This window comes from Anolis sagrei, chromosome 4 (genome assembly GCF_037176765.1).
Source record: "Anolis sagrei isolate rAnoSag1 chromosome 4, rAnoSag1.mat, whole genome shotgun sequence".
NCBI lineage: Eukaryota > Metazoa > Chordata > Lepidosauria > Squamata > Dactyloidae > Anolis > Anolis sagrei.
Window position 1 is genome coordinate 190,785,217 of NC_090024.1, and position 116,075 is coordinate 190,901,291.

The following is a 116,075-nucleotide window of genomic DNA, read 5'->3' on the forward strand; positions in this document are numbered from 1 at the left end:
GATATATGGCCATGTTCTAGAGGCATTTTCTCCTGACCTTTCGCCTGCATCTATGACAAGCATCCTCAGAGGTAGTGAGGTCTGTTGGAAGTAAGAAAATGGGTTTATATATCTGTGGAATGACCAGGGTATATAAAGCCATTTTCCTAGTTCCAACAGACCTCACTACCTCTGAGGATGCTTGTCATAGATGCAGGCGAAATGTCAGGAGAAAATGCCTCTAGAACATGGCCATATAGCCCAGAAAAACCTACAACAACCCAGTGATTCCGGCCATGAAAGCCTTCGACAATACAATACAATAATTAAAATGAAGAACAATTTTAACAAATATAAAGTTATTAATATTTCAACGGGAAGGGTGGACCTGCTTTTGGCTAATGAGATAGGATTGTTGTTGTTGTGTGCTTTCAAGTCGTTTCAGACATATGTTGACCCTGAGTGAGGGCTGGGTAAATGACCATGGAGGGCTGTATCCGGCCCCCAGGCCTTAGTTTGAGGACCCCTGGTTTAGGGTAAGACTTAGGGTTTGGGGTATCCATATCTGTAAGGATACCAAGGTGCCTGTTTATAAAGCTATTGTTCTCCCAACCCTGCTATACGCCTGTGAGACGTGGACTGTTTACAGACGTCACATGCAACTCTTGGAACGATTCCATCAGTGCTACCTCTGAAAAATCCTGCATATTTCTTGGGACGACAAGCAGACAAATGTCAGCATCCTGGAAGACTCAAAGACTACCACCATTGAAGCAATAGTCCTTCGCCATCAACTCAACTGGACCAGCCACGTTGTCTGGATGCCTGACCACTGTCTCCCAAAGCAGTTGCTCTTCTCTGAACTCAAGAATAGAAAATGGAATGTTGGTGGGCAGGAAAAGAGATTTTAAGATGGGCTCAAAGCCAACCTTAAAAACTCTGGCATTGACACTGAGAACTGGGAAGCCCTGGCCCTTGAGCATTCCAGCTGGAAGTCAGCTGTGACCAGCAGTGCTGTACAATTTGAAGAGGCACGAATGGAGGGCGAAAGAGAGAAACGTGCCAAGAGGAAGGCACCTCAAGCCAACCCCGACCGGGACCACCTTCCACCTGGAAACCAATGCCCTCACTGCAGGAGAACATGTAGATCAAGAATAGGGCTCCACAGTCACCTTCAGACCCACCACCAGTACACTAATCTTGGAACACAATCCTACTCGGACAACAAGGGATCGCCTAAGTGAGTAGGGTTTGGGGTTAGGGTTAGGGTTAAGGGTTAAGCTTAGGGTAATTTGTTAGGGTTTGGATAAGGGTTAGGGTTTTACCATTAAAGAACTCATACATTCCTTCTATAATATCTGTGTTCGGTTCTGCATTGCGCAAACAGCACTCCCAAAGGAGTGAAGCGGAAACAGCATAACGCTCAGAGCTTCCGGACCCAGCTTTCATACTATTACCGGCAAACTTCTGCCCTCAAGGTGATTTGGACTTCAACTTCCACAATTCCTAACAGGCTTTTGGCTTGTCAAAAGCTTTCATGGCCGCAATCACTGGGTTGCTGTGAGTTTTCCGGGCTGTATGGCCATGTTCCAAAAGCATTATTTCCTGATGTTTCGCCTTCATCTATGGCAGGCATCCTCAGAGGTTATGAAGTCTGTTGGAAACTAGGCAAGTGGGGTTTATATATCTCTGAAATGTCCAGGGTGGAAGAAATTTGGTGAAGTTTACTTCTGTGTAAACATACGCAGCATTGTATTGTTGAAGGCTTTCATAGCCAGAATCACTGGGTTGTTGTGAGTTTTCTGGGCTGTATGGCCATGTTCCAGAAGCATTCTTAGTAATAGTATGATACCTGAGTCCGGAAGCTCCGAGCGTTACGGAGATGCCAGATCACTTCTTCAGGAGTACTGTTTTCGCAAGAGAGACTTGGTTAATGTAAGCCAGGCCAGAGACAGATAATATAGAAGGAATGTAAGTTCTTTAATGGTGAAACTCTAACCCACACCCTAACCCTGAACCATACCGTAAGCCTAAGCCCAACCCCTTACCCAAACCCTTACCCTAACCCTAAACCGTACCCTAACCATAACCCCTAATCCTTACCCTAACCCAAACCCTAAACCTTGCCTTTACCCCATGAGTCTCCTCCTTTCCAGCCTTCCTTCGCTCTCCTCACTCTTATTCTGCTCCCTCTCTTCCCTTATTCACAGCCGTCTTTGTGGCATCTCAGCATCTCCGTAACCCTCAGAGCTTCCGGACCCAGCTATCATACTATCACCGCATTCTCTCCTGACATTTTGCATGCATCTATGGCAGGCATCCTCAGAGGTGAGGAGCCCCCAGTGGTGCAGTGTGTTAAACCCTTGTGCCAGCAGGACGGTTGGAGGTTTGAATTCGGGGAGAGAGAGCGAATGAACTCCCACTGTCAGCTCCAGGTGCCCATCTGGGGATATGAAAGAAGCCTCACACAAGGATGGTAAAACATCAACACATCCAGGCATCTCCTGTGCAATGTCCTTGCAGATGGCCAATTCTCTCACACCAGAAGCGACTTGCAGTTTCTCAAGTCATTCCTGACAGGAAAAAAAATGACAGATGTCGCAGCCAGATCGCCCTCACATCCTTTTTTATTGTTTTTTTTTTTTTTAATGTGGGCCTCTTTGTGTCCCAGGTTTGGGGTCTATTTATTTATTTATTGTGTCAGAAGCTAATTGAGAATACAGTTATAGTGTATAAAAAACCACAAACAAAGTTTAAAACTTGGCATTATGCTATATATATTTTTTACCAGAAACTGGCTACTTGGAGTGCCTCTGGTGTCACTGTAAGGAGATCCTCCATTGTGCATGTGGCTCAGAGTGCATTGTAGTAGGTGATCTATGATTTTCTCTCCTCCACACTCAGATGTCACTTTGTGGCCCCATTTCTTAAGGTTAGCTCTGCATCTTGTGGTGCCAGAGTGCAGCCTGTTCAGTGCCTTCCAAGATGCCCAGTCTTCTGTGTACCCAGGAGGGAACTTATCATCCGGTATCATCCACTGATTGAGGTGAGTTTTCACCTGCCACTTTTGGACTCTCGTTTGCTGAGGTGTTCCTGCGAGTATCTCTGTAGATCTTAGGAAGCTATTTCTTGATTTAAGATGATGGCATGCTGGCTGATATCTGAACAGAGGATGAGCTGGAGATGTCACTGCCTTGGTCCTTTCATTGCTGGCTGGAACTTCCCAACGGATGTCAGGTGGTGCAATACCGGCTAAACTATATACTATTTCTCCAGTGGTGTAGGGCGTAGACATCCTGTGATAATGCGGCATGTCTCATTAAGAGCCACATCTACTGTTTTAATGTGGTGAGATGTATTCCACTCTGGGCACGCATACTCAGCAACAGAATTACAAAGCACAAGGGCAGATGTCTTCACTGTGTCTGGTTGTGATCCCCAGGTTGTGCCAGTCAGCTTTTGTATGATATTATTTCTAGCACCCACTTTTTGCTTGATATTCAAGGAGTGCTTCTTACAAGTCCGAACATGATGCAGAGTAACTCCCAGGTATTTGGGTGTGCTGCAGTGCTCCAGTGGGATTCATTCCCAGGTAATCATCAGAGCTCGGGATGCTTGTCTGTTCTTAAGATGAAACGCACATGTCTGCATTTTAAATGGATTAGCAATCAGCTGGTTTTCCTTGTAATAGGCAGTAAAAACACCTAAAGCTTTGGAGAACTTCTGTTCAGCCATTTCAAAGCTCCCTGCTTGATCGGTGATGGCACAATCATCAGCATAGATGAAACTCTCTATCCCTTCTGGCAGTAACTGATCATTTGTATACCCTCAGGGGCCTTCTGGACAAGCCCTATATCCCAGGATCTGATCCCAGGTTTTCTGCTTTAAACTGAATTACATGAGTCCACACTGCCAGATAATCTGGAATAAACAGAAAACCTGGGATCGGATCCTGGGATATAGGGTCTGTCTGGAAGGACCCTCAGTTAACTGGGACCCAAGAAACTGGATCTCTCAAGTAGCCAGCAAAAATAATAATATAATAATAATAATTTAAATAAAAGTTTAAAATACATGTGTAATAAAGGGCAGCTGTGTTACATTGACTTTGTCCTTTTTTTGTTTTGGTTTGCTTTTAATTACTGCATTTCAATATCAAAACCAGGTCAATACAAAGTTTTTTCTATGGCTTAGTATAGTATTAGGCCAATTTTTAATAGTAACTCTCAAGTATCCAGAAATGACATTTATCCAACGTCTATAAGTCATCACGGGTGCTGGTTAACCAAGGGTTCTTCCAAACAGCCTTATAACCCAGAATATCAAGGCAGATAATCCTCAATATCTGCTTTGAACTGGGTTATCTTAGTGCATGGAAGTGGAAGAAGACAACAGAATAGGAAGGGCACGAGACCTCTTCCAGAAAATTAGAAACATTGGAGGTAAATTTCAGGCAAAAAATTGGTATGATAAGAAACAAAGATGGCAGGGACCTAACAGAAGCTGAAGAGATCAAGAGAAGGTGGCGAGACTATACAGAAGATCTGTATAGGAAGGATAATAATATTGAGGATAGTTTTGATGGTGTGGTGAATGAATTAGAACCAGACATCCTGAGGAGTGAGGTTGAATGGGCCTTAAAAAGCATTGCTAACAACAAGGCAGCAGGAGACGACGGGATCCCAGCTGAACTGTTTAAAATCTTAAAAGATGATGCTGTCAAGGTGATGCATGCCATTTGCCAGCAAATATGGAAAACACAAGAATGGCCATCAGACTGGAAAAAATCAACTTATATCCTCATACCGAAAAAGGGAAATGCGAAAGACTGCTCCAACTTCCGTACAGTGGCCCTTATTTCTCATGCCAGTAAGGTAATGCTCAAGATCCTGCAAGGAAGACTCCAGCAATACATGGAGCGAGAGTTGCCAGATGTTCAAGCTGGGTTTAGAAAAGGTAGAGGAACGAGAGACCAGATTGCCAATATCCGCTGGATAATGGAGAAAGGCAGGGAGTTTCAGAAAAACATCTACTTCTGCTTCATTGACTACTCTAAAGCCTTTGACTGTGTGGATCATAATAAATTGTGGCAAGTTCTTGGTGGGATGGGCATCCCAAGCCACCTTGTCTCTCTCCTGAGGAATCTGTACAAGGACCAAGTAGCAACAGTCAGAACTGACCACGGAACAACAGACTGGTTCAAGATTGGGAAAGGCGTACGGCAAGGCTGCATACTCTCACCCAACCTTTTTAACTTGTATGCAGAACACATCATGTGATGTGCGGAGCTGGATGAATGCAAAGCTGGGGTGAAAATTGCTGGAAGAAACATTAACAACCTCAGATATGCAGATGACACCACTCTGATGGCCGAAAGCGAGGAGGAGCTGAGGAGCCTTCTAATCAAGGCGAAAGAAGAAAGCGCAAAAGCCGGGTTGCAGCTAAACGTCAAAAAAACCAAGATTATGGCAACAAGAATGATTGACAACTGGAAAATAGAGGGAGAAAATGTGGAGGCCGTGACAGATTTTGTATTTCTAGGTGCAAAGATTACTGCAGATGCAGACTGTAGCCAGGAAATCAGAAGACGCTTACTTCTTGGGAGGAGAGCAATGTCCAATCTCGATAAAATAGTAAAGAGTAGAGACATCAGACTGGCAACAAAGATCCGCCTAGTCAAAGCCATGGTATTCCCTGTAGTCACTTACGGATGTGAGAGCTGGACCTTAGGGAAGGCTGAGCGAAGGAAGATCGATGCTTTTGAGCTGTGGTGTTGGAGGAAAGTGCTGAGAGTGCCTTGGACTGCGAGAAGATCCAACCAGTCCATCCTCCAGGAAATAAAACCCGACAGCTCACTGGAGGGAAAGATACTAGAGACAAAGTTGAAGTACTTTGGCCACATCATGAGGAGACAGGAAAGCCTAGAGAAGACAATTATGCTGGGGAAAGTGGAAGGCAAAAGGAAGAGGGGCCGACCAAGGGCCAGATGGATGGATGGCATCCTTGAAGTGACTGGACTGACCTTGAGGGAACTGGGGGTGGTAACGGCCGACAGGGAGCTCTGGCGTGGGCTGGTCCATGAAGTCACGAAGAGTCGGAGACGACTGAACGAATGAACAACAACAATCTTAGTGTACACTGGCATATAATCCAGTTCAATGTGGATTTTATACAGTTGTGTGGAAGGGGCCTAGGAGCCTACTGTATAACCTCCAACTTGTCAGTCTTCAGTCCTGTCAGCAAAAGGGTTTAACTCATTGCGCCACCAGGGGCTCCATGTGACATTATGGGAGTTGTTGTTTTCAAAGGTCCTTTGTTTTCTCTGCAAAAGACTTCTGGTGCCTCACCAAAGTACAACTCTCAGGTTTCCATAGCATTAAGTCATGACATTTACAGTGGCCCCAAACTGTATTACTTCTATGAAATGGATGCACCTCATGACCCCTTGAAAAAATGCAACCACTAGCCTAGTGCACCAACAAGATCCCAGGACATGAATGTTATCAATAATGAATCCCAGTGGTGACATGCCAGAGTAGTGAGTCTTTGGCTCTAAAACGTGGCGCCTCTAAATCAAAATAGAATGAATTCTCACTTAGTCATACTGTACTTCGAAACTACATCACAAAATTGACAAGCTTAAGTCCCTTTTATTTTAATGGTTCTGTTGTAAGTGTGACTAAGGTAGAATCCGGCTGAATGTTATGCAAGGTATGAAAATGAGGTGGAAGACACAATTATTAGGACAACACAATATAGTCACACAGGTTAATTGGATGAAATCCTTTAACTGGTTTAGAATAGAGCCGCTTATTGGCAAGGCAGCAATGTTTAAGAGTTGTTGTAAAGAGAAGGGTTTCTTTGAAAAAATATAGGTACAAGACATCACAGAAGATGAAATCTGATACAAGCAAAGACAAACCTCCTCTTCTAAAATAATGCCTACGGTAACATGGATATAAACATGGTATGAGGGTTTTTAAAATCTATTTCCAAAGTGTTGGTTTGACTCATACAAACCTATGAAGATACAATCAACTGAGCATGCACTAATTGACCAATTAACATGTCTTTAATCAGATGACAGCACTAATAATGACGTACTTGGATACAGTCCACCTACAATGTGTCAGTGAAAGAAAAGAATTATCAAACTAATGATGTCCCTATGAGCAAGGATGCTGTTTCAGCCATACTTCACTCTTTCAATGTTTACATCATACTAAAAAATACGTAGCTCAATACTGCGGAAAATTCCAAGCAGTATAGAACAGGCATAGGCAAACTTTGGCCCTCCAGGTGTTTTGGACTTCAATTCCCACAATTTCTAACAGCCTCAGGCTAATGTATTGTCGAAGGCTTTCATGGCCAGAATCACTGGGTTGTAGGTTTTTTCGGGTTATATATCCATGTTCTAGAGGCATTCTCTCCTGATGTTTCACCAGCATCTATGGCAAGCATCCTCAGAAGTAGTCACTACCTCTGAGGATGCTAGCCATAGATGCAGGTGAAACTTCAGGAGAGAATGCCTCTAGAACATGGCCATATAGCCCCAAAAATCCTACAACAACCCAGTCTCAGGCTCCTTCCTTTCCCCCCTCAGCTGCTTAAGTGGCTGAGGGGAGAAAGGAAAGGGCCTGAGGTTGTTAGGAATTGTGGGAGTTGAAGTCCAAAACACCTAAAGGGCTAAAGTTTGCCCATGTCTGTTATAGAGTGTTTTCCCTTTTCGTGATGGGTGGCCAGTTTAACATACTATCTCATTCATTTCAGTAGCTAAATAAATATTCTTACTGCTTTTATTCCAATAGATACCATCCATAAATATGTGCACCAATCAAACAAAATACTATTGAACATTTGTGGTGATTTGGGGGTAATACAACTTCTAGGGTGAAAAGAAGAATTTTTGCTACAGCTAATGCAGTTTCCATTGGCATTTTTTAAATAACGAAACATTGAAATACTGAGTGGGAATATACCAGAAATTCATGATTGCCACCATAGGCAGGTTGCCAATACTGAAAATGGACAGAACTAATTGGGAGGATCATCTTTCCTTAGTGATATGCTGGAAGAATGTGGGAGGATGGGCACATTTGGATTAGCTACCCATGTGGCTATTCCCCACCAATACTGAAAGCATGTCAACCACTACCACTGATATTTGTAGAAAGCAAAAACAATTATTTGTTGTCTGCATATTCAGATGATGAGTTCCATGTTAAACTTGGTGCTTTCAAAGTGCACTAATGTATATATGTAGAGATTTCCACATAAGAGATAACTATTGCCAAGTCACATCCCCTGTTTTATGGAGTAACTTGAGACACTCAATAGGAGTTCCATGTTGGATGACTCCTTGGATAGCTGAAGATAATATTTCCACCATAGGCATGAGAGAGGGGTGGGTAATCCATGTGACCCTGCTTGATCCTGCTTATGTAATCCCTCCTAAGAGTGGGAAAAGGAGCCTGTGTGTGCTAGAAGTAGTAACCAATAAATTAAATTGGGGCTATGGAATTTGGAACCTTTCAAGTGTTGGATTCCAACTAACATCAGCCTTGGACAGCATTCTGAATGGATGGGGATGATGAGGGTTGCAGTCCATCAGTCCATCATCATCTAAATAGAGACTGAATAGCCATCTGTTAGAAGGTGCTTTGATTATGCTGGCAAGGGACTCTGGACTGGATGACCTGTGTGGGCTCTTCCAAATCTATGATTGTATCTATATTTGAAAAAAGGTCAAATTAAAGATGGGGCAAACTTGTTTTCTGCTGCTCTGAAGACCCTTCCACACAGCTGTAGAAAATCCCACATTATCTGCTTTGAACTGGATTGTATGTCAGTGTGGACTCAGATAACCCAGTTCAAAGCAGATATTGTGGCTTATCCGCCTTGATATTTTGGGTTATATGGCTGTGTGGAAGGGCCCTAGGATACAGAGCAATGGATTCAAACTGCAGGAAAGGAGGTTCCATCTAAACATTACGAATAAATTCCTGATAATAAGAACAGTTTGCCAGAGAAATATGCTGCCTCTTGGGGTGGTGACTTCTTCTCTTGAGGCTTTTAAGCAGAGGCTGAATGGTTATCTGTTGGGGGTATTTTGATTGTGTCTTCCACCTGCATGGCAGAGGATTGGACTAGATAGCCCTTGAGGTCTTTTCCAATCATATGAGCTCAAGGAATGGGGGTTTCCCCAAAGCTTATTTAAACATTAGCCATTCCATTTTCTGCTTAATTTGAATCAAGGTTATATTCTGAAGCCTTTTTCAAAGTCTAGGTTTTAATCCTGGAATGTGTGATATAATAGAGGACAAAATGATGTGCTTCTCAGTTTATTATCAATACCTTTTCTTTACCATGTACCGATACTCACAGCTATTATGATTATAGAACCTGGTTTGTATATGTATATGAGACTGGGGCATGATTTCCAACTCTCAGGCATAGCTTGTGGGCAGATGAGGCCTACCCTTCTTAAGCATTGGCTATTACTGGGGAATTAGCCTTATGTCCAGCATACTAGAATCATAGTTCTAGTCGGGCAAGGAGAACACTGCCCAGCAGGTGGCAATACTGTGATACATAATCTGTATCCTCCCGTAACTTCCTCTGTCTCATAAGGCTGCAGATTGCTGCCCCATCTGCCAAAGGAAATGCAGAGACATCAGGCTTCTTTACGCAAATGGTTTGATGAATAACAGCATCTAAAAATACTTGCAGCTTTGTTAATATAAAATACTGCCTAGTGTCTCTGTTTTTACTGATCAAAGGACATATGTGTTTAATCCAAGAACAGAGACAAATACCTTAAAAGCAAAAGACTCCCGTCTGATCTTGGAAGCTAGACAGGATTAACTCTGCCTGGTTAGTAGTTGCATGGGAATCTACAATGAATACCAGTTCTGTTGGTCATATATCATAGGAAAGAACTAGCAAACCCTGCTCTAAGCATTCCTTGCTTACAGAAACCATGGGGCCACAGAGGCCCCTTCTACACTGCCATATAAAATCCTGATTATCTGCTTTGAACTGGATTATATGGCAGTGTAGAGTCATATAATCCAGTTCAAAGCAGTTAATGTGTATTATCTGCTTTGATAGTCTTGATGATATGGTAGTGTAGAAGGGGCCTGGGTCTGCCAGCAAGTTGAAGGCACGTAAACACAGAGAGGCAGTTCTGAGTAAAAAACAGATTTTGTATTTAAAAAGCCCTAGGACATAAAAAATAAATCAGTTCTTTCTGCTTCCAGCTAGGGACAGTTCCAAATAAAAGAGCATGACAAGGTGTTCTGAAAACTACCCAATTTTTTGTCGCCCCATTTTTTTCCTGGTATAATCACTGCTGTCAGCAGTCCAATAGGCAGTTCTGGTATATCATTCTTCTTCCCCCCCCCCCCCCCCCCCCCCGTCCTTCAGAAGGATGGTAAAAACTTGGCTGTGGGACCAAGCTTTTGGGACAATGCAATAAGGCAGCAATAGGAAACCTTGCCATTCCAACTAGAGTTGATGCAGATGATCGAGGTAGTTTTATACAATGTCGAGATAAATGATTTTAATGTTTATGTATGCGTATAATTTATTTATATTCCCATTGAATGTTTACTGTTTGTATGTTGTGCTCCACCCTGAGTCCCCTTCGGGGTGAGAAGGGCGGAATAGAAATGTTCTAAATAAATATATGTTGGACTGATCATATTACCTTCTAGAGCAGTGGTTTTCAATCTGTAGGTCCCCAGATGTTTTGGCCTTCAACTCTCCAAAATCCTAACAGCTGGTAAACTAGCTGGGATTTCTGGGAGTTGTAGGCCAAAATGCCTGGGGACCCACAGGTTGGGAACCCCTCTTCTAGAGCCTGACTTGAATATTTGAAGATCTCCCCCTTTCCCATATATTTAAAGAATCCTAGGAATCATACTATTGGTAGGAACCTCAAGGGCCAGCTAGTCCAATCTCTTGTTAAGCAGGAATCCAACAGCTAAAGCATTCCCAAGAGATGAGTGTCCAACAGCGGTTCAAAAATAGCCAAAGAAGAGCCAACCTCTTTGAGAACTCCCACCCGTGAAGCAATCCATTCCACCGTTGGACAGCTCTTGTTGTCATGAAATTCTTCCTAATGCTATTAGTGGAAACTGAGGTGTGTCTGCACAACTGCTATTGTTTAGCCAAAAGATTAAATCTAGATGTGGTCAACCCTCCTGTTCAAACAGCTCCACTGGCTTCCCATAATTTTCCAGTCCCAATTCAAGATACAGGTCATCACCTGTAAAACTCTAAACGGTTTGGGACCTGCCTATCTTCGAGACCGCATCTTCCCTTACAAACCCACATGATCCCTGAGATCCTCTTGGGAGGCCCTTCTCTTGTTTCCATCTCTGACATAGGCCTGGTTAGTGGGGACGAGAGAAAGGGCCTTTTTGGTTGTCACCCTGGGCTCTGAAATCCCCTTCCCAGGGAGATCAGGCTAGCCCACTCCCTATCCACTTTTCGAAAAGATCTAAAGACATGGATGTTCCACTGTGCATTTGAGTAAACATTTCTTTTGACAATTGTCCCTTGTTAGGATCCAAAAATTTGACTATGGACTTTACTACCGTTTTATCCAGAATTGGAGCTGACCTCTTTTATATTGCTCTTATCCTTAACGCTGCTACATGCCCTATGCACTTTACTCATTGGCCCTATCCTCCAGGCTGTTGTGCACCAGGCTGTCCACCCATGTCGAGGCTTGAATTATGTTATTGCTGTTGGTTTTGATGCTTGTTTTATATTTTGTATAATGTTGTTTTATGTTGTTTGAAATTGTTGTGATGCACTCTAGAGTGCTATGTTTTAACTCTGTTATTGGGCATGGCCCCATGTAAGCCACCCAAGTCCTTTCGGGGAGATGGAGGCAGGGTATAAAAATAAAGTTGTCGTTGTCGTTATCATTATTATTGGTGTACAGAGTCCAGTTAACATTGTTTCTCTTTAATGACCTCTATGAATAGCAAAACAACCAATGAGTAGACTTGAACACATGTATCTTACGTTTAACCATTTATTTTCTGGTCTGCCACAAATATTAGAGTATTGGCCATTGATTCAAGGAAAGAAGGAATTCAGGGCTCCAGGAATACAGAATTCAAAAGGAATTGTCCAATACAAGCTTTAAAAGAAGAAAGAAGAAAGGAAAGAAGGAAGGAGAACAGAGGGGTGTGTGGGATTTTAAAACACTCCTTCCATCTCTGTAAGGACATAAAGGAAAGTCAGTCTAACTTAAGACGCCAAGCATGTTTTAAAGAATCCATTCCTGCTCAGGCTTAGGCAGAAGATGCGAAACCAACCCTATTATTGCCCATGTCATAGACGGAATAGTACTCCCTGAGGAAGACATCTCCAAGGATCCAGAGAGGCTGTCCGTTTTGGGAAGGAAGGTATGTGGCCTCAATCCCAACTGTGCAATAGCCATTTTCCTGTGAAATAATAAATAGCAAGAGATTTGGTGAGTGGGAGGCAGAAAGAAGGAAGCCCAGTGACAACAAAGGCAGATTTCATATCAGGAAACTTGTAGGCTGCTCAATGGCATACAATTACGTAACTTCCTTTGCTTACAGATCCAGTTTCATAAATGTGTGCCTTTTGGGCAATTTGCGACAAATATACATGTTTCTGCCAGCTTTTGAAGAATAAGCAAGTGTTGATTCTGTCTTTCATTGCTGCTTTCTTGCACTTTTTAATTGTGTTTTAGTAAGTAGACATGTATAGTTTGTTATTTTAGACAGTATTTTTTTTAGATATTTGTAATTTGTGGTTTTTACTGTGCATTTTATGAGGTTTGTTGGCTACTTTGAGCTGTTATGGAGAAGAGGGTGTACATCATTATAGTCATGTTACATTTATAGTATGACCTCCATATCCACAGGGGATACTTCTGGAACTTACAAGTGGGAAAAGGAAACTGTGGATAACACAGAACCCCTTTGAAGTGGATGGCTTCTGCTGGAAGTTACCATAGAATTATCCTGGAGGGGCTTTTAAATTCTTGGAGAGGTATCATTTCAAGGAATTTGCTAGATTCACCAACAGAACTCTATGGTAGCTTCTGGCAGAAACATACCATAAAATTACATGGAAAGATCTAGAAAATTTCGAAAAATCACAAATTTTGTCAAATGCTTATAGGCAAAACAGCAGGTATGGGTATTGTGTTGCACAATGAGACTTATAGTAGCAACAACAATAATAATTATAGCACCAGAAGCAATAGGGGGAAACAATTTTCTTCCTCCAAAACCCTGTCTCTAGTTCTCTTTACTGTTTGAATGCTTTAAAAAACCATCAAAAATGTTAACATGCAAGCCCATGATACGTACATTGAGGATGTAGGCAGAGGGAGGCAGAGGGAAGGAAACTCCATTGATGGTGAAGGAGATGGTGGGAAGGTTCTGAACAGTGTTGCAATTAACATACTGTGAAAGAGGAATGCAGTAAATTGTTAATTTCCCAAAGGAACAGACTTCTGGAACAATATACAACTCACAAAGATGAATTAATACAGCAGGCCTCCATGCAAAAGTCCTTGGAGACTTTGAGGTCATCTACACACACAGTATGGCCAATCTCTATTTAGAACCAGCCCCATTCATTGTGTGACTCTTTTAGCTTTTAAAAAATATAAGATCCCACCTACCTGTCCATTCTGCTGAGCACCCACCGCATTCAAGAAATTGCTCATGTACTGCTGGGGAACGGTGAGGAGAGAGGTCCCAGTATCCACAATAGCCTGGCAACCTTGACTGCACCAACCAGTCGCTTGTCCTCCAATAGAAAACCTAAAAAGGAGGGACACACTGAAAACTCCAAATGCCCGTCTTGATTGTATCATGGGTGAAAATAATACTGTACATACTCGAGTATGAGCCTAGTTTTTCAGCCCTTTTTTAAGGCTTATGCTCAAGTCAAGGTTGTTATTATTATTATTATTATTATTATTACATTTATCATTTTATTATTATTACATTTATTATTTTACTCTATTATTACTGTTATTACATTTCCAATATTTTTCTCTATTATTATTATTATTATTACTACTACTACTACTACTACTACTACTACATTTATTATTTTGCTCTCTCTATTATTATTGGCAGAATACGTAAGCACATTTTACATTGAAGAAGGTTAGACTAATGGTTTAATCAGAGTTGGACAGTCGTATCTTAAATTACAGTTTGATGTAAATATTCAAAAACATTTAACCTACTGATGCCTCAATTAATGTAATTGTATTGGTATCTATTTTTATTTTGAAATTTACCAGAAGCTTCTGCATTTCCCATCCTCAGCTTATACATGAGTCAATCCGTTTTCCCAGGGGGTTTTTTTGGTGGTAAAATTAGGTGCCTTGGCTTATATTTGGGTCGGCTTATACTCAAATATATACGGTATTCCAATCCTGATGCATTGGAAACTAGGAGATGTCACAGGGATATGTATTCCCCATGAAATATGGATCAAGTAACTGGGGATAACTGATTCAAACACCAGGAAGACCAATTTCACTGGCATTCTTACTTATTGGTCAGCTGCATGTCATGCTTTATCTACTTATTGCTTAATAGTAATTCCTTGATCTTTGTATACAGTGTACTCTTCCTTAGGGGAGTTGTTGTCTTTCTAGAGTGGAGCCACAAACACCTTTCATTATGTAATAATAAAAAGTTGAGATAAAGCTGGTAAACTGGCTGGGATTTCTGGGAGTTGTAGGCCAAAATACCTGGAGACCCACAGGTTGAGAACCACTGCACTAGAGTGTGCACATTTTCTGAAGGCAAAGACACAGGGCCCTTCCACGCAGCCATATGGCCCAGAATATCAAGGCAGAAAATCCCACAATATACATTTTGAACTGGGTTATCTGAGTCCACACTGTCACATATTCCAGTTCAAAGCAGATAATGTGGGATTTTATTCATCTGTGTGGGAGGGGTCATAGTAACATCAGAAGAGGTCAACTTAATCCTGACCTTCTGATTCTAGGGCTATAATATTAATATCACTTTCTTTGAAGAAATCCCAGAGAAGCTTATATTACAAGTATTTTGACAATAATTTTATCAGTTTGTCTTCCTTTCTAAGCATGCCTTGAAAGTTCAGGTTGAAATTGAAGTAGGCTTTCATATGAACTCAGAATTTGAGCCTTCTGCAAACAATCAGGGAAATTCTTCACATTATCCTTGTATATATTTTTGCTGAATAAGGTCTACTCACTCTTGAATTCCAATCTGCCAATAAAGTTCTTGGGTGACGGGAGCCCAGTAGATCTGTCCAGAGTAAAGACGAGTATCTACACCTCCAAACGTGACCTCACCACCATATTGTGAGGTTGGTTGGCTGCAAACGCAAAAAGTAGGTTAAGCATTCATAGTTTACCAACTGTTCAGGAATCTTAGAAATAAAGCACATAGTACAGGCAGTCTCAAAGTTACAAACATCTGATTTACAGATGACTCATAGTTAAGAACAAGGGTAAGACAAAGGTAGTGAAAGAAATCTACCCCTAGGAAGGGAAATTCACTCTGAAAGAGTTATCATTCGGGGAAAAATGTCCCCACTGAAACTTTATCTCCAATCCTTGTTCCATAAAAAGTGAAATTTTTGAAAATCCTATTATCACAGGGACAGAAAGTGAGGTAAAGTCTTCTGGACAGGAGCACAGACAACAAAACAGACACAATTCAGGTGTTAACTCTTCCCTGTGCTATCCAAATTACACACATACATATATCTGGCTGGAGTTACACTTACAATGTATTTGTTCCTACTTACGTACAAATTCAATTTAAGAACAAAACCTACAGAACCTATCTTGTTTGTAACTTGGGGACTGCCTATATAAAGGAATTGTGTATGAGGTGTGTGTGTGTAAACAGAGGCCCCTTCTACAGATTATCTGCTTTGAACTGGATTATATAACAGTTTAGAAAGATATAACCCAATTCAAAGCAGATAATCTGGATTATATGGCAGTGTAGAAGGGGCCTAAGACCCCATGTACACTGCCATATAATTCAGTTTCTGATCCCAGATTACCTACTTTGAACTGGATTATACACATATAATCTAGTTCAAAGCAGATAATTTGGGATCAGATGCTAGATTATATGGCAGTGTGGATACGGCCTAGGTTACTTTTAAGAAATGTAAGAATATCTGTGTTGAATAGGCAGTCATTTCTAAATTCAACTAATACTTGGAATAATTAGAAGCATATCAGCTTTTTAGTGAATCTCATATTTTCAAAAAAGAGATGAGAAAATTTTATTATTATCTTTGTTAAACTATTAATGAAGGAGTAGTGATATTAGTCTCTTACAGCATAAAAAGCCTGAAAGAAGTGGGAGAAGAGAAAGGAAATGAGGCACCAACATTAGACTTTTTTTATGATGAGGAGACGTAGAGCTGTGTGTCATCAGCTTGGTGATGATACTCATTTACTAATGAGTTCACACATTAGCTTCATGCGGAAATTATACAGCACAAGGCATAATATGTTGGGAAAGAAAGCTTGTGTTCCTTACCGACTCAGGTAGAAGCTAAAGATTGGCTCTGATAGCAAGTTTTCCTGCAGCATCCCCTCTAATGCAGTAGTAGCACCACCAACTGCCAGAGAGGGGTAGGCCATGCCCAGAATACCATCAAACTCTGCATAAATGAAGTTAGCACCAGGTTCGTTTTTACTCAGACCAAACTCTTGCTTAGTGACGACAATGTTCTGCAGCTAAAAAGATGGAGAGAAAATGTCAGAAAGAGTTAAAAGATTAAAATATCTCCAGATTCTGCAGGCAAATTTTACCATTCTAATGGGGGGGGGGGGGGTGTTGCTGCAAATTATATTCCAAATGAGTTTTTCTAGGGTGTATTTTCAACTGAAGGTGTTCATCATCATTATGATCTGCTTGTGAGACTCCAGAAATACCTTGCTGGTTATTGTTGGAGACAGGTTGAGCATGAAGAGTTGAGACATGGAATTTTGCCCAAATTCTTCTCCTAATATTGTATATTTGATAGTTGATACGTAGTACAATTTAGTATCTGGTAGTATTTGAGGGCTAGCATGCAAACGTAGCCTCTGAGAGCACTTGATACATAGCATATACTGATAGCAATTTTGTAATTATTGTTGTTTTCTGCTGCTCCAAAGACTAGGACACAGACCAATGGATCAATTTAAACATCAGGATGGTAAGCACAGTAGAATATGCTGCTGGGGAGTGTGGTGGGGTCCCTTTCTCTGGAGGATTTTAAGCAGAGGCTAGATGGCCGTCTGTTAGGAATGCTTTGATTGTGTGTTACTTCTGCATGGCAGGGGCTTGGCCCTTGTGGTTTCTTCCTGTTCTATGATTCTGCAATATCCAACAGCTAATAAGTAATAAAAATTCGTATTTGATTCCTGAGAAAACTTAATAAAAGCCAGCTAGTCAATTCTACAATTCAAATGCAAAAAGTGAGTGTGGAACTTCATATTCAAAAGTTGAGCTTAAATTTGAGAGAAATAGGCAGCTTTCATAAGTTTGTTCTCTGAACAGCCTTGACCTCAAGTTTGTAAGGCTGCATCTTACATGTTAACTGGGACAAATAACACTGGCATTCAGAGTCAAATTTCATACTATGCTAAAGCAGGCAACATGCAGCTAAAGATCACATGTTTATTATTCTAAAATAAGCATGTGCAGTCCTGATTTGGAGAAATTTCAATTCTCCATCAGCCATATGCACTGATCTAATCCAATTAGTGGCCAGGTGTACTTATTTTAGCATTTAAAAATGTGATATGTAATTTCCTACTGCATGTACAGTTCAGTCTTAAATTGTAAAGCCCATGGCACTCTGCAAACAAAGGATGTCCATTAACAAAAATATAATGTGAGGACTATTTTCTAGCATTAAGAAAAGAACCATAGAAGCACTTACTGTCAAAGTGTCATAGCCAAAAAATCCTGCAAGGTTTCCACTGCCATACTCCAGATAGAAGGTCTGCCCATTGGTGGAGTAGGTAGAAGACTGGCTGGGGTTGAATCTGGCATGACGGGCTAGTGGAAAAATATAGTAAAATCTATTTACTATAATTGTGCCCTACCTTTCCAAAAGGTTCAAAACAAATAACCACAAGCTACAAGCATTTCATTATCCCTCCGCGTTGTCCAGTCTTCGCCAGTGTAATATGAACCATTTTAAAGCCACACCAGATGCACTCAATGCTTCCATAAAATAAATAGTAATTTGTGACTAGGATGCATTTGTGACTCAATGGGCAAGAAACCGATATACCCTAAGACAGAGATCATATTTAATACGAACTGAGAGATATGTGTCAAAATCTTGTATTGTTTTTATTAGACTTTTATATTAATTGTATCTATTGTCTACAAAAGAGAGACTGCCAAATACAGAGTAGGTAAGTTTTGCCAGCAATATTCTCTCAATGAAAGCTACTGTGTTAATTAGTGTTCCATCTCAATCTCAAAGGGCTCCAAGATCAAAGCCCATGCTTGCAAGCAACTGCGATAATGACTGGTTCTAGATGGAGTCAGATGTGAACTTGCCTGACCATCCTTACCAACACCAATATATATTATTTGCAGCATTAACAATAGTATGCCTATTGCCTAATACACACATGCTTAGTTAAATACTGCTGACTTTTTAATGATTTTTTTGACTTGTGACAATTTATTTTGATGAATTTGCTTATATGTCTCAGTTGATGGCTAGGCTAAAATTTGTTCTCATAGAAATCACTGCTGGGGAGACAGGGTTTAAAAGGAACCTCAAAATCTGGCTTTTCCGCTTCGCCTTTGGTGAGTAGGTGCACAGTATGATATTTTGCACCCCTCAACGTTTTCTGCCAATGAAGTTTGTGCCTCCAAATAGGATGTTCAGCCTCACAACCCTGTGTGTTTTATGAGTTTCATATAAATGCTCTGCTCCTATTTTATCTCATCATAATTTGTTAACTGTTTTTATCCTGAATATGTGGCCCACCCATTGTTATCACTACTGTGATTGTGTTTATTGAAATGTTTATTTTATGATTTTTTTCCTTTTTAAGGTCACTTTGATGATGTTGTTGTTGTCTGTTGTATATGTTTTGATTTTATTGCTGTGTTATGTTGTCTGGGCTTGGCCCCATGTAAGCCGCTCCGAGTCCCCATCGGGGAGATGGTGGCAGGGTAGAAATAAAGTTTATTATTATTACTTATTGGGACTACCAACCTTATCATACCTACAGCGGCCAGCAGCAGTGGTACTCTGCTTCACTGTAGGGTGTAGGGAATCCAGTGCCCCATGCTCCGCATCACCCAGATCCAAGGGAGGACAATCATAGGGGGGGGGGGATGCGTGGTGTGCATGGCTTCCCCCACAGACTGTATGGTAACATGGGAGCTCTCTCATGTTGCCCTGCCTGCGGCATGTGCCAGATCTGCCTTCCTTCACCCATGGAGCCAGCATGGTGTCATGCAATGGGAGCTGGCCAGCTCCGTGGGTGATCTGGACTAAAATCAGGTCATGCCATCGATTTTAGCCCAAGATGATGAGGTCAAAAGTAAGCCAAACGGGGGTAACTGTTCTCTTTCCTACTGTTCCAAGAAAACCATGGTGGCTCAATGGGTTAAACTCACTTGCCAGCTGAACTGCTGACCAGAATGTGTCACCATCCTGTGGGAGGCTTCTCTCATGTCCCCCCATGGGAATCTGCAAGACAGGCTGAGCTTCCATCTGTCAGCTTCAGCTTCCCATGGGGGGACATGAGAGAAGCCTCCCACAGGATGGTGACACATCTGGGCATCCCCTTGGCAATGTCTCTGCAGACAGCCAATTCTCTCACACCAGAAACAACTTGCAGTTTCTCAAGTTGCTTCTGTCATGATAACAAAACAAACTTTCCTGATGCACTTCGTAATGTTGCTAATTGCCACCGTTTACTCGTATTGTCATTAATTCTAGGCCAATGGTTCTCAACCTGGGATCCCCAGATGTTTCTGGCCTACAACTTCCAGAAATCCCAGAGAGTTTACCAGTTGTTAGGATTTCTGGGAGTTGAAGGCCAAAAACATCTGGGAACCCCAGGTTGAGAACCACTGTTCTAGGCCTTTTGTCAGCAGATTATTAAACATGTAGTAGAAGTGATGCAATTTACAAGTATATGCTCAGATTAAGCTTGGGGAGAAGTGCAGGTTTATAAATAAAATTCTATTATAAATGAGGCACACAGTTAGTTCTGAACTTTTCTGCAGCTAATCAGAAGATGACCTCCAGTTTACAGCCTTAGCAGCTAGCACACTTATATTGATAGCTGAGAGAACTAGTGTCCCTGAGCAACAGAAATCCAATAAAGTGCAGCAATTATTCCTAACAAAGAAACATCAGTGCTGAAATTTCACATGTATTCCTAGCCTGTTCCTGGCTAGCCATAATACATCAACTGTAATACTTTCACAGCTTTTCCCATACAGACAGAGAAGATTATTAGCTGATGTGGTAGATGGAGATGTCTTATTGTTCAAAACACCTGCTCTATATTGCACAGCATTTCTATCATTTTCTGTTTGTTTATATACTTCCTGTTCAATAAAATCACAGAGACCAAAGATTGTATCTAGAAGTTCCTGTATATGGTAAATATTCCAAAAAGACCCATGTTCAGTGTTACTGAAGCAATAATTTTATGGAGCTGCATTCCAATATCAGGCTTCATTGTAGCTGCAGTTAGATAAAACTGTATAAAAAGTTGGGGTCTGGTTACTTACTGCATGCCTCGGTATTGCAATAGATGGAAGGAACCCAGAGATTGGACGAGCCAGTGTCGAACAGCACCAGGAAGTTCTGAGCTGGAGTTCCAATGCCGATTTGCCCATAGTACGATGCCTAGAAGAAAAGGAAAACCACAGTGTGGATTCCAAAAAGGTGCTTGCATGAATTTAGCACTTCAGCATTACATGCAAGAGCTGCAGGCTTGGGTCATTAAAATCATTAAAAAAAAGTGCTTGTTGTTGCTCTTGCCTTTCATCCTTTCAGAAGCCCAGGATATATTTTTTTTACTTGGGACAGAGAGAGCAGGGATAATATGATGACAAAAGTTACACCCAAGATCCAATAGGGGATCAGGAGTGGGAGGGTATGGAACTACATCTAGAGTAGAGGGCCAATTACCAGTATCTTGGAAAAACTGTAATTTCCTCAGAGGATTGATGAAATTGGCAGCTCCCCACTCTCATTCCAATGAAGAATCACATGTGATGATTCATCAGGAGACCATTCACATTACAGAATTATAGAACTATTATTCCACAGTAATTGCCATGATTCCATCCTATGGAATCCTGTGGTTTATAGTTTGGTGAAGTACTGGAGTATTTTGGATAAGAATGATAAATACTCTTCCCTAAACTGAAAGTCCCAAAATGTCAGCTAAACGTAGAATATTAGCATTATAATTCTGTAGTGCAAATGGGTCAGATCACACACACAGTTCTCTCCTTCCTATTCAAATAACATGCTTTGACTTTTTTTTAATGTCAAGAACAACTTGAGAAACTGCAAGTCACTTCTGGTGTGAGAGAATTGGCCAACTGCAAGGATGTTGCCCAAGGGGTGCCCAGATGTTTTACCATCCTATGGGAGGATTCTCTCATGTCCCCTCATGAGAAGCTGGAGCTGACACACAGGAGCTCACCCTGCTCCCTGGATTCGAACCGCCAATCTTTCAGTCAGCAGTCCTGGTGGCACAAGGCTTTAACCCACTGTGCCACCGGAGGCTCCATGCTTTGACTGATCTCATAGTAGATCCTTCCTCCCAATCCCTCTGATATTCCCCTATGTCACTGTTTCTGGATTGGGACTCCAAACAGGGTAGCTGGAACTGTCCCCATACCTCCTCTCCTGGGGACACACCTGTCTTTCTGACTTTGCTTGTGTCCCTCAGGCCTTGTCTCTCTAATATATGCCTCTATTTCTTCCGTCCCCTCACCTCTCCCGGCCACATGCCTGCCTCCCTGTCTTCCCTTAAAAATCTCATATGTTAAAAGTGGTCATGAGTGAAGTAACCTTCATAATCTCTGTCTTATCAAGGTAATAGAATATTTCTGTTCCTGTGGAGCTGTGCAATTCTGACATTTAAATAAACAAAAAAGAAGGAAACAATAATGTGAAAGTGGAAAACATGAAAGAATCAACCTGGAACCAGAATATTATTTGAGAACACAGAAATTCTAGACCACTCTGACAACTATCGTGTCAGACTACACAGTGGAGCCATTGAAATCCACAAGCATGTGGACAATTTCAACAGAAAGGAGGAAACCACGAAAAAGAACAAAATCTGGTTTCCAATGTTTCCAAATATCAGACTCAAGACAGTAAATAAAGAACACCACTCAGAATCAGAGAATTCCAGACAGTAAACAAAAAGTTCCTGTTAACACCTCCCAAACAAAGGATGTCTCTAGGCAACAAAGCCCAGACTACCTCTATACAGATACCCTCACCGATTGACTTGGCAGCTTCAAGGTTACTCAGTGCTACAGAATTGTGCAACATTCACAATTGCTGCAACAGACAAGGGTTCTTTCTCCCACCTTGGACATTCCACAGAACCTCTGAAAATACCAGCCATAGATGCAGATGAAATATCATGAGAGAATACTACTGGAACATGGCCATACATCCTGAAAACTTCACAGCAATCCATTAAAGACTTTGCTGAGGAATCTTATCATAAAGGGAATGTCGTTTTCTGACTGGCAGTAGGAGAGTCAATCAATAAGAAAACTCAGCCCAAGGAGCACATTACTGGCACAGCTGATTCAATGCATATGAGAGTATGATCACATATCAAAAGCTGTGCCTCTGACACATACCAAAAAATAAAGGATGTGTGAAGACAATTTGGAATCCGTCTTACAAAAGCTACTGGATGCACAGCCTTTGCATTCAAGTTCTTATATGTTGTAGCCAAAATGAGCAGTGCATCATGTGAGCATACCCATAGGGATTTGTATGCAAAAGGTGTCAGAGACAGGTTGTTTTCCTTTGTAACTACGTTTTTGTGTGACTCTGCTTTGGTGAGAAAAATAAATCTTTGTTAGACAGAACGTAACAGACATGAAAACCAGGAAAGAAAGAGGGCCTCACATCCATGTATGCCATTGGTTCATAAGCAACATTGTACTCATTGAAGAGGTACTTCATGGCAGGATCATGATTATGATGTTTCAGATAATCTTCCAGCACACCTTTCTCTTTCATCATCTCCCGAATAGACGTGCCCTTTTTCAGAGGGACTCTGCAAGGAATTAAAAAGTAGATTGTAGGTTAAAGTGTGTGTGTGGCAGGGGAGGTCACATGTTCTATTTAAACATCCCTTGGATAATATTCATCATGACCAGATGAATATGAACAGAGTAGGAGCTCCTGGTGGAGCAATGAGTTAAACCCTTGCACAAGCAGGACTGCTGAACAAAAAGTCAGCAGTTTGAATCCAAGGAGCAGGGTGAGCTCCCATCTGTCAGCTCCAGCTTCTCATGCTGAGACATGAGAGAAGCCTCTCACATGATGGTAAAATATCTGGTGTCCCCTGGGCAGATGGCCAATTCTCTCACACCAGAAGCAACTTGCAGTTTCTCAAGTTGCTCCTGACATGAAAAAAAATCATGACTAGACAAATGGCCACAAATCAAATGTGATCATGTTTGCTTACACTGCAGCATTGTAACTGGAATTGTTCTTCACATTTGATCAAGGAAAAATTATTGCTTCCCATTTACTTTTTCTTCTCCCTTAGAAATGACACCACATGCTCTCTCACTTATGCCAAACCAAGCAATGACTTTCCCAGTTTCTCACATTATTTTTTTCCATGTTGTCACCTTGTTTTATCATTAAAAATGTAACTCGTTGTTTTAGGTTTGCGGCATAGTCCTGAATGATCCCTGCATATGCAGGCAAATGTATTGCCTTATGTGAAAAGGGCTTGACAACACTGTTGTCTCTTCCTGTATAGCAGACCTTTCAATGTAGATTTTCGTACCATATGTCAGCAAAGGACAATTATGTCATTGCGAATGGTTGTATGAATCTATTCCTGTGTACTAATCTATCATTTACTTTCCAATGAATGTTCAAAAATTGCATTTTTATATTATTTTATAAACAAATATTGCATCTTGTTTTGATTTGTGTCATATTGATCCAAAATGAATCCAACCTTGGCCAAATTGTTAATAGTGACTTTGCTTATCTGAAAATGAAACAAATTTTGATGGCAGTACCTATAATCTGTAAAATATTATTTGATATAAAATTCCATAAAAATTAATCAAGGGGCCTACTGTCCCTCCAAAAGCTGAAGTTTTCTGATAAGTCTCCAGCTTGCACAAAATAATTATCCTAAGTGGAAACTTCAAGTGTGGTCAAAACAGCGCATAAATGTAAATATTAGAGCAAAAACACAGAGCTCTAATATGTTTATTTGGAAAGAATTCAATGCAGTTGAGTCTCAAACCCCATGCCATCCCCTTAAATAACATACCCAGTTGATTACTTTGTGATTAAGACCATTGATTTGCAGACAGACAGATACACACTTTACACATTATTTTACTAATAATTATGAATACTCTGCAAGAGCACTTACGTCACCAATCCCTCTGAAAGCTGGAAGCAAGCCAGCATCAACATCAACCACCTCATGATGCCTGGTTTCTTCCACAGACAACACCTAAAGAGTTTCTTGGACCCCAGCAGAACCTGCCCTGATGATTTGATTCTTCAGCCTTTGCTTTTATACCCTGGATATTTGCACTCTTAAAATTAATTGGTTCACATTGCCTATAGTGCCTTCATTCACTATATAAACACCCTTAAGTGTGTTTAAATGTTCTCATTTTATTGACCTTCAATTAAAAGCAATAGTCATGTTTATAAAGAGATTAAGATCCGATAAGGTACAATACATGCACTGATAGGAAAAGGAGAAAATTGGGGTTATCAGGTAATAGAATGATATGGTCAGTGTTTTCCACCTGTGGCAAATATTGTGCGTACTTTTCAATGGGAGGAACTTGGTTGAAACAAAGTTTTCATGATATCACTATCTACCAGTACAATCTATGTAATGAAATGGATAATATGTTCAAACCAAAATCATAGATTTGACAAAGGCAAATATTCATGTCCTCTTAAAGAAGAAAATATGATTTTGTCCACTGTGAACTGAACCAACCCAGTTGGCACTTTCTAGACCAGTGGTGCTCAACCTGTGGGCTCCCAAGTATTTTGGCCTACAACTCCCAGAAATCCCAGCCAGTTTACCAGCTGTTAGGGTTTCTGGGACTTAAAGGCCAAAACATCTGGAAACACACAGATTGAGAACCACTGTTCTAGACAAATGTACAGAATCTTAAGTGACCAGTTGCACACCTATTAAACTGCACTTCCATTTACTATTGCTGGAAAGGAGGAAGTCTCAAAAACACTGAAAAATACTATATACATCAAAACTATACATGTACTCATTTCAAAATTAATTCTTCTGTGTGAAGGAGCCTTAATAAGAATAAGAATAAGAATAAGTAAAGCAAGCTGTCGAAGAAGAAAAATATGCCCTGGCAGAATATGTCAAGGAAAGCCAAGAACCTGCTTTAATTGAAGTGAATAATCAGAAACTTCTCAAAGCACAGCAGACAAAGAGTTAGTACAAGAAAACTGCACTCCAAACCAGAGCTGCCAGCTGGCACAACAAAGCATTGCATGGGCAGTTCCTCGACAAAATTGAAGGAAAGGTTGACAAGAAGAAGACCTGGTTATGGCTCACAAATGGAACCCTGAAGAAGGAGACAGAAGGCCTGATTCTTGCAGCCCAGGAGTAAGCCATCAGAACCAATGCAGTTAAGGCCAGGATCGAAAAATCAGCTGATGACCCAAAATGCAGAGTGTGCAAGGAAGCTGATGAAACCATGGACCATATCCTCAGCTGTTGCAAGAAAATCGCACAGATGGACGACAAACAAAGACACAACTCTGTGGCCCAAATGATTCACTGGAACTTATGTCACAAGTACCACCTCCCAGCAGCAAAGAATTGGTGGGATCATAAACCCGCAAAAATCATGGAAAATGAACATGCAAAAATACTCTGGGACTTTCAAATCCAGACTGACAAAGTTTTGGAATACAACACGGCAGACATCACAATTGTGAAAAGAAAAAAGTCTGGATTATTGATGTCACCATACCAGGTGACAGTCACATTGAGGAAAAACTATCAAGACCTCAAGATCGAACTGCAAAGGCTCAAGCATAAACCAGTACAGGTGGTCCCAGTGGTCATCGGCACACTAGGTGCTGTGCCAAAAGATCTCAGCCGGCATTCGGAAACAATAAACATCCACAAAACCATGATCTGTCAACTGCAAAAGGCCACTTTACTTGGATCTGCGCACATCATTCGAAAATACATCACACAGTCCTAGATGCTTGGGAAGTGTTCAACTTGTGATTTAGTGATACGAAATCCAGCATATAGATCTTATTTGCTGTGATATACTGTGCTTTTGTTTCAATAAGAATAAGAATAAGAATAAGAATAACTTTATTTGCATATCGCCCTGTCTCCCCAAAGGGACTCAGGGCCATTTCCAACATGTAAGGCAAACATTCAATTGCTGGAAAGAAACCATATTAACAATTATATCAAAATAAACACCTTTGACAAAATAAGAGGGAGAAAACATGGAGGCAGTGACAGACTTTGCATTTCTAGGCACAAAGATTACTGCAGATGCAGACTGCAGCCAGGAAGACGTTTACTTCTTGAGAGGAGTAACCTATGGATGTGAGAGCTAGACCATAAGGAAGGCTGAACGAAGAAAGATCAATGCTTTTGAACTGTGATGTTGGAGGAAATTTTTGAGAGTGCCTTGGACAGCAAGAAGATCAAACCAGTCCATAAACCAGGAAATAATGCCCAACTGCTCACTGGAAGGAAAGATATTAGAGGCAAAGATGAAGTACTTTGGCCACATCATGAGAAGAAAGCTTGGAGAAGACAATGATCCTGGGAGAAAGGGAAGGAAAAAGGAAGAGGGGTCAACCGAGTCTAAGATGGATGGTATCCTTGAAGTGACTGGCTTGACCTTGAATGAGCTGGGAGTGGCATCAGCCAACAGGGAGCTCTGGTGTAGGCTGGTCCATGAGGCCACTAAGAGTTGGAAGTGACTGAACGAATGAGCAACAGCAGATAAAATAACAACTGAAAACATCATAATTTTTTAAAATTACATTAAAATAAAATATTAAAAACCGCTCTCATTGTAGCTTGCCACCAGGACAGCAGGGCCTTCCCCATGGCCATTCTGGCTTAACTGGGAAGAAGCAAGCTCCAGCTGAGTGAGAAGGCCCTCTCTTTCTTTCCCACCAACAAAGTTTGCGATGGAGGTGGGACTGAGAGAAAGGCCTCTCTTGAAGAACTCAGGGACTGGGCAGGTTTATACAAGGAGATGTGGTCAGCCAAATAGACTGGACCTGACTGTATGGGGCTCTAAAGGTCATAATCTGCACTTTGAATTGCACTTGAAAACAAACTGGCGGCTAGCCCTTATCAGTACCAATGCCACACACAGCAAAGGGACAGATCAAAAATTGTCCATCAAAGTGAGCAATGAAAGCTATCGGTCACTAGGAGGATAAACAACTGGAAAAAAAATCTGCAGTAGTTTTTCAAAGGGCAAATAGGCAGTAAAGTCCTTTAGGGCACTGGAGTTTTACCAGGTAACATATCAAACAAAGCCACATGTCCGGCCATTAGTTATGTAAAAGAAGGGAAAGACCTAGTGGATACAAAATCACGCACAGACATTTTGTAATTCAGTTTATGAAATCCCTAAAATAGGAGCCAAAAGTAAGAGAAAATCTCCCTTCCCTCCCTGACCTATTCCAGCACAATTGAAACAAAACAGAAAGAACGATTGGAATACCAAGACAAATCAAAATTGAATCCTCAACAGGTCCTAGAGATCTAGATTAAGATTTTTAAAAGAACACTTGAATATTGAATTCAGACATAACAGAGTTAATGTTAGTGGTATATAACATTATTTTATAGTGGGACAATAACTATCAGGTAGGACAGAAATGCATTTTTGTTTTAACAGTAAATATAATTTGTATATTTTGATAAATTAATTGACAACACATAGTTAGCATCCAATAATTGCTTTTTAAAGTTTGATTTGGAATCCAAACCAAATAAGGCCCTGGCGAGATCTGCACCCTGCTGGGACTCTGTAACCACTTTTCTTGTTTATCTCACCAATTGAAAACTGTGAACAGTTATGAAAGTTAATTTTGTTACAGGCTAGGAAAAAATAGTTCTAAGAAGGAAATTGGTATTGTTTTGTTGCCTCTAGTCAGAATACATGCCCATAGTGCAAACCATTTGTTCTCAAATTCTTCATTATTATTTATCAGAACTTATCATTTTAAGACCCAGAAAGTCACTGAAGACTGGAATCATAAAGATTTTGGAAGAATTGTCTGTTCTCTTGCACTGTTTAAACTGTAAGATAAAAGTAAAGGTTTCCCCTGACATTAAATCTAGCCATGTCCAACTCTGGGGGGTGGTGCTCATCGCCATTTCTAAGCCGAAGAGCCAGTGATCTCCATAGATGCCTCCAAGTCCATGTGGCCAGCATGACTGCATGGAGCACTGTTACCTTCTTGCAGAAGTGATACCTATTGATATACTCACACTTGCATATTTTCGAACTGCTAGGTTGGCAGAAGCTGGGGCTAACAGTGGGAGCTCACCCCATTACCCAGACTTGCCAACCTTTTGATCAGCAAGTTCAATAGCTTGGCGCTTTAACCCACTGTGCAATCGGGGAGCACATTTAAACTGCACTATTTAAAATTATCTGTAAGCGTTCATGCAACCCATACTATAAGCAGCAGTTTGGAGCATTATAACAGTAGAATGTATTTCCATGTAGAAATGGATTCCAAGAGAATGAATTAAACACAATTTGATGCAGGCTATCTATCCAAGTTAATAAACCTAAAGCTTCTATACAAATTTAATTCAGAAATGGTGACTGAGACTTTGTCATGCCTTCTCTTGCTCTTTGCATTCTCCTATTATTCTCTGTCATACTTCCATCTCTTCCTTTCCTATTTGCTTCACCAATCTCTTCCTTTCCTGTTTGTTGCTGCCCCTCTACTTGTCCTCTGAAGATACTGCAGCTATACAAAGCCTTAGTTGTTACTAAGCAATAGCAAGTAAGGCTTTGTGCCTTAGTTGCTACAATGTTGCCTGTGTTGGCAGTGGTGTGGTTGCTGCAGCACTACAAGGAAGAAATCAGGTGAGCATGTAGGTAGCAGGATCAGCAATGGTGGTGTAGCCCCAAAATGAGTCCGCTTCCTGGCATGTGAACTCCAGATGTGAGATGGAGGCAGAATCAGAGATTAATGTATTGCTTCTTGATCAAGGAAGGATGTCAGGGAAACCAGAGTCCCAGATCTGACATGTTCTTCTGTTTTTGGCAATCAATATCACTATGTAACAAAACTAGGGGGAAAATCTGTTCCTGGTTTGAAAATGTTATTTCCTGTTTTATTGTGTGGTACATACTTTGAAAGTAGTTGTTATATACCAGAAACTTTATTGTGTGGCTAACAAAAACTATGTTGAATTGACTGAGGCTATATGAGATATTCATTAAAAAAAACGATAACAAAAGGTGCAGCAGGATGTCCTGCAAAAACAAAGTTTTTGCAGTTTAATAAAAAATTTTCATGTTTTTATGATAGAACCATTTAGGAAATGACATTTATAACCCAGGAACATAAGTAGTATTATATATAGTCAGATGGGCAAAATTGCCAGTCGTACAACACTTCACTTGTGGCACAGAACCTACCAGCTCCCATCCCATAACATTGATCTACCTCCAGCAGGCTCCATGTCGCAACATGGAGGCTTCTCATGTTGCATAGGAAACAAGGGGGGGGGGGGGGGACTGGGCAATGGACGCTTCCTCCTGTGGGATGGGGTGAGAGGAAAAGAGGGTAATGCAGGGCAGCAGGTTCTCCATGCCCCATGCCAGGTCCCTCCGGATTCACCACGATGAGGTCCTTAATATGATGAGGTCCATCATGTATTTTATGGTTTTTAAAAACAATGCGTTTTCTTCTGATTGGTTCAAAGTTACAACCTGTTTCTTCATTTAGTTTGATGCACGTTCACTGTTGTCATATTTTACAACTGTGATTGTGTATGGCAGGAATTTTAATAAGGTTTTCTGGAGAATCCTGAATTCATAGGTGGTTGGTGTCCATCTCTCTTCTGCAGTTGGGATCTTCCTGGATGAGTAAATGGGTTTCTAGTGGACTATCTGGATTAGATGGCCCTCAGATAATGGACTTTCCTGCTCCCTCCTAAATGGGACAGTAGGGAATTGGATTGTGATGAAGGGCTTTCAGATTACTTTAGATGAAATTTATTGTGTCCCCCAATGATATAGTTCAAAAAGTAACTTATCTCAGTTTCATTCATGTTCATTGACTGTGGGTTTTTTATTCCATTATGCTTTAGTCAATGGGGCTGTAGAAACAACTTAACCTGGATCTGAGTGAATTAATATTAAGTCTTATTTCCATTCTGTTCTTTTGGTTTGCGATCTTATATTTACCCCTTCCTGTTTTAGGAAATAATCACCCAGTTTGAAATGGAATTGCCTGTACTGAAATGAACACAGCCAGCTATAATTTCCTTAAGAGGTTTATTCTTCATTAACAGACTGACAAGGAGATATCTTAGTAGATCAGAGCAAAGATTCGTCTCATTTCGCCTATTAATTGTCAGATACTTCTAAAAAGCTGAAACGTTGGGCATCTTGTTGCCCTGGCGTGGCAATCTGGCTTTTGAAAATGGAACCCTACTTTAACTATCATAATCCATAATCATTACTAGATAATTCTTTGTTAATATATCTATTCTTCTATAAAATACATCTGTGCTAGCAGCTATCATCGGATACAAGTAGTCCCCAAGTTACAAATAAGATGGATTATGTAGGGTTTTTTTTTCTTAAATTGAATTTGTATGTAAGTTGGAACAGGTATATTTTTAAAGTATAACTTCTGTCAAAAATACAGATTTTTTAGCTTCAGATAGTATAGGGAAGGGTGCACACCCCTACAGTGTTTGTTTTGTTGACTGTGCCACTTTTCAGAATATTTCACCTCACTTTCTGTCCCTGTGAGGATTGGATTTTGAAAAAAATGGCTTGTGATGGAAACAAGAATAAAGTCTCAGTTGAGAGAAGAAGAAAGGAGGAGGAGGAGGAGGAGGAGGAGGAGGAGGAGGAGGAGGAGGAGGAGGAGGAGGAGGAGGAGGAGGAGAGAAGGAGAAGGAGAAGGAGAAGGAGAAGGAGAAGGAGAAGGAGAAGAGGAGAAGGAGAAGAGGTGGTGGGATCACAAGCCTGAAAAAGTTACAGAAAATGAACACATCTAACTACTCTGGGACTTCTGAATTCAGTTTTGGAGCACAATACTCCTGACCTCACAGTCATGTTAAAAAACAACAACAAAGTATGGATTGTTGATGTTGCAATCCCAGGTGACAGCAGGATTGAAGAGAAACAACTGGAAAAGCTGACATGATATGAGGATTTAAAGATAGAACTGCAAAGACTCTGGCACAAGCAAGTGCCAGTGGTGATCGGCATACTGGGTGCAGTGCCTAAAGACCTTGGCCTGCACTTAAACACAATTGGCACTGACAAAATTACCATCTGTCAGATGCAAAAGGTCCCCTTACTGGGATCTGCACGCATTATTCACCGATACATCACACAGTCCTAGACACTTGTTGTAGTGTGATCCAATACAACAGCCAGCAGAGCGACCTTGTTTGCTGTGGACTCATCTTGTTGAGTTTCAAATAATAATAATAATGCTTTATTTATGGACCACCCTATCTCCCTGAGGGGACTTGGGGTGACTTACAACAAGATAAAACACAGTGGCAAACATTCAATGTCGAGACACCTTTTCCCCATGATAACTCTTTCAGTTAATTTCCCTTCCAATTGTTATATTTCTCTCACTTGCTGTTGTCTCATCCATTCTTAACTACAAGTCGTTTGTAAGTTGGAACTTGGGGACTGCCTGTATTGTGGTACCGAATTCCAAATTATTGTGTGTTGTGGAATTAGTACTTTTTTGTATGTCCTCAACCTGTTGCCAATCGATTTCATTGATTAATGTCAGTTTCTGATATTTTGAGATAACAATCACCTCTTTGCCTATTGATTTATATTGTGGCTGGCCTTTTGCTTCTTTTTTCTAGACTACATTTATATGAGAGCTGTTATCTGAACTCACAGTCCTAAACAGAGAAAGTAGCATGACTACCAAAGAAATAAATATTTGTGCTATCCATATGTTTTCACACAAGGTTAGTATGCCCTGGCTTTTAAGATTCTCTCAGAAATGCTAATCATTCAAAATATGAACATTTTTTAAAAGAGAGATAGCATTTTATTCCAGGAAATAAATTTGGGTTAAGGGTAGTTAGGATCTATACTCCTGACTTCAAAAGAGGACTCGGATTCAATTTTTCATGCTTAAGACCTCAGCAGTCACTAAACAAACAAACTGAAAGAAATCATATTGTCAAGTCACTTCTTAAAATCAGCCTCTGGTTTTCCCACAAACAATGTCAAGCGGAATAAGAAATAGTTTGGCGTGGTAGAATTTATTTCTCTGTTACGGCTGTCAGGAGAACTGATTTTATACAAGCTGTGGCAGATTGATTACGGTAAGCAAAGATTGCTGCAATTTCTGTTCCAAATAATTTAGAATCGATCTTATCAGTGTCCAAGAGAGTCGCAGAATTATGAGTCTAGGTATGTATTCAGCTCTTTCCTTTTTTCTTTTTAAGCTGATGGTGCAAAGCCCACCCTGTTGTTGTCCATATCGTAGACAGAATAATACTCCTTGAGGAAGACATCACCAAAGATCCATAAGGGCTCCCCGGTTGGGGAAGGCAAGTATGTAGCCTCAATCTGAACTGTACAGTAGCCATTGTTCTGTAAAACAAAAGCCAAAAGAAATGTTATATTTCTGCCAGGGCAGTAAAACAAGACATTTTAAGGAAATCTAGAATAAGGACTTGTTTGCACTATTTTGGGTGATTCTCCATCTTCTTACAGCTTTTCAGGAGAGCTGCCAAAAGAGGCAGGGATTTCTATTTCTATTAACCCAACTGAAAGCAATCCTCAATAAAGAAATTTGCTATTCATTGATGACGCACCCTTCTAGTGTGACATATGTCACACTCGTGTGACATAGTGTGATCGTCTTGTCTGGTAGAAGCAGTAGTAGGACTCTTCTTCTCTCTGTTAATCCTACTTTCATAGGGGTTACTACAATTTATATTTTGATTCTAACAATAACAATGAAGATCTATTTTTAGATCTGTTCTAAAGTATAAAGGTATTAAAATGCCATTGACAATTCCATGCATGTCTAAAAGAGGACCATTAGAAAAGAGAAAATAGGACAGGGCCAGGGGTTGTGAAAATAGCAAAGCCCAGTTGTCAAGATGTGTATTGAAATTGGCATCTTCTAAGAGCTCAATTGCTGGGCTGTTGTAGGTTTTTTCTGTCTATATGGCCATGTTCTAGAGGCATTCTCTCCTGACATTTTGCTTGCATTTTTTGGCAAGCATCCTCAGAGATAGTGAGGTGACCTCACCTCACTACCTCTGAGGATGCTTGCCATAGATGCAGGCGAAACGTCAGGAGAGAATGCCTCTAGAACATGGCCATATAGCCAGAAAAAACCTACAACAACCCAGTGAGTCCGGCCATGAAAGCCATCGACAATAGCTCAATTGCTCTTTCCAACTAAAATGGATCCACTGAATTAATCAATCATATTTTCACTTACTAAATGAACAGCTGCTTCAATGTCACTACTCTAGCTGGAACCAAAAAATGGATTGAACCTCAAATATTATAAGCTAGGTTTGGAAATGTGAATAGCCAGGTTCAAGCTATGTGCTGTTCTAGGGCATTAAGTTACGAACTCTTATATACTTACATTGGCAATGTAGGCAGAAGGTGGTAGTGGGAACTGGGATCCATTAATGATAAAAGTGAAGGTAGGCATGTTCTGGACGTTGTTACAGTTCACCTCATACTGTGAAAGCATAAATATTGAGATGATTATAACAAAGACAACTTCTCCACCCACTCAATCCCTCTTCCTGTATTAAAAATGCCTAGACAAATTAGCCCCTGAAACATGTCAGACTATCATAGACACCAAATCTATGCCCGCATGACCTTTTTGGGTTGGTTCAGCCTCACAGAAGACATTTGATGGATGTGGAATTTCCATATTAGGGAATCCACTCCTGGAATAAAGAAAATCCCCTTTGTTTTCATGTTGATGATTAAGATATAATACCGTCCATGGAGGCCCTGGATATCACTTTGGCAACTTGGTTTCATTTGTTGTTGCTTGTGCCTTTTCAGAGTCATAGTCCAACATTCAACCATGAGACCATGCTGTCTCTCTAATCAGCTGATGAGACCTGCCTTAATTTTGATTTTGACATCACAGTGTTCTGATAGCATACATCAATATGCCTATTTACCTCGAGGTTATGCACAAATGCTTTCCAAGTTTAACTAATCCACTTACCTCACCATTATACTCTTGGCCTCCCACAGCTTGTAGGAAAGTACTCATGTACTGTTGTGGCACTGCCAGCATATACGTCCCAGTATCCACAACTGCCTGACAGCCTTGGCTACACAAACCAGTAGCCTGGTTGCCAATTAAAAATCTATATTGAAAGAATGAATGTACATTATTAGATGATGAATGGCTTTATAGAAGTTTACCTCTATATGTATACATTGCGATAAAATGCATGCTGAAAAGAGAAAACTAGTACAGCAATGCTTTGATTAAAATGGAAATTTTCAATCTGGCCTTGGTGTAAAAGAGTCATGTATATCACTTACTCCTCAATTCCAATCTGCCAGTAAGCCTCACGGGTGACAGGTGCCCAGGTAATTTCCCCAGAGAACAGCTGGGTGTCAATACCTCCGAAGATCAATTCTCCTCCATACTGAGCTGTTGGTTGTCTGGGAAAGTAAAATATTTTGAGCATAGTCAACATTTTACTATATTTATTAACCTGGCAAAGGTCAATATATTAAAAATAAATGGGCATAGAGGGGAACAAGACAAATATGAAAGGGAAGAGCAGGATCCATTTCACATTACAGCACTATGGTTAAACTTTAACTGTCATAACAATATCCTGCAGACTCCTGGGATGTATAGTTCAGCGAGGCATTAAAGCTCTTTGGCTGGGACTTCCAAATACCCTCCCTAAAATGCAAATTCCAGAATTCCATAGGAAATTAGAAAATAGAGAAAATGATAGATCAAATACAGAACAGAGTACCTCAGGCTTGCTATATTTTGATCTGATACTCATAAGTAGCATCCAAACAGGTAGTCCAAGACTATGATAAAACCAACCACCCATCATTTCTATTTTGACATAAACCAGAAAAGGGTGCTTATGGCTTTTTCCACACACCTGAATAAAATCTCACATTTTCTGCTTTGAACTGGAATATATGGCAGCGTGGACTCAGATAACCCAGTTCAAAGTAGATATTGTAGGATTTTCTGCCTTGATATTCTGGGTTATATGGCTGTGTGGAAGGGCCCTAAAGGGAGTTCACAGCACTTATAACTGTAAGGATGAAATATTGTGGTACTACCAGCAATTTATTTGTTCTACTTTTATGCCTCTTTTTGCAAATATGTATCTATGGAACCAAACAAAAGTTGTCAGATTTTGGATCTTACCGAGAGAAATAGAAGCTGAAGATGGGTTCAGAGAGCTGGCCTTGCCTCAGCATCTGCTGCATAATAGTGTAACCCCCTACATGGCCTACAGCTGCAGCAGGATACGACATCCCCAAAATCCCATCAAAACTGGCATAGTAGAAAGGACTGGAAGGTTCACTCTGACTGAGGCCAAATTCCTGGTTGCGTACAACAATGTTCTGGACCTGTGGGAAAGGAACGGGTATATTTCACCCCTGCAAACTCAGTCATGACCAAATATCTCAACTATCACTGGTAAGGACATGTGTTTTCCATAAATTTAAGAATAATGTTGATTTTTAAAAACAAAAAAACAAAAAACCTTTAACACCTAGCTGACCATTTTCATAGAATCATAGAATCCTTGAGTTGGAAGAGACCTTGTGGGCCATCCAGTCCAACCCCCTGCAAAGAAGCAGGAAAATCGAATTCAAAGCACCCCCAATAGATGGCCATCCAGCCTCCAAAGAAGGAGTCTCCACCACAAATTTTGAACCAACAAAATGTACTTATTCAATTGGGAGAACTGTGGAGGTTATTACAAAGTACCAAAAATATATAGGTCTACTAGCCATTCCCTGCCATGCGTTGCTGTGTATATGTGTTTTGTGTGTGTGTGTATGTGTATATATGTGGTTTTGCGCATGCGTTGTAATGTATTTATTTATTTATTTGGCTTTTTAGGTCTCTTCCACTGTGTTTTTCAGTGTTTTTATGAGTGATGGTCACTCATTGGCCTGATAGCTGTATCGTGTACAAATCTGGTGTCAATTCATCCAGTGGTTTTTGAGTTATGTTAATCCCACAAATGAACATTACATTTTTATTTATATAGATTCGACATGTAACATGAGCCTCATGAGAACTCAGTGTAAGTATACCATCAGTCACACAGCTTATTCTTTTGTATTTTAAGTAGGTTCATAGAATCATAGAGTTGAAGGAAACCACAAGGGCCAGCCAGTCCAACCCCTTGCCATGCAGGAAAACACAGCCTTGAGATCCTTCCACATTACACAGTTACAGTGCTATGATTCCACTTTAACTGTCACAGCAACATCATACGAAACCTTAGGGATTGTAGTTTGATAAGGCACTACAGCTCTTTGGCTGAAAATTCTAAATATATCTCTCCAAACTATGAATCCCAAGATTACATGAAATGTCGCTATGTCATTTAAAGTGGAATCATAACATTATAATTGTTTAGTGTAAAAGAACCCATGGATTCTGAATAGGAAAATTATTTTTCTGTAGTACAAAGGATTCTTGATATTCTTCTCAAGCCAGACATCTGAAATGCCCCATAAGATAGCAAACATTAAAAAATGAATGTTTGCATCATACAGAGTTTTCTTACCTGCACGGTATCATACCCTAGCATAACAGTTAAGCTGCCACTCCCGTAGTACAGGCTAAAAGTCTGTCCATTGTTAGTGTATGTAGAGGATGCACTCGGGTTAAATCTGTTGTGGTTACCTAGAATAAAAAGAATGTGAATGGGATGACAAATCTGCCCCTATATGGCAATGAAAAACTAAATTAATGTTTATATGGATTTCCCTCCAAAGCACCATATACAACAGGAGCCCTCGGTGACATGATGGGTTAAACCCTTGTGCCGGCTGGACTGAAGACTGACAGGTCAGAGGTTCGAATCTGGAGAGCTCCCCATGCGGGGGCATGAGAGAAGCCTCCAACAGGGATGGTAAAACATCAAAACATCCGGGTATCCCCTGGGCAACATCCTTGTAGATGGCCAATTCCCTCACACCAAAAGCGACTTGCAATTTTTCAAGTCGCTCCTGACACAAACAAACAAACCATATTCAATAGACCTGATTTTGTTGCAGCCTCAGTACATAACACATTAATGAGAGTCACATGTGTTCACACTAGTACCTGGAATACTTCTGAAAAGCAATTAATTGGGGTTCCATTGGACCAAAAGTGGTTACTTGGAATTTTTCTTTTTGAAAAAAAAATCTCCTGTATCTCAAAAGTAACTGACTATGTGGGTGCTACAAACTGCTGACATCTGTTAAAATACATTTTCTTTCTAGTCGCTCTTATAACACAAACAACAGGATATGCAGCTGTGACAGGAGACACAACATGAGCTTCTATAGTTCCAAGGTGTCCTTCTTTCACACCCTGGAACTACAGAAGTTATTAAAATATCACAGTTGTACTGCAAAACAAGTGGTGCTATCCTTTCCTATGTTACATTCAGAATGGAATCTTGTTCTGACTTGAGGGTTAGAGGAAGGGATTAATTACATGTAACTTGTTTACATGATTTACCAGTAAAATAGACCCTTAGTATCTGCTGAGGCTTGATTCTACCCACTGTGCATACCAAAATCCATGGATGCTCATGTCCTGCTATTTACAGTGATGCAGCAAAACAGTGTCCCTTATATAAAAGGAGCAGGAGAGTGCCTGTATATCTGTGAAATCGTGAGAGGATACTGTATGAACACATCAGCCTAGTGCTAGCATGCAGCAAAATCCAGATTTGTTTTCTGGAATATTTTCAAGTCATCATTGGTTAAATCCATGGCTATAGAGCCGACCTTTCCAAATGACGTGTTGTGACACATTAGTGTGTCAGCTGCATTGTGTAGGTGTGTCACGTGAATGAAATGAGAGACCCCTGAGTCTATGTGACATAAGCAATAAAACATATATTTTCAAAAATATAAATGAAAGTTGGATTGGTTTAACCTCTGGCTTGCTAGTAAAACCGAAATACTGTGATGCAAAATGATTCATTTCTAAAGAGGTGTGTCACCAACAGGAAATGTTTGGAAAGCCTGCAGTAGAGAGCCGACTCTAGGTCAAAAGTGGACCACTGGTTGTTGTTGTTCATTCGTTCAGTCGTCTCCGACTCTTCGTGACCTCATGGACCAGCCCACGCCAGAGCTCCCTGTCGGCCGTTACCACCCCCAGCTCCCTCAAGGTCAGTCCAGTCACTTCAAGGATGCCATCCATCCATCTTGCCCTTGGTCGGCCCCTTTTCCTTTTGCCTTCCACTTTCCCCAGCATAATTGTCTTCTCTAGGCTTTCCTGTCTCCTCATGATGTGGCCAAAGTACTTCAACTTTGTCTCTAGTATCTTTCCCTCCAGTGAGCAGTCGGGCTTTATTTCCTGGAGGATGGACTGGTTGGATCTTCTCGCAGTCCAAGGCACTCTCAGAAGTTTCCTCCAACACCACAGCTCAAAAGCATCGATCTTCCTTCGCTCAGCCTTCCCTAAGGTCCAGCTCTCACATCCGTAGGTTACTACAGGGAATACCATGGTTTTGACTAGGCGGATCTTTGTTGCCAGTCTGATGTCTCTACTCTTTATTATTTTATCGAGATTGGACATTGCTCTCCTCCCAAGGAGTAAGCGTCTTCTGATTTCCTGGCCACAGTCTGCATCTGCAGTAATCTTTGCACCTAGAAATACAAAGTCTGTCACGGCCTCCACGGTTTCTCCCTCTATTTTCCAGTTGTCAATCATTCTTGTTGCCATAATCTTGGTTTTTTTGACGTTTAGCTGCAACCCGGCTTTTGCGCTTTCTTCTTTCACCTTGATTAGAAGGCTCCTCAGCTCCTCCTCGCTCTCGGCCATCAGAGTGGTGTCATCTGCATATCTGAGGTTGTTAATGTTTCTTCCAGCAATTTTCACCCCAGCTTTGCATTCATCAAGCCCCGCACATCGCATGATGTGTTCTGCATACAAGTTAAAAAGGTTGGGTGAGAGGATGCAGCCTTGCCGTACGCCTTTCCCAATCTTGAACCAGTCTGTTGTTCCGTGGTCAGTTCTTACTGACCACTGGACATCCCTGCAAATGTGGAATTGGAATATTATTCTGGAAACCAGGGCTCAGCCATGCAAATCCACTGGTGACACAGTCTATCAGTCTCAGAAGAAGGCAAAGGCAAACTGTTTTAGAACAAATACTGCCAAGAAAACTCATAGACAGAGTCAGGATAAGTCAGAAATGACCTGAGGGCATACCACAACAACAAGTTCTTCCACTATGTCCTTTAGTATAACACTGTAGCATCTGTCATGGAAGGGTTTTTTTAAAGGAACAATCACAATGTTGTCTGGAATTCCCCTGTTGGTCTTTACTGTCTTGATTTTAGATTTTTTTTAAATACTAGTAGCCAGATTTTGTTCAGACAAAATAATCAGGGCCAGCTAACACCTCCCAACAAAGGATTCCCCCAGGTAGGAAGCAGCCAGGCTTTTAAGCTGCAAGGCTATTAAATGCTAATCAAGCTGGCTAATTGCAACATTCACACTTGCCTCAAACAGTCAATCGTTCTTTCTCCCACCCTGAATATTCCAGAGATATATAAAACCCACTTGCCTACTTTCCAACAGACCTCACAACTTCTGAGGATGCCTGCCATAGATGTGGGCAAAACATCAGGAGAGAATGCTTCAGGAACATGGCCATAGAGCCTGAAAAACTTTCAGCAACCCAACTTTTAATAAAAATAAATTGGTTACTTAAATACTAAACTGAAATGCAAATTGATTTATTACTCACCACATGCAGCAGTATTGCAATACACAGATGGCACCCAGAGATTGGCAGAGCCAGTATCCATAAGAACCAGGAAATTCTGTGGTGGTGTCCCAATACTGATCTCTCCAAAGTAGAAAGACTGTTAGAAGAAACATTTTAGTCAGATGAAATATCCCACAAATATTTTTATTTTAAAATATTTTCAGTCCAGAATGGAGGACACATGTTTGGTTGAATGAAAATAATACCATATTGACAGACATGTTTTCTCCTATTGTTCTAATCATGTGTGATATAGACTTTTGAGTCCTGCCATATTGGGCTGACAAGTTCATTCAATTATTATCACTCAATCCATCTATCAGAATCCCAAGGTCCCTCCCTTGTTTCGTCCGTATTGTCTCAGTGTGAAGATCGGATTAATTTTTGCCCCATTCCTTCCTAACAAAGATCTCTCAGGATGAGCACAGTGATGCCTCATTTAGTAAAGTAGATCTATTTCTGTGCAAATAAGGAGGGTAGGGTTCAGCATCTGTAGGAATCCCTCTGAAGTTGATGAAAACTTACAGCAGGTTATCATTCCCACTGACAATTACATCAATGGCGTTTTGTTTGTTTTTTCATGTCAGGAGTGTCTTGAGAAACTGCAAGTTATTTCTTGTGTGAAAGAATTGGCCCATTTGCAAGGATGTTGCCCAGGGGACGCCCGGATGTTTTACCATTCTGTGGGAGGCTTCTCTCATGTCTCCACATGAGAAGCTAGAGCTGACAGAAGGGAGCTCACCCTGCTCACCAGATTCAAACTGCCGAAGTTTCAGCCAGCAGTCCTGCTGCCACAAGGGTTTAACCCATTACTCCTGTCATCAAGGAAGGTCATATAAGAATCAAAATGTTGTAATGTTGTCCTCTTTTGTAACTACACTAAACCTGGTGCCCAAAGAGATTATTTGTAACACTGCGGTTTTGCTTGCTGTGTTCAGGCTAACAATTCCTACTGTTGAAGAAAAAGAAGCAGTTTCCTGCTAAACTGTACCTGGCATTGCAGTTAGAAATGCTAGGATGAGAAACTTGTTAAAACTGGTTAAAGTTCCTTTGGTATTTTAACTTCAAATTCTAGTGCCGTGTTTCTCAACCTGGGGGTCAGGACCTCTGTGGGAGTCATGAGGATGTGTTAGGGGGGTCGCTAAAGACCATCAGGAAACAGTATTTTCTGTTGGTCATGGGGATTCTGTGTGGGAAGTTTGGCCCAATTCTATCATTAGTTCAGAATGGTTCAGAATGCTCTTTGATTGTAGATGAACTATAAATCCCAGCATGTATTTATGTGTGTTCAGCATCTAATTGTTGCCAGTCTGTACGCCGCCCTGAGTTGTCTTTGAGCTGAAAAGGGCGGGATAAAAGTGTGGTAAATAAATAAACTACAACTTCCAAATGTCATGGCTATTTTCCCCACACCCCACCAATGTTCATATATGGGCATATTGAGTATTTGTGTCTAGTTTGATCTAGATCCATCATTGTTTGAGTCCACAGTTCTCTCTGGATGTAGGTGAACTACAGTTCCAAAACGCAAGATCAGTGCCCACCAAATCCTTATTTTCTGTTAGTCATGGGAGTTTTGTGTGCCAAGTTTGGTCCAATTCCATTGCTGGTGGAGTTCAAAATCCCTTTTGATTCTAGGTTAACTATACATCTCAGCAACTACAACTCCCAAATGACAAAATAAATCCCTCCTCCCAACCCCACCAGAATTCAAATTTGGGCATATCGAGTATTTGTGCCAAATTTGGTCCAGTGAATAAAAATGTATCCTGCATATCAGATATTTACATTATGACTCATAACAGTAGCAAAATTACAGTTATGAAGTAGCAATGAAAACAATGTTATGGTTGGGGGTCACCACAACAGGAGGAACTGTATTAATGGGGTCACAGCATTAGGAAGGTTCAGAAACACTGTTCTAGTGTATCACTAAATATTTCTCTATAATCAAAAACCAGAGAGCTCCAAAAGACATGAACATTGAACACATTCAATAAAGTGATTTCGTATTCATCTTGAAACTGGCAGGGATAATGGATGGGTTGTTTTATTGTGTCATCATGAATTGAACTCAGCAGTCATCTCTCAATGAGCAATCTTTCTAATATTTTTTTCAATTATAAGAGAAAAGAGCAAAAGTGCCAAATGTACATGGTTTTGATACTCACATTTAAGTTGTTGCTAATTGGTTCATAAGCAACATTGTATTCGTTAGAATGGTATTTCAATGCAGGATCAACATGGTTGTGCTTCAAAAATTCCTCCAGCACACCTTTCTCTTTCATATTCTCTCGAATGGATTTCCCTTTCTTCAGAACGACTCTGCACAGGACACAACCATCTCAGGGAATTAGTTTAGGGATTTCAGCCACTCCACATATCTATTATGCTTTTTAGTTCATTGATTTTTCTATTCATCTCAGCCATGATTCCTGAGCCTAGTGAGGATACTCACCTCTCCAGTCCCTCTGACAGGTGGAGACAAACCAAGAAAAGGATCAGCCACTTCATGGTGCTTGGTGTCTTCACCTTCGTGATCCACTACAGAATCAGTCCTTCCCAATCCTAACCATATTTCTGCTGTTGATACCCCACTTTTATACTAAGAGCAACTGTCCTCTGTACACCTGTTATTTACTCTTGATTTCCTATATCATTATGCATACTCGATGCCTACGTTTTCTGTTTTCTTACAGATAAAAGGTGTTTGACTCCTTTGATAATAAAGATTTTAAAAGCAATTTGTGCCTTTGATTTATAAGAACGATTACAATATAAAAATTGGCCCTCGTATAAACCCTTGTTACTAGAAAACAGTGATAAGCTGTCACTATCAGCTGAAGAATAATCAGTTTCCTTGGAAAATTGGCAGTATTCTGGTTTTAAATAGTAAAGGGCAAGTTAATAAAAGTAATTGTGGCAAATATTGACATAATCGGGAAAGGCAATTTTTGGTTCAGATAGTTTGAAGCAATATCCAAAGTAATTCCAAGGCCTTTGTAACAGGCAGTTATTATTCCACAGTGGTGCCTGCCTTCCCACACATCTCCTGCTTTATTAATTTTTAAATATTTTAAAGCAAATGGCAAAAATAAATAGCTCAGGAATGATGGGAGGGAAGTGGGACCCTAACCCCACAAATGTGGAGGATCTGCTGTAATTGAACTCCATTTTAAACAAAGTAATTCTGAGGTGTGTGCCCTTATGGTTCCATTAGTATTTATTTTTATTTTATTTATTTACCTCACTTGTACCCCAAAGGGAACTCAGGGCAGCCTCACAAAGGCAAAAAATAAATGCCATATACATATTAGTAAATCACTGCATTAAAATCAACCCAATTAAAAACATAAACATTAAAACAAACATCAGTTAAAATCACAAAATCCAAATCATTTTCCAGGGCCAATCCGAGTCATCATTCTGTTTTTTGTAGTCTCTTACTGTGCTGCTTACTCACCAAAATCTTGGTCCCACAGCCATGGCTGTAGTGTTTTCCTGAAAATCAGAAGAGAGGGGCCTGATCTAATATCCCTAGGGAGGGAGTTCCATAGACAAGGGGCCACCACTGAGAATGCCCTGTCTCTTGTCCCCACCAGTCGTGCTTGTGAGGGGGTGGGACTGAGAGCAGGACTTCCCTCAATGATCTTAACCTCTGAGGTAGATCACAGAGATACGTTTTGACAGGTAAGCTGAGCCAGAACCATTTAGGGCTTTACAGGCTAAAACCAGCACTTTGAATTGCGCTCCATAGCAGATTGGCAGCCGGTGGAGCTGACACAACAGGAGGGATGTCCTCTCTCTGTATGTTGCTCCGATGAACAATCTGGCTGCTGCCCATTGGACCATTTGAAGCTTCCAAACAGTCTTCAAAGGCAACTCCACATAGAGCACATTGCAGTAGTCTATCTGGAATATAACCAGAGTGTGGACTACCATAGCCAAGTCTCTTGTCAAATTCAAGTATCTACATTTCATCATTTTGGAACTGTAGTGGAAGCAGATGTATATACATTCTTTCATTATTACAGATAGTAGATCATATCAAACAACAGAGAAAATTGGAAAAACATTGAGAAAATACACAATTTGTGTATTTCCTTTTCACCTTAAAAACAAGATCATTAAACCATTTGTTATTGACCAAATCTTCAGCTGAATTACTCAGTTTTACCTACTAAGAATTTAGCTGCATATGCAGAACACTCAGATACAATTAAAACAGCTCATTGGCACTCACATTTACATGGAGAAGTGAGTGCTGCTTAAATGGTATGATTATCCATCCACAAGCTCACTGCTTCTTCATTACCTAAAGTAGTCCATGCTGTATTACCCCAACAACATGTGGATGTGGAAATGCAGAATCATTTTGTTTTATGCCAGTAAACACTAGACCTTCATCTAAAACTTCTAAACCAGGAGTGTGCAAATATTGAAGACTGGGGAGGGAGGCATTACACCTCTAGGAGACAAGGGAGTACCATCACTGCAAAATAAATATAGAACCTCAACAACCCCAAAACCCTCTGAAACATGAGGGTAAGTTTGGGGATCTTTCCGGGCCTCTGGAAGACACTTTGGGTCATTTTGAGGCACAAAAAAAAGAGAAACCTTTTTGAAAATTTTCACAAAATTTAGTTTTGATTTCTAGGTTTCCAGATGTGTGACAGATGCCTTATCCCCTCCACCAGTTATCAGTTTGGGGTATTTTGGAGTCATTTTTTTTGAAATCTGGGGTCCCTGGCAGCCTCAAAAGCAGCTCAAGTTGTTCCTGACACGACAAAAAAAAAAAAAAGCTCTGAGAACATTTGATCTATGGTCTAAACTTTGTCCATTCCTTCTCTAAACAAATGTTGCCGTAACGGTATAACAAAAGAAATATTGTTCTGGGTTACTGTGGGTTTTCTGGGCTGTATGGTCATTTTCCAGAAGCATTCTCTCTTGATGTTTCATCTACATCTATGATAGGCATCCTCAGAAATTGTGAGGTTGTGAGGATGCCTGCCATAGATGTGGATGAAACACCTGGAGAGAATGCTTCTGGAACATGGCCATACAGCCTGGAAAACCCACAGCAGCCTAGTGATTCCGGCCATGAAAGCCTTCAACAACACATGGACTTGAAACTCCTTCTCTCGACATCTTCAAAAAGAAATTTAAACAGACAGTAGGGATCAATGGCTGGTTCTTGCAACAGAAGCATGCGTACAGTGGAGTTCCTTAGAAATCTTTATTGGTACTAGTCAGGCATGTAGCCAGGGGGGGGGGGGGGGCTCGGGGGGCTTCAGCCCCCCCCCCCCCGAAATTCTCATGGTGGTTCGCGAAAAGGCCTTACTGCTGCACTATTTAAACTGTTATGTTTATTCCTATCATGATCTGATCACCATACTCAATATATCCCATATGCATGGGGGTATTGGGGTAATGATACAAAAGGTTTGCAAGGCTAGACCCTCTTTCACTCAGACTCAGCCCCCCCCCCGAAACTCAGCCCCCCCCGAAACCCCCCCTGAAAATTTTTAGCCCCCCCCCCCCCCCGAAACGAAATCCTGGCTACGGGCCTGGTACTAGTAAATCTTAGCTTATTCGCCTGAAGTCAGAAATGAGAAGTGAAATAGCTGAATCTGCTTATGATATCATTTAATAGAGGTGGTTAAAACAGCAATGGATTGTGATAAATTCAAAATAGGAACAAGCACTAAAATGGCAAACCACCAGCATTATTTACTTAAGCTGAATATTAGATGATTCAGCATAAATGCAGTAATACATGCAGCATGAATACAGTGATACACATAGTGCATAATGTGCTATCATGATTATTATTATGGCTACTAACTGGGTGGTTTATAAGAGAAGTCATGGAGAATAGTGCCATCAATGCCTGTAGTATTGCACCAGAATGCTGCTGTTTGAGGGCTTCCAGGAGGCCTATAGTTGGCCAATGTCAGCACAGAATGTTGGAAGACTTAGGACTTTGGCCTGAACCATTTTCAGGGACATAGTGGAGGAGGGATGAAAGCATTACCATACCAAGTTCCCCAATTATTATTTTTCTTCAGAACTGCAGACAGTGAGTTGAAGGCCAAAAAATTTGAGGACCCATAGGTTGAGAACCACTGGTCCAGATCAAGGAACTTGGAACTTTGGGGGCAGAACGTACAACAAAGACAGACTCACTTTTCCTAGAGGCTGATGTCATGGGAGGGACTGAGGCCTTCCAAGTGGTTTTCTGCTGATACAATTCATTGTGAGAGCAACATTGTATTCAGGTGAACAGCTCTCAGTTTCTGGTCCTATGTTTTTGGATTCATGTGTTCAAGTTTCTAAGTTTGCTTGTCATGAATTCATGGTATCATGTTTATGAATATATCAGTGGATTTACTTTTGTGACTGTATTTGAAAGTATTTTGAAATCTTGGTTATCTTGGAAATAACCTTCTGAACTTTGATTGTTCTTTTTGGGTTTGTGTGTGTGTGTGTATTCTTTTCTTAGTAAACTTTTGCTTACTGGATTACCTGGACAGAGTGTGGTTTGTAGTGAAAAGGTGTTTCAGGGCTCTAGTGCAACATAACCCTTGAAACATGGATTTCAACACTCAACAACTGAATTGCCTTTAGAAGAAATCATATCAGACAACATTACAGATCTACAGTACTGTTATATAGAACTGTAGCCTTTGATAACGTCAAATGTACGTTTTTGCATATTGTTGAATAAAAATTGGATATTAGCAACTTCCTTAAGTCTCATGCTCTAGGATGGGACATTTTCATACCCTACAATATTTTTTTTGGTAGAATCCATACAATCAAAGTATAGAAAAAAACATCAAAACAAAAAAAATGTCCACCCAAAGCACTTTTTTCTCTGTATGCCACTGACTACACTTTCTTCCCAGGAAATAGAATATGTTGATACAACCCCTCCTAAGCCATTTTTGGGGGAAATCTGTATTTAGAGAAGCAGAATTGTGGCAATCTGCCCGAATGCTAGCTCAATGCAAGAAAGGTATACAGATTTTCGTAGTGTTAGAAAATACAAATAGGAGTCAGTAGACACATAGCACATTCACCTGAATGCAGTTCACAACCCTAAACCTCCTTCTTGCCTTGGGTAAATTAGACTTTTCATTGGGGTTACAAAATGCCTGAAAGCTTTCTCAGTATCAATCTCTTTTTTAACCTTCCTGGCAGGTGAGAATCAAAGTTAGTGAGCATAATATCTGCTTATGCTCTGCAACTTCTTTCGTAGATTTCTTATTTTATTAAAGAGAAGTTAAGCAGTGTCTTCTTGGATAAAGCCCAAGACTTGTGTAGTCCCCATTTTTGTTACTTGCTTAAGATTCAAAAGTAGGTATGTCCCTAATGCCCCTAAAATCATCTATGGAGCAGAGGCATGGATGCCACACATCTTTGGACACAGAGAGTCATCAGCATCATTAATACCATTGCATACCACTACTACCTTTATGCTGCCAACTTTGTTATCTCAGTTACTCTCAAACGTATTTTAAGATATTGTGTTATTGTTGTTAACAGCCTTTAATTCTTTTGATGGCCCTATGAATGAGAGACCTTCACATTCCCCTTTCCTAAATAACTCTGATAAAGTCTTTCAGATTCTGGTCTGTTGCTTCTATGATTGAGTCTATCCACCTAGAATGTGGTTATTCTCTTTCCATACGGTCTTCTACCTTACCAAATACTATTGTCTTTGGGTTGCTTTGAGTTTTCTGGGATGTATGGCCATGTTCCAGAAGCATTTCACCCACAACTATGTCAGGAGAGAATGCTTCTGGAACATGGCCATACAGCTCAGAAAATTCACAGCAACCCAGTGATTCTTTGACAACATTATTGTCTTTCTCTCTTCATAATACATCCATACTCCAACTTCAGTTTAGACCAGTTGTTCTCAACCTGTGGGTCCCTATATGTTTGACCTTCAACTCCCAGAGACCCTAAAACTAGTAAACTGGCTGGGATTTCTAGGAGTTGTAGGCCAAAATACCTGAGGACCCACAGGTTGAGAACCACTGATTTAGACATTGTGGCTTCTAGGGAGAGTTCAGGTTGATTTGGAGACATTTAATCATTTCAATGATAGCAATCAATATTTTATTGACAAGCCCAAACAAAAATGTGACACATTAGAGTTTATTTATTATTTTGATTGAAAGTTATCCATCCAGAGTCCAAGGGAACAGAAGCAAAAGGTTGGAGAGAAGCTGGGTTCTGTCACATTCAAGCTGATAGTGCAAACCCCACCCTGTTGTTTGCCATGTCAAAGACAGAATAATACTCCTTAAGGAAGACGTCTCCCAGGATCCACAATGGCTCTCCACTCTGGGAAGCCAGATAGGTAGGCTCCACTACAACTGTGCAATATCCATCATTCTGTAAAAGAAAACAAAAGGATCTTTAAGTTTCCACTACTGTTCAAAAAATGTTGTGAAGCATTTGTAAAGATGCCATTCTAAAATCAGGTCTTTGTTAGACTGCATGACAAGAAGTGAACTGCCTGTTTCTGGTTCTGTTCACTAAGGCGCCTTCCACACAGTTGTATAAAATCCACATTGAACTGGATTATATGGCAGTGTGGACTCGATAACCCAATTCAAAATAGCTATTGTGGATTATCTACCTTGATATTCTGGGTTATATGGCTATGTGGAAGGGCCTATAACCACATAACAATGAGGACATGCTTGCCAAAGGTTTGTTTGTCAGTGCATGTGATGTGAGCCAGACCCACATTAGATGTCTTCCAGGGTGCACTTCATGATCTAAATGTGCAGGTTCAGATCTGACTACAGTGCACATGATGCAGTGTGCATTGTGTCTAACGTTTTGTAGGTTTCACAATTCATGCCCTCATTTAAAATATGAAAAGCCAAAGCAGAGCTGAGAAGATATTTGTGTATGCAACTCCATGAAAATAATTCAAATAGCCACTACTGATCTTTGCAAGGTCCCCAAATTTCTTGAGCAAATAAATGCTCATATGCATCCCTATGTTTTCCAAGTTGTGACTACAGAAATTTGAATACTATTACTCCAATCTCTTGATACTACAATAGCCAGACAGCATGTTGTAAAATATGCATTGTTAAGCAATAAAGTATACATACATTGGCAACATAGGCAGAGGGAGGCAGAGGGAACTGGGATCCATTAATGACAAATGTGATGGTGGGCATGTTCTGGACATTGTTGCAGTTCACGAGCAACTTAAAAAAGAATACAAATGATGTTAAAACAGACTAAGTACAAAAATTCTGTCCTCATTAGTAAAGAGAGCTGTGTGTCTCAAAAATTAACCAATTTTCCTGAAATGTGTGTCATAGCAGTCACACTTGCCAATAAGCAAGTGTTACTTTTCAATGACTAGTCACAAAATAAAGCATACCAAATGCAAGATACATAGGTGAGGGAAATCATGTATTATTACAGACATCTTTCATCATGTGATGCAGCATCTCTTCTTTCAAAAATACCATAAGTAGCCTAAATCATTGATTAACTCCAGTTTAGAAAATAGCCATTAAATCAGTTGGATTTACCCACATGATGATAGTTCAACAATTAATTTAATCGATTTTTATTATCTAATAGGATTTTAGCACTTTAAAATAATATTATTATTTTATTATTTTGAGGTATGCTGCTGAGGCTTTTTTTTTTAAAAAAAAATCAAAACAGGAACTTAATTAGCTAACAAAATCAATAATTTAATCAGTAATCTATCTGATATATTATAGCTTCAGAAATTTCTTTATTCACATTCCCAAGGATTCCTGGTTCACTAGAGAGATTCATATCTATCTACTGCATCATTTCTCTCCTCCCCAATACCATCTGATCTCTTAACTTGAAGAAGTTAGTACATTTCTCTTGCATTAACTCTGCTTTCTTTTATCTTGGGTGTTACTTTAAGTATTCAGACACAAAAAAATTGAACACTTTCTCTGGGAGCTGCAGTAATTCTCTGAGTCATATCCCCAAGGTCCCCTCCTTCACTTACCTCACCGTTATATTCTTCAGCTCCCACAGCCTGCAGGAAAGTGTCAAAGTACTGCTGTGGAATAGTAAGCTGACAAGTGCCAGTGTCTACAATTGCCTGGCAGCCATCACTGCACCAGCCAGTGGCCTCGCTGCCAATGGCAAATCTACAAAGACAAGAGCAAAGAATGTGTGCAAGCAAAGTTTGTGGGCAAGGAACAAACCAGACAAAAGCCTGCAATTTGCAATAATTCCCAGAACCAGTGTTTGGAAAAAATACTTTTTTGGATCACAACAACTGGGATCCATCAGCCGAATTTTGAGCAGCCCATTACAACAACAGCAACAGCAACAACAACAGCAGCAGCAACAACAACAACACTTTATTTATATTCTGCCCTATCTCCCCACAGGGACTCAGGGTGGGTTCCAATCACAAAAAGGCAAATGTTCAGTGCCTGAATAAAACAACTAATACATATATAATAGGAAAAAATAATAACTCGGCATATAAAAACAATAACACCTAAAATTAAGGTACAACATAGTCTATCAAATAAATTATATCAACATAAAGCAGAGCATCAAACAGAAGCATCAAATTGCCAGAGCTGACCAAATTCCTCGGAGGTATGTAAGTTGACTATACTCATTTTACCCACTGTAGTCAAAATCTTTCCATATGGGAAATGAATAATACTGTCTGCGGTGCTATAGGAGTGTTAAAATACTTTTAGGTTTGTGTGTGTGTGCATATGAGCAGCAAATATGTACACATTTTCAAGGAGCAATTCAGGTGTTATAACCCTAAATTTTGTGTGACACTCAAGCTTTCTTCTTGCTCAGCAAGTTATAGTTTGTTCATTTATCTCCTTCATCCATTGTCACGGAGAATGAATGTTCCTTGCAATATGGTTGCAGTAGGCATACGAATCCTGAATGATGGATGATGTAAGTTTCTTGTTTGTTCATACTATTTTGCAGCCTTTTTTAAAAGGATAGACTGAATTTTCCTGTCTTGTAACATTCAAATACAACAGCAATTCCCATGGAATTTATTTATTTAAGTACACAACATTAACAAGAGTAATGTAGGAGTGTCTTTTATGTGACACATTATCTTATTGTATTATTATTTCATTATGGCTAAATTATCCCTTTGAAATAAACAGTACTTCTGATGCATATCTTTGGTAGGATGAAGTCTGTAATATTAAAATGTTCGGTTTTCGGTGCTAGACACAGGAAGATAGTGATAGTGGAGAGGGAAGGATGAGATCACGACCCTCCCCATTTCCCACCCCATAAGAATTCTGGTGCTCAAGTAAATGTGCCTTCAGTTTCCATATTTCTAGCATTGCAGTGATTTAAGACTTCCAGTGAGCATTTAGAAATACAGATTATGCATCCGGGGGGGGGGGGGGGGGCAAAATTACCTGTGAACACAAAAACGTAAGCTTTATATGTGAATGATTCACAATGTGTCACTCTGAAAGACTAGAAATTTTGATACTGAAGGAAAATTACATGGTGAAGCAGAATTCTTATTTGGGGAAGGAGGAGGTCACCAGGAAATAAGAATGCTTATCTGGATTTTGCCTCCCCTGTAGCTATACCTTAAGTACTTAGTTCTCTCCTCCTGTATATACACACAAATTACCATTCATATACATAAAAGAAAAAAGAAGAAGAAAAATAACTCTTTCAGCAGATAAGACTACCAATATGCTTCTCTTACTATCTCTACAAAGCAAAAGGACATCAGACCAGAAAATCAGACCTCAACTATATATGGAAATTGCTTACTCTTCAACACCAATTTGCCAATAAACTTCACGGGTGACAGGTGCCCAGGAAATGTCTCCAGAGAATAGCTGAGTATCAACTCCTCCCAAAATCAGTTCCCCTCCATACTGAACAGTTGGTTGTCTTGTAGACGAAAATGGGGAGAAAAAAACAAAACACATTTAGGTATATCTGTTAAGCTGGAATATGTATGTGCATCAATATCTCTATGATCAGAAAACAAAGAAGAAAACAGTAGAGAAAGATGGGCATAGATCAATCTTCAATAACCACAACAGCTGTGTTTGCAAAATTCTAATTTTCATGCCATGGAGCAAGAGTTAAACACTCAAGATCCTGCATCCGGTTACATATTTGCCACATCTCTGTAGCCATTATCTCCCCATGCTACCATTACATTGGGTATATTGTGGCATAAAGACACAATGAGAGACTATTGACAGGCCATGCCCATCATCTGACCACAGGTTGCATGCAGCATTGTATGATAGGAACCTTCGCCATAGGTGACGGCTCTATTTCTATGTTGGTTTGTCATCTTTGTGCAATAAAGTCCGTAGATAACTTTACTTAATGGATCTCTTTAGTTAGGTTGAACAATGGAATTGGGGTCAATATAGCCTACCAGTATTTACTCAAGTCTAATGCACCACTGAATCTAGCACACACCTCAATTTTCAAAACCCTGAACTCAAAAAAGTATTTGCTAGTGAATGTATTGCACAGTAGCAAAAAGTGCACTCGTAATTTGGTCAAGAAAGGTACACATCCACTCAATGCTATGGAATCATATAGTTTTACAAGGTCTTGAACTTTCTCTACTGAGATGGCTCATCAAACTACAAATCCCAGGATTGCATATCATTGAGCTGTAGCCATTAAATTAGAGATGAGGTCCCTCAAATAGGAGCTCCAGGTGTTCCTGAAATAGCTTCCCCTTTTGCTTTGGCTCAGAACTATTATTACCATATGCTAATCTAATTTGCATCCTAATTTTGGGGAGGTAATTTAGACAAAAAAGGTGAGCGTTAGATTTGAGTAAATACAGTATTTTTCCTTCAAAATATTTTTTCAACCTTCAAAATGAGGATGACTAAAAATTTAGAAAGAAAACACCATCATCCCTCAAATTTTGGTGCATATTATGGAAGAAGCCCTATTATATTAGGGCAATTAACCATTATCAGAATACTATCAAAGAGCAGTAGCTCAGTTATTTTAGATCCATTTTTTCTATCATCTTCTATATGTTCTCTGAAAAATTAGAGATTTTTGGATCATACCGTGAAAAGTAGAAGCTAAAGATGGGCTCAGAAAGCTGTCCTTGATTCAGCATCTGCTGCATGACTGTGGCTGTCCCTCCTACAGCTAGAGATGGATAAGCCATACCCATAATTCCGTCAAAACTGGCATAGTAGAAGGGAGTCACGGGTTCATTCTCACTCAGGCCAAACTCCTGGTTGGTAACAACAATATTCTGGACCTGAGAGAAAGGAAGAAAAATGGATTTGTCTATCTATCTATCTATCTATCTCTATCTATCTCTATCTATCTATCTATCTATCTATCTATCTATCTCAAGCAAGCTCACATATGCCAACATATGTTGGAAGTAGTAATCATTGATTAAAGGCACACAATGACACCAACAAAAGGAAGTCATTATGACATTTTGTTTCTAGGGAAATTAATTCTCCTTCTTACCTACCCAGCTATGTGAGGGTTGCAGAAGGGACAGGAATACCTAGGATGGGATGTTCAATTATACAATTGATCCTCTTAATAAAAAAAGAAAAAAATTGAGCTACTTCTCTATTATTTATTTATTTACCTTATTTATACCCCACCTTTCTCTACCCTGGGGGAGGGGGGCACTTAAGGCTACTTACAAATGCCACCTACACAGTGCCTCTAAACATACAAACTCCACCTAAAAATTACACCATAATAAACATGATTAAAATGCATTTAAGGTTAAAACACAGCATCCAGAGTTCAAGGTCTAATGCCATTCCGTGATCAATCGCACATAATTCCACATTAAGATTACTACACGGCCCTATTTTTCAAACGCCTCCTCCCAGAGCCAGGTTTTGACTCTCCTCATGAAAGCTAATACGGAGGTGGCTGATCTGATGTCACTAGGGAGGGAGTTCCACACCTGAGGGGCCACCACTGAGAAGGCCCTGATCAGGCAGATCACAAACCACAGGTTTCCATTCTAAGCTTTAATGGGATCCCTTCTTTCAAATCCTTTTAAGAGTGTGGTGCTATATCCTGGATAAAGTTTGGAGGTCTTGCTTTTGGGAACTATAGTCCTACAATCCATAATTCTGGGATTATTATGTCGGTACTTGTTTGTTCTATGGAGGCATTGAATGTTTGCCATTGTATGTTGGAATCTGCCCTGAGTTCCCTGGGGGAAATATGGGGCAGAATATAAATAAATAAATTATTATTATAATTCCATCAAATCCACCAACTACCACAACCACTGGCCATGTTAGCTATGGGTATATGGGATATATAATATAAAAAAAATAATGCTTCTAAACTTTCCAAATCCATTTTGAATAATGTTTGAAGATTTTCCAAATAAAACACACTTAATGGTGCAAAATATACTTACCGTAACAGTATCATAGCCTAGCATGACTGTTAAGTCACCAGCTCCATAGTACAAGGTGTAAGTCTGCCCAGAGTTGGAGTATGTGGAAGATGCACTAGGATTGAATCTGTTGTGCTTTGCTAGAGTAGGAGTAGAATAAACAAAAACAAATCTTTTTATCTATGGCAAACAGATTCATATTTGTATGCCATTTGCAATTGCTTCTCATATCTGAATTCCCCAGAGGCCTAGTTTTGTTATAGGCTTGGTGAATTGCCTTCATGACAAGGAATGCTCCATAGTCAGCAAAATGAATATTCAGCAAGGTGGAGAGATTTCTCATAAAAATGTTGAATGAGGATTTAAAAAAAAACTTTTACTGAAAGTAATATAATTTCACAAAATTTACATCATGGAATTCATTTTTAGTTGCAAACCTGCTTTGTAAATGTTTCCATGGGAGCGAGAGATCACAGTTGTGCATACCAGCAGTCCAAAGATTGATTGATATGTGTCAGGAGCGACTTGAGAAACTTCAAGCAGGCCCGTAGCCAGGATTTCGTTTCGGGGGGGGGGGGGGTGTGAATTTTTTTCAGGGGGGGTTGGGGGGGCTGAGTCAGAGTGAAAGAGGGTCTAGCCTAGCAAACCTTTTGTATCATTACCCCAATACCCCCATGCATATGGGACATATTAAGTATGGTGATCAGATCATGATACGAATAAACATAACAGTTTAAATAATGTACCAGTAAGGCCTTTTCACGAACCACCATGAGAATTTCGGGGGGGGGGGGGGGCTGAAGCCCCTCAAGCCCCCCCCCCCCCCAAGCTACATGCCTGACTTCAAATCACTTCTGGTGTGAGAGAATTGGTCATCTGCAAGAACATTGACATCTGGATGTTTTACCATCCTTGTGGGAGGCTTCTCTCATTTCCCCACATGAGAAGCTAGAGCTGACAGACAGGAGCTCACCCCGCTTCCCAGATTAGAACCGCCGACCTTTCAGTCAGCAATCTTGTTGGCACAAGGGTTTAACCCAGGGGTCCACAAACCTTTTAAACAGAGGGCCAGGTCACTGTTTCTCAAACTGTTGGCGGGCCGGATTATAATTCGAAAAAAACATGAATGAATTCCTATGCACACTGCACATACCTTATTTATAGTGCAAAAACATTTTAAACAATACAATAATTAAAATTAAGAACAATTTTAACAAATATAAACATATTAGTATTTCAATGGAAAATGTGGGCCTATTTTTGGTTGATGAGATATGATTGTTGTTGTTATTTTGTGCATTCAAGTAGTTTCATACTTAGGTTGACCCTGAGCGAGGGCCGGGTAAATGACCTTGGAGGGCCACATCCGGCCCCTGGGCCTTAGTTTGAGGACCTCTGGTTTAACCCATTGCACCACAGGAGGTTAAATGGTTTTTTTTTAAAATAAAAAAAATCTCATTCACTCATATGGACATTTTTCAAAATGTCCAAAGATAAATTACACAGGACTTTCTATTTTTGAAAAAATCTCCACATGAGCGAATAAGATTTTTTATTTTAAAAACTTATTCTAATATTGTCATTTGAAGCCACTTTTCCATAAAAAGGACAGCATGATATAGGCAACATGAGCTAAAATTAGAACAAATTGCTTATTTGGACTAAAATACCCAGAAATATGCCGTGGCCATGCCAGCTATAGGATTCTGATACTTAGCATTGTTGCTCACTAGTTTGAAGGTCCTTAAATTAGTAGTTCTCAGCCTTAGTAGTTCTCAGCCTTATCCACAGAATTATCATAAATACAAAATGAAATGATCCCATGTATACTGTATACATGTATACAACATTGGAGAAAGGTGTTAAAATTATAAAGAAATACATCTCAGCTGATAATATGCAGGCATTTGATTCCTATTGAAAACTATTTACTTAATCAAGCAAGTATATGTTTTTGACAGAAGCAATGTGTCCATTAATGAACTCGTTAAAGCCAAATCTTTGTGCACCCGGGCATTAGTACTCACCACAGGCTGCAGTATCACAATATACGGACGGAACCCAGAGATTGGAAGAACCAGAGTCCATTACAACCAGGAAATTCTGTGGTGGTGTCCCAATACTAATCTCGCCAAAATAGTAAGACTGTCAAATAAGAAGGATTCAATAAGGTGGTAGGTTTCCCCAAACTTATACAAGTTATTAACACTGTTCCCTGCATTTCTACTATTTTCTATCTGAGTATCATGCAATAATAAGTCCCTTTTGAGGAATTTGATAGAAAAAAAGGATGCTTCCTTATAGGAGAGCTCTCAAGTATCATCAAAAGGACTATGGAATAACAGAACTATTGTTTTAGTACACATATAACAGTATTTTAGTACTCACATTCAAATAATTGGTAATTGGCTCATAAGCAACATTGTATTCATTTAAGTGGTATTTCAATGCAAGATCACCATGGTTGTTTTTCAGAAATTCCTCCAGCACCCCTTTCTCCTTCATGTTCTCCCGAATGGATTTCCCTCTCTTCAGAATGACTCTGTGCAGAACACAAACATTTCAGGGAAGCAGTGGAAATGTTTCTAGAGTTTCCATATCTTTTTCGTGCCCACTCTGTTTACCATTTGTCCTCTGCACATGTGTTGGAACTCAGAGTAACAAAGCATGTAAGACAGAATATATGTATAACAGAACTTGAAAAGCAGTGGTTTAACTTTTGCTGTGGAAAGATGGTATGGTTCTGTTAGGAAAGAATAGCCAAAGATCTATGACCTCCATTTGTTAATTCCATAATATTCCACAATATTTGTAATAACTCTGGTTTGTGATAGTTACCTCTCTAGTCCTTCTGACAAGTGCAGACAAACCAGTACTATGATTAGCCACTTCATGGTGATCGGTATCTGATGTCTTCTTCTGGAGAAAGCACAGTTACCACTGTTGTGTCCCTGGTTTTATACTCAGAATAATTGTCATTTTCTGCCTTATCTATTCATTCCTTAATTTACCATATCATTACAAACACCATTATCTACACTTCTGTTTCCTTACAAACGATAGCACATTAATGTTCTTTGTTACAATAGGTGCCCTTGGTTTTGACAAAATTGAATAAGTGAGTGCTTATGAAAAAAAATTGAAAGCTTTGTGACTAGCCAGAAAATAGTGATAAGGTATCAATAAGCCAGAGCATTACTTTCCTTGAAAAATGCTGGTATCCTTTTCTGAAATATTAATAATAAATAAATAAATACATAAATAAAACTTTATTTATATTCCACCTTCTCCCCCCAAAAGGACTCAGGGCAGATTACAACAGACTAAAAAACACATAGAGGCAAACATTTAATGCCTCACCACAAAAGCAAACAAGGATAAAAAAAGGACAAATTGATAATCCCATCTGGTGTGATAAATATTTACATGGAGCTGGAGAGATCCAAATTTTATTTGACATTGACACATGTAAGACAATAATGCCCAACTTCTCCCCTTCTGAATTACTGGGTCATTTGTTCTCTGACCTTGGGAAGCTGTTCTAGGCAGTATCTACACTGGCTGCTTCATCCAGTCCAGAGTGATCATGATGGTGGTCAGATGCACTGGGCCAGACACACTGTGGTGTCATATAGGCATTCAGATGGTCCAGTGGAGCTGAGACCACATCGGCTTTGCTGGAATGTCACCTTATTCCCTATGTTGCTGCCATCACTCCTTCTGTGCCATGGGCCTGGCTGCAAGTACCTGGCTGTTGTGGTTATGTTAGGTAATGTCATAATGTAGCACCCACATGACCTGCAAGGAGGGAGTAGATTGATCTCTCTTTTCTTGCTCATAATGCAGGTACCCCATTCTCTTGCTCTTAATACAGGCAGTGGCACCCATCAGCTGGCGGAGAGTTGTGATAGTGACATATGGTGGAGCCATCTTCTTCTCCTGTGCTGATCAGTGTAGAGAAAGGATGATGCAAGTGGTGCCTTTCTGGTCAATTGTTGTTCATTCGTTCAGTCACTTCCGACTCTTCATGACCTCATGGACCAGCCCACTCCAGAGCTCCCTGTTGGCCGTCACCACCTCCAGCTCCTTCAAGGTCAAGCCAGTCACTTCAAGGATACCATCCATCCATCTCACCCTTTGTCAGCCCCTCTTCCTTTTTCCTTCCATTTTCCCCAGCATCATTGTCTTCTCTAAGCTTTCCTGTCTTCTCATGATGTGGCCAAAATACTTCATCTTTGCCTCTAATATCCTTACCTCCGATGAGCAGTCGGGCTTTGTTTCCTGAAATAAGGACTGGTTGGAGTTTCTCATGGTCCAAGGCACTCTCAGAACTTTCCTCCAACACCACAGTTCAAAAGCATCTATCTTTCTTTGCTCAGCCTTCCCTATGGTCCAGCTCTCACATCCATAGGTTACTACAGGGAATACCATTGCTTTAACTATTGTCAGAGGATTGGAATAAAACAGAGCAAATCCAGCTGTCCAAACTACTGAGAATACTGTAGAAGTTTCCTGCAAACTGGAGTATCCCCCAACTTAAAACAGCAAAGTCAGGTTAAGGGGAAAAAACTGGGATACTTACCAGAAGTCACCATGCATTGTGAAGACAGCCAGCACTAGTTTTGAGGTGAATCGGTTGTTTGTTTGCTTTTTGCCCTTAAACATAATTCCCTAGTTACTAGTGTATTTTATTTTTTTGTTTTATTCTAAATGTGCAGGTAGTATTTAAGGAATGCCTATCTACACATGCCATTTACTCTGAAGCTAGTCCCAAGTAACAATGCCTGACCCTAGACATGGTTACACTGCCCCTTTTCTCCTATGGTAGTGGCAAAGCAGACTATCCTACCCTGGATATTCCTGTTGCCACCACTGGAGTGGAAACGCATGGAGCTCCATAAGAACTGCTGGCCATAACAAGGCACCTTCGCCTTGCTCACGTGACTGCGGGAAAGGAAGGGAGATTTCCATTTCTTTTCCCTTGCTATATGGGTGCCTTTGCTAATATGAGAAGAGGTACCCAGCTACATCCAGCAGCTGTCCGGAGCTCTGTGGCCATCTACCACAGCATTGAGAAGACAACAGAGGGCTCCTTTCCTCTGTGTTGTAGACTGGTTTGTATTAGACCTGATCCAGCTGTCCACACTAACCTTAAAGTGCAAACCAGCCCCCAAGTTTTGGCATTTTGATATCTCATAATATGGGATAAAATCAGGGTAAACAGTTTTTACCCTACATTATGGACTGGAAGTCCTTAGATGTCATCTGGACAACCAAGTTCACTTTCTGGTCAAAATAGGCAACCAATGTCAACAGGCCTTCAGTCCATCTTGCTGTTAAGAATTTCTTTGTCTGTTTTGTGCCTTCAAGTAATTTCTGATTTATGGCGATGCTAACACAATAATATCATGGGGTTTTCTTGGCAATATTTATTCAGAGAGGGTTTGCCTTTGCTCTACTGAGGGATCTCAATAACATAGGAGCCTTGGCAGTCCAGTTTTGCCATAACATTTTGAGGGTGACACAGCCCCATTCTACCAACCCACTCCAATGCGAATATCTCTAGCAATTTCTGGCTTTGTTTTTTGTGTCATAATCCTATATGGTACCATATTTTATTTGCATTATTTCTACCCCGTTCATATCAGCCCGGAGGCGTAGTAACAACATCCTAGTGCCATGACATCCTGTGCCAAGCCCCACTTACCACCAAGTCGCTTCTGGGATCAACAGAGGTCAATTTCCCTGTTGATCACTGTCCAACATTCCCACCCCCTTCCCATGAGTGATCTCTGACCCAATAGTCAGAAAATTACCTCTATCTCAAATCCCTTTCAGCAAGGGAATGGACTCTGATGGTCATAGTGAATGCTTTCTCGTAAATGGCATAGAGATTATGCATTATTTATTTATTTCGTACATTTGTACCCTGTCCTTCTCACCCCTGGGGTGGGGACTCAGGGCAGTTTTACAACAAGCACTCATTCGAGTGCTAACCACAGCCATACACTCATTTAAAATAGATCATTAAAATACATTACATTAAAAACATTTGATTAAAATCACACCAGTTATAAATACATGGTAGTCACAAATGAGTGACTGTGGGTTACATATTCACAATTTCCCAACAGGATTCAGACCTCTGTTTCTGGCATTTTGGGTTCATCTGCCTAGGATCCCTGGAATAGAAAATTGATCCATAGACCTGCAACAGTTGTCCACCACCACCACCATATTGGCACTGCCTCCATGGATCTTAACATATTGTATAAACTTGTGCAGGAAAATTGTTCATGAGCAGTTAGGATAAGTATTTGGGTTGTTGTAAGTTTTTTGGGCTGTATGACCATGTTCCAGAAGCATTCTCTCCTGACTATGATAGGCATCCTTAGAGGTAGTGAAGTCTGTTGGAAACTAGGAAAATGGGGGTTGTCCAGGGTGGGAAAAATATCTCTTGTCTGTTGGAGGTAGGTGTGAATGTTTCAATTGGCAACCTTGATTAGCATTTAATGGTCCAGCAGTTTCAAGGTGTTGCTTCTTACTGCCTGAGGGAATCCTTTGTTGAGAGGTGTTAGCTGACCTGCTTGATTCTTGTGTAGAGTTCCCCTGTTTTGAGTGTTTTTCTTTATTCACCACTATGATTTTAGAGTTTTTTTAATACTGATAGACAGATTTTGTTCATTTTCATGGATAAGTATTTGTTTATGAGTAGGGGAAAGATTGTACAATTGAACATTCTGATTGGACATAAAGAAGTCAGAAAGACCACATCCAAAGATGCTGCAGAAAATGGTTCATGGGATGGGATTTGGAAGAAACTTTACACATTGCCAGTATTAAGGATTGGATACCACAAACATGACACCACCATTTTCATCAGCACACTACACACTTAGGATAACTTCAAACATAACAAAAAGCAAACCCTTCTTTTGCATTTTAATAAACTCCAAACCAACAGGCCCATATTATTTTAGAGTTGTCTTCCAAATGTAATGTAATTGGGAGTTGAGTAAACATCATACAGTATCGATTAGATGGTGTTCAGACATATGGAAGCATTGCATGGAATATCTTCCTGCCAAGAATATAAATAACTCCAATAGTGTGTAGTAAGTGAGCAAAATTTGTTTCAGGGCTAACTATATTATTTTGCTATTTGAGGCAAAAGAGAATATGGGACTCCTTTCTATGAACAGAAGCTGATTTGATTGGAACTGAGTCTTACTTCAACACTATTGAGAGAACAGTATTCTTGTCCACAGCTGAGGAGAGCAGATTAGTTAACAGAATGCATGTTGAAAATTTGAGAGTTGCTATTCTATCATTATCTTAGTCATTTTATCTTAAGAGGCCAAAATAGGGAGGTAATTCAGGTGTATGATTATGATTTACACAACTGTACATGTTCAAACCACCCGAAGAACTAGGAATAGAGGAAGGCATACATAATTACATTCTGCAGTTCAGCAAATAGTTTGGGATGTCACATTTCAACCAAACATTCCTGAACATGAGGAAGAACTTCCTAACTGAGAGAGCTATTCAGCAGTGGAACTCTCTGCTCCAGAGTGTGGTGGAGGCTTCTTCTTTGGAGGCTTTTAAACAGTGGGTGGATGGCCATCTGTCAAGGATGCTTTGAATGTGATTTTCCTGCTTTTTGTCAGGGGGTTGGACTGGATGGCCTGCAGGGTCTCTTCCAACTCTATAAATCTATGATTCTATGAAAAACACTAAAAACAAGCAAGAAGAAATCCACATGGCTCAAGTTTGTTTAATTACTTTATTTGTTTGCAGTAACTTTGGAGAGAAAGCCAACAATCATGTTATGGATCTTTCACAGGAGGTATTTCAAATGCTGCAGAAGAAAAATATCCAAGTTCTTAGAAAGGGAAATGAATGAATGAGTGGTAGACTTAAAGTTTAGCAAACAGAAGCATAAGAAGAGGAAGAATGAAGAGGCTTGAAGAGGCTCGTAAGTGTGCTGGATGAGTTTATGCTGCTGCAGCAAAGCCAACCTGGTTGTTGCCAAAATCGTATACGGAGTAGTATGACCTGAGGAAGACATCACCAAGGATCCACAAGGGTTGCCCATTCTGGGATGGCAGGTACGTGGGCATGATGCCAACTGTGCAGTAGCCACTGTTGTTCTGTAAAGGGAAGGTTGAGTTAAAGCTTTGAAACTGTGAGTCTAAAATGTGGCACAAATATACAACCCCAGAATAGTGAACAACAACAAAAAATATTTTTTGGCATATTTCCCCATGTTAATGCTTATATGTTGCTATTTTTAATAGTAAGCTAATTGGAGCAGGGTATCTGAATTATCAGATTTCCATGAACCTGTCCGTTCACTGACTATTTGAAAGGAGGGCCACCAAGGAGCACCAACTGCTGTGAGATCTTTAGCAGAAGAAGGCAATGAAAAGCATCTCTGAGTATTTCTTGTCTAAGAAAACAATGAAATACATGGTAATCATGAGATGATTTGAAGGCATGTACACATACACCTTCTGTACAATCATGTTGCTTTGGAATTCTCTAAATAAAGTCTACAAACAATAGCCCATCTTTTTTTGTGTGTGTGTCAGGAGCGACTTGAGAAATTTCAAGTGTGAGAGAATTGGCCATCTGTAAGGACGTTGTCCAGGGGATGCCAGGATGTTTTGATATTTTGCCATCCTTGTGAGAGGCTTCTTTCATGTCCCCGCATGGAGAGCCGGAGCTGACCGAGTGAGCTCATCCGTGCTCTCCCTGGATTCGAACTTGTGACCTGTCAGTCTTCAGTCCTGCCGGCACAAGGGCTTAACCCACTGTGCCACCGGGGGCCCATCGATTAATAGTGGTATTTATTGACTAATGCCAGTTTTTAGCCAAAATCATCTTTGGCATACAATCTATTTCCTAAACATCAATTGGAGCAGGCAACACTTCCCAATGGAAATGACTTCTTTATAGGGTTTCCTTTTCCACCTACTTGTAGGCAGCATTTATGTAGAAAGAAGCATATGCTTTTACTTGAGAAATAGAAAATGAAACCCTACTTTGCCAAAATGTAGATTACACAACTGGTTCTGATATGTCCAATATAGCTGTAAAAATGCCCAAGTGTGAAGCCAACATGAAAGAGAACAGCAGTTCAAGAGGATTACATACCTCCAAGACGTAAGCAGAGGGACTCAAGGGGAAGCTGCTTCCACCAATGACAAATGTAATAGTTGGCATGCTCTGAATGTTGCTGCAGCTGACCACATACTATGGAAGCAGAAACAAGAGAACATCAATGTTGCTAGATATTTCAATCATGATTATTATTCAAGAAGTCTAAACACGATAGAGATTTATTTATTTATTTGCCATATTTATATCCCACCCTTCTCAACCCCAAATGTGACTCAGAGCAAGACTCACATCTCCCTTTCTTCATTAAAACTAACATCCTGGTTTTCTATGGTTTGTTCATAGAACAATAACTATACTGCATCCAATGCCAGAACTAAACAGATAATCTAGGAATTATCTGACTCTGAACAATACTCCTAATTTCATATACCCTTGTTGCACAAATAAGAAGCAAGTTCCACAAGAGACTAGACTCCTTGTCTGATTGTTTAGTTACACTAGTACAAATGGGGGACATGTGGGATCAAAGAATAAGTCCACACTAAAGCCTAAATTGAATTGCTTAATCTTGGTTAAAACAAATCCATTGATTCAATTATTTAATGTTGAGACAACATGTTGGTAAACTCCAGTGATTCTAGCTGGGAATAAGAATAGGGTTCAACCCTAATCTTTTTAATACTGATATTTAGTATTTTTTTTTTGTTTAGTGAATTCCTCTCCTCATTATAGATAACTGGGTGCTCTTACCTGGCCATTGCTGTCCTGTTCTGCTCCAACATATTGCATCAGCTCACCAAAGACCTGCTGTGGAGCAGTCAGGAGGGACGTTCCAGTATCGACAATTGCCTGGCATCCCTGGCTGCACCAGTCAGTGATTGAGTTGCCAATATAGAAGCTAGAGAAAGAGCAGGTAAAAGTTATTTTAACTGTATTACATAATGAGACAGGAAGGGTTAATATCAAAGATTCCAATTTCCACACCTGCTTTCAATGTTATTGTTGTCAGAAGCCATCACCATAGTCTTATTTTAGTGTTTCATAATGAAGTGAGGATTCTTGTCCTACTTAGTATTGGAATTGGTTATTATTAGCCCATCTGACCTACGGATACAGCCAGTGTGGGATGGAAAGAGTGGAGCCACCTCTGCCCAGGGAGAAGGTTGAGGGGGCAAACATGTGGATCAGCAGCAATCTCACTCTGTTCATCAATAGCCCTATTTCTTGTTTCCAGATCTTAAAACAGGATGAGGGAGTTGCACCAGAATCCAAAATAAATTGAATAAGGCATGCTTGCTTTTTGTTTAATGATGATTTTTAGAGGGGCTATAAGCAAAGAACATATCCGTGCCATGCTCACCCCGCCAGCTCAATAGATATCTTGAGCAATGATTAATCGATTTACCCCAAAGAAATGGGAAATTATTGTTTCCATTTGATGTTTGATGTACTGTCTTATGTCTGTTATAACAGGCTGTGCTTTTTATTTAATTTTAGTTTGTTAAGTTATAATTCGTATTTATACGTTGGGTTGGATAATATGGATGTATTGTTATTATATTAAGGCATTGAATGTTTGCCTTTTATGTTTGGAATCTGCCCTGAGTCCCTTTGGGGAGATAGAGCGGAATGTAAATAACGTTTTATTATATATTTATTATTATATTTGGACCTTGTTTCAAAGGCAATAACATAATTGAACCAAGCGATGTAAATCTATTATAGCTGAGATCATGGAGTGGAAAACTTACATTTGGGACTGTAGGTTTTATGAAAAGGAAGGAAATATTCAAGCCTGGCAGTAGGCTGTTCTGCCCGCTGGTTGGGAGGTTATGCTATTCCCTGTGAGTCAGTCAAGGACTATCTTCAGAAGGAGCTTGAAAACATGGATGTTCCAGTGTGCCTTTCCAGATAAAGGAATCCCAAGCAATTGTCCCTAATGCTATTTATGAGAAAGTTAGAATTGTCTGCACACCCTTCTATTCCCAAAATATTCAGTCTACCTCACCTGGACATGCTCAGCATTTTTAGAATTTTAACTACTACATTCGGCCCTGCCACAGGTTTTTAATAGTGTCGTGCTTTTGTAACTGTTTTATTGCTTGCTTATTTATTGTTGCATTATATTGTTGTCTGTGTGTTTTTGTTAATGATGTACTTTGGGCTCAGCCTCTTGTAAGTCGCACCAAGTCCTGCGGGAGAGGGTAGCGGGGTACAAATAAAGGATTATTATTATTATTATTATTATTATTATTATTATTATTATATTTGCTTATATTTGGGTGCCTGACTGGCATGCATGTAGCCCATTGTGTTATCCAGATGGATGGACAGAAGAGAATGGAGAATCACTTGTCCAAGGAGGCATTTCAAAAAGTCCTATTGTTCATGTAACCAGAAGTACACGATCGGTTCACAGTATTCAACTCTGCATCTCCAGATAGTTTTAATCTCTCTCTCTCACTCACCGACTCTTACTTTCACTCTACACACACACATACCTTCACACACTAACCAATGTAAGTGAAAATTGCTTTACCTTTGAATCCCAATTTGCCAGTAAGCTTCTTGAGTGACTGGAGTCCAGACAATCTGACCAGAGTACAAGTTGGTATCAACTCCTCCCAAGGCAAGTTCACCACCCTGGGAACCCTCATTGCTATCAGAAGAAATATGCAAGAGATGAGACATTAGTTCTACAGAGGAACTGCACCATTGCTGAGACATATGTCAGTCTCCAGACCTGAAGAACAGAAACCTAAAAGAGACAAAGATGTCTCAATGACTGACTAAAACTGAAGTTGATGGGGAAAGAGTTGACAAAGATATGTGGCTGTGATAACAATTTCACCTATACTGTAACTATACTGCAGACTGTATACATTCAAAGTTAGAATATTGGCCTTCAGGCTCAAAAATCAGGGTTCAAATGCTCACTTAGCCACAAAGTTTGCAAGATGAATTTCAGCTAATCTTTCTCTCTTAACCTCTCATGGTTAAATTAGTACCAGCAATTGCACTGATTAACTCAGTATAAGTAACATCTTGGAAAATTAAATTTCTTTTGTACTGCTAAATTATCCATTTTCAACCTGAAAGTCACCCACCATTGGCATTCTGGACAGGAAAGAATTAATATTTTCCCAGAGTATATATTTTCCAACTTTTTCTTTTCATCGGGTAGTTTCCTATCACTGCTGAAATGATGGTGATTTTTAAGTTTATAAAACCAACAGAATGAAAGACTGGATTTTTTTCCTACTGATCATTACTATAGATGGTAGGACCTCCATGAAATGTACAAACAGATCAAGACATGTCAAATGTCAAAGGAAAAAATGCTGTCTTCACCCTTACCCACTCAAATAGAAGCCAAAAACAGGGGAATCCAGAAGGTTTTCCTGCTGCAGTCCTTGCAGCACAGTGGTAGCACCACCAGAAGAGATGGCAGGATAAGCCATTCCCATGATGCCATCAAATTGAGCATAGACAAAGTTAGTACCAGGTTCAGTTTCACTCAAGCCGAATTCCTGACTGGTAATGGAAATGCCTTGGATCTACAGGGGAGTGGGAGAAAAAATGTCAACACAAAAGAATCCCAGCAAGGCTTGTTACTGCAAAGAATGCATACCATCAGAAGAGTGTAAACATCTGAGAAGCTGAATGATTCCACAAATATTCAGTATTACAAATAAATGTTTTGTATGCAGCAATTCAAACTATATGCAGACAGTCAGTCATCATCAAGTAGATCAGAGTTTCTCAACCTGGGGGTCAGGACCCCTGGGGGGGGGGGTCGCGAGGGAGAGGGTGTCAGAAGCATTGCTAAAGACCATTAGAAAACAGTGTTTTCTGTTGGTCATGGAAGTTCTGTATGGGAAATTTGGCCCAATTCTATCATTGGTGGGGTTCAGAATACTCTTTGATCGTAGGTGAAAGATAAATCCCAGCAACTACGACTTCCAAATGTCAATGTCTATTTTCCACAAACTCCACCAGTGTTCACATATGGGCATATTGAGTATTCATGCCAAGTTTGGTCCAAATCTATCACTGTTTGATTCTACAGTGCTCTCTGGATGTAACTACAACTCCAAAATTCAAGGCCAATGCCCACCAAACTCTTCCAGTATTTTCTGTTGGTCATGGGAGTTCTGTGTGCCAAGTTTGGTTCGATTCCATCATTGGTGGAGTTCAGAATGCTCTTTGATTTTAGGCTAACTATAAATCCCAGCAACTACAACTCCCAAATGACAAAATCAAACCCCCCCCCCCCCCTCCCGCAACTCCACCAGTATTCAAATTTGGACGTATTGAATATTTGTGAAAAATTTGGTCCAATGAATGAAAATACATCCTGCATATCAGATATTTATAATATTATTCATAATAGTAGCAAAATTACAGTTATGAAGTAGCAACAAAAAGAATGTTATGGTTGGGAGTCACCACAACATAAGGAACTGTATTAAGGGGTCGCAGCTTTAGGAAGGTTGAGAAACACTGAAGTAGATGAAGGGACAGATGTCTTAAGAATTCATCTCTTGGTTATTGGCTAATTTGGCATAAGGAGTGTACAGAACAGAGTTACTCTTTTGAACTTCTCTTTTGAATATATCAGCATCAAGTTGTCACCAGTGGGACAAACACCTTCCTTTGGAGCTCTGGTACTTACAGTGACAGTGTCATAGCCAAAGATCCCGGTGAGACTTCCAGTTCCATATTGCAGAGAGAAGCTTTGGTCATTGGTGGAGTAAGTAGAAGACTGGTTCGGGTTGTACAGTGGATGGTTTGCTAGTAGTGGAAATTGCAAGGTGAAGTTAGAAGGGTATCACTTTTCAGCTCAAAAGGTTATAATATCATAAGCAAGCTATCCTCTCTCCTGCCCACTACAGACAATGAGCTTATGGTTGCATAGACTTTGCATCTACTAGATCAGGGGTCATCAAACTAAGGCCTGGGGGCCAGATACAGCCCTCCAAGGTCATTTACCCGGCCCTCGCTCAGGGTCAGCCTAAGTCTGAAATGATTTGAAAGCACACAACAACAACAATAATATCAGCCAAAAGCAGACCCCCACTTTCCAGTGAAATACTAATAAGTTTATATTTGTTAAAATTGTTCTTCATTTTAATTATTTTATTGCTTTTAAGTGTTTTTTTGCCCTACAAATAAGATATGTGCAGTGTGCATAGGAATTCGTGTTTTTCTCAAATTAAAATCCAGCCCTCCAACTGTTTGAGGGACTGTGACCTGGCCCTCTGTTTAAAAAATTTGAGGACCCCTGTGCTAGATATTAGTATCTTCACTCATGCAATATTGTTCATTCCCATTATGAGCAAGGTGATTGATACTCACTGCAGGCTTCACTCTGGCAGTATACTGAAGCCACCCAGAGGTTGGATGACCCAGTGTCAAAGAGAACCAAGAAGTTCTGCGGTGGGGTTCCAATGCTGATCTCTCCATAGTAGGACATCTACAGGGGGAAGGACACTGTTGTCATCACCACATAGTTATCCAAAGAACTTTTGCATGTTCAGGAAAACAACTGTTTGAAACAAGAAAAAAATCCTCTTCCCCAAAGTATTTCATAAGTGGTCTTAAAACAACAACATATATATATATATATATATATATATATATATATATATATAGTAATGTTATTTCAGAATTAGTAGTTTTAGAAAACATTCCAACTGATTCAGGCAGGCATATCACCATGTTTTCAAAACTGGTTCACTGCTAAGCATGACACATGTATTAATCATATGCATGGTTTCCACATTATAATAGATTTTGGGGTGTTGTGTGGTTTCCGAGCTGTGTGACAGTGTTCTAGCAGCATTTTCTCTTGACGTTTCACCTGGAAGGTTGGCATCTTCCAATTATTTTCCCCATGTTACTTCATATTCCCTTCCTTCTTTTTCATATACAACTAGAGCCAAAGCTTAAGATAAACATTTCCATGGGCAGGATTTAAGCACTGTCATTCAGTCAGGGCCAGGTTTCTGATTTGGTGAAATATTTCTCTTTCCAGTTCCCATCATTCCATAATCAAACAGCCAGATACTCACATCCATGTAGTTAGACAGGGGTTCATAGCCAGAGGCGAATTCATTAAGGAACTTGCTTGCTGGGTCAAATTTATTATTCTTTAAGAATTCTCCCAAGACGCCCTTCTCCTTCATAACCTCTCGCATGGACTTAAATTTTTTCAGGGGAACTCTGTATTGGAAGAAGGGGCAAAAAATTAATCACCGGCTTCACACCTATGTAAGTGACGACTGCAGGCCAGAATCCTGTATGGGAGTCTTTATAACTGGATTTATGTATGCAGGGATGGGAACTGGACAGTTTTGAGGTCTATATCATGTAGGAACTCAGCAGTGGAACTCTCTGCCCCTGAGTGTAGAGGAAGCCCCTTCTTTGGAGGCTTTTAAACTGAGGCTAGATGGCCATCTGTTGGGAGTGTTTTGAATGCAATTTTCCTGCTTCTTGGCAAGGGGTTGAACTGGATGGCCCATGAGATCACTTTCAACTCTATGATTCTATGGTTCTAGGAGGCTGTTGTGTAATTTTATTGCACAGCTGGCAAAATAGCTCATGCCATTCTTCACAATTCACTAGCAGGGTTTCCTGGTACTTCTGCTATTTAGGTAAATATACATAAAGTTACATTAGTAAGAGGCGATATAGGTTTCCAGCATAATGTGTGCTCAAGAGTCAATGCTGTATAGGGGTTAAAATGATGGCTTGGAACTTGGTAATAAATTCAGATTTAAGCCCACACTGAGCTGCGAAACTCACTAGATGAACTTGGGCCAGATCCTTGCTATCTATCTGACCTACTCCATAGAATTATTATTGGGAAAGTCATTAGAGGAGACAGATAAATTCAAAGACAAATTCAAAGACAGATAAATTCAAAGAAGAAGGATGAGGAGTAGGAGTTTTTTTCTTCTCTTCTGTCTACATGAAGAAGTCTGTCTTCAGATTTTTCCCATCTTTAAAATGTACTTCTTCCAATGATACAAGTGAGCTAATCAAAGATGTTAAGCAAAACCATTTGGGAACATGGTTATCATTTGCTTTGGTTCTTTTTTCTCTCTCCTTTTCTTTGACTCTCTAGATCAGGCATGGGCAAACTTGGGCCCTTGCTGCAGGTGTTTTGGATTTCAACTCCCACCATTCCTAACAGCCTCAGGCCCTTTCCTTTCCCCCCTCAGCCACTTAAGGAAAAGGAAGGGGACTGAAGCCGTTAGGAATGGTGGGAGTTGTAGTCCAAAACACCTGGGGGGCCCAAGTTTGCCTATGCCTGCTCTAGATTATGATCTCCAAAAAAAGTGGTTTGTGTTTTTATTCTAAATAGTAGGGTAGCTTCAGCAGATCCCTGCTGAAACTCCAAGATATATTTATGGATATACTTTCCACCTGACAATTCATGATAAAGCCATTACTATTAGCTGCATTTTATAATATAGATTACCAGTTCAGCTAAAGTCTGAATTAATCTTATAGTCCAGTTTGATCCGAACAGGTTCCATTGGTTTTGAATGCTGGTTGGGTGATTCTGGCTGTTTTTGCTCAAATAACCAATTTTTTTCAACGTCTGTTCAATTGTCAGGAGTAAATCTAGCTACACTAATTGACTAATTTGAATAAACACAAATAGGCCTAAGTTGCATATTGTTGCTTTAAATAGTAATGGAAATCGTTGCTTCTCCCCAGTTTTGAGAAGCTTCAGACAAAATTGTCAACAGCAAAAACATTAGAGGGTTTGACATAAAAAAGTAGCTGAATATCCAATCCCTTTCCTGATTTGAAAGATAATTATAGAGATTTTTGAAGAGCTTTTTAAGCCACAGATACTGAAGGTATCTTCAGTGGGCAAAATATTGTCTAGATTATTGTTCTAGATCATTCCTTCAAGAAAATGTATTTTAGGAAGTACCTACCTATTTTAATATACTTGCTTAGCCCATGCTCTTTGCATGCATGCTTTCAAGTCCATATATTTTGAATATTGTATATATTGGTTTAATTCTAGACAAATTTGAAATGACCTGTTCATTGACATGAGGTGTGGCTGTAAAATTGAGGTGAGATGGCTCAAAATACATAAATGTGATTACATCAGTCCAAAAACATTGCTATTACATACCACTTTTTCCCTGGTTTCCAGGTTCAACTGCAGCTGCAAAGCAACTGAGAAATCCCCAAGGTTATTATTTCATACTCACTTGATAACTGCACCTTCACAAAGGTGAAGGCACACCATAGCAAGGATTAGCCACTTCATGGTGCCCTTTTCTTAGATGCAGCTTCTGATTTTTTTAGCTTCTGCAGCTTGGCCTTAGAATACCGTGTGGGTTTTAGCGCACCAGGGCTGCTATTTTTATACCCTACATGATGCTGTTTCCTCCACCCACTTCCAGCAATGCCACATTCACAGATCAGGACCTTATCTTTGGGTCAACAACACTTCACTCTGAGGTTCTTCTTAGAGCCCCTTTATCTCTAGAATGTGAGTTAGTGTTAACCCCATATGTTAGAGGCAGAGGTCCATACTGTTTCTTATCATCATACATACAGTTTTCTTTAAAACAAAACAATAACCTTATGAACTACATATCTAACATGCTTTATCTATCACTTGTTTGAGGTATAATAGTTTGTTTAATGTGTATTTTCTCAAGGGATAATGAAAGAAAAGGTGTATAGGTGGAACCTGGACCTGAATGGAAAAAAATACATGTTTAGCATCAGTAGTTATGTCACCTTTAATGTTTCTATACAAAGCCATATCAATGTTATGTCAGCATTGCACCACATCATGGAAAGTCCGATTATTTCTCTTTCGATTAGATTATGTAGAAATGCCAACATCATCAATTAGTCTTATGCAGTCCAATGTCATGTGGAGGACCACATTTTTCCATTCCTGGGTTTAGAAAATTCAATCATAAATTAGGCCAAATTCTGGTGGATCCTGGCTTCAGAGTTTTGAATACAAGTTTTCTCCACCATCCAGTCCATACTCCAGGAAATAAAGCCTGACTGCCTACTGGAGGGAAGGATATTAGAGGCAAAAATGAAGTACTTTGGCCACATAATGAGAAGACAGGAATGCTTGGATAAGGTAATGATGTTGGGGGAAATGGAAGGAAAAAGGAAGAGGGGCCGACCAAGGGTAAGATGGATGAATATATCCTTGAAGTGACTGGCTTGATTTTGAAGGAACTGGGGGTGGCCACAGCCAACAGGGAGCTCTGGTGTGGGCTGGTCCAGAAGGTTTCAAAGAGTTAGAAGCAACTGAATGAATAAACACAACTTCTCCACCACCTGCTGTTCACGATTCCTTCAGTTCAAGGGTAGGCAAAGGGTGGTTTTCCTAATGTTGTTGGATCTCATCATCCCTCATCATACTAACTAAATCTATGGAAACTGCAGCCCACCATCATCTGCAACATGCTTGGTAGACTAGGGTGCCTTCACTTAACCATATGCATAGGAAAACATCAGTTCTAATGCTGCACTGTGGAGATGAACTAATGCTAATACTTACTTGACTCTTGGAATATTTGCAGGAATGTACTGAATTGAGCATTGTTCTTAGTGGAGCCCTCATAAACCCACTTGGCATCTGTAAAGTAGCATTCCAGAAAGAAACTAGAGGCCGATGTGTTGTCGAAGGTTTTTTCCGAATAGCAATTTCCTAATAGCCTTATGCCCTTTCGCTCCCCCTCCCCCAAAATAGCCTGAGGCTATTAGGAATTGTGGGAGAGTTGAAGTCCAAAACACCTGGAAGGCTGACGTTTGCCCATGCCTGATATAGACAGGGGAATGTCCTATTTTTCTGTTCTATTAGTACTAGTGAAGTATAGCACAACTTTCCAATGCTGTCCAGCTTTCCTGCTTTAGGACTCTCCCCACTATGAAGGATTTTCCCAGTCACAATTGTTTATAGTCACAGTGAGCCATGTGTGGCCTTCAGGGTCTTATGTGGCCAATGAGGAAGTTTCTGTTGGACCCAGTCCTTCCAAGTCCTCTTCAACACTTCTATGGGTTGAAAAAAGTATATTTGCTTTTCATGGAAGCCTGCAAGAGCCATAGTTTGCTGCTAGTGTAACTAGTAATGTTTTGTAAGTTTCTTTGTAATGGTAGCTTTGTATACATATTGTCAGAAAATCTAATTTTAGGTTACATCCTTATCAATCCTAAATTTCTTCCCTTAAGAAAATAATGGAAAGGAATATAAAGTGCAACAACTAATGCAATGTTATGTTTTGAACAAGTAATGAAATAACTTAATGTTTTGCTTTTAAAAGTATCGTTCCCATCTCTTATCAAACTATTTATTGAGATCAATGACATCTATACTTTACGAGTGTCAATCTGGCTGCCATTTTTGATAGGTGGCTTTCTCAACCTTACTTGGAGAAGCCAGGAGATGAACCCAACACCATCTGTGTATAAAGCATGTGCTCTACAATCATATGGCACTTTCTCATAGGCTTCATTTTGGGTGGACAACAAATGGCTTCCCATCTCTTTACCATGAGCAGTTTTAAGGAATATTGTTCAGATTTAATTGAAGCAGATATGTGATGATGTACCACCATGCCACCCCGAAGCTAAGCAAAGTCACACAGGCAGGCCTGATCAGTACCTGGATGAAAACCATCAGGTATTACCAAGGATCTGCAGGCAGGGTTAGATTAGGATTCTGCTCAATGTCCTGGAAAACTAGAACAACAATACTAAACTAGATGTATTAATGACCTATTCGGTTTAAGGTAGCTTGCTGTGTAACATTAAAATAGAAAAGAGAAAGAGAAAACAGTTGCTTTATCATTTCAATACCATTTATTATTTTGTTGATTATTTCTCCTTGGCAAACTGTGTTTCCCTTCTCCTTCATGCCCTTTTTATCTGATCAAGGCAGTCTCAATGGAGCATTTGTGACCCAACAATATTCTAGCTTTATTTTTGGAGCTTTATCTGCCGCTTTTAATCTGATTCAGGCAAAGGCCAGTGCTATGCTTTTGGACTATTCATCCGTTATGCTAAAACTAGATTTCTAAGGACTGGGAAATCCTCCATGGCAGGTTTTTAGGGTGCATGGGGTGTTGGCAGAGAGATAGTGACCTCCTCGCTCCCACTGCTACCAGTGGAAGCAGCTTCCATCCATAGAAACACTGCTATGGATGTTGGCCCTAGTTTTTTATTCTACGACTTCATGTAAGAGTTCTGTCCTCATAACACTTTTCACCTTTGTCAACTTTCAGGAACATTAAAATCTTATCCATGGTTCAGAGCAAATCCGTCTTTGGCTGAGTGCAAAGTCACTCAGAAACAGAGTGGCTGCCAGATAAAAAGCTTCCAGTGCCCACCTGGCACCATTCAGCTCAACAGGATTTGGCATTTAATATCAGATTGCATGCCACGTGGCACTTTTAGTGCCCTCTGCAGTTTCAATTCAAAAATGGAGAAAAGATAAACAGCCATTCACTTAAGGTAGTGTTATCATGTATGATATGCTGTGGAAACAGGTCCCATTGTAGTTCATAATTATTCTTCACAAAGTAGAGTTCCAGAGGGCAAAGTATATACAAAAATACAAGCATACAGCCAACACCATTATGCAAGCTCTGATTTGATGGAATTCTGCAAAAATTCCAATGCTGAGAGGAATTACTGTGTGTGTGTGTGTGTGAATCTGAACAATAAGATGGGGCCAGGCAGCATTAAGCCAGACACTTCTACTATCACCACTTCCTTAAGGTTCATCTTCAGATAGTCTGGGGGATGGTCTGGTTTACAACAGTCCAATTGACAATAGTACGTATATCAAGCTAGGGAACATTATGCTTGCATGGCGTAGTGGTTTGAGCATTGGATTAAGACTCTGGAGAACAGAGTCTGAATCCCTGCTCAACCATGAATCCCTGCTCAACCCTGCTCAATCATTTAAATTTCTGGTGTGAAGGGGTATACATACTTTCATGTCACTTGTCATCTTATAGTGACTCTGAATTTCACAGGTTTTGGGGACAAGGAATACTAAGAGGCAGTTTGGTGTTGCCTTCCTCTGAAATACAACCTACAACAGCTGGTATTCCTTGCCTGCTTCCCATCCAAGGTGCGGTTCTGCATAGCTTCCAAGATCAAAAAGGATCTGGTACCTTCACGATATTTAGACTGTTGCTGAGCTCTTATGAAAACATATAATACCTGCTGTAGAAGTCAAAAGGTCTATCTAGACAAGTGGTACACAACCTGTGGCCCTCTGGGTGTTTTGAACTTCAGTTCCCAGAATTCCTGACCAAGCTGGCTAGGGCTTCTGGGAGTTGGAGTCCCAAATATCTGAAGGGGCGCAAGTTGCATACCACTAGTCTAGACAAATCTTCTCTTTCTACCATAATCATCCAGATGCTTATGGTAGGGGATGGATGTAGTAGTACCTTCTCAATTTTGTTTTCTGTCTACTACGCAATATTAAAGACAGTTCACAGTCATCATGACTCTAATTGATATCTTCACCTCCATGGATTCCCTTTTGACGCCATCCAAGTCTGTGGCCAAATTGTTTGATTTTTAAAAAAAATAGCGGTACTGTATTTTTAGGTGATTTTTAGGTGATTTGGCTTTGTATACAGACTGGAAATTGCTAAAACAGTTTTAGAAATCTTCTGAACAAAACCAGCAGAATCCCATAAAGTGTGTAATGAGAAACAACCCTTATGGATTTGTCTGTGTATAAAATACCAAAAGAAGAAATCAAAGCAATAGGAATTCCACAAAACATAGCAGCCATTTGGCTCTAATTCAAATCCAGAAATTGTTAAAATGTATATAAACAGAATTTGGAAACACTGCATTAAAATGCAGCATTGGTAACCTAAAGTGTGATGTTTCATCAAATCCTCTTGTCCAGAATGTTGCACCCAATAATGGTTACAAAGGAAACAGCAAGAGGCCTCCCCCATCAATTGTCCTAGCATATGGCATTCAGAGGCTGTCTTTGCAAATGGAGTCTACACATATTCCTTGTTCTAGCTGAGGAAGAAATACCTTCATATTCAATTATCTTTGGCAGTGAAACTATACAGGGCCTTCTTCACAGTGGCTCTTGGACTTCAGAATGGTCTCTTCCAGGCATCTCATTAGAGACTCTGTGGATATTTCTATGCCAGGCAAAGATCTGTCTGTTTGTTGAATTTATAGTTTTTAAAGCTGATAAGAAGAACACTGGAATTCCATTTTCTGTACCATTTATGTTAGAACCAAAAGTTTACATGTATACTTCACCATTCAGCGGGCCTCACACAGGTGTTTTAGTTTATCATTCCAGTTATGTAACACAGTTTAAAAATGATGGAGTATCAAGATCATTATTTCTTTTTCTAATGACTTAATAACTTTCATTGCTGGGCAGATCAAAACTTAGTTACACAGTTCCAATTTCAGTATTTTAAGACACACCAATTAGATTTAGCTCCACCGAGTGGGGAAAATCTCAACACATTTTCTAGTTTTCAGATAGTGATTGTTCAAACAACTCCTGTATGGTTATTCATTTTGATGTCAAAACCAGAGGCAGGGAAATAATAGGTTAACTACAACAAAACACTAGAAAGGGCCATCCAGCATCTTTGTTTTACTGATAGGCTTAATGTATTTCAGAGGAAAGCTTTATCTTCAAGGGCACACTCACGAAAAGATAACTTGATGAGTATGGCATTTATCAGGAAAGGATATAGTTTGGGGTATCTGCTAGGTTTGCAGAATTCTATCATGCATATCAAATAGGCACTGAGAGAGATATTTCTTAGCATAGGCTCAGTGTCTCATTACAGTATTCATTTGAGCCTGGCAGTTTTGGTAGATAAGACTATGAGATTATCACCCTTCTTGTGAGAAACTGAAAAGGGGAAATCATCCCCTCTATAAAAGTTTCTAGTAGAAAGAGGCTTGCATCTGCACAATAGAGAACACTTCGTGAAAACATCTGTTATAAACCAAATCTGCTATTTCAGATCACAGTCTCTGGTTTTGTTCTACAAGGGTTTGTTGACACTAGCCCAGATAAGTTTCCTCACTGGTGGGAGCAATGCTTATGACTTGAGATGACCTCCCAAGGCACACAGGTTTGGATTCTCCATGTTATTCAACACTTGCTGCATCCATTAACCGCTTACATTAGATACTTCAGTCCTTGGAGTAAGAATATTTTAGACCTTGCTAATCACCTTCTCCCATTACGTATCTATAAATAGGATAAAGTACTGCTCAAGTATAGATTTCACAAGGAACTCCACTGCAAGATCTGATAAAAGGTTATGCGAATCTAGCGACAAAAATGATACAGAAGTCTTGGGCTACAGGACAAAAGGAAGATACTATCAGAGTCAAGATAGTCACAGCTAAATATGTTGTTCTTGTCCACAAATCAAAACAAGCCACACCTTCCAAAAGATAATCATCAGATTTAATTTATTTCAGATACATTCTTAGTGCACATTAAAATAAGACACGAGCGCTCCTCGATCACATGGCACTGCTAATGCTCTTTGCTTTGAAGGCTACACTTAGATGAGACATAAAGAGGAAAGAAACAGAGGTACACAGCAGGAGCCACTTGAAGAAAAATCACAAAGCAACTTGTACAGCCAGAGCAGCTGGGCATCCCCAAGTGCCTTTCCTGCCACAGAGAGTGTCAGTATCAAAGACATTAAGTACAAGTAACTATGAAGAAAACTGCACATGGTAAAAGCTTGAGATTTGCCTTGCTAGTTGGACTTTTCAGAAGAAATCACTTAACTGGGGAAATGGGACTTCCTTTCTGCAGTGATATTTCTTTCGGTATACTGAGTAAGTTAAACAGTGACTCATATTTCCTAGGTTCTAGTCTGGTAACATATCTAACATAAATGCATCCAGCCAACAAAGGTAACTGCGGGATTTCAGAATTCCAGAAGAAGCTGAAAAGTCGTGAAGAAGGATACAACCATGAGGTGGTCACAGTTCACGTGAGACAGAGGTCCTGCACTTTTAACACCTGTGTATGAAGAAAAATACTGCCAGATTCAGGTTCCCTGGTCATTGGAAAAGAAATGGCACTATACATCATTGTTATCGCTATTTAGACACAGCTTTGTTCTGTTTTTCCACCATCCAAGAACACAACAAACACATGTAAAGTAGTGTAGGGCGGGCTATACAGAAAATTTACAAATAAGGCCTCTTCTTTCACACAAGAAGCAAGACAGTTACCCAACCAAGAAGTACAGACACATCCACTGTGAGTTAATGAAGCATATATTAGAAATCACAGACATCTCATCCCTTTCATACCAAGTGTAAAACAAAGAAACAACCAACCAAAGATTGTATTCAATGTGCAAAGCAAAGTCTATAATAATTCTTGGCACTTATGTCACGCAAACCCTATGTAAACACCTTCCACATAACTGCACAGCCATGATGAGAAAACCTGTACTGGGTTCATTTTTGCCTGCCCCAGTGTTGGGAAAAGCAAGGCAACCTCTTCAGGGGAAAATGATAGCAACCCAAGTTAGTCCAACAAAGGACATCACTTGGTAACTGACAGAATTAATATGTTGAACTCAACTGTCCTTCTCATAGCACCTTAAAAGAAGGTAAATATCCACTTTGGATGCCAAGCACCTTGTGTCAAGAGATGGGGCAGCGTGACCCATTATGCCTATGAGGTTTATTGAGATTGCCTAGAAGGCCACAGAACTTTCTGTTTTGCTAGCTTTGTTTTTATTAAGGCTAATGTGACACATGAAAGTAAATGAGAAAATCACAATTTCTCTTCACATCTCTGAACCACACATTCTGTAAATGGTTGCTCAAATGTGCAAATCAAAATATAAAACAAATAAAAGCCAACACAGAGAGATTAGGAAACAGAGAAATCATTTTCTAAAGCCTAGACAGGAGAACTACTAAAATAATTGTTTTGAAAATTTATATTTACTTTTAGATGTTGACAGAGGACTGAACTGAAGCATTAATTTCTCAAATCAATGTCATCCTAATTTATATCAAATAGATTATTACAGGTTTCGTAAATAAGTTTGGACTGAAGTGGAGGTATAGAAAGACTTTGGGATAAAAAGAATGAGTTTTTAAAACCCTCTCTTTAGAAATGTTGCTTTTTAGAATTCTTCCAAGCAAAGCAATCCTGTACCCTTAAAAGCTCCATGAGACAGGCACGTTCCACACACATCGCTTTCATGATTACTACATTGTTATCATGGAGGGAAGTGCCACCTTTTGGCATCATGCTTCTCATGCACCTATACAGAGAGCCCTCTGTCAAAAACAAGTGATGGCAACCTTCCACTTCTTGTCAACCTTACACTTGTTCTCTTGACAATAAGACCAATTATAACTTGTCTTGGAAACGTCTTTGTTGGCATAGCACAGATGGGTGTGAAACAGGCCCGTAGCCAGGATTTCGTTTCGGGGGGGGGGGGGCTAAAAAATTTTCAGGGGGGGTTTCGGGGGGGCTGAGTTTCGGGGGGGGGGCTGAGTCTGAGTGAAAGAGGGTCTAGCCTAGCAAACCTTTTGTATCATTACCCCAATACCCCCATACATATGGGATATATTGAGAATGGTGATCAAATCATGATATTAATAAACATAACAGTTTAAATAATGCACCAGTAAGGCCTTTTCACGAACCACCATGAGAATTTCGGGGGGGGGGCTGAAGCCCCCCGAGCCCCCCCCCCCCCCCCGGCTACATGCCTGGTGTGAAAACAGCCAATGTCTACCAAAATTAATAGTCAGAAAATACAAGACAGACACTTAGGAAAGGTTAACAATAGGCATACACTTCATAAAGACAACGCTGGGGGGCAGCAAGCTAAAGCCAGTTTTATGGAGACTGCGGATTCGCTGTCTCCACAAAATACTTTAGCCATGCTAAACACAGTCTGGTGCTCAATCATTTAAAATCTGGGCTGTGGACATTTCATGTCTTCAAGTTTGTACCAAGGATCTAAAGAACATCAGATTTCAAAAGCAAAATCCCAGCTCTTCTGATAAGTAAACAGTTCCAAATAGGTCATTGCCTCGTGAAATCCAATGAGGGCTTTTCTCCCCTCCCTCTAATTATTCTTTTGCAAAATCCTCGGGTAAAAGAACCCAAAACAGAAATCATGGAGACCTCTGTGCTATTTTTTCCTTCTCTTTCCCAACTATTGAATGGCTATTGTGCGAGATCAGGTATTATTTCCTAGTCACTGCTTCCAAACCAAAGTTATTTGATCATTAATTAACTCTTATATTCCCTAATTATGAGGCTGCACTAGCACTAATTCTTTATGTTAACTGAATTGATAAATCAGGTTCGCTAGAGACAGTCTGGCTTGCTATTCACACCAAGTTGTGATTAAAGACTATCTGAGAAATTGATTCACTTCTCTGGATTTGTACTTACCTGTCCAATATCTCATTACAAGCAAGCCATTAGTTACTACTCATCCATGAGCAACAGGACACGAATTCAGGAAATGAACTATAAGCCATTATAAGCAGTGGAAGTATCACAGTTATTGAAACTAGTTTACAGTGGCAATTAGAGACAAGCAATTATTTTGATTCTACGTAAAAGAAATAAGAGAAGGCATTTTCTCACTAGTTTTAGCAATGTATGAAAAGAGAGAGTGTCACAGAAAATACCTAATGATGAAAGGCCATTCCTCATTAACATCTGTTAATCAACTTCTGTTGTATTTGTGGTGTAGCACTTAGAAAGGCATTGGTAATGAAGCAAAATTAAATTCATTATTCAATGAATCTGATTAAAGATGAAAGTGTACTGACCACTTAAGCTTCTCATGGCTGGTGGCTTGATCGCTAAAAACAACTCTTAAAAGCTACCCCTTACCCTGAAAACAACAACAGCAAAAACAGCTCTGGAAATTATGAGGTGTGAGAGGGCAATGCATCTATATGCCTTTTCTTCCAGAAGCAAAAAGAAATGTCTGTACCTTTGAATTCACCTGCAATCCAAGCACGTATCACATACATTGAGGTGCCTTGGGGGGCTACCACCTCTATTGAGGAGTACCAACAAATTACAACTACTGCTAGGAGAGCTTCTAACCCCCATTTCTGTAAAGGCTTAATACATGGTGAGTTTTCAAGAGATCCCTCACTCATACAGTTGGCTGACTTGACAGCACATGACAGCAGCAAGAGAAGCAGGTAAATGATTATTCTTGGAGAAGCTGCACTTGGGGGCAAAGAAGCAGCAGCAAAAATGGGGGTGTGTGAAACTGCCATGTGCATATTCCTTATTTTAGAGTTATCTTCCTTCTAAAGCAAATGTGAAACCAATTGCTATGTTCACACCTACCTCAAACAGACAAGAGTTCTTTCTCCTACCCTGGGCATTCCACAGATATATAAACCCCATTTTCCTAGTTTCCAACAGACCTCAAACTTCTGAGGATGCCTGTCATAGATACAGGCGAAACATCAGGAGAGAATGCTTCTGGAACATGGCCATACAGCCCGTAAAACACACACAACAACCCAGATGTGGAACCATCATTTAAAGCTGAATTTGTCAGCTAAGTTATGTAAAAGGCTGTGTTTAGTCTTCAGACTCATTACTCACAAATGCTGCATTAGGATCCACTCATAGTCAAATGACAAGAGCTGGACACAATAACACAAGGCTGAGGGAGAGAGGTTCCAAATGACACCAGGAAAGCAACAAACCACATCTGTATTTAAATCTCTTCCTAGCACTGACACTATGATAAAGTTGGCTTCTCACAAAGACACTGTCAGACAAGTAAGAAAGGAATAGCAGCAGTCTGTGAAAGGCGTTTTTTAAAAAAGTGTTTTTGCAATATACAATCCAGTGGTTCTTTTTGCTGAAATGCCAAGGGAAAAGGTAAAACTAAGATAAAGGGATGTGAGCTAGGAAATTGGACTTCTTTACATGTAGAATTATATCTGGGAATTATATTCATGAGATCAGACCCATTCTTACATTCATTTCCCAACTGAAATGGATTCATGGCTCTCCCTCCTCAGTGATCCACTTTGATAGGCACCATTAAAGCAACGGGATCTAATCCAACACTCTAGGCTCGATCACGCTTCCCTCCCATGAAAAGAAGATCAAACCACAAAGCATTTTACTTTTGCTTGGCACTTTAACTCAGAGGCATAATTATAAATAAATAAATAAATAAATAAATAAATAAATAAAGTAGAGGTGGACCCCTGACCAATAAACAAACATATAAATACATAAATACATAAATAAATACATAACTAAATATTTCAAAAAGAAATATCCCTTTGTACATCTTCAAAAACAAAGAAGGATAGATAAAGCACTCTCTGTCCATCGTTCTACCTCTACCATCAAAAGTTTGAATAGTTTTTGCTCATTACTTTGCAATGTTTTGCTTTTTTTCCAGACCCAACACTTCCAATCACTAGTGGTTTAAAACTGATCCCACAAAAATGGGAAGGAAGGATTTCCAGATAAGATTCACAAAATAAGAGAGGGAACAGGTAGTATTTCTAATGTTACTCCTCCAGTTAATAACCAAAGTTTTCATCCACTTGGCAGGGCTTCAAAAACTATATGGCAGGAGAAATGGGGGCGGGATGGAAATGGGAAGAGGCACAGAGAGGCTACATTTCTCAAGTTAACCTTATGGAGCTATCCAAGTGAGTCACACTGAGAAACACAGGGCACAATGGGAAGATGCCAGATATGCAACATGATTAGCTGAAGAGCAGGAACAAAAGCCACAATGTGGTGCTTGGGTTTGGCATCCCTCTTATAGAGGGAGGTCAGTGCTATTATGCCGCGTTTTCCTAGAAGTCCCATCATCCCTAGGCAGTGCCCTCTGCAAGCTGGACATGGCTGCTGTCTTTTTAAGATCAATGACCGCGTAGGAATCCGTCCTGCGGGCTGGGTGGGCAGCCGAACGTGGGGCACGGGGGACTGGTGTGCTTTGGCACCCTTTGTGGGGGTCATCCTCCAGTTCCACCTGGATATAATTGAGCTGCCTCGGCTGCTCCAAACAGGGTCGTCGGAAGTCAAAATTGAAGACGTTGGGTGTGCAACTGCGGCGGCGTTGTAAACAACCGCCCCTATGCCGGCCTCCATGCAGGGCAGCACTTTCTGAATTCATGTAGTTTCGCAAAGGGTCCTCCTCATCCTCCAGCTCAGGATAACCATTGGGCGAAGGTGTCATTGCATCTCCAGAGTCCTCATCATCTTGCTCTTGTCTCAGTGGTTGGCACTCCCACACAGGTGGCAGTGAGGGCAGGTTCTCATAGTGTAGTAGGGTGGTCCGACGATGGGAGCAACTGGGTGGATTCAGATCTTCTCGAGCTATTTTCAAGCGCCCACTTCCCCGGCGATGCAAGGTACCTCGAGCAGGCAGGAGGCCATTGATATTCTCATAGACATACTTTGGGGTAAGGCACTCGTCCTTGCACTCATTGTTATTGTTGTGGGTACAGATATGCCCTGTGCACTCCCAATGGGGTCGGCAGAAACCATCACATTTCATCATGTGCCTGTAACCAGGAGGAGGGCCCAGCACAAACTTCACCTCTCCTGGCTGTAGGTATATCTGAGGATTGCGATCCTCCAAAGAGCAGCTATGGCTGGGATGAGAAACAGGAGGATGGACTTCAGGCAGAGTGTGCATGCAGTGGTGACCCCTCATGTCTTCCTCACCACCACCTGTGTTCACATATGTGTGAGACTGCAAGGAGAGAAGAAGGAAAGTTGGAGGTTTGTGAGGAGGGAAACAATGTACAAGTGCCAGGAAGCATATTCATGAGGACAGGCTAAGGATCAAGGTATTAACTTAGGGTGTTAATGTAATGGAGGGAAGAACATGAGGGACGTGTGACAATAGGGTCAACAGATGAGGCAAACACATGATGGCATATGACATCTCTTATTCAACTTACCTTTCACTGAATTTTAAATCATTCCCTCTCCCAAAATAAGATAGGTTTGATCTAAGCATAAAGCTAAATGGGTAAACACCCATTGAAAACAGTGGAATTTTCTTCTCAGAGTGCATCTACTGAAGTACCATGGTTCAATGCTATGAATTCATGGGAGTTGTAGTTTTACAAGGTCTTTATCCTTTTCTGCCCAAAAGTGCTAGTGCCTCACAAAGAACAAATCCCAGGATTTCATAGCACTGAGCCATGAGAGTTAAGATATTTCCAAACTACAATATTTCTACTGTGTAGATACACCAAAGAAGCATGCACAGCAATGGGTTGAGTGTGAATCAGTTTTAGAAGTTTGTGTATTCCTCTTGACTCAATAGTCACTGGGGAATCTCAAATGGCAGTGATGTCTTTGGTGTACTTTTTACCAACTTAGTGAAATACATCTAGCAATCCTATCAGGGGAGAATTTATTTTCCTTAAGTTGTCCATTCAGACTTCTGATCTCTGGTAATGCAGTCTATATAAGACTTCAATTGAAGATGGATCAAAAATATCAATAAGTGCAAAATGCAGTTGCCTGTATAAGAAGAATTGACAAAATGCTAGTCAGTCAGTCAGTCAGTAGCCTTTATTTTGGTCAACAAACCCTCGGCCAAGCAAAATGCTAGTCAATCAATACATCTATCTTCTATAATATGCCCAGTGCACTGATTGCTGATGTTTCTGGATTCCATTTAAAGTGCTGCTATTTAAAGCTTAAAGCAAAGTGGTACCTAATTACCTGAAGGGCTATTTGCTTGTATCAGCCTGTCTACAGCTTGGCTATACATGTGACATCAGACTTACGTATCTGTTTCTAAGAGCAACTACACTGGGGAACATGAGGAAAAGGCAGTGCTGCAGAGGCTTGATGGGTGCATGTATGCTATAGAATTAATGTCCTTTGACACCACCTTAACTGCCATGGTTCAATGCTATGGAAACATGGGAGTTGCAGATTTGGCAAGGTTTACTTCTTCTTTGTCAGAATGCTGGTCCCTCAACAAACTATAAATCTCATTATTTCACAGCATTGAGCCATGGCAGTTAAAGTGATGTCAAATTGCATTAATTCTACAGTGTAAATGGACCCTAGGGTTCAAGTTATATTGTGTAGTTTTAGCTATAATTGTTGGCTTCTAGAGTTTTTACCTGACCAGATGTTTTTTGCTGTTTTTAAAATTATTTTTAGTATCGATGCATTCAGGATTTATTTTTCTATTATTTCTTTGTAAACTAGAGCCTGTCTTGAGAGGATTTTTCTCTAAAAGCAACTCTATACCTATTATATATAATAATTCCTTATACAGATTGAATTTAGTTCCTACAATCCAAGGCAGTTAAAACACACATTTTCAGTTTCAGTCTTCTGGCATACCTCGTGCAAAAACAGCATTAAAAATCTAATTTTTAAAAATCTGTTTAAATTCTCCTCATTTCTCTTTTTGCACCTACCCACGTTGCAATTCTCATTGCAAAATGACTGGGTTAAAAGCATCTAAATAACAGGGTTGCATAAACATGGTAATTTATGCTACTAGAATAGTTATAAAGAAACATACCACTACCAATGAGTATGAAAATGTCATTATTTATGTAGAGAGGTGCAGTTTTACCTCTTAATTGAGAGGTACAGACATTACAGTTTTCTCATATATAGGGATGAATGATATCCCACCATGCCTATCAATTTAAAAAAAAATGACAAAGAATAGGTGTCTATTTCCTTAAGCAGGTTCTACTTTGCTAGCACATACGAACACATATTCTGCCCATCATAATGAGAACTTACTTGATCATCAGGCACAATGAGGGCATGTGTGGAGTCCTCACCAACTGAAGAATGCCTTAAACTCCCCATGGAGGTATGCCGGACTGCAGGACAAGTTGTGGCCTCAGCAGGAAAGCTATGGAACCCATTTGGAAACCCTGGAACTGAATATGCTAGAGCTGGAGAAATATGAAATTAGTGTTAAAGAGTGACTATGGCTATCAGAACTCCAAAACTAACTTTAGATGAGCCTATGTCTACAGGCCCTTCTACATAGGACCAAAGCCCATGATTGGTTCTGGAGTAGCCGGGGGCGTCCAACCGATGTCTCAGGCTAATCTGGATTAACCCAGAGTAAACCAGGTTTACTCCAGGTTTAAAAAAACACCTGAAAAGATCAGGAGTTTTTAATAAGGTCCAGATCTTTGCAGGTGTGGGCCCTGTGATGGCTGAGTCTCGGGTTTGCCTTCTGTAATCCTAAGGGTCAATCTTCAGTGCCATCTCAGTTTTTCAGGTTCTAGGAGCCCAAAGAACCAAGATGGTCCCAGATTATCTGCTTAGAACTAGGTCATATGGCAGTGTAGACTCATATAATCCAGTTCAAAATAGATCATCTGGGATCAAATACTGGATTATATGTCGATGTAGATCCAGCCTGGAAGGGCCTTGTCTCTCATATATTCTCTGTTCAGAAGCAGTAAAGAGGATAACCACTGTATGGGATAGCATACATTTTACCAATCAGGCCAGATTACTTTCCTTAGTGAAATGTTGAATTGCCTAAAAAATGGATTATGTACACAGAAATTGTTTCAACACTGCAGAATAATAACAGTTTGACACCACTTTAACTGCCTTGGCTGTGTAATGCTATGGAACCTTGAGATTTGTAATTTGGTGAGCTAAGTTAGGGAGGCACCAGTGCTCTTTGGCAGAGAAGGTTAAAGATCTTATAAAATTTCAACCCATGACTCCAAAGCATAGGGTCATAGCAGTCAAAATGGTGTCAAACTGCATGAATTCTACAATATAAAAATTACACAGAACATAAATCTTCTGTTATAATAGTTGGAAACAAGGTATCACATGAGTATGCAGTTTAGGACTGATTTTATAACAAAAGAGGCATGAGGATTAACAGTTAACATAATCCACATGATGAATCATATAGGCAAGGATAGTGACTTATATGGGGCCCATAAGTGATCCCGCTTGAGGAAGGTCAATACAATAATCCTGATACAAGAGCAATGAACTTCCCTCATGGTGCTACAGTGTCTCAGTCCCACAATGGAGATGACTGGTCTTGGATGGGAGCCTACTGAAATAGGATATTTGACCCTGCAGAATAGTCCAGTTCCTAGTGGGAAAAAATCATGTTTGAGATATATATAATGTAAGTGCTTTAAACATGTGAGCACTGTACCGTTGGGTGTCTGGGGTGTCCGGGGCAGTTCCATTTCAGCAGCATGACTGTTCCTTGTGATGATTACGGGCTCCTCCACCACATTAATACTGTTACATTGCATCAAGTCCTGCAGCAAATTAAAAATCTCTTCTGCTCTTGAGCATTTGAAAGCAAAAATTCCTAGAGTATTGAGGAAAATGGGCAAAAAAGTCAGTTTTAATACCAGCTTACTAGCTACGGGCAGCATTTCATTAGAGCACATCTTGTCTTATGAGGTCCGTTGGTGGATAAAGTTATTATTTGTTAGTTTGTTAGTTAGTTTTCTATTGTGCTCATAAGATATGATCAGATAACTCAAGCTTTAGTACAAAGGCAGTATAAAAACTTAAGAGAGAATGTAATGCTAAGTCCAGCAACAAAAGTAGAATGAAAATAAATTAAGACTAAAAATCAGACACATTTCTCTCATATGCCCAGCTAATGTCTTAAAATATGGGCCTAGTGAGGAAGATCTTCCTTCTTAATCAGTAACCTAATTTCTTTGAATCAGGACCTCTAGATATATTGGTTACCACTTTGGGGAAACAGTGCTCCTTGACCCCAAGCCATTTAGGACTTGAAAAGGAAAGCTAAGCTTCTTAGGTACAGCATCTTCTGAAGACAGCGATTTCCAGCCACCAAATCAAGGCCCAACTTGTTTCATGTACCCCTCTGGTTAGGAAAGAAGCTGTTATATAAGGTATTTGAAGATGTTTGAGCACACTTCATTGGCACAGCATGTTGAGTGCAAATTCTCTTGTCACAAGCAAAGAACAATAAATAATTGCTGGCTGATCAAAAGGCACAATTTATCATCACTGCCATGCTATTGGGACTTTTCCATCTGAAATAATTTCTGAACACATAATTCTAACTTAATTTTCTCAGTTATTCCATCCTTAACTTTTCCCTCCATTCCTGACATATTAAACAGGATCTACACTGCCATATAATGCAGTTTCAAACTGCATTATATGGCAATGTAGATCTAGCCAATTGTCAAAAAGAGGGAAACACAGGGGGTGGGGAGGAGAGATTGGGGAGAAGGAAGTAAAGGGGGATATAAGTGCATTTTTAAAATACACAAAAATTTAATGTCTAGCAAATTAAAGGCAGAATAGGAAATTTACAGAAATCCCACAACAGTAGGGATAGGGCACAAGGAAGAAAACAGGCAATCTCCCATCACATCTGTTAGGGCCTGATCCCTTCCTGTGAATCTCAGCAATCTTTTTATTGATTTACATGAACTGAAATGGGTTCTTCAGGGGGAGAGATAATATATCCATTTGATTGCTTATTCAATGGCAATAGCAACCCTCCATCCTGTAACATATTTCAATCAATTGCCTGAGTATGCTGAACAAACCAATCGGACTCAGGCACGCACAAAGTACGCACAAAACTCCCATAGCAACGAGGAAAAGGACATGGCAACAACAGTTGCTATTCTGAAGAAAAATGTTCTTGCTGATGTTTTCTTTTTCTTTTTGAAAGCCAGATCACACACACATTGCTCCATTTCTACCTATCTTCCCTTGTATAAAAGAGCAAGAAAAATGATTCTGTGCAACAAGGACACAAGAAAAACAAAGATTGGAAATCTAGCTGAGTGAAGTGGGGGAAGCTTACACAGACAACATATATCCACCTTAATATGAAAGCCTATGTTATAGCCATGGTTATTGTTGTTTTTGTTTTGAGATTGATTTTTGCATCAAGATAGTGAGCACACAATTTGGGAAATATCAATGCTCTCTTTGAGAAAACAATGCCTTGCAAAATGGAGAGTCAACAAAAAACACGCACACATACATGCATGGTTTTCCTGCTTTCCCTTCCCATATAAAATATGGCACTGCATAACATTAAAAAGAATATTAATGTAAAGCATATGTATTAATAATAATAATAATAATAATAATAATAATAGTGATAGTGATAGTAATTTATTTGTACCCCACCATCATCTCTCCAGAGGGACTTGGGGCAGCTCAGAAGAGCACATTCAAAGTGCCAGCCATAGAATAAACTATACATAAACCTCTAAAACAACATCAACATCAACTACTTGCTCTTTCTAAAACAGAAACTGAAATTAATTGTTTAAAGAGGGCTTGCTGATCATTCTTACCAGATCTGCATTTATCCATCTCTAATACAGACAGAGCATCTTCTATCCAAAATGCTTGGGACAAGAAATGTTTTAGATTTCAGATTCCGGGAGATTTTAGAATATCTTATTTCCACATAGGGACAAGCGATGTAAGTCTAAACTCGAATTTATTTATTCTTCATACACACCTTGTACACATAGCCTGAAGGTAATTTTATACACAATATTTGTAATAATGTTGTACATGAAACTAAGTTTGTGTGCACTTAAACACCAGAAAGCAAAAATGTCGCTATCTCAGCTGCCCATGTGGACAATTTTGGAGGATTCTGGATTTCAGATTTCTGGGTAAGGGATGCTCAACCTGCACAGATGTACTGTATGTAAGCATACCTCAACAGACACTCGCTCATGTTTTAGGACAACTATTCTTATACTAACATTTACCTGAAACCAGTAATATAAGTTTATCCTTTATATCATACTGGAGTAGAACTGTTCCTACACAAGAACCACGTGTGAAATCCGATGTTATCCTAATATCACAGATATCTGCAGTCTGAATACTTTGTCCCTGTTCAGAAATCAACATACCCTGTCCAGTCAGGCAGCGACGTCCACTCTCGAAAGAAAAGAGACTGGAATCATAGCCATATCGACGTAAGCAGAGGTATGGCCACCGAACGGCATCACGTTTGTGCGTGTGCAAAACAAGCTCCCTCTGGGTCAACTCCATAATCCCTGAGCCCAACTCGTTGCCTTCATCATCAACATTTGTCACCTGTAGGAACGGCAAAAACCACCATCTGGAGCTCCAGGCATTATGCCAAATAGCATATTAGTACACAGACCAGATACTGTACAAAGTCAGATGCTGGCAAATTGTTTTTGCTTAGGAAAGTACACAGCTTCAGAATTCCTACCTTGACTCTTGGTCTTGTTAAATATTGAAATCTTTTAAAGCATGCATTTTAATTATTTACATCTTAGTTTATTAATTGGTTTTAAATGTGGTACATATGGTGTGTTATTTGTTTATTTGGTTTATAATATTTTTGTAGTATTTCATGTTGTTTATTTTAACATTGTACCCCACTTTGAGTCTCAACCATGAAAGAAAAGCAAGATAAAAATAATAATAATATAATAATATTAATGTCCCATGGGCTGCATACAGCCCAAGAAGGCTATGAATACAGCCCAATGCATAGCTGCGCCCGTATCTCGGGAAGTCTGACTTGGCCATGGTGGTACACGCTCTTGTCACATCCCGCCTGGATTACTGCAACGCTCTCTACGTGGGGCTGCCCTTGAAGACAGCCCGGAAGCTTCAGCTGGTTCAGCGTGCGGCAGCCATGTTACTAACTGGAGCGGGTGGCAGGGAGCACACAACGCCCTTCTTGTCCCAGCTCCACTGGCTGCCGATTTGCTACCGGACCCAATTCAAGGTGCTGGTTTTGGCCTACAAAGCCCTAAACGGTTCCGGCCCAAAATACCTTTCTGACCGCATCTTGGCCTACGAGCCCACGAGGACCTTGAGATCGTCTGGGGAGGCCCTTCTCTCGATCCCGCCTGCATCACAGGCACGGCTGGCGGGGACGAGGGAGAGGGCCTTCTCGGTGGTGGCCCCCCGGCTGTGGAACACTCTCCCTGCAGACATCAGACAGGCGCCCTCCCTCATGTCCTTTCGAAAAAGCCTTAAGACCTGGCTGTTCGAGAGGGCATTTAATTAAGTGCTAAGCAACAAACAATACGGTAATGAGAACTGGAATGGTACAAGGAATATGAGACTGGCTATGATTCCACTAAGAGACGAAGCGGATTTTTGTGTAGTCTGTAATTGTTGTATAGTTATATGTTGTTGATACTGGCCTTTTGTAATTGTCTTTTATGTGTACTGTACACCGCCATGAGTCGCCCGTATGGGCTGAGAATGGCGGTTAATAAGTGCATCAAATAAATAAATAAATAAATAAATAAATAAATAACCGTAAACTTACTTAAAACATTATGAGATTTTTGGTACCTCAACTCTGTGGTTCTCAAGCACAAACTTTGTATGCATCAATGGAACAGAATGGAATCATCAGAGTATGTCACATCTACAAATATTGTCCATAATTCTTTTTCTTCCAATGTGGCCCAGGGAAGAAGAAAAACAAAAACAAAAACCTAGACATCTCTGCATTAAAGGATGCCTTTAATGACTGGGAGAATGTATTGATATGATACAAATTGAGACTTAAGAGTCCACTCTATGAAAATATTCCAGGTAACCTCTACAAAGATTTATGCCTCATGCATTTGCTTTTAATGCTTTAGCTGTATTTGGGAAATAGACATACTATAAACGTACCTACGACCAACTGCTAAAAGCTGACAAAAAGTAAGCAACCTTTTTTGTAACAATATTTTGACAACAACCACAGCAAAGATAACCAAGCATTTTTGTGATATTTACAAAACAATATTTGTTTGTTTATTTGTATTGTTTATCATTGTGACTGAAACTGGGCAAGTTACCAGATGAGAAACTCTAAGATCCAGATAATATCCTTAGATAATTCCAACTAAAATTCCACCAAATAGTGACCAAGTCCTTCATAACACTTCATTAGGGTGGATATTACACAGTGTGCGTGGGGGGGGGGGGGGGGGTCATGAAACAGGAAGACTTTTTGTGTCTTCTGCATTGGACTTGACTGAAATACACTTAGCACAACAGTTTCCTCTCTCACAGATTATCTTAATCACATGGCTAATACATGGCATTTTTTAGTTTCCCTTATCCAAAATGTTTGAGACCAGAAGTGCTTTGGATTATGGAATAACTGTATTGCATATTGTTTATGTTTAATTTACACCTTATATGCATAGCCTGAAAGTAATTTTATACATTTTAAAAAATGTACATAAGACAATGTATATGTACACTGAACCATCAAAAAGGAAACTTATTACTATATCAGCTACCCATGTGGACAACTTTGGATTTTGGTGAATTTCAGATTTTGGAATTCTGAATAAGGGGTGCTCAACCTGAAACTCCATGTCAAAGACATACAAGAAGCACAGCTATTTGCAAACCTAAGGGGCAAGAATACAAGCTGAAGATAAGTGGATAAAATAATGAAAGCTAATGTGAGTAAATTCAATTAAATTACCTTAAATTTGGTGGGGTGATTATCCGGAACCCTGTCTTTGCATGGACAGCTACAACAAGTCCCCATAATGTCAACACCCTGTAGAAGTCCTAAAATGCAAGGAGGGAAAACAATATTGTGAAGCTTGAAGAATAAAACACAGTTCATCTCCTCTCATCAAAAGCTTGCAGATGTTTCATAAGACAATTTCATGGGAGAAGGGAAGGAAAAGCGAACAAGGGGAGCAGCAGCAAAGTGGCAAATAGGGAATATGTTTATCAGTTTTAATTGTTCATATTCCATTAGTGTTGAGAAAAACAATAAAAGGGCAACAGATGGTGACTAAAAGAATAGCTACACCAGGCTTGTAGCCAGAAAAAAATTGTGTGCATGTGTAGAAACAATTTTTATTTTTTGGCGAATCATGAAGAGTAGGTCCATAACACAAAAAATTTAAAACAGGAAATGATGCAGAAATCTGAAGAAGCTTCTTCACTTTCAGAAAAAAAAACTGATGACAGAAGCTTTCTTAGGATGTGTATGATTACTACAAATTCAGCATTCAGAACAGCTAAAACAATGTGTCCAGCTTTGGAAGAGGTCTCACAGTTGAATAGAGGACTCTCTTCAAGTGTTGTCACCACCACACTGTACAGTTCAACAAAACATAAAACCACATCATGTCACTCAATCCAATGAGTTTTGCAATGCAGCAACAGGTTGTTTGCTCTTGACTCAGGGAAACAGTCTTTTACATTTTTCTTCAATAGTTCTAGTCCAATGGATGATGCTCTAAAGAAATTGCACACATATGATATTGTTTCTTGGCAGTTTCTGACAGGTGGAATGTTGCAAGTCTTTGCTAAGACTAGATTTAGTGAGTGAGCACTGCAGTGGATGTAGACAGTCAATGGATACTTCTGTGATATAATTGCCTGTGCACCACTAAAATGACCACTCATATTAGCAGCTCCACCAAAACCCTGTTGACACAAGTATTGCAAGTTCTGCCCATTTTTTTAGTGTTTTCAAAAGTGCCTGCAAGTCCTCCATCTGTCATATCATTTATCTTCACAAAACCTATAAAGTCTTCTCCTATTCCTGCAGCTTCAACATCAGTGTACCTTACCATGAGCAATAACTATTCTGAGGTACTCGCATCAAAGTTTAATCTGCCAAAACAGATAAATACTGTGATGCATTGCATATTTCAACAATTTTTGGACTATCTTGTCACCACAACTGTTTATGAGTTCATTTTGTATTTGAGGACCAATATACTAGGTATTCATAGTTTCAGTTTCAAGTTGAATTTTCAGATGTCTCCTGATCTGGCATGAGATCTCAACAAGACCCTGAAATTACCATCATTGTACAAAGGTTCTTCACAGGTAATAGGATCCTGAATCACAGCTCCATCTTAAGATCAGTTCTTGTCGGCCACAAACGACAATAATTTCCACAACTGGAAGAAGTTTATTTTTGTTTCCTTATCTTTGCTCCTGTTTTATGGTTTCTTTGTCAGGGTTTGGCTTAGATGAACCAGTGGTAGACACCTCCATTTCCATATTTTCCTCAGTTTTCACCTGCAATCCAAGTGTGCATGTTCTGGAGTCTTCATCAGTACCAGCTGCAGCAATGGTTCTCAACCTGCTGCCTTCTTGGTCTTCAATATTTGGCTTTTTCTTTTTTGTCATGAACCCAAAAACGTTCCATTGCTTTGATAGATGTATGGGTGTCTTCTGGAATCAGGTTGATGAAAGGAAACATTAACAGCAACTAACAGGGCTTTAAGTCTCAGAACAACAACTCAAGCTAGCAGATAACTGCACAGTCAAACAGCTGTGTTTGGAATGACCCACAGTTGATTTCATGCCTTCATTTTTTTACCCCAGGGCCAGGAGCAAGAAGGTGGATGTAAGGGAGAGCTCAGAAAGGGGGGAGAGCAAGACAGTAGTGACGTGACTATTCTCAGTTGTTGAGATATTTTAATATTTCAAAATATTAAAGAAAATTACATGGAGTAAAAAACAAATAAAATCACATAATAAAATCTATAATTGTATTCAAATTTCACAAAAAATGTTGATTAGAATAAAGAGTTAGAGCATTTTGAAAAATCTCTTATACAAATACTTTCACTTCAAATTGGAATATCTAAAAATCAGGATCTATGAGCCACACATATTATTACATTTTTAGAAACTAAATAAAAATACTTTTAATTGGTACCTAGTTATTAAAAATACTTGATAGTTTAGGGGAAATTAAAGTACAATCTGCTAAAGCAAGCACAAATTATCATAGTTGTTATATACTTGGAAAAACCATAATATGTATTTAAACTTAAGCTTTTCTTATGGATTTTAACCTGGGGAGTGCAAATCTGATGTCAGTTTTGGTGGATTATGTTGTCTTTGAATTGAAAATGTTGACTTAACATCCACAACATCCAAACTTGGTCACTTCCACTATGTCAGCTATTGCTGTTATTGCCATGTAAATTGGTGGTATGGTTAGTAATGATAGTGTGAATAAATTATCAAAATTTGGTTAACCAGTTAAAATTCATGAGTAAACCAGGTTTTTTTTAACCTGAAATTTTTCAGGAGGAGGGTTTGCACCTTTAAACTCCCCTCCCCAGCCCCTTGGGTAAGGGCTTGACCTACAATATTCTTGGACAACTTAATTGCTTGGATGCACTTTGTTATTAGGCTCTATGATAAATTTCAGAGGGAAAATGCGAGAAAGAAAAAAAATCTGGATTTTTCAATACCTTGTTTAAACTCTACCCAGCCATGGCTGTTAGTGGTTTTTATGGGGACGGGAGGGATTCCCACTTTTTCTCCCACAGCCCTCTGCTGGGAGTCATGGTAACCAGGACGTCAAGAAGACACCTACATCTTCCTGGAAACCATGTCATCTTTCACCTGATGAGAGAGTCAAGAGAAACAGAACAGAGATGCAACATTTGGCATTCAAAAGACAGCAATCTCAAAGATGGGAACCTATACAATCATAATTCTTCTCTTTAGGATTTCAGATCAGAAATCTGCACCATCATATGTACAAGTTTATATTTGCAGGGGAAAGTGAGGTACAAATACTTCTGCTTTGGATTTAGAGTAATGTCACATTAATATTTTACAGTGTTCTGGGCTAATTTCCTTTTACAGGGGAAAAACCATAAAGTAAAGATTTAGAAGTGTCCCTCCACATTTGTAAGTTTAACATTTGCAGATTGATTGTTCACAAATTTGATTAGTATCTTCTACAGAATTCACTGTAAATACTGCACAACAGATTTGTGTAAATGTCTCAAAAACCACCACTGTGATGTTCAGAAGACTTTATTGCCAAATTTTCCAGGACCCCAACATTGAGCTCCATATGGGGTCAGGGCCCACAGTTTATGAAGCACTTTTCTAATGCAATGCTACAGTCAATTTCTGCCAAAACTGAACACAGATTTACAATAGAGAACCTAGATATTCCTGGAGAGGTATTCACTCAGGTAAAAAATAGTATTTGTCTTTTTATTTGTGCGCCCACTGTACATACAGAGTAACTTTTAGGTTGGGGAGAAATACTAATCAATTGGTTTGTTTTAATTCCATGAAGAAAAAAATAAGGCTGGATCTATATTGCCCTATATCCCAGGATCTGATCCCAAATTATCTGCATGTCTGAGATTATTTGGTAGTGTAGACTCAGGGCATTTCCAGACAGCGTCAAAATACAGGTTTTAAAACTGGGGCAAAAAAACTGGGACCTGACAGCAGGTCCACACACAGACCTGTTCATCCTGGGAAATGATCCCCGCCATCCTCACATCTTCCTTTGAAGCGGATCATGATGGAGGGAGGATGAGGATCATCCAGGTGAAGTTTGTTTTTTTAAAATATATGTCTGAAATATGCCGGACCTCATATGCAACCAAGCAAAAACTTTAATGTACACACAAGCATATTTCTTATTCTCTCTCCTCACCCAACTTTAAGCCCTATTTAATATTATAAAGATCAAAAGAAAGGAATGGTTTCAGAGAGTTCTAATTGCTGTTCAATTGTGCTTCTCTTGAGCCACATGTGTATTTGTGGCTCCTTTTTTTGACAGCCCAATCAGCTGTTTAAAACATGCATGTTTGCTGGTGCGGACTACAAAAGGTGAAGGGAAGGCAATCATGTGTTTTGCACCAAGGTGCACGGTTTTGGGGCAGAATTGGGATTTAGGCACCTTTTTAACACGTGCTTTTCAGCTGTTACACCAATTCCACTCACACTTTGTCTAAATGTCATTTAGCTACCCCCCTTTATCCCAGTTACTTCTGGGTTTTTAGACATGTGCAGCAGGGTGTCATATAATCCAGTTCAAAGCAGACAATCTGGGATCAGATCCTGGGATATAGGATGGTGTAGATCCAGCCTGACAAAATTGGTTACTGTGCCATAGCACAGTATAATCCGCTAAGAAAGTTGGGTGTGAAGCCTCCCGTTCTTTTGTAAGGGTAAATATCTTACATAATTTAGTAACAAATGCCTTGTTAAAGCCACACATGCATCCAAGAACAGCATCCAAGCTGGCTCTACACATCTGTGATGGCTAGAGGTGCAGGCCCCCCATGAAAGTGAACAACAACAACATTGCAAACCCCTCCTCAAAACATTCATGCTACAGACTCCTGTCAACAGTATCTGCCTGCCACTCTCTTTCTCACCTTGCCACCAGAATGCCATGAACACATTTGAAAACCCCTTTCAGTTAATCAATCTCCTTGCCCCTCATCTTTTCCTCCAAATTCACCTTTTTTCAATCTCCTGTGCTTCTAAGAGAGCCAGCCAGATTTTAAAAGCCTTTCCAGCCTATCAATTTTCTCCCCAAACTCCTCTTCCTCCCAATCCACTTCCCCTCAATCTCTTGCCCTTCCAACAGAACCATTTAAACGAGTCTGCTGGAACAACGAGAAATTGAGATGTATGGGCTGGAAAGGTGGCAGGATTGCAATGGTTGAAAATGCTTGCTACTCTCAGGGAGGTGACTGGTTTTAACACCTTTAAAATGGAAAATGAACTAACAAGCCTATAGCTTCCTGGTTTTTCAACAGAAACACTATCTGCATTTCAAACTCTTTGAAGCTCACCTGTCTTCCATGTTTTTGCTGGCTGTTTCTCCTGCAGTCTCCAGCTTGGCTACAAATTACAGTTCTTTTGCACAGGTTTGAAGTGCCAAACATTCTGCAACCAATTAATATACAATAAACATCACTAGGTATTCAATAGAAAAGCCCTTCAGATTATACCCTTAATGACTCAGAATACTTTCACAATGGCAATATGTACACAAACACGTTGAGCATGGGTTAATGTTAATCTAACATGGAAGATGTGGAAGTATGACATATTCAGGAAATTTCAAACAAAATATCAGTGACTCCTTTGAACAGACTCTGTACCTTCCACTCACTTCTGTTCAACAACACAGTACAAGCCCTGTATGCTTGGGGGATATGTTCCAACCTCCCCACTCCCCATTGATACCTAAAACTGGGGATAATTGCAAAACCTGTATCTTGACTATACTTGGGGCATAATTTGATATAAAATACCACTGGAGGACTGAGATAGCCCCCTCACAAAAAAAAAAAAACACTTCAAGGTGGAGAGAATTTTTTTTGTAAGTAAAACTGTTGATATTGAGTCCACGGATGGGGGTGAGGTTGTACTGTAATTGAAAATAAACCAAAAAAAAATATTATTACTCAAAATTCCAACATGTTTTATAACCTTATATTAAGGGCCAGAAAGCGGTCTACTTTGCAACAGGAGAGGAATACCTAGCAGTAACATACAGCCAAGCAAACTTTCTTGAGGCAGCATCCTCAAGCAAAAGATAGAATTACAAAACTTATTCATAACAATTATGTTTATGGATTATACCATCTACGTAACTAATTAACTACGTAACTAACTTTAAGAGCTCCCTATGCACTTAAGTTGCATTTGATAATTGCCTTCAAGTACCTCTGTCTGGTGCAAAATTAACACTTGCTACATGCAAAATGCTGATTGCAAATCAGAAAAGAGCACTCCCTCCACAGCATTGTATCTTTGCTATGCTACATTGTACAAAATCTTTGTTCCCATAACTATGATCTGCAAATCAACTTCAAACTTCAAACTCAGTGCTACGGAACCATGGAAGTTGTCGTTTGGTGATACACCAGCACTCTTTTCAGAGAAAATGAAAGACATTTTAAAACAACAACTCCCATGATTCCATAATATTGAACCATGGCAATTGAAACGGTGTCAAACTACAGTGTAGTGTATTCTGCAGTGTAGATGCACCTTTTGTGTAATATGAAATATGTTTGAAACAGTAGGACTGAAAAGAACCATAAGGATTTTTTTTTCTGTTCGGAGCAACTTGAGACACTGCAAGTCACTTCTGGTGGGAGAGAATTGGCTGTCTGCAAGGACATTGCCCAGGGGACACCCGGATGTGTTGATGTTTTACCATCCTGGTGGGAGGCTTCTCTCATGTCCCTGCATGGGGAGCTGGAGCTGACAGAGGGAGCTCATCTGCACTCTCCCTGAATTTGACCCTGCGACCTGTCGGTCTTCAGTCCTGCCAGGACAATGGTTTAACCCATTGAAAACTGTGATGATTACATGGGGATCTTCAAAAGCTTTCCTAGCTAAGAAGTCATAGCAGAAAGACCTTATTAATGCACAGAGATTACAATCATATGGAGCAGATGCTGAACCAAATGTGAAATGACTTCAAAATCAAGTATTACTTTTCAATGACAGGTTTTTTATGCATCTGTTCTAAATTGGTTTTATTTTGAAATGTGCAGTGAATTCCTCAAAACCTGCTGTGGCCAAGAACAAGAGGTCCAAAAGTGGGCAAAATAGCCATATGGTGAAATGTTTAACCATAAAATAGCTAATGCAATCAAATTTGCACAAAAGTTTTAAACCATGTGTTTCAAGGATAAAACTAACCTCTCACTGCTACAGATCAAAAAGAAATATTTTCCATTTGCAGAGGGAGGCTCAACTGCTGTCATTTTGAAAGATTCTCTGAACGGCAATCTGGCAGTCCATTTCAAATATGCAAACAAATCCTCTTCATAAAATAGGAATTAACATAGTACTTGATATAAGGGAGTGAGGCTAAAACTGTTCCTCTTGATGATGTTTATCTCAATTTCTAATGGCTGCTAAAATCCTTTCAATCCCTCGCACCTTCTATGCTCAGCAACAGCTGTTCCCTCTATCTACTGAAGTTTCCAAGAGATGTTACAAACAGTGCTCTCCTTTACTAAAGACATCAAATACAGGGTTAGTCAAAATGAATAGGCCAATAATATATATATTATACATATATATTGGCCTATTCATTTTGACTAACCCTGTATATCTTTAACACCTAACTGTATTATATCCTCGCTTTGCTCCCTACAGAATGTGCATATGTACACACGTAAGTCCAAGGACTTTATCACATGCAAGACAACCCCTCTTCCCACACACTTTTAAAACAGTTCATAGACGAAGTATTACAAAGCCCATCATATGATGCAGACAGCTTTCCAGCTGTCATCCATGGTGTTTCGTCAGTGAACTGTGTCAAATGTGTGGAGGAATGGTGGAAAACTGAAGCCAGGTAGAAATCATCTTCAGAGGTCCTGATCATCACAGAAATGAGAGAAAATAATTTAGTTATTTATTAATTTAGAGCAATCATTACATGTCGACAAAGAAACAAGTTAAAGCACAACAATTAACATAAACAGGTCAACAACAATAAAATACATTAAAAAGTAATAAAAGTACATTCAAAATATTGGCCCTGAAATATTAACACAACCAAGTTTGAGTCCGCAAATCCAAATCATAGTCCAGAGTTCCAGTCCAAGATCTCTTAATTGACAATTCTCAAGAGTCATTACAGTTGTTGCTAAGCCAAAACTTAAGTCTTGGTCCCAAAACCAAGACTTAAGTTTCTTCCTGAAGGAGAGAAGGAATCACCCTGATTTCACTAGGGAGAGCATTCCACAGACAAGGGGCCACCACTGAGAAGGCCCTGTCTCTCATCTCCCCAATTGTGCTTGTGAGGGTTGCGGGATTGAGAGCAGGGCCTCCCCAGATGATTGTAAACTCATAGAGGGAGATACATTCAGACAAGTAAACTGGGCCGGAACTGTACAGGGTTTAAAACACATGGGATGGGATCTGTCAGATTTGCTCATATTGAAATTGCTTCAGAATTGGTGTTACTATGGATGGTCTAATTTACTCCACTTCTTTTACAAAATTCTTCTGCATGAGCCTGGAACAGTAATTATTTTTAATTATTGTAATCCTAAGGAAAAGCACAATTGTAAGATATCACAACTTTGCTTTCACTGCATTTTCTCCTTCCTTGTAATCTAGACTCTCAAAATTGCACTAGCTTTTAAACTTTTTTTAACCTACCATAGGAAGCTAGAATATTGCCCTGGGTCTCCTCTAGAGTAACAGGACTGAGAATGAAATCAAAGTATCCCACAAGTGGTGTCTGTCTTAAGAACTGTGCCCTGGGTCTTCTCTAGAGTAAGAGGATCGAAAGGGAAAATAGCTCATAGACGTGGTGTCTTAAAAATGATGCCTCGTGTCTCCTCTAAGCAGATGGCTGAGGTGGGAGGGGATAAGTACATTCTCCATATTCTTGAAATACTGAATCCTGCACAAAGAAGATGATTCTACGCACAAAGAACATGATTCTACACACAAAAAAGATGATTTCTCCCACTTCCCCCAGCTTCATCTGATGAAGTCCCAAGTCATCTGCCAGCTTGTAGTAAACTCATGAAATTCACAGGGTTTCACCAGGAGCCCCAGTGGCACAATGGGTTAAACCCTTGTGCCAGCAGGACTGAAGACTGACAGGTCAAAGGTTCAAATTCAGGGAGAGCACAGATGAGCTCCCTCTGTCAGCTCCAGCTCCCCATGTAGGGACATGAGAGAAGCCTCCCACAACCATGGTACAACATCAACACATCTGGGCAACTCCTGGGCAACATCCTTGCAGATGGCCAATTCTCTCACATCAGAAGCAACTTGCAGTTTCTCAAGTTGCCCCTGCCCCCCCCCCCAAAAAAAAAAAAGAAATCAGGCAAAATAATTACTCAGAAATAGATTTGCAAGTTCCTCTGAAGTAGAGTCAATGGGCCCTGGTATTCATTGCAAGTATTAACCAGAATGATTATTCTTAACTTCCAAGATCAGACAGGATCTGGTGATTTTAGGTTACTATTGGTTCCCCCCTCCCCCCAATTAATGCTCTTCACTAATTCAAAATGCAGAAACCAAAAATAGAGTCCACTAATGCTAGGCCAATAAGATTCCAAATAATTACATGGCCAGCAAGCAAAACAGAACTGAAGGCTATAAAGGCAGTCCCTGAGTCCCTAGTTACAAATGAGTCATAGTGAAGAGTGGGACAACAGGAAGTGAGAGAAATCTACCCCGGGAAAGGAAAGTCACCCCTGAAAGAGTTATAATTTGTGTGTGGGGGGTGGGGGGTGGGGGGAGGTGTCACAATTGATGCTTTATCACCAATCCTTGTTCCCACAACAAGTCAAATTTTTCAAAATCCAATTATCACAGGAACAGAAAGTGAGGTGAAATCTTCTGAAAAGGGACATAGAAAGCAAAATGAACACCTCAGGGGTGTTAACTCTTCACTATGTTACCCAAAGCATGTGTGCGTGTGTGGCTGGAGTTACACTAAAAATGTACCTGTTCTGACTTACATTCAACTTAAGAACAAACGTATACAACCTATCTTGTTTGTAACTTGGAGATTGCTAGTTTTCAAGATGGTTCACTCATCTCTGAATTTACAGGAACACAAAATGCAGACACTGGTCACTTCCACACAGCTGTATAAAATGCATATTGAACTTGGGGCAGTTGCAGACAACACTTAATCACAGGTTTTAGTAAGGGGCAAAATATCCCGGGATTTCAGGAGAGGTCCACATACAGACCTGTTGGTCCCAGGATTGCTGCCTCCGATGTCCAGACTTGATGCTTTTTTCCAAGATTTAGAGGCTCCCAAGATGGCTGCCACTGAACTTCCACTGGAAACCAGCAGGTTTTTTTAAAAAACCACATGGGATGTGGATATGTGGATATGTGGAGATTCGGATATACGGATAACCACAAAAATTCTGTCCTTTTGCCCTCCAGACATTTTATGAACTATCTCCCACATAAACAAACCCCATAGGGTATGACCAGTACTGCCGAAGTCAGCAGTACATACACAGGAACACACACTTTTACACCAGGAACAAAACTTTGTCATTATTTATTATTTTTACAGCCTGGTCATCTGTCTAGACAGATTTGGTTGTGTACTTGTGGCATCCAACAACAGGATTCTGTTTCTGGGTTATACATGGCTTTCCCTATTAGCCGCCTGCATGAGCTTGGCTCTCAGTGTTTTCATTCCTCTCTAGCACTTCAATGTCCCTCCTTCATCCTGTAGTAGGTAGTAAAAAAACTCTGGAGGTTCAGGTGTGCGGATATATGGATATGATTATCTGCAAAATTCCGTTTTATGTGCAATCCAGAGAATCTGTGCCCTCCTCATGTTTCATAAAGTATCTGCCACACAAACAAAGTTTATTGGGGTAGGACTATTTTTGTCCAAGTCAGCACTACACAATGGAACAAGAACACACACTTTCAAGCTAAGAACAGAACTTTGTAATGATTGCCACTTTTTACAGGCTGACTGGCCATCTGTCCAGATAGGTTTAGTAGTGTACTAGTGGCATAGAAGAACAGGGCGGTGTTCCTGGGTTAAATATGGTTGTTCCTGATTGCTCTTCTTGTGAAAAGATGTACGTGTACAACATTGACTAAGGGGCCACAACTTTGTCCTGGACAGAGAAAATGTGCCCTACACATGTTTCATGAAGTTTCTGGCACACAAACAAAGATTTTGCCTTCTACTCAACTGTCACCTTCTTTTTGGGAACTGACCAATCAGAAACAAGCATCTAAAATCTGGGAACAAACTCAGATAAAAAATACAATGTTTTCCGATTGCAGGGACATACAGACATGAGAAGATCCGGATATTCGGCTAAAAACCATTATATTCCCACACCTGGAAATCTCACATTTTTTGCCTTTTGTTTTGATTACTTCCGGGTTTACAAGGCCTCCTGTTTGCTGCGGAAGCTCCTGGGATAAAGGTACTGTCTGGACGGGTCCTTGATTATATGGCAGTGTGGATTCAGATAGCCCAGTTCAAAGCAGATATTGTGGATTATCTACCTTGATATTCTGGGTTATATGGCTGTGTGAAAACTGAAAACCACATTCGATTAGTTGTCTTGGAAAGATAAGGTGCAATTTACTAGTGCCACAGTACATAATAACCCTATTTTCTATTGCAATTGATTTTTTGGCAACAAAAATGGCTCAGGTAAACTTAATGCCTAATTAGGAGAACACATACTTATAGTCATTTTCAAATGCCTGAACATCTCTTATTGCAATATATTGGGCATTGATTCCACCGAACGGTATTTCATTTGGTTTTCCTACTTTAAAGTACTATCTATTATTGATAGCATAACCATTATACAGCTATAGCCCTGGTGGCCTTTTGCTCATATATTAGAATGAAAGTGAAATCACCTGGGTGGTAGAGAAAACACGGCTGATAAGCTCAAAACTTAATAACAAACCAACATAAGAATGTGTCTGCATGTTTGTGTGCATATTTAGGTTTATTATTTATTTATTTATTTGCTTCATTTTTATACCGCATTTTTCAGCCCTTAACAGGCGACAGGTTTATATGGATACCTTTCCTTGTTTTGGAAACTCAAGGGAGAGAAAAAGCATTTGAAGACGCAAAAAAGAAAACACCAAAGTGCTAACTGAAACATGTAATATCTGAAACAACTAAAATATATGGGGCACTGTAGATAGATTAATGCAGATGTTTGCATTTCAAGTGTCCTCAAACCTGAAAAATACATATAAAGATATATACTAAAATATTTTGCTGCCATTAAAGCACCTTTTCACTGAAGAAATCAATTAAAAGGCCTTTTCCACACTGTTCTTCAGGGGGAGACTATTGTACCATTCTATTTGTTGTTTTTTCACTTTTTGTGTCACAAGGATCTGGAAACACACCAGGTTTTAATCATCCTTGCTTCTATTATGACTTTAACACAAGAGCACACATTCCTAGCTGCCATCTTCATACCTAAAGATGGTCTTAGTAAAGGTAAAGGTTTCCCTTTGACATTAAGTCTAGTCCTGTCCAACTCTCAGGGGTGGTGCTCATCTCCATTTCTAAGCTGAAGGGCCGGCGTTGTCTGTAGACACCTCAAAGGTCATGTGGCCGGAATGACTGCATGGAGTGCTGTTACCTTCCCACCAAAGCAGTACCAACTGATCTCAGAATGCTAAGTTTTCAGAATGCTAAGTTGGCAGAAGCTGGGGTTAAGAGAGGGAGCTCACCCCGTTCTCTGGATTCGAACCGCTGACATTTAACTCAGCAAGTTCCGCAGCTCAGTGGTTTATCCCAGTGTGCCACCGTTAGCTCCATATGCTATTATTAGGATTGCACAATATAAAACCAAAGGCTATTAAATATATGGAGCACATCAGATTGTGTTTTCTAACCAGTAAAAATCTTGGATTGTTTTAAACTAATTCCAAACAGCTTCAGGCCCTTTCCTTTTTTCCCTCAGCCACTTAAGCGCAAATGGAAAAGAAAAGGAAGGGTCCTGAGGTTATTAGGAATGGTGGGAGATGAAGTCCAAAACACCTGGAGGGCCAAAGGCTGCTAGGAATTGTAGGCTTACGCAGCTACACCTGGAGGGCCCAAATTTTCCCATGCATGCATTAACCCTTTAGAAATTTAGAAATTGCTGTTCACACTTCTTCCAGACTTCTGGCATATTGGTACAATCTACAGCAAACCCCTGAATACAAGCAACCATCCACAAAACAATTTTCGATCTGTAGAAATATGCTAATTGGAATGAAGAAAAATGCAAAACATGTTTCTATATCATGCAGATTTAATATATCTTTAGTAAAGAAAACATTTTAAGGGTTCTAATTCCACCTAAGGAAGGAAGAATAGAAGGAGGGGGAAAAGTACCTTGTGTAGATAGGTAGGTAGGTAGGTAAGAGGCAGTCAGGCAAGCAAGCAAAGGGATCTTGTACCATCAAAAGGAGGGAGGGAGAAAGGAAGGATACTCTTTGGAAGAGACCATCCAGTCCAAACCCCCTGCCAAGAAGCAGGAAAATTGCATTCAAAGCACCCCGGACACATGGCCTTTCAGCCTCTGTTTAAAAGCCTCCAAAGAAGGAGCCTCCACCACACTCCGAGGCAGAGAGTTCCACTGATGAACAGCTCTCATGTTCAGGTGGAACCTCCTTTCCTGTAGTTTGAAGCCATTGTTCCATTGTGTCCTAGTCTCCAAGGCAGCAGAAAACAAGCTTGCTCCCTCCTCCCTATGACTTCCCCTCACATATTTATACATATTTATACATGGTCATCATGTCTTTAAATATGACACTATCCTTTGTGTCTAGTCTGGAAAAAGGGGATCCATCCTGAAAATGTGTTTACTCCAGTAAATGGAAAGAGGGGCATGGAAAATTATGGCCCAGAGAATAGGTGAGGTAGTGATTCATCGGTACTTACACGAAATTTGGCATTGGCTGAGAGTGTGTGTGTACTTAGTACACTGACATACAGGTGAAAACAGGAGAGATGCCATTAAAATCTCTGTAACAAAGCAATGAAGATGATGACCTAGAGAGGCAATCCCTGTGAGGCTTCAGGTGAGAATGCATGAGAACACATATCCCCTGGAGCTGGGGAAAGGTGAGGGACAAATTCCCAGAATCAATAGCCAAATAATCAGAATAGAGGGGTAGAATGAATCCTGGAGAGTGAATAGAGAGGGGATGTTGTCCTAAGTCAGTGTTTCTCAACCTGGAGGTCGGGACCCCAGGGGAGTATCAGAGGGGTCACCAAAGACCATCAGAAAACATAGATTTTTCTGTGGGTCATGAGGTTCTGTGTAAGAAGTTTGGCTCAATTCTATTGTTGGTGAGGTTCAGAATGCTCTTTGATTGTAGGTGAACTATAAATCCCAGCAACTACAACTCCCAAATGCCAAAGTCCATTTTCCCCAAATTCCACCAGTGTTCACATATGGGCATATTGAGTATTCATGACATGTTTGGTCCAGATCCATCATTGTTTGAGTCCACGTTGCTCTCTGGATGCAGGTGAACTACAACTCCAAAACTCAACGTCAATGTCCAACAAACCCTTCCAGTATTTTCTGTTGGTCATGGGAGTTCTGTATGCCAAGATTGGTTCAATTCCATCGTTGGCAGGGTTCAGAATGCTCTTTGATGGTAGGTGAACTATCAATCCCAGCAACTACAATTCCCAAATGACAAAACAATCCTCCTCCCCCAACCCAACAGTATTCAAATTTGGACGTATTGTATATTTGTGCTAAATTTGGTCCAGTGAATGAAGACACATCCTGCATATCCAATACTGACATGACGATTCAGAATAGTAGCAAAATTACAGTTATGAAGTAGCAACGAAAATAATGTTATTGTTGGGGGTCACCACGACATGAGGAACTGTATTAAGCGGTTGCGGTATTAGGAAGGTTGAGAAACACAGTCCGAAGGGCCGAGAAGGGGGATGTCTAATGGGAGAGGAGGTTAACTGGGGGCCACGGTCAGGGTTGGCATCTTGCTGGGTATAAATAGGCTGGGTATAAATAGGCTTTCCTACCAGGTCCAGAACAGCTCAGGGAATATATATATATATATATATATATATATATATACGCGCGTGCGCTAAAGGGCAGAATAAATGAATGCTAAAGGAGAATTTGGAAGAAGAGGGGGTGATGCCTTATAAAAGTGAAAAGAGGGTCTATCACAGACATTGGCAAAGTTGGGCCCTCTAGGTGCTTTGGACTCCAACTTCCACTATTCCTAACAGCCTCAGGCCCTTTCCTCCCCCCCCCCCCCCCAGCCGCTTAAGCGTATGGTGGGTCATGTATGTTGGGCTTACCACCATTCTTTTATTTATTTATTTATTTATTTATTTATTTATTTATTCCCTGGCTTTCTCTACCTCAAAAGGGACTCAAGGCAGCTTGCATATAGGCAATTATTCAATTGCCTCAGTAAGCATGAGTCCAAAAGTGGCAGGCTAAAACCGGGAACATCAATCCAGGGCTGTAGCTGGGGGGGAGGGTTATGGGGGGGGATTAAGAGTTCAAACTCCACAGAAAGGGTTCAATCCCACCCCCTGAACCCTGGTTTACTCATGAATTTTAACCGATTTATGAGAAAACCAGGTTTTTGACACATTTCAAAGCATGGTTGCATTTTTAAACCCCCCTCTGCTTACGGCCCTGCCTCAAGCCATGGCTGATACCAAATGAGAGACCTCCCCCACCCCCCAACCCCGCACACAGAAGCCTGGGCAACTTGGAAGGTGCTGAACAGACTGCACTCTGGCACCACAAGATGCAGAGCCAACCTTAAGAAATGGGGCCACAAAGTGGAGTCCACGACATGCGAGTGAGGAGAAGAGCAAACCACAGACTACCTATTACAATGCAGTCTGAGTCCTGCCACATGCACAATGGAGGACCTTCTTAGAGCAACACCAGAGGCACCCCAAGTGGTTGAGGAGGAAACAGAAGGGGCCTGAAGCTGTTAGGAATGGTGGGAGTTGGAGTCCAAAACACCTGGAGGGAAGGCGCAAGTTTGTCCATACCTGCTTTATTAGGAGGGAAGGTTAACTGGAGGAGAGGTTCAGGACTGGGTATAAATAGATGGAATAACCTGAGGCTATCCTATTACTCTGGACTGAAGATGGGAATGAGCTTCAGGAAAGCTGGTCAAAAATTATACACACACATCTGTACAAACATACATCCATATCTATCTATCAACCTATCTGTGTGTGTGTGTGTGTGTTCTAGGTGCTGATCTATCTCTCTCTGTGTGTGTGATGAAGGTTCTTCGTTCCCTTCTTTTCCTTTCTGAAGGAGAGAAAGGAGCTGCGGTGGGTTGAGTGGCACTCAAGGGAGATGGGGATTTTTTGGTGGGGCGCAATGGGAAGAAGGGAATGCAGAGGAGGCTTTTGGGTTGTGTACGGGGTCATTTGGAGCAATGGGAGGACTGGGATGCAGAGGAGGCGTTGGGGGTTGTTTTTGTTTGGGGGGGATGTCTGGAAAGGCAGGAGGCCGGAGAAATAGGAGGATGTGATTTGGGGGGGGGGGGCACCAGTGCGCACTGGATAAACCGAGGTCCCTGGGGCGAGGAAGAGGGGATTGTGGGGGGACCTTGAGAGCTGGGCTTGGGGAGAGAGTCGCCTACCTGTCCCAGGGCAAAGAGGTCCGCAGGCGCGGGAGGATGGCGCTGACTCCCTCCCCGCCGTCCCTTCTCCTCCTTCTCCTCCTCCGTCTCCTTCTGCCGGAGTCCGGCCCGGGAGCAAGGAGGCAGCCCACAGCGTCGCTCGCCGGCAGGAGGACCCGGGCAAGGAGGACAGCTCCCTGCATCAGCCCCGCTTCCACCACCAAATCCACCACCAAATCAAGATTTCCCTATTGCCAGGAGACGGGGGCTTACTTTCCGCGCATTTCACCCTTTCTTTCCTGCCTTTGCGTGGCAGGAAACCAAATCCTCGCCACGCAGATCACGCCTGGAAGCAAAGGCACTATCTGGCATGATGCTGTGTCATATATAGTGGGCTTACTGCCATTCTTTTATTTATTTTATTTGCTCTATTTATACCCCGGCTTTCTCTACCACCAAAAGGGACTCAAGGCAGCTTGCATATAGGCAATTATTCCATTGCCTCAGCAAGCAAGAGTCCAAAAGTGGCAGGCTAAAACTAGGAACCTCAATCCAGGGCTGTAGTCAGAGGGGAGGGGGTCCTAGGGGGAGATTTAAGGATTCAACCCCCCCAAAAAGGGTTCAACCTCACCTCCACCCTGAAACCTGTCATGAATTTTAACCAATTTATTTCAGGGTGGGGTTGATTTTTTTTTTTTTACATCCTCTAGCTACGATCCTGCCTCAAGCCATGGCTGATACCGAATGAGAGACCCCCTCCTCCCCCCATCTCAACCCCCACCTCTTCCCCAGGCACACAGAAGACTGAGTAACTTGGAAGACGCGCTCTGGCACCACGAGATGCAGAGCCGACCTTAAGAAATGAGGCTACAAAGTGGAGTCCAGGACATGCCAGTGTGGAGAAGGGCAACCCACAGACCACCTACTGCAATGCTGCTGGGCCATGTATAGTGGGCTTACTGCCATTCTTTTATTTATTTATTTATTTATTTATTTATTTATTGGCTCTATTTATACCCAGGCTTTCTCTACCACCAAAAGGGACTCAAGGTGGATTGCATATAGGCAATTACTCAATTGCCTCAGCAAGCAAGAGTCCAAAATTGGCAGGCTAAACCTGGAACATCAATTGATTGCTGTAGCCGGGAGGGGTTTAAGGGTTCAAATCCCCTAAAAAGGTTCAACCCCATACTCCCTACCCCCCCCCCCCAAATTTGGTTTACTCGTGAATTTTAACTGGTTAACCATTTTATGAGGAAACCAGATTTCTGACACATTTCAGAGTGGGGTTGAATTTTTAAACCCCCCTCTGCTTATGACCCTGCCTCAAGCCATGGCTGATACCGAATGAGACACACACACACACACCGGCACACAGAAAACTGGGCAACTTGGAAGGCACTAAATGAACTGGGCTCTAGCAGCACAAGATGCAGAGCCAACCTTAAAAAATGGAGCCACAATGTGGAGTCAAGGACATGTGAGTGTGGAGAAAAGCAAACCATAGACCATCTATTGCAATGCATTCTGAACTCTGCCACATGCACACTGGAGGACCTTCTTGTAGCAACACTAAAGGCACTCCCAAGTGGCCAGCTACTGCTCAAGGACATTTAACACAATGCCAAGTTTTTAAACTTTGTGTTTTTAAAATACATTATAACTGTACCCTCGGTTTGCTTCTGATAAAAGGTAAAGGATTTCCCTTGGCATTAAGTCAAGTCGTGCCCGACTCTGGGGGTTGCTGCTCATCTCAATTTCTAAACCGAAGAGCCGGCATTGTCCGTAGATACCTCCAAGGTCATGTGGTTGGCATAACTGCATGGAGTGCCATTACCTTCCCAATGAAGCAGTACCTATTGATCTACTCACATTTGCCTGTTTTCGAACTGCTAGGTTGGCAGAAGCTGGGCCTAACAGGAGGAGCTCACCCCGCTCCCTGGATTCAAACCGGCGACCTTTCAATCAGCAAATTCAGCAGCTCAGCAGTTTAACCCATAATACGACAAATAAATAAATAAATACCATTAAAACACATACAATTCCAATAAAATTCAATTCAATTCAAATTCATCCACATTAAGTATTTAAAAACATTTCATTCTATACTAAAATCACGCCTCCATAATAGTAGTTCAAGCTGTTCCATAGTCATTGAACATATTCCAAATTTGTTATTGCACTGTACTGTTCTCCGAAATCTTGATCCCAAAGCTAAGTTTTTACTTCCCTTCTGAAGGCTAAGTGGGAGGGGACTGATCCAATTTTGCTGGGGAGAGAGTTCCACAGCCGAGATGCCACCACTGAGAAGGCCCTGTCTCTTGTCCCCACCAGTCGCGCCTGCAAGGAAGATGGGACAGAGAGCAGGGCCTCCCCAGAGGATCTCAATCTTGGAGATGGTTCATAAGGGGAGATACATTCAGACATTTAAAAAGGGTCATGCCCTGTGCATTCTTCTCCCCCCTACTATTACCAGGTTGTGGTCAGAGAGTACATGTCCTGAGCCCCCAGTATCTGCTGAGGTTTGTTTCCAGAATTGGAGACCCGAACCTGTGGATGCTCAAATCCCATTATGTACAGTGGTCTTCTATATACAAAATGGTAAAAAACGTTTGCTTTCTGTACCTCACAACCTCTGAGGATGCCTGGCATAGATGCAGGTGAAATGTCAGGAGAGAATGCTTCTAGAACATAGCCATATAACCCAAAAAACCTACAACAACCCAGTGATTCCGGCCATGAAAGCCTACGACAATACATTACCTTAGTCAGTGTTGTCAAGCTCTAAAGCCACTAGGCGGCGCTGCATGACAGCCCAAGGGGGACAGATGGGGCCTTCAAGCTTAAAGGTTAAGGCTTACAGGTTGAATATCCCTCCTCCAAAATGCTTGGATTTCCTTGTCTCTCCCTCCCCCACCGATTTTGGATTATCTGTGTTCGGACATATATCTGTGTTTGGGGCACAAGTCTAATTCCAAAATTCATTCAGGTTTCATATATTCCATGCACATAGCCTGAAGGTAATTTTATACACAATATTTTAAAATAATTTTGCTGTGTACACTGAACCATTGCAAAGCAGAGGTGTCACCATCTCAGCTACTCATGCAGATAAGTGTGGATTTTGGAGCATTTCAGGTTTCACGATTTCTGATAAGGAATGCTTAACCCTGTACCACTTTGTAATTTGACTACTGCAAGAAAGGCGGTCAAATGGACCCAGAGGTTTTTCTCCTTTTGTACATTACATTGTACAAAATGTAATGTATAATTATGGCGCTCCATGAAGTCATGCTGGCCACATGACCTTGAAGATGTATATAGATAATGCCGGCTCTTCAGCTTAGAAATTGAGATGAGCACCAACCCCCAGAGTTTGTCACGACTGGACTTAATGTCAGAGGAAAACCTTTACCTTTTACTTACATTAAATTGAGCATAATCTTCAGGATATAGGGCTTAATTTTAGCCAAGGTTCAGCCTCAGAACCTATATTTGAATGTCAGAATTCAATCCTTAGGCGAGATCAAATTATGGAATAATATTGAAGCACTCTTAACTGGAGGTCAGCTGTGACCAGCAGTGCTGTGGAATTGAAGAGGCAAAAATGGAGGACAAAAGGGAGAAATGTGCCAAGAGTAAAGCACGTCAAGCCAACCCTGACCAGGACCGCCTTCCACCTGGAAACCAATGCCCTCACTCAGAGGCGGCCCAAGGTAATTTTCAATGGTAAGCAAACAGTATTTTGGCGCCCCCCCCCCCCCCCCCGCAACCAATCACTGATATATATATTTTCTGTTCGTCATGGGAGTTCTGTGTGTCATATTTGGTTCAATTCCATCATTGGTGGAGTTCAGAATGCTCTTTGATTGTCGGTGAACTATACATCCCAGTAACTACAATGTCAAGGTCTATTTTCCCCCAAGAGCGCCTCAAGAGCACCCCTGGGCAAAATCAACTATACTGCAAATGCTTACTTTGTGTAATGGTTTGAGCTGCCCCTGCCCTCACTGTAGAATAATATGTGGGTCAATATTAAGGCTCCACGGCTACCTACGTATCAACCACCAGGACACTACACTTGGAAGGTCATCATACTTGGAGGGAAGCCCCCCCCCCCTCCGGTGGCACAATGGGTTAAACCCTTGTGCTGGCAGGACTGAAGACCAACAGGTTGGGGGTTCGAATCTGGAGAGAGCGTGGATGAGCTCCCTCTGTCAGCTCCAGTTCCCCATGCAAGGACATGAGAGAAGCCACTCACAAGGATGGTAAAATATCAAAACATCCAGGCATCCCCTCGGCAACATCCTTGCAGACAGCCAATTCTCTCACTCCAGAAGTGACTTGCAGTTTCTCAAGTCGCTCCTGACACACACAAAAAAATCATACTCGGACAATGAGGGATCACTTAATACAATATTGAAGTGCCACTGAGCATGTGAAGAATAGCTTTCAGTCATGTCATTAAGATACAAGGATAGGGGGTGTTCCACATCCCTAGTTTCAGATCTGGACCTATCACTAAGCACCCTCCAATATACTACAGGCAGTCCCCAAGTTACAAACACCTGACCATAGTTAAAAATGGGGATGAGATAACAGGAAGTGAGAAAAATCTACCGCTAGGAGGAAAATTCACCCCTGGAAGAATTATCATGGGGGAAAGGTATCTCCACTGAACGCTTTATCGCCAATCCTTATTTCCACAACAAGCCATATTTTTTCCAAATCCAATTGTCACAGTGATAGAAAATGAGGTGCAATCTTCTGAACTGGGGCTCAGACAGTAAAACAAATGTCACAGGGGTGTTAGTCCTTCCCTATGCTATCCAAAGCTTTGGCTGGGTTTCCACTTTCAAATGTACTGTTCCAACTTACATACAAATTCAACTTAAGAGCAAACCTACAGAACCGATCTTGTTCATAACTTGGTGACTGCCTGTATTCTCAAAAGGAATTCAATTCTTGATAGGAAACAAAGTTCCCTATTGCTCTTCTATATATGAACTCTCAGCTAAAGGCTCCCCATAGTAGATGGCTTCTTTTCACAGGACAACATTGATCTAACATGTTGGTTAAGTGGATCCATAATTTCTTAACAATTAATAAGTCCTGCTTGGTGCCTGCAAACTGCATTGCATTTCTATTTAGAGGGTATATAGTGGCTCATTGAGACATATGCTTCTATCACTACCATAACCCAATTCATTCAACAAACATGTTTATGAAGGGAACAATTACAACTATTATCAAATGACAGATGGTATCATTCAACTAATCATCACTGCTGTTTAGGCTCTAAGCTGAACGCAGCACCATCACTTTATCATCTTGACCTTTGTGGGAACGGCTCTGATGCCTTGCATCGAAAAGTGTTTTCGTTGTAATCGGATTGTGCCTGAGGTGGTGATATAAACCCTCAAATTGATGGTGTTTGAAATTGACAGACTGAGGAATATACATGACCGAACTCATTCTGAACTGGCCTTGGAAATAAGGCAGAGGTTGAATTCAAGTATGCATTGCATTTAGCTGCATTATGCAATATTTTCAGCCTAACTTTTCAGTTGTCTTCCTCCTATGGTTTACTTCTCTATTTATTGACACTTAAGGGATCCAAGCTTAGAAATATTATTCTTTCAGATGACAACTCCAAGAATATCCCAGCCATTAGGCTAGAGCAGTGGTTCTCAATCTTCCTAATGCCGCAACCCCTTAATACAGTTCCTCATATTGTGGTGACCCAAACCATAACATTATTTTCATTGCTACTTCATAACTGTAATTTGGCTACTGTTATGAATTGTAATGTAAATATTTGATATGCAGGATGTGTTTTCATTCCCTGGACCAAATTTGGCACAAATATCCAATATGCCCAAATTTAAATAGTGGTGGTGGTGGGGGGATTGATTTAGTCATTTGGGAGTTGTAATTGCTGGGATTTATAGTTCACCTACAGTCAAAGAGCATTCGGAACTCCACCAATTGAACCAAACTTGGCATACAGAACTCCCAAAAATACTTGAAGGGTTTGGTGGGCATTGACCTTG

The 116,075-nt window shown here is 40.4% G+C and overlaps 5 protein-coding genes across 5 annotated transcripts; all 5 read right to left on the bottom strand.

Moving 5' to 3' along the window:
- Positions 1 to 12,011: 12,011 nt before the first annotated feature.
- LOC132773677 (gastricsin-like) lies at positions 12,012 to 24,720 on the bottom strand. Its single transcript, XM_060773065.2, has 9 exons — positions 24,665 to 24,720; positions 23,164 to 23,314; positions 20,781 to 20,898; positions 17,944 to 18,062; positions 16,551 to 16,750; positions 15,241 to 15,363; positions 13,658 to 13,799; positions 13,341 to 13,436; positions 12,012 to 12,440 (listed from the first exon to the last, which is right to left on the bottom strand). Exons 1-9 carry the CDS (start codon positions 24,718 to 24,720, stop codon positions 12,288 to 12,290), a joined length of 1,158 nt encoding a protein of 385 aa, XP_060629048.2. The 3' UTR covers positions 12,012 to 12,287.
- Positions 24,721 to 32,966: 8,246 nt separating this feature from the next.
- On the bottom strand, positions 32,967 to 43,033 carry LOC132773678 (pepsin B-like). Its single transcript, XM_060773066.2, has 9 exons — positions 42,978 to 43,033; positions 42,691 to 42,844; positions 40,499 to 40,616; positions 37,310 to 37,428; positions 35,929 to 36,134; positions 35,067 to 35,189; positions 34,741 to 34,885; positions 34,135 to 34,233; positions 32,967 to 33,119 (listed from the first exon to the last, which is right to left on the bottom strand). Exons 1-9 carry the CDS (start codon positions 43,031 to 43,033, stop codon positions 32,967 to 32,969), a joined length of 1,173 nt encoding a protein of 390 aa, XP_060629049.2.
- Positions 43,034 to 48,697: 5,664 nt separating this feature from the next.
- LOC132773679 (pepsin B-like) lies at positions 48,698 to 57,838 on the bottom strand. The gene is made up of 9 exons (XM_060773067.2): positions 57,783 to 57,838; positions 57,333 to 57,486; positions 56,972 to 57,089; positions 54,966 to 55,084; positions 53,620 to 53,819; positions 52,337 to 52,459; positions 50,553 to 50,697; positions 49,660 to 49,758; positions 48,698 to 48,925 (listed from the first exon to the last, which is right to left on the bottom strand). Exons 1-9 carry the CDS (start codon positions 57,836 to 57,838, stop codon positions 48,773 to 48,775), a joined length of 1,167 nt encoding a protein of 388 aa, XP_060629050.1. The 3' UTR covers positions 48,698 to 48,772.
- A 4,873-nt stretch (positions 57,839 to 62,711) lies between these two features.
- Positions 62,712 to 72,661, bottom strand: LOC132773676 (gastricsin-like). The gene is made up of 9 exons (XM_060773063.2): positions 72,311 to 72,661; positions 70,145 to 70,295; positions 69,429 to 69,546; positions 68,746 to 68,864; positions 67,428 to 67,627; positions 66,610 to 66,729; positions 64,821 to 64,968; positions 64,104 to 64,202; positions 62,712 to 63,097 (listed from the first exon to the last, which is right to left on the bottom strand). The coding sequence occupies exons 1-9, from the start codon at positions 72,367 to 72,369 to the stop codon at positions 62,942 to 62,944; spliced, it is 1,170 nt and encodes a 389-aa protein (XP_060629046.2). The 5' UTR covers positions 72,370 to 72,661; the 3' UTR covers positions 62,712 to 62,941.
- An 8,182-nt stretch (positions 72,662 to 80,843) lies between these two features.
- Positions 80,844 to 110,243, bottom strand: FRS3 (fibroblast growth factor receptor substrate 3). The gene is made up of 8 exons (XM_060773061.2): positions 110,044 to 110,243; positions 98,718 to 98,811; positions 96,354 to 96,507; positions 93,599 to 93,687; positions 91,029 to 91,215; positions 88,298 to 88,459; positions 86,893 to 87,050; positions 80,844 to 84,856 (listed from the first exon to the last, which is right to left on the bottom strand). The coding sequence occupies exons 4-8, from the start codon at positions 93,662 to 93,664 to the stop codon at positions 83,918 to 83,920; spliced, it is 1,512 nt and encodes a 503-aa protein (XP_060629044.2). The 5' UTR covers positions 93,665 to 93,687; positions 96,354 to 96,507; positions 98,718 to 98,811; positions 110,044 to 110,243; the 3' UTR covers positions 80,844 to 83,917.
- Positions 110,244 to 116,075: the final 5,832 nt, after the last annotated feature.

What these genes read in the sequence shown, in the direction of transcription:
- FRS3 (XM_060773061.2), bottom strand. Translation starts at nt 93,664, where the DNA reads ATGGGGACTTGTTGTAGCTGTCCATGCAAAGACAGGGTTCCGGATAAT. An exon ending in GACACCCCAGACACCCAACG is followed by an intron (nt 87,051 to 88,297) that starts GTACAGTGCTCA and finishes ATATTTCTCCAG; the next exon opens with CTCTAGCATATTCAGTTCCA. An exon ending in TCATTGTGCCTGATGATCAA is followed by an intron (nt 84,857 to 86,892) that starts GTAAGTTCTCAT and finishes CTCTCCTTGCAG; the next exon opens with TCTCACACATATGTGAACAC.
- LOC132773679 (XM_060773067.2), bottom strand. Translation starts at nt 57,838, where the DNA reads ATGAAGTGGCTAATCATAGTACTGGTTTGTCTGCACTTGTCAGAAGGA. An exon ending in TAGGCTATGATACTGTTACG is followed by an intron (nt 53,820 to 54,965) that starts GTAAGTATATTT and finishes CCTTTCTCTCAG; the next exon opens with GTCCAGAATATTGTTGTTAC. An exon ending in TGGCAAATTGGTGTTGAAGA is followed by an intron (nt 50,698 to 52,336) that starts GTAAGCAATTTC and finishes TTGTCTTTGTAG; the next exon opens with ATTTGCCATTGGCAGCGAGG.
- LOC132773676 (XM_060773063.2), bottom strand. Translation starts at nt 72,369, where the DNA reads ATGAAGTGGCTAATCCTTGCTATGGTGTGCCTTCACCTTTGTGAAGGT. An exon ending in TGTGAAGGTGCAGTTATCAA is followed by an intron (nt 70,296 to 72,310) that starts GTGAGTATGAAA and finishes CTTCCAATACAG; the next exon opens with AGTTCCCCTGAAAAAATTTA. An exon ending in CCTCTGCTTACGTCTTGGAG is followed by an intron (nt 63,098 to 64,103) that starts GTATGTAATCCT and finishes TTCCCTTTACAG; the next exon opens with AACAACAGTGGCTACTGCAC.
- LOC132773677 (XM_060773065.2), bottom strand. Translation starts at nt 24,720, where the DNA reads ATGAGGTGGTTGATGTTGATGCTGGCTTGCTTCCAGCTTTCAGAGGGA. An exon ending in CTTTCAGAGGGATTGGTGAC is followed by an intron (nt 23,315 to 24,664) that starts GTAAGTGCTCTT and finishes AATTCCTTGCAG; the next exon opens with AGTCCCTCTGAAAAAGGGCA. An exon ending in AACCAATGGCATACATGGAT is followed by an intron (nt 20,899 to 23,163) that starts GTGAGGCCCTCT and finishes CTTTTCTTCTAG; the next exon opens with GCATCGTACTATGGGCAAAT.
- LOC132773678 (XM_060773066.2), bottom strand. Translation starts at nt 43,033, where the DNA reads ATGAAGTGGCTGATCCTTTTCTTGGTTTGTCTCCACCTGTCAGAGGGA. An exon ending in CAATTAGCAACAACTTAAAT is followed by an intron (nt 40,617 to 42,690) that starts GTGAGTATCAAA and finishes TTCTTCTAACAG; the next exon opens with TCTTTCTACTTTGGAGAGAT. An exon ending in TAGGGTATGATACCGTGCAG is followed by an intron (nt 36,135 to 37,309) that starts GTAAGAAAACTC and finishes CCTTTCCCACAG; the next exon opens with GTCCAGAACATTGTTGTACG.